At 38.2% G+C, this 130,046-nt stretch overlaps 4 protein-coding genes and 1 pseudogene across 14 annotated transcripts; 3 read left to right on the top strand and 2 right to left on the bottom strand.

The window, feature by feature from the left end:
• Positions 1–3,232: 3,232 nt before the first annotated feature.
• On the bottom strand, positions 3,233–14,838 carry LOC127453297 (arginine/serine-rich protein PNISR-like). Of its 3 annotated transcripts, none has more exons than XM_051719586.1 (12): positions 14,731–14,838; positions 14,036–14,159; positions 13,783–13,944; positions 13,263–13,495; positions 12,054–12,222; positions 11,776–11,966; positions 10,665–10,811; positions 10,473–10,572; positions 9,795–9,848; positions 9,220–9,411; positions 4,875–5,928; positions 3,233–4,497 (listed from the first exon to the last, which is right to left on the bottom strand). In XM_051719586.1, the coding sequence occupies exons 1-12, from the start codon at positions 14,836–14,838 to the stop codon at positions 4,467–4,469; spliced, it is 2,565 nt and encodes an 854-aa protein (XP_051575546.1). In that variant the 3' UTR covers positions 3,233–4,466. The 3 variants fall into 3 exon arrangements, 2 of the variants coding, with proteins under 2 accessions (XP_051575546.1, XP_051575547.1); XM_051719587.1 differs by having other exon boundaries at positions 4,875–5,925; XR_007899396.1 differs by lacking the exons at positions 3,233–4,497; positions 4,875–5,928 and having other exon boundaries at positions 9,317–9,411; positions 9,795–9,964.
• A 1,448-nt stretch (positions 14,839–16,286) lies between these two features.
• On the bottom strand, positions 16,287–75,710 carry LOC127453299 (ubiquitin carboxyl-terminal hydrolase 45). Of its 9 annotated transcripts, XM_051719588.1 has the most exons (20): positions 75,423–75,710; positions 73,380–73,519; positions 72,765–72,873; positions 72,447–72,616; positions 71,946–72,046; positions 71,714–71,814; positions 54,527–54,675; positions 53,920–54,015; positions 53,650–53,780; positions 34,184–34,271; positions 30,755–30,836; positions 30,445–30,536; positions 30,113–30,169; positions 28,523–28,651; positions 27,514–28,183; positions 25,744–25,841; positions 25,390–25,476; positions 25,140–25,281; positions 19,584–19,619; positions 16,287–19,411 (listed from the first exon to the last, which is right to left on the bottom strand). In XM_051719588.1, exons 2-20 carry the CDS (start codon positions 73,410–73,412, stop codon positions 19,281–19,283), a joined length of 2,502 nt encoding a protein of 833 aa, XP_051575548.1. In that variant the 5' UTR covers positions 73,413–73,519; positions 75,423–75,710; the 3' UTR covers positions 16,287–19,280. The 9 variants fall into 9 exon arrangements, 7 of the variants coding, with proteins under 7 accessions (XP_051575548.1, XP_051575549.1, XP_051575550.1 ...); XM_051719589.1 differs by lacking the exon at positions 19,584–19,619; XM_051719590.1 differs by lacking the exon at positions 73,380–73,519.
• Positions 75,711–78,457: 2,747 nt separating this feature from the next.
• LOC127453345 (thiosulfate sulfurtransferase/rhodanese-like domain-containing protein 3) lies at positions 78,458–83,119 on the top strand. The gene is made up of 4 exons (XM_051719678.1): positions 78,458–78,722; positions 79,077–79,265; positions 79,579–79,738; positions 81,387–83,119. The coding sequence occupies exons 1-4, from the start codon at positions 78,596–78,598 to the stop codon at positions 81,451–81,453; spliced, it is 543 nt and encodes a 180-aa protein (XP_051575638.1). The 5' UTR covers positions 78,458–78,595; the 3' UTR covers positions 81,454–83,119.
• Positions 83,120–85,134: 2,015 nt separating this feature from the next.
• Positions 85,135–88,927, top strand: LOC127453320 (desmin-like; annotated as a pseudogene).
• Positions 88,928–96,040: 7,113 nt separating this feature from the next.
• Positions 96,041–101,747, top strand: LOC127453308 (PR domain zinc finger protein 13-like). The gene is made up of 4 exons (XM_051719629.1): positions 96,041–96,259; positions 98,062–98,193; positions 98,290–98,410; positions 99,620–101,747. Exons 1-4 carry the CDS (start codon positions 96,119–96,121, stop codon positions 101,095–101,097), a joined length of 1,872 nt encoding a protein of 623 aa, XP_051575589.1. The 5' UTR covers positions 96,041–96,118; the 3' UTR covers positions 101,098–101,747.
• The last annotated feature ends 28,299 nt before the right edge of the window (positions 101,748–130,046 follow it).

Here is a 130,046-nt window from a genome sequence, read left to right as displayed (position 1 = left end):
CACACTTTACAGTCTAGCTGATGCTACAAAAACTCAATGGGATTAAGATCCATAACACTTTTCCAATTATCTGTTGTCCAGTGTCTGTGTTTCTTTGCCCACTCTTAACCTTTTCTTTTTGTTTTTCTGTTTCAAAAGTGGCTTTTTCCTTTGCAATTCTTCCCATAAGGCCTGCACCCGAGTCTTCTCTTTACTGTTGTATATGAAACTGGTGTTGAGCGGGTAGAATTCAATGAAACTGTCAGCTGGGGACATGCAAGGCGTCTATTTCTCAAACTAGAGACTTTGATGTACTTATCCTCTTGTTTAGTTGTACATTTGGCCTTCCACATCTCTTTCTGTCCTTGTTAGAGCCAGTTGTTATTTGTCTTTGAAGACTAGTGTACACCTTTGTATGAAATCTTCAGTTTTTTTTTTGTCAGTTTCAAGCATTGTATAGCCTTCATTCCTCAAAACAATGATTGACTAACAAGTTTCTAGAGAAAGCAGTTTCTTTTTTGCCATTTTTTGAACTGACCTTAAGACATGCCCAGTCTATTGCATACTGTGGCAACTCAAGAACAAACACAATGTTAAACTTAATTTAACGAACCAAATAGCTTTCAGCAGTGTTTGATATAATGGCAAGTGATTTTCTAGTACCAAATTAGCAATTTAGCATGATTACTCAAGGATAAGGTGTTGAAGTGATGGCTGCTGGAAATGGGGCCTGTCTAGATTTGATCAAAAATGACTTTTTTTTTAAATAGTGATGGTGCTATTTTTTTACATCAGTAATATCCTGACTATACTTTGTGATCAGTTGAATGTCACTTTGGTGAATTACCAAAGTACCAATTTCCTTCCAAAACAGCAAAATCTGTATATTATTCCAAACGTTTGGCCGCCAGTGTATATACATATAATCATGAAGACCCCGGTCATATCAGTAACCTTATAAAAGCTAATTTATTCTACATGGTGAAGGTCCCCTCATGGGGGCTGCCATGTTAGAATAACATGACCAGCCAAAAACTACTTGCTTTATATCAGTAACTGCCCTGTTATTGGACTCTTTCACTGAAGGATTAAATGAATCATGGCTGACTGTGAAGAATGCATTTCTACAATGACATCAGCAACTGAAAACTAATGTGTTTGAGTGATGCTGCATCCATGCCTCTAGGTGTCAGTGCAAGCCCAAGACGACATGAATATAAATCTTACTGAGTGCACCTTTAAATATATACAGGTAGTAGTTTAAGTCTTTGGTTCTTTTAATTGTGATGATTTTGGCTCACATTTAACAAAAACCCACCAATTCACTATCTCAACAAATTAGAATATGGTGACATGCCAATCAGCTAATCAACTCAAAACACCTGCAAAGGTTTCCTGAGCCTTCAAAATGGTCTCTCAGTTTGGTTCACTAGGCTACACAATCATGGGGAAGACTGCTGATCTGACAGTTGTCCAGAAGACAATCATTGACACCCTTCACAAGGAGGGTAAGCCACAAACATTCATTGCCAAAGAAGCTGGCTGTTCACAGAGTGCTGTATCCAAGCATGTTAACAGAAAGTTGAGTGGAAGGAAAAAGTGTGGAAGAAAAAGATGCACAACCAACCGAGAGAACTGCAGCCTTATGAGGATTGTCAAGCAAAATCGATTCAAGAATTTGGGTGAACTTCACAAGGAATGGACTGAGGCTGGGGTCAAGGCATCAAGACACAGACATGTCAAGGAATTTGGCTACAGTTGTTGTATTCCTCTTGTTAAGCCACTCCTGAACCACAGACAACGTCAGAGGCATCTTACCTGGGCTAAGGAGAAGAACTGGACTGTTGCCCAGTGGTCCAAAGTCCTCTTTTCAGATGAGAGCAAGTTTTGTATTTCATTTGGAAACCAAGGTCCTAGAGTCTGGAGGAAGGGTGGAGAAGCTCATAGCCCAAGTTGCTTGAAGTCCAGTGTTAAGTTTCCACAGTCTGTGATGATTTGGGGTGCAATGTCATCTGCTGGTGTTGGTCCATTGTGTTTTTTGAAAACCAAAGTCACTGTACCCGTTTACCAAGAAATTTTGGAGCACTTCATGCTTCCTTCTGCTGACCAGCTTTTTAAAGATGCTGATTTCATTTTCCAGCAGGATTTGGCACCTGCCCACACTGCCAAAAGCACCAAAAGTTGGTTAAATGACCATGGTGTTGGTGTGAGTTTGCTGGCCAGTCAAGCACCAGACCTGAACCCCATAGAGAATCTATGGGGTATTGTCAAGAGGAAAATGAGAAACAAGAGACCAAAAAATGCAGATGAGCTGAAGGCCACTGTCAAAGAAACCTGGGCTTCCATACCACCTCAGCAGTGCCACAAACTGATCACCTCCATGCCACGCCGAATTGAGGCAGTAATTAAACCAAAAGGAGCCCCTACCAAGTATTGAGTACATATACAGTAAATGAACATACTTTCCAGAAGGCCAACAATTCACTAAAAATGTTTTTTTTTTTATTGGTCTTATGATGTATTCTAATTTGTTGAGATAGTGAATTGGTGGGTTTTTGCTAAATGTGAGCCAAAATCATCACAATTAAAAGAACCAAAGACTTAAACTACTTCAGTCTGTGTGCACTGAATTTATTTAATACACGAGTTTCACAATTTGAGTTGAATTACTGAAATAAATGAACTTTTCCACGACATTCTAATTTGAGATGCACCTGTATATATATATAAAAAAAAAAAATCACACTTTATCAGTCCCAGAATGAAACATTTTAATAGATATATAGATGCAAATTGTATCGTAATGACACTAGGTATTTTAATTTGTTCACATTATATATTGTTGGTCTACTACTTGAACTGCAACATTTGATCAAAGAAATTAAAATTCCTTTTTTATTACAAATTAAAAAGTACAAAACCGTAACTGACACACTGAAGTTTTCTCAACAGTTTTGGGTGCGGAAAAAATTGCATATTGAATGTGACGTTGCTAAAGTCACACAAAATTCACACCAAAAAAAAAGTGCTTAAAAATCAAGATTTTATCATTGACAACTATTGTTTAAATCACAAAAAAAAGTCACCCCAAATTATGCATAAATATCAAGGTTTTTTATAATCAGTGGCTAATTCATAAACACTTTCAAGGAGGAATAAATTAATAAATGTAACCAATGTCAATGCTCTGGTCTCTGAGGGTTAAGCGCTCTTATATGTAGGTAATGAGTAGAAAAGTGAAAGTATCGTTACATGACATTTTTAACTCTACAATTTATTTATACAAAGATTGCTTGAAAAAAACTACTAGACAGCCTTCATTCTAATTAACATTATGCACTCTTTACCAATAATAAAAAATGCAACTCTTAAGAATCTTAAAATATCGTCACTGAGGAAATGCCCTTATAGGAATATTTCGGGGTCAATACAAGTTAAGCTCTATCGACAGAATGTGTGGCATAATGTTGATTACCACAAAAATTAGTTTTGACTTGTCCCTCCTTTCTTTAAAAAATAGTTTTAAGTGCCTCACTGTAATCCAGAGTTTGGGTTACAGTAGCTTGTTTTACAATGAGTAACTTGCAATGGAAATGAATGGGGCCAATCCGTAAACGTTAAACTACTCACGGTTTCAAAAATCCCTCAATCTATTGTGTAAAGTTATATCCAATTTTACAACTTCGTTGCCATGAGGATGTAACGCTGTAAACCCTAAAAAGACCGTAAAAGCTATGATTTAAATATTCACACCTTTACAGCTCAAATAACACACATTTTAACAGAATTAATGTGTTTTATAAAATTATAAAGCAACGTATTTCTGCCTTTAAATGTTCCAAAAATGGCCCCTTTCACTTCCGTTGCCTCACTGTAACCTTGATTTAAAAAAAAATTCTAATAAATTTTTTGCTACAAATGCAGTCGATTGCGCTTAACTTGCTTTGAATTCAGAACATTCCTTTAAGACAAAAATTTAAGTGGTGCGCAGACACAAAGTTGAATTTTCACTATAAAAATGCATGTTATACAGGAAAAATAGATTCTTAATGTACATCCAGCCAGACCTGAAAAATCTCTAGATGTGAGACTATGAAAAACACAAAACACAGTAACAGGTGTCTGTCAAGAATACTGATATTTAAAAACAAAATGAAAGGCCATGTCAGACAGAAAGAATCATTGTTTTATTGGACAATTTACATTAAACAAGATTTTATTTCCTTATGTGTTGGGTTTTAAAATGTTACAGTTTCAAGATTCTATTGACTACTTGAACGCTTATTTTTGCATGATACAAGGCAAAAACTTATTCAAAAATGTCCTATTTTGAAGATAACACTTAAAAATACCATGTATTAACAAAATGGGGGGAGTGAGGGGGTTTGGAGTGGAGAGTTCACCTACAACGTTGCCTCGACAATGAGACAAGCCTGTTAACTCATGGAATTTTAAAAGAAGTGCACAAATCAGAGGCTGAATGCCCCTCAGCGCTTGCGGCGGCTGGGAGATAAGGACCTGGAAGAGAAACGTGGGACAGACTATTAGTGTAATCAATGGCACATAACAGATCCAGAACTTAATACACACACACCTTAAAACAGCTGTTGGATAAACACTAAATGTGAAAAAGGGGGTTAAACAAAAAAATGCATCTCAAAATCTTCGGAATTACAAACCACCCATTTGTGTACAATTCAGTTATTACACATTCATCATTACGTGACCAAAAACCATGAGGGGGGCCTTGGAACTATGTCTCTGAAGTTTAAAAATTAACTTTGGCCTAGTTTAGATTTTGCAGTATGCAATAGCTGTAACAAAAACTTAAATGTCAACACAATCAATTCAAACATTTCAACAATAAAAAAAGGAGAGAAAAAAAGGAATACTACCTTGATCGAGACTTAGACTTGTGTTTGCGGCTTGCCTTCTTACCAGACTTGTGAGATCTTTCCGTTGACCTAGATCGACTACGTTTAGATTTTTTAGACTTCTTTTCTTTGCTAATCTCAGGGGAAGGGGACCTACTCCTGCTGGAATCGGATTCAGAGTTTTTCTTGCTAAATTTTGCAGAGCCTTTCTTGCTAGATTTGCTGTCTTGCCGGGAGAACCTCTCACTGTGAGAGTCTGTGTTCTCACGCTCCTTTCTTCTCTTTGATTTGCCATTGTCTTCTCTTACCTCCCCCTCTTTCTCCTTGCCCTTCTGTTTGTCTTTCTTCTTATCTAATTCTCTCTCTTTCTTCTTCTTATCCTTTTCATGGCTCCGGCTCCTCTCTTTCCTCCTGTCTCTGTCCCTGTCCTTACTAGGGGCTTTTTGTTTCCGCCTGTTGCGGCTCGTACTGCGACTCCGGCTGCGCCTGCGTTCCCTGCTGCGCCGTCTCTCTCGGCTGCGACTGCGGCTAGCTTTGGGGCGTTCTTTGGACCTGCTCCTGTGGCCCCGGCTGGATCTGCGCTGCCGTGAGCGACTGCGCTTCCTGTGACGAGAGGAACGCTCCATGCTGCGGTCGCGGCTGCTCCGCCTCCTGTCTTTGACACGCTCAGATTGATGTCTGCGAGAACTGCGACTTCGACTGCGCCTGCGAGCCCCATCGGAGGCAGAGCGGCTGCGTCGCCTCTTTCTTCGGGGTGAGGAGGAGCGTGAGGAGCTGCGAGAGGAGGCTGAGGATGAGGAGGATGAAGAGGACCGGCTGCTGGAAGAGCTGGAACTGGAGCTTCGACTACGTCGCTCACTTCTTGAGGGGCTGGCACTTCCTCCGTTACGTACTATATGCTCTTTGCTCGAAACTGCCCGCTTGACCTCACTGACCTCTGGCTCACTACGCGACCTGCGTCGCTCTAGTGTAGGCTCCGCCTCCCTTTCCCTAACTTCCTGATTGTGTTTGGAATCTAACTGCTCCTCCTCATAACTTGCCCTTTCTCTGCTCAATCGGTCCAATGCCAAATCTTCTGGAAGACACACACACACACACACACAAAACAACTGTTTTAGGCACACATTGTAAAAGAATGTTTTCATTACTTTCAGCCTTCAACTAATAAAAGGCGATATCTCTAACAAAACACAAACCTACCATGCTTGAACAGCACTGAAAAAAAAAATATTTCAGGTGATTTGCAACTGAAAAATCTAATAACCACTTCTACGGCATGCTGTGACATGTCCCTCAGTGAACATTAGCTGAAAATATATTTATATTTCTTAATGGAAGCCTAACATTCAAACTGTGCCATGACCAGTGTTGGGTGTAATCTAATAACCAAGTACTTTGTTACTGTAGCCTAATTACTTTAGAATCAAAAAGTAATAACATTACATTGTAAATTCTTGTAATCAAATTACAAACAATTTCATTACATTTATACATTTATAAAATAATATTTATACAGAATACTTTTAAAACAAACTGTTTATATGTCGTTTATGTTTCTGTGACAGCTGAAGGGTGTGCACCCCCTAATAAATCATTGTAAGGGAGAAACACGAGGTGCTGACAAGTGCGCCTTACATGCAATAAGAGGAACTAGATTGAAAAGTTTGTGGACAAACTTGAGTTTGGCTTGAAAAAGCCTAGTCTGAAAGTTTGATAGATAGAATGCTTAGCTAAGCATTGCTAATGTTTTAGCATGTTGCTAGTATGTTTTAACACTTACCTAGGCATTGCTAGCATGCTGTTGATGTCTCTAACATGTTTTAGCACTTAGTTAGGCACTGTTAACGTGTTTAACAAGTTGCTAGCATGTTTTAGCACTCAGCTAGGTGTTGCTAGCATGTTTTAGAATGCTACTAGCATGTTTTAGCACTTAGCTAGGCATTGCTAGCATGTTCTAACATGTCTCTAGCATGTTTCTAACATGTTCTAACACTTAACTAGGCCGTTAGCATGTTTTAACATGTGGCTAGCATGTTTGAACACTCAGCTAGGTGTTGCTAACATGTTATTAATATGTTTTAACACTTAGCTAGGCATTGCTAACATGTTTTAACATGCCTCTAACAGGTTTTGGCAGTTAGCTATGCATTGCTAGCATATTTTAGCATTTCGTTAGAATGTTGCCATCATGTTTTAGCACTTAGCTAGGCATTGCTAACATGATTTAACACTTAGCTAGGCTTGGCTAGCATGTTGCTAACATGTGTTAGCACTAAGGTAGGCGTTGCTAGCATGTTTTAGCACTTAGCTAGGCATTGCTAGCCTGAGTAAATTACCCAACCCGGAAGTTTCTACAATATACCGTTGCAGAGATACGTGTTTTTCTAATCGGTTGCTAGGCAGTTACCAAGGTGATACTCAAAAGGCTCCTTGCTACCTTGAGTCAAATGACCCAAACCGAAGTCTCTACAACAGGGGTGTCAAACTCGGTTCCTGGAGGGCCACAGTCCAGCAGAGTTTAGCGCCAACCCTAATTAAACACACCTGAAGCAGCTAATCAAGGTCTTCAGGAGTGCTTGAAGATTACAAGGAGGCATTTAGGAGCAGGGCTGGAACTAAACTCTGCAGGGCTGCGGCCCTCCAGGAACTGAGTTTGACACCCCTGCTCTACAATATTATGATGCAGAGATATGTGATTTGCTACTTGGTTGCTAAGGTGTGGCTAAGAATTTTCCAGCATGATATTTAAAGGCTACTTGCTGGTCTGAGACAAATAACCAAAGTTGAATTCTCTATGGTGTTGTGGTGCAGAGATAGATGCTTTGGTTGTAGCTTAAAAACTGTAGGAGTTACTCTTGATAATTTTGTCTAAGAAGAAGAATAATAATAATAATAATAAGCTTAAATAGTAGATCAGTGGGTTGGCACATTCAAGCCAACGTAATTACACCATCTACACCTGACGCGAAAGATGTCGCGTTGCAACAACTTGAGGCGATCTATACTGGACGCATCTGAATGAACGTTCCAAACCGTTTGTCTTGTTGGCATGCGGCAGCGCGTGCAGCACTAAATGGCCAATTACTGTTGGCGCACATCACTCACGTCTGGTGTAGACAGGGTTTTAGACATTATTTTGAATTGGTTGAGTGTAAAAAACATTTCTTTGAGAAGTGTTTTTAAAAAGAATGCAGTAACGTAAATGCAATTACTTTTTGATGAAGTATGATTTTAGATCATTAAAGAGATAGTTCACCCAAAAATGAAAATGCTCTCATTTACTCATTCTCATGCAATCCTAGATGTGTGACTTTCTTCTGCTGAACACAAAGTTTTTTAGAAGAATATTTCAGTTCTGTAGGCCCTCACAATGCAAGTGAATGGTGATCAGACCTTTGTAGCTCCTAAAATCACATATAGGAAACATAGAAGTAATCCATAAGACTCCAGTGTTTAAATCCATAACTTCAGAAGAGATATGATAGGTGTGGGTGAGAAACAGATAAAAATGTAAGTCCTTTTTTTTTTTTTACTGTAAATCTCCACTTTCGCATTTTTTACATCTGAAAGTCACATGTGATTCCTGTTTAGCTTCACTTTCACATCTGAAAGTGAAAGTTGAAGTGAAGATTTAGAGTAAAAAAAGGACTTAAACATTGTTCTGTTTCTTACCCACACCTTTTATATTGCTTCTGAAGGTATGGATTTAAATACTGGAGTCATATGGATTACTTTATTTCCTTTATGTGATTTTTAGAGCTACAAAAGTCTGGTCACCATTCAATTGCACTGTATGGACCAACAGAGCTGAGATATTTTACTAAAAATCTCTGTGTTCTGCAGAAGAAAGTCATACACATCTGGGATGGCATGAGGGTGAGTAAATGATGAGAATTTTAATTTTTGGGTGAACTATTACTTTAATAATGGATTATCTTTTTTTTTTTTTTTTTTTTAAGAGAACCTTACTCAACACTGGCCATGACCATTATTATTAAAGCACTCTTTACACAGAGCCAAGTTCTGCAAATTCCAGCCCCAGGAATTTCACAGGAAACACTTACCTAGCAGCTTCTATATGACTGTTTTAGACAACTTTACAACAGCTCAAGTACTGCAAAATACATAGTTTAATAATAAAAATTTGAGCTTCACAATTCAGTTTTTAAACCCTCTGGCCAGCCTACTTACTAGGCATCCATTGTTACTCTAATTGTGTTTCTCATTCATTTAATAAAATGAGTGGTGAAATAGTCTGTGGTAATTGACAACGTCACAGATGCAGAGCATAAACCTTCAGTTGACAAAATCCCAGAACATTTCTTTGAACTAAATCTTCCAGCTTGTATCCTCTGGATCAACCTACCTTTTTCAGCCTGTCCCTCCAGTGCCAGCCTCTCCTGTTGCTGCTGTAGCTCCCTCTCTTTGCGACGGAAGGCGTCCTGCTTCTGCCGAATTCGGTGCAGGAGCTCTTCATCGTCTGTGTCTGATGAGTCAGACCCCTTCGCGCTTCGCTCCTCATCCTCACTCTCGTCCGATCCGTAATCACCCAGCCCGCCTGCAGCAACAAAGCCCCTCTCTTATAACGTACACCAGGAGCAAGGCACTAATAGTCGCACACTATCAGTTCACTCCCCCACTGCTCTTCCTTCCTCACCCTCAACATTATGTTCTTCACTATAGTCCAGCTTGTGTAATGAAGCATGCTTTTAATAATCTTAAATTCTGTAAATCTCTGCCATTAATTCCAAGACACTGAGGCTGGAAGCTAACCACTTTGAGAATATCTGCTGAAACTAAGAATCTTGTAACAAAGTTCACTAGAGAGCTGAGACAGGAGGAAAAATAAAGAGCTAAGCTCTAAAATTGTCCCCCACCCTGCCAATCTCTCCCTTTTTGATCCCCCTAACCCCCGTCGGTCCAAAATGTAAAGACACTTACCGAGGCCGGTCAGAGAAGCCAGTGCACTTGACTGTGCCAGCTGTTTTGCAGGAGCTTTGATTCACATCAACAACAGGAACAACATGTTAAAACACATACTGCCACCACTTTCGCATAGGCAAGAGTCTCTAGAGATGAGGGTACACATATGCACTATTCATAAGAGCTGCCTTTGGCACAAAAATAAATAAAAAGAAATAAAATGAAAGAAATAAAAAGATGGAGAGAAGAAGAGAGTTATCACACAAAGTCTGTCACACACAATGCATACAGTTGAGGTGGAGAAAACCTATCAGTACTAATGCAGTGTAACTTTCAAAATGAGAAGCCGTCTGGCACACAGAAGCGAGTACTTCTGTTTTACAGGAAGTAAATCTGGGAACTGATTTGACTGGCGCCCCTTTGGAAGTTCTGACAGCAAATAGGGAAAATACTGCATTCAAATGTGTCTATATAACCTTTTACATCCTCCTTTTGTGGGTTGTTTTCATCTTCTATTGCATTAGCAGAGAATGGCTGAAGAATTTCGCTTGTAATAAACTATTACATTGGTGCCCAGTCAGACAAAATAGGCTTCATATATCAGTCAAAACATCAACAAGTCTAAGAAACTGTGGCTTTTCCTCAGCATTAAACTTGAAGGCACAGCTGCATGGACAAAAGTGAACAGGAGCAAACCTTTAGTGGCTTTGTGATGGGTCTCTTTGGCTACTAGGAGGATTTCTTCATTTGTGACTTCAAGGAGAACTTCAGTGAGAAGGGTTTTAGTCATCAGCATCTGAGGAAAACAAAAGAACAATAAGCGCCGCAAGACAACATATGGCAGGTGATTGGACTGGTGAGATTTAATACAAAAGTGTATGAACAGACCAGCTGAAATTCTTTCTCCTCTTCCGTCATCTCTGGTTCACTCTGGTCTTCTTGAACAGGAGAAGCTCTGCCACCAAATTCCTGTCTCCTCCCTAACACCCCATCTTCTCCAGCACCATCTTCTTCACCATCCTCATCATCACTGTCCTAAATTAAAGAAGAGTAGAAGGTTGGACTAGAAACCACACCGTTTTGGATGAGCTTAGCGCCGAAAATAATTTATAGATGTTGTTTCAGTGTTGATGTGCAAAAAGAGGGACTGGGACTGCATTTATAATAGCCAACAAACAGGCCAACTTAAAGGAACAGTTCACCTAAAAATGAACATTTATCATTTACTCACCCTCATACCATCTCAGATGTGTGACTTACTTTCTTCTGCAGAACAAAAAGATTTTTTGAAGAGCATTTCAGCACTGCATTTCCATACAATGAAAGTGAATGGTGGCCAGAACTTTGAAGCTCCAAAAAAGCATATAAAGGGAGGATAATAGTAATCCTTACTACTCCCAGTGGTTAAATACATGTCTTCATATGCGATATACAGTATTAGATGTGGATGAGAAACAGTTCAATATTTAAGTCCTTATTTACCATATATCTCCACCTTTGACCAGCCCCGACCAGGTGGCAATATGCACGAAGAATGCTAATCGGCAAAAAACAAAAGCATCATGTAAAAGTGGTAAAAAAAGAACATAAATATTGATTTGTTTTCACCCACACCTATAAAATCTTCTGAAGACATGAATTTAACCACTGGAGTCTTATGGGATATTTTAATGCTGCCTTTATATGCTTTTTGGAGCTTCAAAATCTGACCACCACTCACTTGCATTGTATGGACCTACAGAGCTGATATATTCTTCTAAAAATCTTTGTGTTCCGCAGAAGAAAAAAAAAAAAGTCATACACATCTGGGATGGCATGAGGGTGAGTAAATGATGAAAGAATTTTTATATTTGGATGAACTATTCTTTTTAATTAATGAGGAAAATCATGATTATGTCAACGAATGTTTGTTTGTGTGTGTTAGTGCTCCCCGGGAAACAGTTGCCAAAGTAATCTCAGCAGGTTCTTCCCTGTAAACAGGTACTAAAAAGATGCTTACAAATTTGCTCTTGCGTGGCAACCGAGGCCCATCACCTTCCTCCTCTACCATATCGCTATCCATTTCATCATTTGACATTTCAGCTCGCTCTTTCTCCATCCTCTCCCTCTCCAACTTTCTCTGCTTGTCACGGTCCATCTTTTCAAGGCCTTCTCGAATCCACGCAGGCAAGGTCCTTCTTTTAACAGCATCTAGACCAAACAATGTTAAGATGTGCATCTACCACAACAACTGCTTTTTCTATACTGAATGCATACTACATGCATTTTTGTACTCACCAAGAGTAGGTGTCTCTGGTTTTAGTCCCAACTGGTTAGGGGATCTGGGGCGTTCTGGTCTGAAGCCAGGGAGCCGGTCTCTTCTGTTTTGAGGACCCTCAGACCAGTAAGGTGCGTGAAACCCAGAGGAAGGCGGTCCATATGCTGTCCCTGTAGGCGCTGCTCCATGCTAAGATAAAATAAATATGAAGGAATACCTGAATATAAGTGACTGAAACTGAGAAGTCAGGAGCACCAAATAAATAGTGCACCCATTCTGTCACAATTTACTAACCCTCATGTTGTTCCAAACCTGTATGATTATTTCCTTTGAGGTCATAAAATTTTTAGCGGCACACAAGTTCCTACATGAACATGCAAGCCATTGTGAATGTGCGTCTCTCATAGCATTCCTGAACGTGCCACAAAAGTCAAGATTTTCACTGATAAATGACTTACATTTTGGGCTGTTTCTCACCAAAAGCTATCGCATGCCTTTAGTAGACAAGGAATGTTTCAGGTTCAAAACAACCTAAGCTTCATTAAAACTAAGAATTTTTTGGTAATTAACATTTTGCCACAAATGCAGTTAACTTGTATTGAACTCGGAACATTCCTTTAAAGTCACTATGAACTGCAATTGTATTGAAAAGATGGACAGCGATAACATTTTAAATCCTTTAATAGATAGACAATAACGTCTAATGATCTCCCAGCCAGACCTAAAGCCCACAGTATACATCGATTTGGATGCGAATGTTTAGCGTCTGCGTACACTCGAATGCTCACAATTTAAAGTACACTTAATTTGACTGCGCGCGCATACACAGGAGGTTGGCGCATACACGCTCCCACTGCTATGAGATACTGGACTATTTCTCTTCAGGAGTTCAGAGCCATTTAGATGTCTTTTAGTCCTTTAAACTCAAGTTATACAAATGCTGGTATCTTCTGACCTCCTCACATACGCACTCTTGATGTGCACATCCACTGTTGTTGTTTCCACCTTTTTCTCCAGTTGTTTAGTGGTGAATTAATCTTTTCGCGCTTCGTTACAGCAACAGCTCAAGGTTGACACCTTTTGGACCCATTTATTACTGCAAATATTTCCATGTGCATACAGTGAGTTTAGAGTACTCTGCTGATGACAACATTTGCGTTATATGTCCTGTACGCAGACACCTATGTTTGCGTCTGACCGAAGAATACTCTGGGCTTAAGATAGCATACCTGATAATCAAACTGATTGACAATAACTGGGCCAATAGGGTAAGGTTCAGGCTGGCCCCCAAAGCCATGACTATTTTGAGGAAAGCCCCCACGGCGTGGGTCTCCAGGAAATTCCAAACTATCCTGACTGTTACTGTCCTCTGACGGGTTGACGACATCCATTGGTCCTTGCCCAGATGGAATCCACACTTGTTCTGGAGGCGGAGGGGGAGGCTGGCCATGCATCCCCCACTCTATAAACATTCAAAAGATAGCAATAGTTTAGTACAATCATCACTGGCTCTAAACCTTTTTGTTTCAAAGTTCAGCTAAGTTCTAGCGGCACCCAACAGAATTGCATAATTGTCGTCAAACAAGTTTCAAACATTCCCCCCCATTTCCCACTGCTCAGAAAATAAGTACTGGCCAATGTTGTCATGCTCGGCCCGGTCGAGCTGCTCAAACAGACTATCCACAAACAGAAATCCACAAGATACGATTTCAAGTGGTCCTTCCAATCAAACAGGGTAGGTAGTCTCACCTGGTTGCCATCCTCTGGCAAAATTCAGATCGCCCGGAAAGGCCCCATGATTATTATGGGGTGCAGGCTCCATGTTCTGCATTTCCTGGCCACTGGGCTGGTCTCCAGTGGATTCCTTCTGTGCAATCCATGCTTGTGCTAAAGCAGCCCAGTCCACTTGACCTGCATAAACAGCCACCCATAACTTCCACTGTACTGTTGTATCGGCACAAACAAATTTTACCTGATAAAAGATAAGAATGTTTTAGTTCACCTGGATCTTGCTGATGCTGAAAGGACTGCATCCACTGCTGTTGTGATCCCAGAGGCCACTGTGGCCAGGGCTGTCCTCCCTGGTCCCACATCTCTCGCCTTGTGTTTCCTATGCCTCGAACCAACTTGTAAAATAAAACATAATACTAAGAATTTTGCAATTATGAAAAAAGAAGAGAAAAGAACAACACATTTATTTGTGCAATCCACAGGTTCATGAAATATTCGCAACTTGCTTCTACCTTTAAAGGACATGTGTCCCGAGTTCGTTCTGTATTGAGGATCATTACAATTGAAATTTAATCGCACATCTGCACCAACGGAGACACACACCCCTAGACAAGGAGTCAATGAACACTGGCAACACCTAGACTAGCCAGTATGAATGCCTTTATCCTTAAAAAAATATTCGTTGTCGTTTACTACGTGTTTGTATGCAAATGCTTACTCTGTATTTCACTAAATATTATTATGGCACGAATTAAATGTATATAATCGTCGTCGTAAGGCCAGATATGCAAACGCTAGGCCGCACCTCTCCAACATCAACAACCATTAAAAGCAACTTTGTTCCAGAGGCACGGCTAAAATGCACCAAATCAACTGGTTCACCGATCGTCGCAACTGATGGCAATATCAAGGACGACATTTTGGAAGGGTCTGATAAAGATTTGCAGACACGTTGCGCTCTCTTACCTCTTCAGAATTCTGATTCTCACCAGCAAAATGGCGATGAAATGATAACCCGGAAACAATACAAACACCCCACAACAGAAGCCCTCTAGTGGATGCTCGGGGTGGCATACTGATATAGGAACTCTTGTTTACCTCATGCAGAAATTGTGTATTGTCAGACAAAACGTCTATTTGATGAGAGAAAAGATGTCATGGGATGTTCAGGGCCTGTACGCTTTTAAAAGAAAGTTTATCAAGGGGTCTGTCATGACAACATTAAGCAGCAGTAACAAGCTAAGCTCCCCTTTGCTAGACACACACTACAGAAAATTATACAATCACTACGAAAGTGACATATTTTGAATATGGCCAGTTGACATGGCATGTATTTTTTGATTGTAAAAAAAAAAAAAAAATAATAATAATAATAAAAAAAAAACATTTTTTAAATCTTTTTCTTTTTTCAGTGTTTAGAGGGACAACAAGACAGCTTTAGTTTTTAAATATTAAATTATCTATCCAAATCGTTAAAATGTGTGAGCAATTTCAGGTGAAATGTGTTCTGTGGCGTGACTATTTATTATAAACTTTGGTTTAAAAAATGTATTAAAATAAACAATATCGACAGAATATATTATTTAAACATGGGCATTATTTAATTGGGGTCTATTTTCTCAAATGGCTGGTTATGAATTTAAATATTTGGGGAGTCCGGGGTTGGTTGGCACAGAGTTATTACTGAATCTTAGTAATTTTATAATTAATTTCACAAATGTGTAACATCTAAAATAAACGATCAAATTCTTGACCAACAATGATAGATTCTGTCACGACATTTGATGTTTAAAATCTGTTAAGGTGAAGACAACTTAAAAAAAAAAAAAAAAAAAAAAATATATATATATATATATATATATATATATATATATATATATATATATTTGTTTCAGTAAATAGTGACAAGTACAAGCTACATTTTAATATGTGTAAGCCTATAATAAGCTATGCTAGTTGACTAGGTTAGCACACTAAAAAAAGAGATATTAATTTATAATCTTCATACACACTATATACCAATATCTCTACATTCATACAGTAACAAAATAATGTATAATAATATGTGTAATAATTGTAAATATCTATTATTAGGCCCATTACACCTACATACGATTCAAACCAAGACAATTTTAAAATTAGTTCCTATCATTTATGTGATTAAGATGTTTTACATTTATATAAGTAAAGATTTTTATATTTGTTTATACAGTAGCCTATCCTGTATTTTATATAGGTAAAAGTTCAGACAATAAATTACTCATACATTATGTGAGTCATATTAAAATAATATTATGTAATCAATAGTCATATTAATGATTTTAGACAAACATGTGTTGAGCTCTTGAGGTGAGCTGTCCAACTTAACGGAGTTATTCATTGATTTACTGATTTAAAATAAACTATTGTTTGTTTTTCTATGTGTTGCTTCTCTCTTGAAAAGATAGTGTTCTAACACTGTAGGGGGTTGGGGGGTCAACTACTGACCCTGAATATACTGGACATAATGAATACAAACTTGAAAAAATTACAGTGTTTTAATTACAGTTTTTGAATTCTTAATTTAGTCTCAAAGAAAAGAGAGCTGAGTGGTATTGATACAGGCTAGCATACATTGTGATGATGTCGCAGTTAGCAATTCAAAACCACATTGCAACTAAAGATTCTGAAATGAAAAAATAAACCACAAATGTGTGGTATTCAAAGAACCCAAGATTTGAATAAACCAGAAATTCCAAATAATTTCGCTGGCATTTTCAACATAAAACACAAGCTCAATACATAAGACTGGGAACACATCCTATCATTAAGATTAAATCACATCTGATCTGCAAACACAATGTCCCTGAACCAGAGCACTGCTTTTTAAAAAATAGACACTCTCTTTACAAACATTGCACATTCTTGCTGGTGTCTTTACACTTGGTGATAACTGATAACGGTCTAACAGCTTGATTTAAATGTCATGAAACAAGGAGAGGGATAAGGCAGAAGGACCAGATTGTTTCAGACATTGCCCTTTTCTTGATTCCACACCCACCTCTTCTTCACCAGTCAGTGACATGTTCTAAAACAGCAAGCCTTTGCACCAGTCACAGCTAATAGCAGCTGTGGACTGAGTGAAAATGGCATCCTGAGATTTGTGGCGACGGCAGAGGCTAATGGCAGACGAGTCTCAAGAAGAAAGAAATAAGACATGCAAGACCCAAAAGCAATTTAGAGCCATGTATGCAATCGAGTAATTAAAAATCCACTCAAATACAATGCTCAAAGGTTTTCTTCATCTAAATGTATTTAAATTATCATCTTAAAAGACTCAGATTTATATTTGATTATGTTCACAAAATTCAAGCAAAAGAAAAGCTTGAAGAACCCTGCAGTCTTAGACACCATACAAACCGATGGTGTTACAATATCTGCTGGGCACACAGAATAAACAGTACAGAACAAGATACATTTCTTTATAAGATGTACATATATGTATATAGGCTAGCAAATTAGTATATACACACACATACCATTCTCCTTACACTGCAATATGATCTGTGATATTAATACTTAAAGGCATGCACATACAATTTCAGCCCTCATTAAATGTAGGCACTGTAGTAGTTGAAAAGTCATGAATGAAAAAATATTAGATTTCAATTCAAATTCAATTCTGGAAAAAAAAAAAAGAAAAAAAAAAAGGCAAATTTTGTTTACAAAGTCCAAGAATATTGCACCAACTCCTTAACTATTAGACTGAGATATTGTGAAATATGTTTTACAAGAAATAAATTAACAAAATCTAAGTTTATACAATTTTATGCCCACTGCAGTCAATCCAATCAAATAACTGTCAATGTCTTGATTCATTAAAAAACTCTATGAAAGCTATAATTGATACGTGTCTAAATCTTGTAAACCAAAGCAAAATGTGCAAATGCAACCCCCCTCCCCCAATACATTACAATTTATATGGTAACCAAGCAACCTTGTGAATGTAGTATTGTTTCTTTCTAAGCAAATCACAATGCGTTTATGTGCTTGTGCGTATAAACACTCACCAGCCACTTTATCAGGCACACCTGTACACCTGCATATTCATGCGATTATCTAATCAGTCAATTGTGTGGCAGCAGTGTAATGTATAAAATCATGCAGATATGGGTCAGGAGCTTCGGTTAATGTTCACATAAACCATCAGAATGGGGAAAAATGTGATCTCAGTGATTCTGCCCGTGGCATGATTGTTGGTACCAGATGGGCTGGTTTGAGTATTTCTGTAACTGCTGATCTCCTGGGATTTTCACACATAACAGTCTCTAGAGTGTAAAGAGAATGGTGCGAAAAACATCCAGCAAGCGGCAGTTCTGTGGGCGAAAATGGACTGTTAATGACAGAGGTCAGAGAAGAATGGCCAGTCTAGTCCAAGTTGACAGGAAGGTGATATGGGCTACAGCAGCAGAAGAAGACCCCTCCAGGTACCCCTACTGTCAGCTAACAACAGGAAACAGAACAGGAGGCTGCAGTGGGCACAGGCTCACCAAAACTGGACAGTAGACGATTGGAAAAACATTGCCTGGTCTGACAAATCTGGATTTCTGCTGAGGTACACAAATGGTAGGCCTACTGCAGCCTCAGTTTTCTGTTGTTGGCTGACAGAAGTGGAACCCAACGTGGTCTTCAGTTGTTGTAACCCATCCGCCTCAAGGTTCGACATGCTGTGCATTCTGAGATGCTATTCTGCTCACTACAATTGTACAGAGAGGTTATCTGAGTTACCATAACCTTTCTGTCAGCTCAAACCAGTCTGGCCATTCTGAGGCAACCTCTCACATCAACAAGGCATTTTCATCCACAGAACTGCCACTCATTGGTTGTTTTACGAGATCACATTTTTTCCCCATTCTGACGGTTGATGTGAACATTAAATGAAGCTCCTGACCCGAAACTGGCTGATTTGATACATTACACTGCTGCCACATGATTGGCTGATTAGATAATCACATGAATAAGTAGATGTACAGGTGTATCTAATAAAGTGGCCGGTGAGTGTATGTGTGTGACAGCAGACAGCTGCATGTTGTGCAGAGGTTCCCTTTCATATCAGAGGTTTGAGACAATAGATGATTTTGGCACAATGCTCATTTTTCCTATGTCCCTCTCATATTATATATTCTACACATTTTGAATCTTTGGCCATTTTTCCAACATTTCCATTTAACAAACAAACCAAAAAATATATATGTTATGGTCATTCATTAGCTGTAAAATATAAATAATTTCAGTATATTATTTTACATCAATAATAATCTCTCCCCTTTACCAATCTCAATTCAGATCGTCTTTGAATAATGAATAAACCAACAGATTTAGAGCTTAATGGCCAGCTTGTATTTAGTATATGCAATCCTTCTTACATTAAAATACATTGATGTAGGCATGCAGTAAGTGCCCGGTGTTGTCCAAGCTGATATTGCCTGTCACCAGCATTCATCTGGATCGTTACACATTCACGCAGCTATCTGGCTCTAAAGCACCTCTTCATAGAATAGTAAATAAGCTTGAGAGTTAAGCACTCTGGACTCTGGTACAGTCTGTACGTTGGTGTCGCTAACATACACCCACTGCCATTGTGGAGCTGAACTGGCCTCTCTGGAACCTACAACACAAACACACACAGAGGTGTTGGTATTCAGAGGAAGAAAAATCAGTGAGGTAGACCATTATCACAAAAACATTCCACATCCTGATTGCGCTACTATTCCTCAATGAAACCTGCTAACATTAAAGGGGTAGTTCACCCCCCCCCAAAAAAATCATCATTTACTCACCCTCGTGTCGTTCCAAACCCATATTACTTTTTTTTTCTATGGAACACAAAAGGAGATTTTATGCAGTACCATCAGAATCACAAGAAACACACACACAAGGAATTTGTTATGGTGACAGAAGCTTCCAGTGCAAATGCAACCATATATACATACATACATACAAACATATATACATATAGTGAAATAAAATAAATAAATAACATATAACAGATGAAAAAAGAGAAATATACAATAGAGCAATAATGTTGTCTGAATATTTTATATACAGATATACACTTATGTACAGGTGTTATAATGTATTGAAGAAGAGGTAGGATATGTCAAAGAATATAAATGAAATATAGATATAAGTAGGAACGGATGGATTGAATATTGCATATGGTTGTATTGACAAAAGGAAAGTATTTGGGGCAGTTTTAACTATTCATGAGGTGGATGGCCTGAGGGAAAAAAACTGTTCCTGTGCCTGGCTGTTCTGGTGCTCAGTGCTCTGTAGCGCCGACCAGAGGGCAACAGTTCAAAAAGGAAGCGTGCTGGGTGAATGGGGACAAAAGTGATTTTACCAGCACTTTTAATCTCTCTGGATGTGTATAGTTCTAGTAGGGTGGGTAGGGGAGTGCTAATAATCCTCTCAGCAGTCTGAACTCTCCTTTGAAGTTTTCTGATGTCTGACTTGGTAGCTGAACCAAACCAGACAGTTATAGAAGTACAAAGGACAGACTCAGTGACTACTGAGTAGAACTGTATCAGCAGCAGCGCCTGTGGCAGGTTGAACTTCCTCAGCTGGTGAAGGAAGTTCATCCTCTGCTGGGCCTTTTTCAAAATGTTTTTGTGGGTCTCCCACTTCAGGTCCTGTGAGATGGTAGTGCCCAGGAACCTGAATGACTCTGTTGCCACAGTGCTGTTCAGAATGGTGAGCGGGGTCGATGCTGGGGTTTCATCCACTATCATCTCCACTGTTTTAAGCGTGTTCAACTCTAGCTTGTTTTGACTGCACCAGATGGCCAGCTGTTCAAATTCCTTCAGTATGCAGACTCATCTGCATCTTGGATAAGGCAGATGACTGTAGTGTTGTCCGCAAACTTCAGGAGCTTAACAGAGGGGTCCTTGGCAGAGCAATCATTTGTGTACAGGGAGAAGAGTAGTGGGGAGGGTACACATCCCTGGGGGGCACCAGAGCTGATAGTACATGCGCTGGAGGTGAATTTCCCCATTCTCACTAGCTGCTGCTTGTCTGTCAGAAAGCTGGTGATCCACTGACAGACAGAGGCAGGAACAGAGAGCTGGGTTAATTTAGTCCAAAGGAGAGTGGGGTTGATGGTGTTAAAAGCAGAACTGAAGTCAACAAATAGTATCCTTGCATAAGTCTCCGGTCTGTCTAGATGTTGAAATATGTAATGCAGTCCCATAATGACTGCATCATCCACAGACCTGTTTGCTCGATAGGCAAACTGCAGAGGATCCAGAAAGGGTTCAGTGGCACACATTCTCTACACAGATCTTAAGTGCAGGTTGAGTAGCAGGAGAGGTGAAGAGGGGGATTGCAGGAGGCGTAAATGTTTGTGTGCTGTGAAGGTCAGAGGGGGTGTGAGACTAGGCTTTTCAAATCTACAGTAAAACACATTTAGGTTGTCAGCCAATTGTTGATTCCCTACAGTGTTGGGGGATGGTGTCTTGTAGTTGGTAAAGTCTTTCAGGCCTCTCCACACGGATGCAGGGTCATTAGCTGAAAACTGTTTTTTCAGCTTTTCTGAATAGCTTCTTTTAGCCACTCTGATCTCCTTTGTCAGTCTGTTTTTGGCCTGATTATACGAGATTTTATCCCCACTTCTGTAAGCATCCTCTTTGGCCTGACAAAGCTGCCTGAGTTTTGCTGTAAACCATGATTTGTCATTGTTATATGTTAAATAAGTCCTAGTAGAAATGCACATATCCTCACAGAAACTGATATATGATGTCACAGTATCTGTGAGCTCGTCCAGGTCTGTGGCTGCAGCCTCAAAAACACTCCAATCAGTGCAGTCAAAGCAGGCTTGTAGTTCCAGCTCTGCTTCATTGGTCCATCTCTTTACAGTCCTTACAACAGGTTTAGCAGATTTTTGTTTGTGCCTGTAGATCGGAAGATGAACCAGACAGTGATCAGAGAGTCCCAAACTGCTGGAGGGACAGAGCGATATGCATCTTTTATTGTTGTGTAGAAATGATCCAGTGTATTTCTACCTCTGGTGGGGCATATACTGTGCTGTCTGTATTTGGGCAGTTCACGTGTGAGTGAAACCTTTGGCAAATGCCTTGTTAAAATCTCCAAGAATAATAATAGTTGAGTCTGGGTGTTGTTGCTTCGAGTCTGTGATCTTCAGCCAGCTGTTGCAGCGCTGCACTCACACATGCTTGTGGATGAATATAAACACACACAAGAATAAACGAGGAAAACTCCCGCAGCGAGTAGAAAGGCTTACAGTTGATGAGCACCTCTAAATTAGGACATCTTCTTCAGCGTTGTTACATCTGTACACCAACATTCGTTGAGGTAAAAACACTTTCCACCACCTCTCATTTTCCCCGTTAACTCCATAGTGCGATCCGCTCTGAACAGCTGGAAACCTGGTAGATGTAATGCGCTGTCCGGAATGGTTTCACTCAGCCAGGTTTTCATGAAGCACAGTGTAGCAGAATTTGCAAAGTCCTTATTTTTGCTGGTGAGGAGAAGTAATTTGTCCATTTTGTTAGAAAGAGAGCGGAGATTCGTTAGATGGATGCTTAGCCACGCTGTTGGATCTTGACCAGCATGCTGGCTTGCCTCCCTCGTTTGCGTCTTTTAACGCACTTGTACAGCACCACTGCTCCTCCGACTAAAATGTCCAGTAAAATGTCAGAATAATCAAAAACCAGTAAAAGATTGTCTGGTGTGTGCCTCCAAATATTCAGCAGCTCGTCTCTGGTAAAACTAATCTGAAATAAATTACTAAACACAGGACAAACAAACAAAAACAACAAAAGAACTGGAGAGCTCCACACTGAGGTGTCCATCCGCGGCACCATGATGCCATGCAATCATTCAGCCTCATTCACTATTCACTTTCATTGCATATTTTACCCATTCAGTTAAAGTGAATGGTGACTATGAGTGCCCAAGTGGCCATTCAGGCAGAATGCTTTCTAGCATTTAAAAATCTATATGCAGCACAACAAATATAGAACAGTGTGCAAGTGTCTACAGACACATTTTTAAAAGTTGTCACGGCATCTAAAAAAGTGTGTGCGGAAAACAGCGAGATGCAGGGCAACAGTCAAAGATTGCATGCTTACAAATAAAAACAATTGAAAAACAGTGCAGAAGAACACAAAAACTTGTTCTATGTGAATGGCCCCAAGCATTACCTTTTGTGTTCCACAAAACACAAAAAAAAGAAAGGTCATTAAATGCTGACAGAATTTTTTTGGGGGTGAACTATCCCTTTAGACAGTGGTGTCCAAAGTCCGGCCCATGGGCCATCTGCAGCCCTCTGACTGCTCTGATGCGGCCCGTGAAAGATTTAAAAAATATAACAGAATTTCGCCTGCTACGTAAAAATTATATGGAATTAAAATTATGGACACTGGATGTCGCTATCACGTACAGCCACTATTCACAGTACATCATCTCCACTAGTGCATTCTGTGTTGCCCAAGTCGCCACCAGATTTCCAACATGCAAAAAGAATGATGCATTTATTAAAGGATTGGCATCAAATCAGATACTTTACTCATATTGTTCTAGTTCATGTCTTGATACCTCACATCATACAACTAAGTAGAGCTGCTGTTGTGCGAGTGGCTGCACAGAGTTTATTGAGCCCGCACAAAGACGCGCAAACCGAGAATACTCTCCCAGAATGTGGGAAGTATGATGTAATTAACTGGTTCGTTCTTATGTTTCGTAGAAAAAAGAAAAATGATAACTGGCTTTCCAGCACCATTGAGCACACTCAGCTTGCACTTGTGCGTCTACAAAATCAAATGAAGTGCAATAATTTTGATCAAATTAAAATCGTTTTTGTAACGCAATTAACAACAGAACGGAAACAACAATTGAATAGTTGAAAAGTAAAGAGTAATTCCTTGCATAACTTCATAACAGGAAAATGTCATCTGATTCTGATCATTGTGATGGGCCACACCCGACACTGCGCAGTAACTGCTCTATATGTTCTTTGTGGTGGAACTGAAAGCATGCCAGAAAGATACAAATGTGCATATGTGAGTATAATATTTCATATAAGACACATCACTGTTCCATATTCCGTAAGTGTTCTATTTGAGTAAAATAACCTATCCTTTATTTGTATAGCACAAATTATGATCAAAACTATTAAGTGGGGGGCCTGGGTAGCTTAGTGGTAAAAGACGCTGGCTACCACCCCTGGAGTTCGCTAGTTCACTAGTTCGAATTCCAGGGCGTGCTGAGTGACTCCAGACAGGTCTCCTAAGCAACCAAATTGGCCCGGTTGCTAGGTAGGGTAGAGTCACATGGGGTAACCTCCTCGTGGTCGCTATAATGTGGTTTGCTCTTTGTGAGGCGCGTGGTGAGTTGAGCGCGGATGCCGCGGTGGATGGCGTGAAGCCTCCACACGCGCTATGTCTCCGTGGCAACGCGCTCAACAAGCCACGTGTTAAGATGTGCGAGTTGATGGTCTCAGACGCGGAGGCAACTGGGATTCATCCTCCGCCACCCGGATTAAGGCGAATCACTACGCCACCACGAGGACTTAAAAACTGCACTGGGAATTGGGCATCCCAAATTGGGTGAAAAAGGGAACCCCCCCCTCCCCAAAATAAAAAAAAATAAAAATAAATAATAATCTATTAAGTGTGCAATATAAAGATTATGCATAGTGGCAATGCAGTAGCATCTAGCCTTTTTTTTTTTTTTATTATCATAGCGATGCGGCCCGCAGCACCTTATTTTTTTATGCATTTGGCCCCTGACCAAAAATGTTTGGACACCCCTGCCTTTAGATATTGTTTTTGAATTTTTAGCATGCAACAGGACCAAGTGAGTTTAAGAATGAAAGATTTATGGAATCTAAAGAAAAAATCTACAATGAAAAAAGCATGGAGACGAGAACTGAGACAAGCAGGGCAAAATTGATTTTCTGCCCCTGCTGCTGTTCAAGAAGCCTTTCAGCACTTGTGCAGACCTCATAACCTCATTATACCCTTGCAACAATACAGCCTTAAGTTCTCCTCTCTGGCACTTAACTACCAGAGAGCACAATAATTTCCACAGCTCTGTCTCCCTGGGCTTTTCACTTTTGGTTACAAATGTTGCTGAAAGGTAGGCTGTCTCCTTGAGTACAGAGCGGGGAAAAACGCATCTATAGATCAACACCAAACAAATACTGCCTGGTCTTTACTGAACAAGCCCTATCTTCAAGGCTACAGTGAATGGGCTTCCAAAGCCGAGCTGCAAACAACACTTTGTTTTTCAGGTCTTTCAGAACCAGCTGCAAAGAAAGCACATTGACAAGCACATGGAAACTATAGTAGGTAGGTGCAGCCTGGGCGGTTTTGTACCTGACTGGTTCCGACGCTGTCCAGATTTGCGCTGGGGGGAGCGGACCTTTACGTAGGCTGCGTAGTGCCCCCCTCGCATCGATCCGCTATGTTCCACAATGCCATACAAGCTGTAAAGCACGCGCTCTCCTGACCCAAGGTTCTGCCACAGGCATGAATACAAAATCAACACCATACACTTACACACTGAAGAATTGTGTGCATTCAGAAATCGCTGGTCTTGAATGATATTTATTACAGTGATCAGTACCTTGCAAGTGGCAGAGCAGAAAGGTGCCAAGTCCAGAATAAGAGGAAAGTCCACATGTCTATTAACTTTCCTCAGATTCATCCCGGCCTGCAAAGACAGAGACAATGATGCTCATATATGAGCTTGCTCGCCATGATTACAGATTTTTCATAGTATTCTTTTGTCACTTGATTCCAAAGATCACAATGACTCTTTAATCAATTGAAATTTCACGCGCTATTTCTACTAATCAAGATACATGTTGCAGTTAAGTTTGAGTGATAAACTGCCTACAATGCATCAAAACAAGTACTTATGTGACACAAATGCAGACTACTCGGGTGGTATTTACAGCTGTATACTGAGAGTTCAAACCTGATGAAAGCGTTTAAGGTGGAGAGTGACCACTGGAGGTAGTGCAGAGATAAGCATCTGTTTCCGGGCGCTGGTGTACATTTTCTCAGCCTTCTTCTCTGAAACATACAAATACAAAACAAATGACATACAACATATGTGTAAGGAGAACTACAGAGACATGGCAGAAAATGTGAGAATTGAATAGGAGGAATTACATTATAGCTGGACCAACCTAAATAAATATATCCATAAAATCCATTCCAAATATATATATATATATATATATATATATATATATATATATATATATATATATATATATATATATATATATATATATATATACACACACACACCGATCAGCCACAACATTAAAACCACCTGCCTAATATTGCGTAGGTCCCCCTCGTGCCACCAAAACGGTGCCAACCCGCATCTCAGAATAGCATTCTGAGATTATATTCTTCTCACCACAATTGTACAGAGCAGTTATCTGAGTTACTGTAGACTTTGTCAGTTCGAACCAGTCTGGCTATTCTCTGTTGACCTCTCTTATCAACAAGGTATTTCCATCCACAGAACCGCCGCTCACTGGATGTTTTTTGTTTCTACCACCATTTGGAGTAAATTCTAGAGACTGTTGTGCGTGAAAATCCCAGGAGATCAGCAGTTACAGAAATACTCAAAACAGCCTGTCTGGCACCAACAATCATCCATGCAATTATTTGGCAGGTGGTTTTAATGTTGTGGCTGATCGGTGTATATACTATATATATATATATATATATATATATATATATATATATATATATATATATATGCAAGTACAAATATTGGCCTCAAAAAAACTTACACTGCATTTGATAATATCAAAACAAGCCACCTCTGCAAACAACTGATGCTATACATTTCTGAGAAATAATTACATTTTCCTTAGCCATTTTTGCACAATTTTAAACAACTGATCCCAAAGCCATTTTAGTGAAAGTATGAAGCTAGTTCCCCTCAAGTTCACAAAGGTGTCCTGGCAGAGTAACATTGTTCATCACATGCACTCTGAACATGTTCACTAACATTTACCAGCATAAATTGTCCAAAAACTTTCCATCTTAATTTAGAACAGTATACAAGTTGTTTATAATTTAAAATCTAACAAACTTCTTTTTGTGAAAGTTTTTCCTTGAACAGTGTGCTGCTTATGGCATCATTCTTTAAAATTATTGTAATTTGGCTCTATTTTTGGTATTTAATCTAGTGTAACACCATTCATACATTTTGAAGTGTACAGTGCATCCGGAAAGTATTCACAGCGCTTCACTTTTTCCACATTTTGTTATGTTACAGCCTTATTCCAAAATGGATTAAATTCATTATTTTCCTCAAAATTCTACAAACAATACCCCATAATAACAACGTGAAAGAAGTTTGTTTGAAATATTTGCAAATTTATTAAATAAAAATAAATAAATAAATAAATAACATGTACATAAGTACTCACAGCCTTTGCACAATACTTTGTTGAAGCACCTTTGGCACCAATTACAGTCTCAAGTCTTTTCGAGTATGATGCTACAAGCTTGGCACACCTATTTTTGGGCAGTTTCTCCCATTCATTGTAGAATTTTGAGGAAAATAATGAATTTAATCCATTTTGGAATAAGGCTGTAACATAACAAAATGTGGAAAAAGTGAAGCGCTGTGAATACTTTCCGGATGCACTGTATCTTGGGTGACCAAATACCTTTGGTGGCCACTGTATGCGTATGTTATTTTAGACAAAGCACTAACCTGCACCACTGCTCCTCTTCATCTGTCTCTGCCTCCTGTCAGTGCAATTCTCACAAAGGAGTTTGTTGTTACCCATGAGCAGCTCGACAGAGGTGAACTGGTGCAGGCAGGACTGCACAGAGCACTCTTTAGAGCTGGGTGTGTAGCTGTGACAAAGAGCCTGGAAGGCCCCTTGGTGGTTCTGCCGATCTCTCTCTCTTTCCCGGATCTCAGTCTGTTCATCTGGTCTATGGCTGTTGGGTAGAGTGTCAGTGGAAGTGTGAACCAGGCCCAGCTTGGACACAGCACTGACAAGATGCTCTACAGCTCCGCCCTGTTGAGGTCGAGGGGAGGGCATAGGAGTGGGGCTTGAGCTTGGGTTCAGGCTAGGCTTAGGATGGTGTGCCGTAGTGGGTGTAGCCATGGCAGTTAAGACATTATCTGAGGTGCTACTGTGACTGGATGGGATTCGAGGAGACCATTCACTCTCTGAGGCCTCGCTATCCGCATCGTTACTGCTGTCCTGCAGGTTGGAATCCTTCTCGCTGCTGTCTGATTGGCTGCCCATTGTGTCGGCCCGGGAACTGGCCAGGCCACGCCCAGCCACACAGAGCTCCTCATCTTGTCGGCTAGAGACAGAGTCTGCTCCCCTGTCATCATGAGAAGTGGACGAATGCCGACTCTGCACCTTCTGAGCATGTACACGCACACAAACGAAGTCATTTAAACCCACACAATTTGCCTCTTTCTTCAACTATCAATTCTCAAGCCTTTCAACCTTCATCATATTTTATTCAAACAGTATGTTGTCGTCTCTTATGTAATCTAGCACTAATAATATTGTTTTACATCTGCTAATAATGATAATAATATCTACTATTCTACTGTGCATCCCCCAGTGAATACGTTGGTAATTTTTAGGAGACTTCTGCTCTTTTTAATGATTTAGAATGACTTTAATTTTTCAAGGTTCGGACACAGCCCATGTATAAAACTACTTATTCTTCTCCATAATCATGTCTCCACCTACCTGTCCACTCAGTCTCCTGTTTCTACTGGCCTGTGAGTGGGCACCTGATGAATCTTCGCTGTGGGGGACCAGAGCATCTTGCTCCCGCCCACTCTTCCCTAGTCTACCAGGGTTTGTGGGCTTAGAGATCTGGGCAGAACAATTGACATCCTTTCAAAACACTTGACTCAACCCAAGACAGCTGTGAACCATTATGAGCATTCAGTAAAGGGACATATTTATTATGCAAAGGTATAGGTGTTTTTTTTTTTGTTGTTGTTGTTGTTGTTGATGTTGTTGTTGTTTTAACTTAATTTTTTTGGTTTTCTAAATGTGTAAAGAACTTTATCAAACAAAACCATACAAATAAAACAGTAGTCACCATAAACAGTATCTTAGATATCAAATCCAATATTATAGACAGAACATTTACACTGGGTTCTGTTTCAATTTGTTAGTTCATGTAGTGTTAAGGGTTACTTTTAGATCCAACACAAGAGTACACAAGATTACACAAACACTAAAGTCCACATATACATAAATTATTCCGATATATCATTCTGCACGTATGACAAACAGCCCACGGCACAATCACATTTAATCTATATTCATCATGCAGCACTTTCAGATATGTCATATCCATAGTTCTATTAACTGAGTTAGATATTCTGCTTACAGGTTCTTTTCGCCTAATAACAACTATCTTCACCAATATGCCAACATTTTGTCAGTACACTGTCTTATTGAAAAGGTTATGATTTCCTTATTGTAAATATTATTCACAATCTCTCTCCATTCCGTTTTAGTCTGAGGCTCTTCCTTCATCCATTTCTTTGTTATGGCCTTTTTAATGCAATCAGGATATTGAGAAGATATCTGGTATTCTCAATATCTGGATCTAATCTTTATAGGAATAATACCCAGATACATTGCTCTGAAATTATCTTCAAGGTCTAAACCCATTGTTTTATTGATTTCTCCATGTATATCTTGCCAATACGAATGGATCATCTTGCAATTCCAAAAAATATTAAAATGATCTGCCATCTCATTTCCACAATTCCTCCAGTATTTTTCAAATTTTTGGGCACCTGATTACACGTTTTATTTTGGGAGTAATAAAGAAACTAATTGTATTTTTTGCAAACAATTTCCCTCCAGCCATCTGAACTGGACGTGGCTGCCTGTGTCTTACATAAATTCAGCCATTCATCTTCTGATATAGTTATGTTGGCTTCTCTTTTCCATTTCTGTTTCATATCCATTGTTGAGTGGTCCATTGTTAACATTAAACAAGAATACATTTGTGATACTACCTTACTGTTCATATCTGTACCAAGGTACGTTTATCCTCTCTCACATCGAATATTCTTATCAAAATCATGTCTAACCTGCAAGTATCTGAAGAAGTCTTGTTTGCCAAGGTTATACCTATCAGAAAGTTGATGAAAGCTACCCAGCCCTTTTTCAGTCGAGATTAGGCAGGAAGTTATACCCCAAACACTCCACAACATCTAACTGAGCTGGTTTAAATTGTGTATCATAAAATGTATAGATGTTTTAATGTGTTACTGCACAAGGTATGGGACAGCAAATTGAGACGGGGCTCACCCTTTCCTCTATGATGGGAAGGGAGATGTCAATGAATGCTTCCGTCACTGTAGAGATCTGAAAGTGAAGCAGACATGTTAGATTGAAGAATCCAGAGTAGTACTCTACATCGATGGACTTTAAAAATGTTGTTTATTATAATTACATTTACATTAATTAAAATATACATTTTTTAATAGATTAATAAAGTATTATTATTTTTAAATAATGTATTACTGTCTTATAAAAATCTAAACCTTTCACAAAATTCTTTTTTTTTTTTTTTTACATAGTTGTGAACATAATCTGAGTTTGTTTCTTGACATTGTACATAATAAAGCAGAAATTCTTACATGTTCACACTCTTCGCACATTATGGTGCTGGTAAGCTCACCGACAAAAATGCGATCAACAAAATTCATTTTCACACCCTCCTTTCCATAAGCTGTGGACCATAACATTTAAACAAGGGGAAAAAATATACATTCAAACAATTCTATTATAAACATGCATGTAAATATAGAGAATGCAAATAAAAGATCATTTTTTTCCCAAACAAAAACTTATTTAAATAGTGTTGTATTTTATTAAATTAAGCTGTCACTAGATGGCAATATTGTTCTGAGTGATGTGAAATGCAGGTAACACTCAGAGATAGAGTACCCTTCACTTGTCGTTTTGTCTCGTCATCTGCTGTCTTCTCAGTGGGGTTGTTAAAGGCTTTGAGGATGCCTGCTTTAATCCGCTGTCAATGTAAACACAATATAATGGCCCTTTGTTAGATTATGAAGCTCAAAATGTTGTTGTCACAGAGAGCGCATTATTTTCATGTTCAATAATGGAGACAGTAAAATAAGTTTTCATCTTTTAATAATGAATTAAAAATGGTATATAATAACAATGTGATATTTTTGTTATTTTTGAAAAAAATCCTGAATTTCCTGACATTTATAAGCAATCAAGTAAGTTCCTCTAAGTGCCATGATGGTCCTTTTCCCTCAGTTTTGAAACGGTTTACCCTTGGTAAAACCTGTTTTTTTTTTCCTGTAGTTTGTATTGAAATAAATAAACTAAGCCACACTATACCGCAAGGCCATGAGCACATTTACTTGGTGAAAAGTAAACGTGTGGGCTTCACATGCACACTGTATAGTGTATATTGTGTGCATGTGCAAAAATGACTTTAAGACTTCTGAAGGTTTGTGTGTGTGTGTAGGACTGTGCCTGTAGTCTTAATCAGAGGTGACATGGTCAGTGACTGTGTTGGTGAGAGAGCTGTTAGAAGACACAGCCCCAGTAAAGCACCAATCAATAGATAATTGGCCATGGTGGCGCTGTCTGTGGGGCTCGACCGGTCTCCTCATTATCCTGTCCCCACGCTCAGGGCAGGCTATTTAGGTCAAAAGCCTGGTTAATCCCTCTCCTTCAGCCACTCAGACCCCCAAAACCCCCGTCTATGTCAGACCCTGCTGCAACACAAACACACTCGCACCCTAAAATAACTAGGCCACCCCACACTCTTGAGAAGTTGAGCTCACTTGAGCAGCCCATTCTCAGCATTTTTATTCAACAGCTACTTGGTGATAATTCATTGTTGTTAATTAGCATATTGTGAGCACTGATCTTATTGGCTGATCAACATAAATATTGTTGTGTCCATGTTTGGTGGCTGACTTGAGGGCTCTCAGCTCTGTTACACCATAGCTTAGAGAGGAACCGAAGAAATATGAACCATACTTAACCTTTAAAAAGCAAATGATCATAAATGTCATAACCTTGATTGTAACTTAACCCACTTTAAAGTTGAAATGATAACAAAACCTTTTGCGCAAAAACTTTCCATGTACTGTATTTCCATGCCACTTTTGTATTTTTATATCTCTCCATCAGTATGTGTATTTTCTACTGCTCTCTTTTATGTCATAAAAATCATACAGATATATTTGGTGTTTGCATATAAGCTGAAACACACATGCTGAAATAACAAGAAGCATTTAAGCCAGACTGTTTCCTATGTTCTGCCTCTCAGCCTTCCCTAAGTGCAGAGGGAGGCAGATCGGGACCTCCATCACAAAGCCTCAGCAAGCAGCTGACTGTTTCCCAGGATGCACAATGAGGCCAGTCGCGCCACTTGCAAGGTTCCTAAGTGGCACAACTGTCCACATTCACACATCTGAATGGGCCTGGCTGACCCTGGGGCTCATCGGCCGATTCTGCACCCGTTTTCTTAGGGCAGTGAGGGCCACTGGTGGGGTTGCCAAGGTCTTGGCCCCTGGCTCTGGGCACGTACAGAATAAGGGATCCACAAGTTAAGTCTAGGCCCTATATAACCAACACCCTATTAAATCAAATCTTCCAGGCAGAGGTCAACCACACAGAATCTGTCAGCTTGCAAATGCAGGCCTTTGCTGTGGCTGGTTTAGTTTATACATACAATGAAAAAGAATGAGAGCATCCTGCTGAGAAAAAGCTGGTCACACACCGGATGACGAGTGACACGCCACGTGGTGTGTCAAGGGTAGGACAAGACACAGGTATTGCACACAGAATGCGTTAGTGCGGTGAATAGAGGAAAAAAAATTCATACAAAGATTTTGGTACTTATTCAAGAATGAAGAAATAAACCAGACGTTGATGAATTCGCAGGTAGGTGTATGGAAAATTAAAGTGGTGCAACTTAAGATTAGAAAGGGCGACGATTATTATGCATTTTCTAGCCTTGAATCGGCTTCATTCAAGCTGTCAAAGCACAAAAAGACAAACTTGCTACTGAATAATTACCTATACACAATGTATCTTGTAGCATAGGCTGAAGTAAAACATACGTATATGTCCCCTGATGATTTGGGTCAAATTTTAGTTTCTTGTTCTATCCACCTTGAACGCAAAAGTGTTCCACGAATCATAATGGAAGCCTGTTTTCGTTATTTAAATCGCATTGGTGCATGTTCTTAGTGGATTATGTGATGTTTAGCTAATTAAATTAGTAAAAATTGCCAAAAAACACGTGGCTTCATAGTGCCAATACTTAGAGAGTCGCAATGACCATTTTTTGACAGAGCCTCAGTACCTGTCAAAGTGTACGGAGTGGGTAAATGACATGAGGCTATGGACAGGGCTTAGTTCCACTGATATCATAAACTACTCGGAGTTGTTATGACAGCCAACAACTAGACAAGTTGAGCCAGAACTCATTTTTACTCCAACTAACACTTAAAATGGTTGTTGTTCTCCGTCTGGAACACGTGTATTGATAGTTTTTTCATTGCTTCTTAAGGAGAATGGAACTAGAAAACAGCCCATCACGGCAATTAGAATCATCATGGTAGCGCCCAGTGGTTAGTCAGGAAAACTAAGAATAAATATGAAGTTATACTAAAAGAACCCGCAGTTTAAATGCAATATACAAAATACATTTCTTTGTATAACTGCCTGTGTGGAAGTCACATTTTGTAAATGAAGACCTTTTTAACAACTATGTATAATAACTACACATACATGCACGGTTAATCTAGATACAAGGAGAACATTATCAGAGGTAAAAAGTAAATTTCTCAGTTGTTTCCAAGTCTTCATTGAATTATTGTTAGATATGATGCAAGCATACAGATTTGATGCTGTCAGGTTTTGACTGAAAAGCAGATCTATAAATAAAATTATACTTAACTGTTAATAAACTGTATGCTTGTTATGATTTCTATGCTGATAAATTCTCCAAACAAGAACAAATTTAATTGCTTATGTTTCCTTATTTTGGTAAGTCAAGTGTCTTATTTTGGACTTGTTTTCTCCAGACCAGGTTGCTTGATTCTCTTGTGAGATCTGGCCACGCTGCAATTGGTATTTCACCCACCCCTTAGCACAGAGTACAGAGATTTGTTTTAACTGGTTACCATTTGGAAAGGAGGCTGCGGAACTTCTGAACCAGAACGAAAAAAACTGTTTTTGCTCAGAATGAACCGAAATGAAAAACATTTCATTTTTACTCCCTGCTAAGAATGCAGCTCGTCCAATCACATTAGAGGGCCGGAACTTACTGTTTTATAAACAGACTTTATCATTCTTCAATAGTACTCCAAGCTCTATACTCACTTTTGTCTCCTCCACTCTCATAGAGTCCAGGAGGTAGTGCAGCAATTCTTGACTGTCCTGCTGCTGGTAACCCTTAAAGCGAGGGGCCCTACAGACACACACACACACACACACACACACACACACACACACACAGGCACAGAATCAGAATTCCTGTCACACAAAAACAATGTCACACAAGTGTAAATACATCATGCAGGGACAAAAGGATCCAAAGCCACGCAAACACCAATTATCTTGACACAAAAAGCAATCGGCAGCATATAGATTTAGAAAAGACTGGAGGAGAACGGACATAATCTTCTCTCAAGGCCTTTTCTGTGAAGCTGCATGAAGTGACTCTCGCTGTCCCTCGCCAGGTTTCTGGACCTTAGAGGCAGCTATTATTTTTCCCTAACAACTTTCATTCAACCAGGTCAGACAAACACACAGGCACACATACACTTTCATACACAAACAGAGATACTGTATATAAAAAGTTTTCAGACCTTTGACCAATTCTCTCATTCTACTGAATTACAAATCCTAGATTAGAATTTAGTTCTGTGATATTTTCTTTATTTCAAAGTGCTGAAAATTAAATAATAATAATAAAACATCTAAAATATGCAGTCTGAATTAGTATTTAATTCCCAAGAGACACATTTTCCAGCAACGACAGCTTTACAGAAAGAACCCATGAAATCAAGATTGGACTTCTGTGCCTTTTATACCTTGTGTATTAGCTTTGAGGCAATCTATATGCAGATCTACTCCTAACAGTTGATGAAATCAGAAAAAAACAAAAACAATTGTCCAGTCTTTCTCTTCAAGGAAAACTGACCCAAAATATTGATGACTCATCTTGCACTACATTGACTTTTGTCCAATCACTGACTCTCTAGAATAAGAATGTCCCTCCACTTAATGCTTAAAAATGTCAGTGACTAGCAAGCAGCAAATCATAATTCATGACTGTGATGTAACTGAAGTCAATTGGCTATTTAAAAAATAAAAAAGGGAGCAAGCAAAAATGTCAAACCTTTCTGTTTTATTAAGAAATACATCAACACAGGAAACCAAAACTGGCCTTGTCAAGCAATTTTATAGTGAGTCTGTACCAGTTTTGGTCACAGTTTAGATGAACGTTGTTTACATCGTTTAGGCAACTTTTAAAATGGAGATTTTAGATGGCCACAAAATATTCTCACTAAAATTAATCTGTGAACAGCTAAAGACCACTAGTTACTCAGACCATTGCAGTCAAAGTGTGTTTCTTAACACAGGTACTTGTTAAACTGTCTAAAAACACCTGTCATATTTGTGTGTCCTTCAAGCAAGTCTAATGCCTCAGGCTCAAAATAACAGAAATTGCAGACATTAATAAAACAGAACCAGACAAGACCATGCCAAATATGACAGACTGCAGAACAGAGTGTAGAGATTAATGTAGATATCTATTTGTCCTTGCTCCAAGCAAACCCTGCAGTAAATCTAGTAGAAAATTGGGCATTTAGGAGATAACTCCTTAGACTGCTTAGCTTAAGCCAGATGTGGGCCAGCTATGGGGGACATATGGCCAGCTGCAGCCGGCCCTGCATCAACCTGTTGTGCAGGGTCGGCACTGTGGCTGAATTGCTGGTCAGGATGATGGGAAGGCCATTTGGCCTGGTGATAAATGCAAGGGTCAAGGGGCAGGTGAAGGTGTTGGGTTGGGATGTCTGTGGCTGTCTAGCTGCTCGTCGGTGATTTTGCTATTACCTGCTTAGCTAGGAAGCGGTGTGTGTGCACATGTGTGTGTGTGTGTGTGTGTATGTGTGTGAGTGCAGACTGGGTGAATGAATGCACTGGCAAGACGGATGGCCGGGCAGTCTGGAGCGCCTCTACCATGGGCTGATGATTTCTGACGTTGCTCTGTACGATCGGAGTGGGGAGAAGAACGTCCAGCCACCTGCTCCTACCACAGGTCATGAGCAGAGGGTCTGGAAAGATGGCCTCCCTTCACCTCTCTGTTTCTTAGAATAACTGGTCTCATCACCACCATCGTTCTGCACCATTCTGCCTGAAGGAGTCCCACTCTAAAAATACTATGGTACTTTTCAGTGGCAGCACACTTTAGATTGCAACATGTCAGGACATAAGAAAAAAAAACACATGTAAAATCTCAACTGGATACCAAGCTCATTTTTTATCACTGATAGATCAATATATTAGTTGTAAGTAAGTTTTTTAAAATATTTGTGTAAATGTTTCAGGTATTTTAAAATATTGTATAAACACATTTATATAAAATATATTTTTAATAAATGTATATTTAAATGTATCGTATTTATATAAAACCAATTTTATATAAATCTTATATAAATCTTATTATAATAAAATCAAATACATTTTAAAATAAAGTGAAATATACTATAAATAAATAAATATTGTGTAAAAAAACATTTTACAATGTTTTACGCAAATTTAGTTTGTCAAATTATAGTTAGGGTTGCCAAAGTTAATGCCTAACTTTGATATTTATCTAATATTTTGTAATGTTGTAAGGATGCATGGCTGCTTAGTAAAAGCATTAGCTTTGACAATGGTTAATGCACTTTTCTCCCCAAACATTCTAAGTGAACGAGTACACTTTGAGTAAAATATACATTAAAATATGTTATTCATTTCAGCAATTTTGTGTAAGTTGCAAATGCTGTAATTAAATTACATTATACTGTATATCGCATACAACACGTTTCAGAATCATATCGGTCATTGGCCACAATGCTCTCAAGACACCAGCACTGGCCATTGAAAAACTACAAATTTTTATGGACTGCTTACTCTACTCTTGAGGTACCAAACTGTATGCGGATCAGACTGGTATACATGCAGAATGTGTTACAGAAGAGCAGAAACAGAATGAATGGAAGAAAAGCTAATGGGTGAGAGGGGCTTTAGTGGGTGAGGTGGGAGAGAGACAGAGAATGTTCTGGAAGCTCATTCCACTGGAAGAGAAGGCTGAAGGAGCCTGCAGCAGTGCATCCAATATGGCCCTGCAACAGACGGACAGCTGCAACCACTAACACAATTAACAGCGGATGAGTTAGTACCAGACGCCAGGAAGACCCAGCACAATGCTGCAATGCACACATGCACACACAAGCATACTACATCAGTTGAATGTACAACACTCCTGCATGCAGCATCTAGGCTGAGCACTAAATATACACATTATACAGTTCTATGAAACTTAATCAGGCATTCGTAGATTCATTAGCTTCCTTGTCCCACAGTGAAGCACAGATTGTCTACTAAACTGTTAATTTAGCCTATCACTTGAAAGATCAGCATAATGTCTAACACACACAGCTTTAACTTTGCTCTTTGTGTGACTGAGGCCAAATGATTGGGCTTTAATGTATAAATTCCCAAATCAATTAAATGAATATGATTTTTAAGATCATGAGAAACATTTCAGTGTTTCAAAACCTTTGACCGGTAGTGTACATGTACATTTAAAGGTACACAATAGGTCCTAAGGTTATAATTATGTACTCAAAACGAGTTATACATTTTTACAAGAAGTACAATTTTTTTTTTTTTTATTTAGCATTGTGGTAAGTTTGATTACCACTTTTTGAATACAACCAATTGTTTTTTTTTTGTTTTGTTTTTTTCTTACTCTGACTATGTTTGTCAAGTTCCAAATAAAGGGAAAATTATATAAGAGTAAGTAGTTTTCATTTATAATATTTAATACAATGACTGGACTTTTCAAAAATAGGCATTGCAATATGGTTATTTAAAAAAATAAAACCAATTTTTATTGATTTAAAAAAAAAGTAACTATATTGTGATATATATCGTTATCGTGATATAACATTAGTGATATCATGATATAAGAATTTGGTCATATCACCCACCCCTACTCCCTCCTAAGTCCACCTGGAACATTTATGGAAACTAAGCTGTGAAAAGTTAATTCACAATTCATCATGATCTTAACATCACAACCATAAGCATATTATTATATGACCACCAACTTTAGATTTTCAACACTTATTCAGGATTCAGCAACTTGTCCCACCCTGATAAACATAAGTGTGAACTATGGTAGTATTCAGAGTTTAGCCAACGATAACACGTAATTTACTTACAGCAGTCTTAAAGGTACAGCAGCAAAAACTGCCTGTAAATCTTGACAGTTTTTCATTTGCTGGAAAACTTGACTTTTTTAAGTGTTGAAAATGCTAAATAATAAAATGCTAGAAAAGTGTAGGATGTGGCCTCTTCGATTGCTCTTGTAGCTGCTGCTCTTCTCGGTCAACATTTGGCAAATATTTTTTGCAACCTTCTGAGAAAGAGCAACCTCAACTATGACAGGGTTGCTTTTGATCAAATCTTAGCTGAACCCCTTAGAATCAATGGTAAAGATGGAAAGATATTTGGTGACAAAAACAAGTATTCAAAGTAACTACAGTCTACTATTTCACATTGTTACCTTATGCACATCAACATCCTTACAAAGGTGAAAGTGCTGTAACTCAATACCCTATGTGTGCTAGAATCTCAGGCATGAACTTAGTCCCATACCATAGGTACCACAGATTAAGCATCTTGCATAGAAAGCCTAAGTCGTCCCATTCAAGTACTATGTTGTTATTTCAAAAGTAGCCTTTTTTTTTTTAACTATTAACAGTTAAGCAGTAATTGAAGTACGGTGTGTGAATGAGTGAGCAACAGAGAGAGAGAAGTACAGTACATGTGATTATCTGCATCTGCCCTGGCTCTCAGGCATATACAAACAGTATATTAGTGTATTCCACTGGAAAATTTCCTTTCTGCATTTTCCCAGCTCCTGAAATGTATAACCCCAATTCTGAAAAAATTAAGACAGTATGGAAAATGCTAATAAAAACAAAAAGTAGTGATTTGTAAATTCTATTCATTTTTATTGATTGATATATATATATATATATATATATATATATATATATATATATATATATATATACACACACACACACACACACACATATATATACATACACTAATTTCAAATAAGATGATTGCAACATGTTTAAAAAAAGTTAGGAGGGTTGAGTGTTTACCACAGTGTAATATCACAATTTCTTCTAATAACACTGATTAAGCGTTTGGGCACTGAAGACACAAGTTTGTTAAGTTTAGCAAGTGGAATTTTCCCCCATTCATCATTATGCAGGTCTACATTTGTGCAATTATAAGGTACCTTCATTGCCATATTGTGCACTATAAAATGTGCCATACATTCTCAATTGCAGACAGGTCAGGAATGCAGGCAGGCCAATCTAGCACCCACACTCTCTGCTTACGCAGCCTTGCACTTGTAATCCGGGCAGTATGTGGTTTGGTGTTGTCCTGCTGGATAATGCAGGGGCGTTCCTGGAAAAGGCGGTGTCTTGATGGCAGTATATGTTGCTCAAAAATGTTTACATATCTTTCTGCATTAATGTTGCCCTCACAGATGTGCAAGTTACCCATGAAATGGGCACTGACACACCCCCATACCATGATAGAAACTGGCATTTTGACCTGACGCTGATAACAGCTTGGATGGTCCTTTTCCTCTTTGGCCCGGAGAACATGACAGCTGTTTTTTCCAAAAACTATTTAAAATGTGGACTCGTCGGACCACAAAACATGATTCAACTGTTCTACTTTCCATCTCAGATGAGACAGAGCATAGAGAAGTCGCCAGCACTTCTGGACAGTGTTGATGTATGGCTTCTGCCTTATTTGCATCTATAGAAGCAGTGGCGAATGTTGTTGACTGACAAAGGTTTACCAAAGTATTCCCAAGCCCATTATCATGATATCATTACAGACACATGACAGTTTTTAAAGGGATAGTTCACTCAAAAATAAAATTTTCTCTTTATATACTCACCCTCATGCCATCCTGGTGTGTATGACTTTTTTTCTTCTGCTGGACACAAACAAAGATTTTTAGAAGAATACCTCAGCACTGTAGGTCCATACAATGCAAATAGTGGCCAGAACTCTAATTAATGTTTTCTGAAGTGATCCAATCAGTTTTGGGTGAGAACAAACCAAAATGTAACTCCTTTTTTACTGTACATCTTTCCATTGCAGTCTCTAAGCACAATCATGATTTCAAGCTCGATTACTTCCTAGTGCTGGATGCATGCGCAGAGCGCAAGATGGTGCTACGGGAAGTTTAATCGAGCTTGAGGTCACGAACGCCAAGGAGACTACTGTCAAGATTTGAAGTGAAAAAGAAATTACATTTTGGTCTGTTCTCACCCAAAACCAATTGGATCGCTTCAAAAGACATTGATTATTCCACTGGAGTCGTATGGATTACTTTTATGATGCCTTTAAGTGATATTTGGACCTTCAGATTTATGGCCACCAATCTGCTTTCAAACTTGTGTCTTCAGAGCTCAAATGCTTAATAAAAGTTATTAGAAGAAATGATGTTTACACAGTGGTAAACACTTAACTGTCCCAACTTTTTAGTAGTGTGTTGCAATCAACTGATTTGAAATGAGTGTATATTTTCAAAATAATAAATAAAATAAAATAACAATTAAATTCACAAGGTAAAAGATCAAAGAATGTGTTGTATTGCTTTCAATACAGCACAGGATGAATAGAATTTACAAATCACTTCTTTTTGTTTTTATTAGCATTTTCCATATTGTCCCAACTTTTTTGTTATTGAGGTTGTACATGCTTTCCATAGATCTTCAAAGTAAATCTGCAATACAAATATAATTGGCCAGTGTCTTCGTGTTATTATTCTGGTTCTTTTGCAATGAAGGATATACAACGGTCAGAAAATTAATCCTTGGAACACTTGTCAACCAATCAGAATCAAGCATTCCACTGTGCTGTGGTATAAATTTAGCTACAAAAATCAGTAAACACAAATAAAGACATCTGGGGTCAGGGTCAATGTGAGTATGTTTACAGGCTGGGACCCACATTGGCACCAGGAACAGTGTGTGGCAAGTGCTGTTGACTGCTCTTTGGACCGCTCCTGGCGCTGGTGCTGCTCAGATCTGTCCAGCTGGCAGCATGACCTTGCCCTTTTTATCAACCATGCCAACAGCACTCAGCTGTGTAACACACAAACATACAACTTGGTCATCACCCATTTTATGGTTGTTGTTCATCCCACCTTCAAAAACACTTTCCTTTAAACCACTATGTCTCAAAAGATACCATTCTGTCACATTGTCTACCACAGCAAATGTACAAGATGGTGTAGAAGTAGTTCAAGTACCCAATCAGACCAGCAGCTGTGACCCACAGTCTGCCAGTCAACAAACACATCAAACAAACAAGATCTTTCCTGTCAAGGACATACTGAATCACACACATACACACATAGACTGTTCTGCAAAGAAGACCTTCACTTGACCCTGCCTCACTGTACAAACTGCAAGCTATAGCTCTGGAGTGCAGTCATAAAAATGTGTGTGCGTGTGAGTATGCAGTGCAGAGAGGGAATTAGTTTAAAAGTGTATGAGGCAGAGAGGTTCAGTGTGTGTTAATGCTTTCACAATGCTAAACACCAAAATCATATGACTAACTTTCTTTTACATCTAGGTTTGCACGGTATCTGGTACTAACAAAATATTGCGATACCAATAAATTTAAAACGGAACGATATCATCTTGTTGTTAATTTCGGTAGCATATTAAAGTATGTTGCCATTAGCTAAATGTAATGTAATGTGAGAATTTTGAGATTAAAACACAGACCATTTGAAAATAATAATAAAAAAGCCTCTTTATGGCCAAGTGTGTTCATTAAACAGCAGAAGGATGTCATTTAATGAAATAATATACAGTCACATGCACTACGCGCCACAGTATAATTGAGGCGTTTCTCTGCCCTGTCATTTCCTTCACACACACAGGCACGCATATGAACACACACAAAAACGCAACACACAATACTACTGCTTGATTTTCATGCAGTGTGTCCAATAGTATCCATCTGCAGAGCCACAGATCAGTGTGTTGACTGTATAAACGGCTGTGATTTCTCAAATGAACTCTTTCTCTGTTGCAGATCGGAGATTTCAGCTCGCGAGTTGCGGGAAGCTTGATATAACAAACCCTTCACAAACAGGAAGAACGTCAAAGATCTTTTAAAATAAAAGAAATGACAGCTCTATTCAACCAGACGTGTGAAATTGAAGACATTACAACAGAAAAATATTACTATTGTATCCACAATGACCAACCACTGGGTGCCGCCATGATGATTCTAATTGCCTGTTTTGTATTTCTGATCTCAAGACACCAAGTAAAACTGCCAAAATGAGCAGTCGAATCGTGGAACACTTCCGCGTTCAGGAAAAAGGTGGATAAAAGTGTAATATTCAAATCAGTTGCAATAATACTCATAGTAACAATAATATTATATGATTATATTATTATCTGTAAGCAATATCACATAAGCAAGTGTACTGAATATCAGCATGTTGTGATTCAGCCATGGCAGCCTTTTGCCTCAGGTAATCAGATTGTGTTCATTTAATGTTGTCATTAATACTGTAAAGCTCTGTTGAGCATCTTTTTTTTTTTTTCTTTTTTTTAGCACAAATGATACATATACACACACACACACACACACACACACACACACACACACGCAGTCAAAAGTTTGGAATAATGTACAGATTTTGCTCTTACGGAAAGAAATTGGTACTTTTATTCACCAAAGTGGCATTCAACTTATCACAATGTATAGTCAGGACATTAATAACGTGAAAAATTTCAATTTGAAAAAAATCCAACATCAAAACATCCTCCACGTGCATCTATGACAGCTTTGCAGATCCTTGACATTCTAGCTGTCAGTTTGTCCAGATATTCAGGTGACATTTCACCCCACGCTTCCTGTAGCACTTGCCATAGATGTGGCTGTCTTGTCGAGAATTTCTCACACACCTTACAGTCTAGCCCAGGGGTGTCAAACTCAGTTCCTGGAGGGCCGCAGCCCTGCAGACTTTAGTTCCAGCCCTGCTCTAAAATGTCTCCTTGTAATCTTCAAGCACTCCTGAAGACCTTGATTAGCTGCTTCAGGTGTGTTTAATTAAGGTTGGAGCTAAACTCTGCTGGACTGTGGCCCTCCAGGAACCGAGTTTGACACCCCTGGTCTAGCCGATCCCACAAAAGCTCAATGGGGTTAAGATCCATAACAGTCTTTTCCAATTATCTGTTGTCCAATGTCTGTGTTTCTTTGCCCCCTCTAACCTTTTTCTTTGCAATTCTTCCCATAAGGCCTGCGCCCCTGAGTCTTCTCTTTACTATTGTACATGAAACTGGTGTTGAGCAGGTAGAATTCAATGAAGCTGTCGGCTAAGGACATGTGAGGCATCTATTTCTCAAACTAGAGACTCTGATGTACTTATCCTCTTGTTTAGTTGTATCTGGGCCTTCCACATCTCTTTCTGCCCTGGTTAAAGCCAGTTGTCCTTTGTCTTTGAAGACTGTAGTGTACACCTTTGTATGAAATTTTCAGTTTTTTGGCAATTTCAAGCATTGTATAGCCTTCATTCCACAAAACAATAATCGCCTGACGAGTTTCTAGAGAAAGACGAGTTTCTTTTTTTGCCATTTTTGTCCTAATATTGACTTTAAGACATGTCAGTCTATTGCATACTGTTGCAACTCAAAAACAAACACAAAGACAATGTTAAGCTTCATTTAACAAACCAAATAGCTTTCAGCAGTGTTTGATATAATGGCAAGAGATTTTCAAGTAACAAATTAGTAATTTAGTATGATTACTCAAGGATAAGGTGATAGCTGCTGGAAATGGGGCCTGTCTAGATTTGATCAAAAATTACTTTTCAAATAGTGATGGTGCTGTTTTTTATATCAGTAATATACTATACTTTGTGATCAGCTGAATGCCACTTTGGTGTATTAAAGTACCGATTTCCTTACGAAACAGCAAAATCTGTACATTATTCCAAACTTTTGGCCGCCAGAGTGTGTGTGTGTGTGTGTGTGTGTGTGTGTGTGTGTGTGTGTGTATGTGTATATATATACACATACATACACACACACACACATAGTTGTGCTCAAAAGTTTAAAATTTTGGCATTGATTTTGAAAATATGACTGATCATGCAAAAAAAAAAACCCCTATTTAAGGATAGTGATCATATGAAGCCATTTATTATCACTTAGTTGTTTGGCTCCTTTTTAAATCATTATGATAACAGAAATCACCCAAATGGCCCTGATCAAAAGTTTACATACCTTTGAATGTTTGGCCTTGTTACAGACACACAAGATGACACACACAGGTTTAAATGGCAATTAAAGGTTAATTTCCCACACCTGTGGCTTTTTAAATTGCAATTAGTGTCGGTGTATAAATAGTCAATAAGAAAAACCCACAGGTAACCTCAGGAGAAATACAGGCTGCTCTGGAAAAAGACGGTGTGGTTGTTTCAAGGAGCACAATACTTGTTGACCCCTCTCCAAACATAGCGCTTATGGTTGTGACCATAAATCTCTATTTTGGTCTCGTCACTCCAAATTACAGTTTGCCAGAAGCTGTGAGGCGTGTCAAGGTGTTGTCGGGCATATTTTAACCGGGCTTTTTTGTGGCATTGGCTTCTTTCTGGCAACTCGACCATGCAGCTCATTTTTGTTCAAGTATTGTCGTATTGTGCTCCTTGAAACAACCACACCGTCTTTTTCCAGAGCAGCCTGTATTTCTCCTGAGGTTACCTGTGGGTTTTTCTTTGTAACCCAAACAATTCTTCTGGCAGTTGTGGCTGAAATCTTTCTTGGTCTACCTGACCTTGGCTTGGTATCAAGAGATCCCCGAATTTTCCACTTCTTAATAAGTAATTGAACAGTACTGACTGGCATTTTCAAGGCTTTGGATATCTTTTTATATCCTTTTCCATCTTTATAAAGTTCCATTACCTTGTTACGCAGGTCTTTTGACATTTCTTTTCTGCTCCCCATTGCTCAGTATCTAGCCTGCTCAGTGCATCCACATGAGAGTTAACAAACTCACTGACTATTTATACACAGACACTAATTGCAATTTTAAAAGCCACAGGTGTGGAAATTTAATTGCCATTTAAACCTGTGTGTGTCACCTTGTGTGTCTGTAACAAGGCCAAACATTCAAGGGTATGTAAACTTTTTATCAGGGCCATTTGGAAGATTTCTGTTATCATTATGATTTAAAAAGGAGCCAAACAACTATGTGATAATAAATGGCTTCATATGATCACTATCCTTAAATAAAAGACAGTTTTTTTGCATGATGAGTCATATTTTCAAAATCAACGCCAAAATTTCACAATTTCTGCCAGGGTATGCAAACTTTTGAGCACAACTTTATATACTGTATATAGTTAAAAAGTATTTTATTATTATATTTTATATAATTTTTTTCATTTGATTAAAGCTGTACAGTATGTATTTAATTAAAACAGAAAAGGCATAATTTGTATCTATAAGACTTTATGCAGTTATTTTAGACAAGTAATTTTCTGTGTAATTTCATCAAAAATCAGATTTTTGAAGTATCGAGTTAGTATCGTACCAAAGCCAAAATTTTTGTATTGGAGCAACCCTATATGCATCACACTAAAGGAGATGTTTTAATGAAGTTTTATTTTTTAACACAATGGCAGTGGATAGAGCCTCACTTCAAAGTAGGGATGTCCCGATACCATTTTTTATTTTTTTTGAGAATGAGTACGAGTACCGATACTTCCTATTTGGTACTGGCCGATAATGATACCAATACCTTTTTTATTTTTCTGAATTCCATATTCAACTGTTTATTTCTATTTTACCATCAAAATGGTGTCTAAATAAATAAGTTAATTAAAATTTCAAATGAAAATAGAACAATATTTTTTTTTTAAACATAATATTGTAAATATTTTTTATGAAATGAAATGCTTTTATACAGAACCTCACAGCACAATCCACAACACTGGAGTTATTTTTTAGTCACATAAAATGCTGAACAACAGAGCATCACAGATGTGAGATATAGTTTAAATACAGTGGCTATAAAAACTCTACACACCCCTGTTAAAACAGCAGGTTTTTGTGCTGTAAAAAATGAAGCAAAGATAAACATATCAGAATTTTTGCACCTTAAATGTAAAGATTACAACCTATGCAATGCTACTGAAAACCAAAGTGACACATTTCAGAGACATTTTTAATAAAAAAATCTTAGAATAATTTAACTGCATAAGTGTGCACACCCTTTTATAACTGGGTATGTGGCTGCATTCAGAATCAACAAATCATCAAGCTCATGTGAAACAGTACACACCTGTCTTCACCTGAAGTGACTCTGTTTAACTCCAAATAAATCTCAGCTGTTCTTGTAGGATTTTTCTGACATCATCTTGGTTGCATACTACTACCAGAGCCATGGGCCACAAAGAGCTTACAAAGCATCAAAGGGATCTCATTGTTGAAAAGTATCGCTCAGGTGAGGGCTATAAATATTTTTCCAAGGCATTAGATATACCATGGAACGCAGTGAAGACAGTCATCAACAAGTGGAGAAAGTATGGCACAACAGTGACATTATCAAGAACTAGACGTCCCTCCAAAATTGATGAGAAGATAAAGAGAAAACTGGTAAGGGAGGCTGTCAAGAGGCCTACAGCAACATTAAAGGAGTAGCAGCTCTTTCTGACAAGTACTGGTTGCTCACTACATGTGACAACTATCTCCCGTGTTCTTCATCTATCTGTGCTATGGGGCAGGGTGGCAAGATGCAAGCCTTTTCTGATTTCAAAAAAAATAATAAAATGAAAAAAAAAAAACCTCAAACATCCAAGCCCGGCTAAACTTTGCAAAAACCTATAATCCAGTCTCCCAAAACCATGTGGAAAAATGTGTTCTATAATAAAATCAAAGGGTGCTTCAACTAAGTATTAGTTCAGGGGTGTGCACACTTATGCAGTTAGGTTATTCTAAGTTTATTTTTTTTCTCTGAAATATGTCACTTTGGTTTTCAGTGGCATTGCATAGGTTGTAATTTTTTACATTTAAAGGTGCAAAAATTCTGATATGAATTCTTTGTTTTGTGGATTTTTTTCCCCTTTTTCACCCAATTTGGAATGCCCAATTCCCAGTGCACTTTTTTTTAAGTCCTCATGGTGGTGTAGTGATTCACCTCAATCCGGGTGGCGGAGGATGAATCCTTGTTGCCTCCGCATCTGAGACCATCAAACCGTGCATCTTATCACATGACTTGAGCGCGTTGCCATGGAGACATAGTGCGTGTGGAGGCTTCACACCACCCACCGAGGCATCCGCGCTCAACTCCCCACGCGCCCCACCGAGAACGAACCACATTATAGCGACCACGAGGAGGTTACCCCATGTGACTCTACCCACCCTAGCAACCAGGCCAATTTGGTTGCTTAGGAGACCTGGCTGGAGTCACTCAGCACACCCTGGGATTCGAACTAGCGAACTCCAGGGGTGGTAGCCAGCGTCTTTTACCACTGAGCTACCCAGGCCCCCTTTGTTTAATTTGTTACATCACAAAAACCTGCTGTTTTAACAGGGGTGTGTAGACTTTATGTCCACTGTATAATAAAATTATTATTGTTTTATTATAAGTAGTGGTAGTAGTATTACTATAATATTACTTAACTATACAGTAGTGATATATTTCTGTTGCAACTTTCCATTTAAATGGAGCTTTTATTTTGGAGTGAGGCCCTTTCTGTTTTTCTGTGTTTTTTTTTACAGTAGTTTCATATCCGGAAAAGCAGGCCGCTATGTGACTCGGGGTGCATTCCATTCAAAAGGGATCATCCCTATGCCCTTTTCCCTTCAAAGACTTTACCATCTACTGTGAGAGCTTTGGAGGGCTTAAAGGTGTGTGGCTCAAAAATAATGTGCATTCGGAAATCACTTGTAAGTCATTTTTATTAGAAATGTTGTTTGACAGGATCTTGCAGCATGACTATCGGGATTGTTCTCCCCTCAAAGTACCCCTGGGAGGCTGATTTATCCCGTTTGGATCGCAGGGCCAGTATTATTTAAACCACTAAAGGCTGCTATTTGTTTTTAAATAAATATGTAGTCTGTATATGCTACACACTAAAAAGTGAATTAGTGCTTTGATTCCTGTCATCTGTTACAAACAATGCTTGCAATGCTCATGATGGTGTTTTCCATATAGATATCTATGGTTTTCCATGTTTGAGCAGCCGGCTTCACACATTCACTTTGTAGCGTGCAGAACATGCAAACTATATATTTATCTCATTAAATCACAGCCTTTGTGGCTTAGTCACACTGGGAAAAAATGATTTTAATTTGTGTGTTCAATGTTTACGCAATGACGTAGACATTTGACTGGATATTACTATGTATTTTGTTTTATCCTCTACTTGATTGTTGGTTTTTTGAAAGTCTTCCGAAGGAATACGACAGGTTTTGGTGAGAAAGATCCTGGAATTTTAGCCATTTTTACATTTTACATTTTTTACACATTTATGTTTGGCTTTATATATTTTTTTTTTAGTGTATTTATTTTAAAAGGATGCAAATGTTTTACTCAACATTTACATAATTTACTTAGGACCACTGTTAAGTTAAAAACATTTTTAACTTTTAAAGATTTGGAGACTGTGATTCATGCTTTTATTTCTTCGAGACTTGATTATTGTAATGCATTATATTTGGGCGTTTCTCAATCCTCTCTGTCACACCTTCAACTGGTTCAGTACGCTGCTGCTAGGCTTCTGACTGGTACCAGAAAAAAGATAGTATCTCTCCAGTGTTGACTTCTCTTCACTAGCTTCCTGTCCAACAGGATCCAGTTAGAAGTTTTAATGTTTGTTTACAAGGGCTTTCATGGTCTGGCACCTGAGTACATTTCTGAGTTAATTTCTCTGCATCAATCCTCTAGACCTTTATGGTCATTAAATAGTTTGCAGTTAACTGTTGCAGCACCAAGGCTTTGGAATAAGTTGCCTTTACATATTAAGTCTGCTCCAACTCTTGATGATTTAAAATCACTTCTTGAAATGCACTTGTTTTAGCATTTGATACTTTTGCAATTGTAACATTTATTACTTTTACTGTTTTGTGTCTTGTTTTTATCTCCTTTTGTGAATATTGTTCTGGTATTTTTGAATTGCATACCTAACTAGTTTAACTGTACAGCACTTTGGCCAACCGTTGTTTTTAAATGTGCTATATAAATAAATGCGACTGACTGACATTTTTACTCTCGTAGATTTGACTTAAATTATTTTCAACAATGTCCTGACTGTTTTAATATGTTAAGTAACTTTTACTTGGTGAATTCTGTTTAGAACAGGCTATTAGGATTGCTCTATTGGTCCTGCACTATTTCATTCAATTGTTTTCAATAAATATACCTGTATTCACTAAAGTTGATTCAGTGAATGTGTGTCATGTTCCATATGTAATATACAATGATCATAAGGCAAGCGCATCACAAATAAATGCACCTTTTCAGCGGAATTTATTGTTAGATTTGGCTGTTGAAATAGATTACGTTTTTTAAATGGGTCACATAAACACAATGTGTTTTGACTTTGTTTTTTGTTTTTTTGAGGGTTTCTTTTATTTGTAGTCTAGTCGACTCCAAAATGTAAGTTTAAAAGTCAGTAACATGATTAGTTTCGCACATCCCGAGTCTGGAAAGGTTGTTGAAGCTTATTTTGCTGTCATGCTCTTATGAATCGAACAATACTTGTGTGTTAACCGATTGCGATATATCTACATTGTCCGGTGAACTTGCTGTAAAATGTTTACTAATATTCATGACTTCTGAGTATTTTATAACATTTGCAATAGTTTCAAGGTTCCCTAAGATTGTGAGCCACTGTTTTCTCATTTCTTTTGCACCAGTTGCAGAAATGCACAAGCTATCACTTATTGTTCCTTTGAGCAGATTGTCTGTTTACAAGTAAGCCACTATAGGTACAAGTTCCTACATGGTAGTTCCCCATGAAATGTATAATTATCTCTGGTTGTTTAAAATGTACCTATCTCATAGCACAGTAATGTGCATATTAGTGTGGAACCATGTATCTATTATAACTTTACTGCTAAAGAAATTAAACTTATTACTGAAATTTTAATATTGCATATATCTGCATACTACGTTTATGTTTAATAAAGTATATTTCGTCCTCCATTACTGAATCCTTGTTTTATGTTTTTAGTTTACAGTGGTATTGTGTGCAGTGCATAGATGTACTATTGTAGTATTACGGTTCTACTTGCATTATCAACTAACGCTGTACAGTGTAATATAAAGTCTTCCATTGAACTCATATCAGCCATATCACAAGTTTCACCTCTTAAATTGAAGTGTGGTGTACAAACATTAAAAGTAGATAAAACACTTGAATACTCCTATTAAAATATACTGGTAACTGGTAATGATTGAGGGGAGTCCCCTGTTTTCTATGTAAAAGTGCTTTGATTACAGTGTCAGAAAAGTGGTAAGTGTAAAATTCATTTATTCAAAATATGTAAATACGAGTGTATATCTTCATCAATGCAAGTAATACGTCGGTTTTAAATGCTTAATAGATTAACATAATATCAACATGAAAATAGAACAAATGACTCCAGCTCTGAGTATCTCCCAATCATGATCACAGGCGACGTCAAGGTAAGCTCAAATCATGAGATTCATCCGCGCAGAAAAGTAGTGCCAAAACACAACTCACAAAGTGTTCTTCCGCAAATTGCTTGCAATTTGAAGTTGCTTTGTTTAACGTTGCTAGACAGCACAGTTAATACGTTAAAAGAATATTCCAGGTTCAATAAAAGTTAAGCTCAAAAGACCGCATTTGTGGCATAATGTTGATTACCACAAAACATTTTCATTTCGTCCCTCCTTGAATAGGGCCAAGTTTTGGAGGGTTTAAAATGCAGAAATGTGAAGCTTAGGCTATATTTCTTTAGAAGTACTTTAATAATCTCTACGGTTAAAATGTGTTTATTATTTGACCTGTAAGGTTGTTGTAACAGTTCATGGATGGGCAAGGATGAGGCAAGAACAGGCTGAACAGTAAACAAAGTTTTAATGTGAAACTCAAACACAGACGTGTCTCCAGCTCCCCTTTATCCCCTTTTATGCTCTCCCGCTGATCAGCTGATTCAGCACTGGCCGTGCATCATCACGGACCGGCCACGCCCTCCTCCTCGTCGCACTCCTCCCCCGCCCGACTCAGGCCGGGGCGCCACCAGTCTGACCAACTCCCCCCACCCATCTCTGGAGGGGAGATGCTGCCCTTCTGGCCATTCTGTCAGCTGGTGGTCCACCCCGCCTCCTGTAAACCTGGGGGAGAGACGAGGGGAGGCATGGGGAGAGGGGAAAGGGTGAGCAGAGACACACACAGAGAGAGAGAGAGAGAGAGGAGAGAAGAACTTGCTTGCCGGCTCCCGGACACGCTGTCGCCCGTTCCTCAACCGCTCCTCCGCCCTCTGGTGGACGCCAGCTCACTCCTCCCCCAGCGGAGGGCAGCGAGTCCTCCGGCTCCTGGCAGACGGAACCGCTCCTCCCCTTCTTCGGCGGACGGCAGCGACCCCTCCGTCCCCAGGCAGACGGCCGCAGCTGCTCCTCTAGCGGATGGCGGTGGCGAGGACTCCAAAACAGCACATCCCTCCTGAGTTTCTGTACCACTGTAACAGTTCATGGATGGGCAAGGAGGCGGGAACCGGCTGAACAGTAAACATTAAAGTTTAATGTGAAACTCAACATAAAACAAACATAAACACAGACACACATGCAATGCGGCCACGTGCGTCTCTCTCAAACTGGCACCTCCAGCTCCCCTTTATCTCACTCTCCCGCTAATCAGTTGATTCAGCGCTGGCCATGCATCATCACGGCTGGCCACGCCCTCCTCCTCCTCACAGTTGTTTAAATCGTTGATTTTACGGTCGTTTTAGTTGTAAAATTTTATATAACTTTACAAAGAAAAGGTTAGTAAGCAATTTTATCACACTAAAATTATGTTAACATGCATAGTGTATACATCTTGTGGCTATACCTTTAAAGCAATTCGTTTTTTAAAGAGCACCTATTATGGTTTTTAAATGTGCCTAATTTTGTTTTAAAGGTCTCATACAATACATTTACATGCATCCAAGGTTAAAAAACACTTTAATTTGCTCATAATTTAAATTGCAGCATTACTTTTTTTTCCCCAGTGTCAAAAATGACTCGTTCAATGATCCATTCTAAAGGATTAATTCTAAACTCCTCCTTTAAGAGAGCCTACTCTGCTCTGATTGGTCAGATGTCCCAGTCTGTTGTGATTGGTCTACCGCTTAGTGTAGTGTTTGAGGGCGGGTCAAAGCTGTTCGTAAGCAGCCAATGAAGACCAGAGGCGGGTTTTTTGTTACCAAATTATGTAGGTTAGTACAGGAAGTAAGTCTGGAATTACTAAAGACTCGTTTCAGGTGTTCAGAATCGGTTCTTTCTTTTGGGAGTCAATAACTCCATTTGTCGTGCACTTTGATTTTTGAAACTGTGCAGACTTTTTTATATTCACAAACAGCTATATAACACACAATATGAAAGTTAATATTTGAAAAACCTTAATAGGTGCTCTTTAACATTTACATATTGGCCCGTTCACTTTCATTGTAAGTGCCTCACTGTAACACAGTTTTGGCTTTTTTAAAGAGGGGACAAGTCGAAATACATTTTTGTGGTAATCAACATTATGCCACAAATGCTGTCGATTGAGCTTAACTTGTATTGGACCTGGAATATTCCTTCAACACATTTAGCTACAGTAACTTAATTTTAGAACTGCTTCATTCTATTTTGTCCTCTTCATAAAGACATAAAGCCATCAGCCACACTGTTCTCTAAATATCTGCATTTACTGTACCATATTGGTTGACATATACATACACAGGCATGTGTTTGTGTGCATTCGTGCACAAATGAATAGCTGCACTTAAGGCTGAGATGGTGCCAGGTGAGGATGCCGCCCATGTACACATGCAAACCCACAGGTCTGCTAAAGGCACAGTACCTGAGTTCATATCACAGAAGCACCAGAGAGACACCCAACTGCCTGGCAGGCTCCTGCCTGAGCCACCCAACCATTCAGCACGTTCAAACAATGTTCAAACAACAGCCAGAGAACTGTTAAGCCTGCACACACTGTAAAGTCAATCCATGAGAGCAGGGAATCCAACCAGCCAGTCAATAAGTTTAAAGCGTAACCCGAAAACCACTTAGCGTACAGTGACAACCAATTAGCCATGTTCTGAATCACTGATCCGCCCTGCTGTAACAGAATGGCATTCCACAACATAAAACATTAAATCTGAAGTATGGCAATCCAATTCGTATCAAAGTGTTTATTCCATTACTGGAATGGTTTAGGTATGTCGGAGCTGATGCGCAGTGCTTCTTTAGTGTTTTTACAAATAGCGAAAATGTAGACATACTTCTGACAGAGCTGGTTGAAGAGGATCTTTGGGGAGACAGGCCCTTTCCCAGGCTCCTTCATGCTTTGGAGGAACAGGAACATGGCTGAAGTGAGGGGTTCTGGGCTGGGTAACGTCACAGTAAGTGGCCCCTGGAAGAAGGCACAGCACCCATATTACTTCCATACAGAGAGGTGAGATGTTTCACTATAAATCAGAAAACTATCATGACTGAGAACAGAACAAAGGTTGGACTGAACCAGTCTATTAAAGGTGTGATGAGGAATGTACCAAGTTATACTCAGCAGTGGGGCAGATCTTCATCTTATGACCTTTCTCCTTGACTTCCTGAATCAGGTCATTCAGCATATGTGTTTGGGAGAGATTCTACACCAAAAAACATTATGATATTTGAGATAAGTACAGTATCGGCTTATTAAACAATTTTTAAAAGTTCTTTTAACTTGACAAAGCTTTTAAAAATGTGGTGTTCATGCGCTACACAATAAAAAAGCAGCAAGAAACGGTACAACAGCCCCGTTTGAATGCCCCAACTTGACATCAATTTTCAAACTGACTAAATGATAGCAATTTTGTAAATTTTTTGTAAATGTACACTTTTTCCCCTTTCGCTATAGTTATGTTTCTGACATCAGCTGTTTGAACAACAAATCAAAGTTCCATATATTAAACTGCATATGTTGAGTTTCGCTGAAGGCCATAACAGTGATGCAGTGATGTTATCAATGCTTCCACACAGCATACTGTTTTTTTTTATGTATTTGTGTTGACAGCCCAGATAACAAACCATTAGGCTACCACCAACCCAAATGCACAGAACTGACAGACACCAAAGTTAAAAGCGAGTGATGTGAGCTCTCATTCATGATGACTTTACCTGCATTACAGCATTGAAGAAACAGGTGTTGCCTAGATTGCTGATGCCCTTGACAGGGATAAGAGTGCTGTTCGCTGGACTCTTCCCTCTCTGAGAGTCCATATACTCAGTGGGTTCCTCTCGGAGCTTGATAATTTTTGAAGTTGTTCCTAAAGGACAGGACAGAAGTCAAGTTAACGTGTCTAGTCTAGAGATCTACCGATATATTGATTTATTTTTTTCAGATCCGAATACTGATTAATTACTCTATAATTCTGGCTTTGTGACATGATAAATAAAAATATATATAAATAACTAATAAAACAATAACATACAGAATACATAACATTATAACATGCTTTATGAGTATCTATAAAAAATAAAAAACACAGCAGTTTTATTGACAAATGAAGTCAATTATGACAAACTGGAATGGTTCCGAACAGAGATATGGAAATAGATTTTGCCATTTATCAGTAAACACGATATAAGGAAACCACTAACTGATTAAGTAGAGAAATATAAAGGTCTGTAAAATAATATAGTTCAAACTGATTATCAGTCTCTCTTCTAGTCTAGTCTAATCTAACTAACAAGTTGGTAAGTAAAGTATCTCTTCTGCATTTTGTAATTTAGTTTGCTGCTAAATTACAAAAAGATGAAAACTTGACGTAATGTTTAAGCAAAGCAAATTTATTCTAGAAAAGTGTATCTTCTGCTATGTGAGGATCTGTTCTAGAGTTGGCCTGGTCTTAGTCCCCCCTGGAGCATTAGAGTCCCCCACCCCGCCTGATTTTCTGCAGCATAAATGGGTTAACATGATGGGTAGCAGCTGGGAGAGGCTGCAGATGACAGCTGGATAAAAGTACACTGGTTAGGGAGCATGGAGCAAGCCCAGCTGCCCCCCACTACTGCCATGACTCTGCGGGAGCTTCTTGGCCTAGACGGGTAAACACAAGGCCCACAGAGAGAGAAAGGGAGAATCTTCTGCACAAAAACAGCAAACCTCAAGAGAAATGACCGGTGCACTGTCCTAAACACTTAGGAGATATCGAGGCAACCTGCACGTTAATTCTGAGTGAGCAGTCGGTCCCTTAAATAGCTCACTAAGTCAGGAAACCCTGATTACGCCTAAGCATTTCAACAAGACTGATACAATACAGTGATTTAATTTAACAATGACAATGTGCTAACATTACTGAAAACTTTTCCATTCTATTTTATTTTTTTTTTTTCTGAACAGCAATACCTGCAAAATCTGTCAAGCAATTTTAAAATTGCAATCACATATTATATTAAAATTGATTGGACAATTGCTTAACCAATCATTAAATATAAATATGTATTTTGTATTCTGCTGAATTTCTATATATATCTATATATCTCTTATCTCCATCCATCCATCACTCTATCTTGTATACTGTGCTTTTCACATTTGTTGAAAAGCTGTACCAGCCACAGTCATGTTTAAATCAATATTTTAAATTTTCTTACATTTTACATTTAGCATAATACACAGAATACATGGAAAACATAAAACAATCAACCTCCTGAACATAGTCAACTAAAAAAAAAAAATAAAAAAAAACATGTCTCAACAACCATAACGTATAAAAATAGTGTCAACTCAGAAATGTACTGTACATATTTATACAATTTTTAGCTTTCCTTAATTTTCATTTGTGTGTAAAACACAAAATATCAATTTTAAGGTGAACTTAGTTACATAAGTTATATAAAGTAAATGAATAATCATGAGTTCCTTGAACCTTTTTAGTTTACAAAAGATTTTAAGTACTACTAACTTAATCAAGTACAGAACTGAGGTTGTGGGGAATACCCATAAGCCCTTGCACTTGAATAATTTAAGCATGTTTTTTTGGTTAAAAGGAACTTAAGTGGGCATTTAATTAGTTGTTGTTAAGCATTCATAGAGATTTTAGCTATTTTTAGTATTACTGATATTGTATTACTGTAAATAGCTGTTTAATGTAAAGTCACCAGTTGGCCGATTAGTGTTCCCTTAGTGGTCAACTTGGATCCTGTTCAATTCAAGTAATTTTTCCTTGAGCATGTGAATACGCATACTGTAGATGAAGCATAAGTGCAGCATTCTGTGCACTTTGGGAATCAAGTTTAATGCCTGACCTCAGTTCTTATTTTCTTTAAGTAAAAACAGTGATATTAATGTTAGTTTGAAACAACTTGCTATTAGTTGCTAAATCTTGTTATTGTGAATGTAACAGTTGAATGAACTGATACATGTGTACATGTGTATATAAGGTTTTCTAGTTGAGCTGACATAGAATGACCATAAGTTGAATTTACTTAAAAATCATGATGAAAAATGCTACACATATTTTGTAAGTAAATCCAACACATCATTTGTCTGTACTGTATGATTGTGTAACATTAAAATTGTCATGCATTGTTAACTCAAAGGTAGTAAACACGATTTGCAAAAAGACTGTGAACAAGTCCTTTTAAAAGGCTATAATAAAGAACATCAACTTGCTCATCGTTTTTATTTTATTTTTTTATTCTATCCTCATTCGCACCACTTGTGAAGGACAACACAAGTAGCTTTCTGTCAAATTAAGCATTAACGAACTAAACAACTGCAAGCACCCCAGGCACTGAGAATGAGAGAGAAAGCCAGCCTGGTGCTACTTGCCTCTTACAAATCCCACTATTTACACTGTTTTACACTGCTGTTTATGCATCAGCAAATAGCAGGGGTGTTTCAGGGAAGAAAACATACCTATCCTAACCACCAGAGTCCTGTATATTAATGAAGGAGATTGTGCCCTATTTTCTGACTCTCCATGTATGTTTAGGAAGCCCCTTTATTTTGACATTTTCATCTCTCTCAATCAGAGGAAAATTGCTTTAAAAAAAAATATTTTAATTAAAAATACAATTTCTGTAATAAAAAGATTTGTATATGCTACCTAAGAGTTAAAGAATGTACACCCAAAAAGAAGTGTATGATTAAGAACACTGCATTCCAGGCACTCTCACAGGTTTTCTGATTTATTTATTTTTTTTTTACTAATATTCATTATAATATTAATTTATTTAAAATTAATTCATTACTAATATATTTTTTTCAAGGTAGTTGTTGTTCTTCCAAGAAGTCAAAGCACTTAAATAACTTTAGAATTAAATACAGTTTTACTTTCCATTTAAGGGCATGGTTGAGAACATCTAACAGTTTAATCAGATTTAAAACAACCAGGATGGAAACCCAGGCCTCTACATGTCAAATAACTTGTATGAGCATAAGTAACTAATATTACAGTTGAAGTCAGAAGTTTAACATACACCTTAGCCAAAAACATTTAAACTCAGTTTTTCACAATTCCTAATATTTAATCGTAGAAAACATTCCCTGTCTTAGGTCTGTTAGTATCACTATTTTATTTTAAGAATGTGAAATATCAGAATAATAGTACATTAACATTTATTCATTTGGCAGACACTTTTATCCAAAGTGACTTACAAAAGAGGAAGACATAAGTGAATCATCTTAAGGAGACAGTGGTATGAAAAGTGCCATATTACAAAGTTTCACTAGCATCAGAGTAGTATTCAAAACAAATTAATGTGCAACAAGAAAAAAAAAAAAAAAAAAATTATATATATATATATATATATATATAATTATTATTATTATTTTTTTAAATTACTGGTTAAGTGCTCATGGAAAAGATGTGTTTTTGGTTGTTTTTTGAAGACAGAGAGTGAGTCCGCTTCACGGATGGAGTTGGGAAGGTCATTCCACCAACGTGTTACGATGAAGCTGAAAGTCCGGGAAAGTATTTTGGTGCCTCTTTTTGTTGGTACAATAAGGCGACATTCCTTAGCCGACCGCAGGCTTCTAGTGGGCGCGTAGCTCTGCATAAATGATTTTAGGTATGCTGGAGCACACCCAGCGACTGTTCTGTATGCCAGAATCAGAGCCTTGAATTTGATATGTGCATCAACCGGCAGCCAGTGGAGAGAGATGAGGAGTGGTGTAACATGCACTCTCTTTGGTTTATTAAAGACCAGACGTGCTGCTGCATAGTAGAGAGTAATAGTGATTTATTTCAGCTTTTATTTCTTTCATCACATTCCTAGTGGGTCAGAAGTTTACATACACGTTGTTAGTATTTGGTAGCATTGCCTTTAAATTGTTAAACTTGGGTCAAATGTTTTGGGTAGCCTTCCACAAGCTTCTTGCAATAAGTTGCTGGAATTTTGGCCCATTCCACCAGACAGAACTGGTGTACTGAGTCAGGTTTGTAGACCTCCTTGCTTGCATATGCTTTTTCAGTTCTGCCCACAAATTTTCTATCGGATTGAGGTCAGGGTTTTGTGATGGCCACTCCAATACCTTGACTTTGTTGTCCTTAAGCCATTTTGCCACAACTTTGGAGGTATGCTTGGGGTCATTGCCCATTTGGAAGACCCATTTGCAACCAAGCTTTAACTTCCTGGCTGATGTCTTGAGATGTTGCTTCAATATATCCACAAAATTTTCCTTCATCATGATGCCATCTATTTTGTGAAGTGCACCAGTCCCTCCTGCAGCAAAGCACCCCCACAACATGATGCTGCCACCCCCATGCTTCATGGTTGGGATTTACTGTAGATATAGATACTTGTCTACCTGTTTCCTCCAGCATCTTCACAAGGTCCTTTGCTGTTGTTCAGGGATTGCTTTGCACTTTTGCACCAAAATGCATTCATCTCTAGGAGACAGAATGTGTCTCCTTCCTGCATGGTATGATGGCTGCATGGTCCCATGATGTTTATACTTGCGTACTTTTCATTGTACAGATAAACGTGGTACCTTCATGTGTTTGAAAATTGCTCCCAAGAATGAACCAGACTTGTGGAGGTCTCAGTTTTTTTTCCTGAGTTCTTGGCTGATTTCTTTTGATTTTCCAATGATGTCAAGTGAAAAGGCACTGAGTCTGAAGGTAGGCCTTAAAATACATCCACAGGTACACCACCTATCAGAAACTAATTGGCTAACTGTCTAAAGGCTTGACATCATTTTCTGGAATTTTCCAAGCTGCTTAATGGCACAGTTCATTTACTGTATGTAAACTTCTGACACACTGGAATTGTAATATAGTCAATTAAAAGTGAAACAATCTGTCTGTAAACAATTGTTGGAAAAATTACATGTCCTGCACAAAGTAGATGTCCTAAATGACTTGCCAAGACTATAGTTTGCTAATAAATCTGTGGAGTGTTTAAAAAATGAGTTTTAATGACTTCAACCTAAGTGTATGTAAACTTCTGACTTCAACTGTATATACATGTGTAGGTTTCATACATATCTATGGTCTATTCTGCCCTCAAGTGTTATAATATGCTTTATATTTATGCCCCAATTATTCTTGCATGAACGATTTCTGCTTAGGAAAGTGGAGAAAATTACTTAATTTGTATAGGTATGATGTTTATCTGCCTTTGGTTGCATTAATTTTTACATACCTCTTCAATATGGGAAAGATCCACAAATACTAAACAAAATGGAAGGAGACAGGTTGAAAGTCATCTTTTGGACAAACAATACATATCTAAAAAAATATAAAACATTCCTTTGCATTTCTATATGCTCAACAGAGTTAAGAGAAAAAAACACTTTAACATACAATTATAGACATGTAAGGCTGTTGAATGCCTGTGCAGATAGGGGATGTTTGCACTCAAGTCAAGGTCAACTCAACACCTGGCTTTGACAAATGTCTGCTGGACAATACCAGGGGGGTTGGTAAAAGCACCCAAGCTGACACATAGATGAACGTGAACTCTAAGGCTGCAATACTTTTATAAGCTATTTACACAAATTCAGCCAATCACGACCAAGCAATAGGAATGGAATGCAATAGGTGAGTAAACACAACACTAAATGTCTTGCAATGTTTTTTAAGTTGAACTGACATTCCTGTGTCCACAGCTTCATCACGTTTTTGTCCCCCCTCTGAATCCATATTGCTGCATTGGCCCAAGGTCAAAAGTTCTCTGATTCAAGAAGTAAATTGGTTTTCCTTTGTACAACATTGCTCTCCGGAGCTGGCCCAAATGTTATGCAGAACCAAAGACACTCACAAATTGGCCCAATATTACACCTTGGACATTTCACACAAAAATGAAAATACTGTCATTAACTCACTTTTCATTTTTTATTTAATTTTTTTCATTTATTTTTACTTTCATTACATCTTCCATACAAAAATGAAAACTTTGTCATCATTTACTCTTTTACTTGCTTTACTTTCTTTTACTTAAGCCAAGTGTACACTACACGACTTAAAGTCAGCGCTCTGCGACTCACAGTATTGTTTTCTGTCGTGCTGGTGCACACAATACAGGACTGTAGTGTATCAACTACACGACCATTCACCCCCATCTGAGAACATGTGTACACTGGTATTATGATGTGTTTTGGGTGATCCGATCACAAATGTACAGTACAAGCAAGGCACATCACCGTTACACCTGGTCGTCTCTTTTTACCACTTGTGTTCAGATTTCGAGGACACAAGCTACATCAATCATTACGTCTGTGTATTACTGAATGATAATAAAGCACAAAAAGTAAAAGACGAAAAAGTACTAAAAACCGGCACACAGTTTCTCTTAATTATTCACAAACATGACATTTAGATCAGAATTCTGAGTTATTTTAGTGCAGTACCTATAAGTGTGCATGCTGCTCATATCTCTGTCCCTATTGTGCAAATTCTTGCATTCTCTTTTTAAAATTTTCCAATCATATACTTATTTCCCTTTTAATCTGCACGTAACCGGCAAAAAAACAGCCGTTACAGCTGCCTACAGCATCATCCTGTTTCAAATGGATCACCCAAAATGCATCTTAATTTTAAGATAATGAAATTCATTCACAAACTCATGCAGTTTATTCTTGATAACATGTCAACAAACATGAAAGAACAACTCTTGCCCGTTTTTGCACTTATAGGCACCGTTTGCACAGGAAAAAAATAAAAATAAAAACAGCTGAAAATAATAAAACAGCGAGTGGGGAGATGTGACTGATGGTTTATTTTATTTTCTAACTTTTTTTGTCTCCTGCTATTCAATACTTTGCTCTCCTTTTTCAACAAACATGGAAGAATGGCTCGCACCCATTTTTACACTTATTTGCCCTAATTTGTAAAAGAAAAAAATAATAAAACAGCTGAAAATAATAAAGACAGTGAGTAGGGAGATGTGGGTGAAATTTAATTTTATTTTCTAAATATTTTTTGTCTTCAGCTTCCTAATACCTTGCCCTTCTCTTCTCCTTCTCTATATTTAATTGGTTTTGGCTCATAACGGTCTCTCATTCGTCGGGACAGTGCTCACACCTCATGACAAGATGTCTAGATATCAAGCTGTTTTGAAAACTGTCACAAGACTGTTCGTCATGAGATCTAAGACTTCTCGTCGCAGACCAGTCGCCAACTCAAAACATCAAAGGAGACGAGCTTGAGTCATGTAGTGTCCACTAGGCATTACTTTCATTGTATCTTTTTCCATTCATTGAAAATGAATGGTGACTGAGGCTAATATTCTACCCAATATCTCACTTTGTGTTCAAGAAGTCATACAGGATTGGAACAATATGAGGGTGAGTAAATGATGACAGAATTTAAATTTTTTTGGGTGAACTATCCCTTTAACTTGACAATGACTCAGCTTGGAAAAAATGAATCCATTAGAATCTGAAGTGGGCAGCTTCTGTGTCCCCGTGATTTTCTCACAGGAGGTAATCAGGCATCAAAACAATAGACTGGAGTGCTGCTATTCCTAAGTGGAGCCAAAAGCATCTGGAGCTCTGTATGAAAAACATCTGGAAGTTTGTCTGTGTCCACACAGCCTTAAGGGACGGAGCCCATATGTCCACATTCACCGTAGTGCAAACAAGTGTGGACAATGGTGACACTCTGCACAGCCCATACAATGAGCAAACAGAACAACGAGTAATAAGTGAAAGAGTACGTGAAAAAGTTGACTTTTTGTAATACAAGTGTGTGTTTGTGTTTTGTCAAGCCCGTTTTTTTAACAGAACAGGAGAATAACTGTGCAGATTGGGAATGCCTATGGAGTCACCTCGCATCTGGGACCGCTGATCAAGGTAAACAATGTTCAGAGCCATCTGCCAGTGAGGCAGGGAAGGAGATGCGAAGAGGGGACTGGGGGAGGTGGGTGGAGGGGGCAGTGCCCAGCACAAGCATATGGAAAAACAGATTTTTCCTCTCCCTACAGCAGTTAGTGAAGGAAAATGTAAGCATGCACCATGGTCACGCTTGACTGTCCCACACTCAGCACCACCACCTGGCTCTCCTTGCTCAGCCACCAAATATGGGCAGGAGTGACACTGTTGAACATGTACCCGGGGCAGCCTAAACGATCAGCGATCCACTCCACTCCTCCCCACAGAGCCCTCTCCAAATGCACAAGTGACAAAGAGAATGGTACATGAGTTTCTGACTGTGTCCAGGCAAGATCTTTCATAGGAACTTTAAGGCAAAACAAGTGCAATGCAATCCAGTTAAGCAACTGCAGTTGCAGAACATTTTAAGTACATTGTGGAAACCAAAACTGTGATGAATTTAAAAGGTAAAAAAACTGCTACAAAAGTGCTACAAGTCATTGATGCAGCAAGAAAGGCACTGAAACAAGGTTCACGAAACTATTGAATGTTTGTGGCATTGCAGAGGAGAACTTTCCGAGAAGGGTCAATCATGGATTGATCGCATTGAATGCACTGAATATGCGAACTATTCAAAATCTTTTTTTTTTTTTTTTTCACAAAGTGAAGGGCAGCTCTCCTCAGGCTTAAGACAGCAAGCAGTCATGAGGAAGGCCATGCAATACCAAATGTCTTATTAATTTGTTATGACCACAGGGCATGAAAACCGTGCTTCATTGCCATCTGAGGCCAAGGATATCCAACGTCTTGTTTCTTTAGTGCACATACACACACACACAGAAATGTGCTGCTCATGTTGGCCCTGGATTGACCTAAATAGAAGAGAATTCTCTCACCCAAGGCTAACTATCCTCAGTAATCAACAGCACTTAGCTGTAAAAACCTCAATGACATATTTTTACGATGCTTCTATTTAATGAACAATAATAGCCTCATCGACTCAGGCTACTCATGCAAACTGTATAAAAAATATGTGTTAAAAATAAATAAATTAAGACATTTAAAGCTATTGCATTAAAAAAAAAATGCAATAGTTTGTTTTCCTCAAACAAAGCCTGCCCAGCTGTGTTTCAAGTGCAAGCCTGGCTCTCTGAGGTCAAGTCTCTTTCTACCAAGTCTCTGTTACTTGAGCTGAATGCCTTTTTTTAGGTGAAAGAGCACAGTTAATAGATTTTTTTTCTTCTCCCTGCTGTTATTGTGGAAAACTATTATAGATTCTGGAAAATTCTTGCTGGGGCTGTTTTGTGCTGTGGGTCTATGAGAAAAAGCAAACACAACAACAGCCTCTGCCTAAAAAAAAACCCTGGCCTTCAAATTTTGGGGAAATGCAATTACACCAGCTCTTCTATGCCAGCGCCAGTCCATTTCACAGCCACAATGGGAGCCCATTTCTCCCTCATTTATTCAGCCTGCCAGCAGGAACAATAAGCATAGAAGAATGGCAACAGGTAATTTAAAGAGCTGGCTGAGAAGGATGTGGGCTGGAGGTGGCCCAACTCTGGCCCAACACCACAGCCCAGCACCAGCTAACTTCTGGTCCTCACCAGAAGAAAATCACAAAGTAGGAGACTGTTTATAAGGGTTTTCATCATTTACTCCAGCCCCAGGCAGTGGTGGCTCAGCGGTTAAGGCTCTGGGTTACTAATCAGAAGGTCGAGGATTCAAGCCCCAGCACTGCCAAGATGCCACTGTTGGGCCCTTGACCCTATCTGCTCCAGGGGCGCCGTATCATGGCTGACCCTGCACTCTGACCCCAGCTTAGCTGGGATATGTGAAAAAAAAAAAGAATTTCACTGTATATGTGCAAAATGTATAATGTGTGATAAATAAATAAAATTATAAATTAATTATTATTATTATTTACTTACCCTTATACCATCTCAAACTTCTATGACTTTCTTCTGCAGACACAAATAAAGATATTTTGATGGAGATATGATGTGACTATATCCATACAATGCAAGTCAATGGGGTCCAACACTTGCAAGCTACACAAAGGACATAAAGGCTGCATAAATGTAATTCATTTGAATAAAAAAATGTAATTCCATGTCTTTTGAAGCAATCAAAAAAAATTTTGTAATTAATCATGATTGCGCCTAGGAGACTGCAGATGTAAAGATTTATAATAAAAAAAAAAAGTGGTTAGATTTTGGTCTGTTCTCACCCATAACCGACTGTATCACTTCAGAACACATGGATTGAACCACATGTGCCGTATGGATTACCTTTTTTCTGCCTTTACGCCCTTTTTGGAGCTTGGACCCCATTGACGTGCATTGTATGGATCTATTCACATCATATCTCCTTCAAATTATCTTTGTGTCCTGCAGAAGAAAGAAAGTTATACAAGTTTGAGGCGGCACAAGGGTGAGTGAATAATGAGAGAATTATAACTTTTTTGGTGAACTATTCCTTTAACATGGGCTTAACAGTGGGTGTGGCCTCTAATTTAGTGGGGTTTTTTAACTGCCTATTTCACCTATTAGCCCCTTCAGACCTGATTTTATTCCACTGAGCAAAACTTTCTTTTTACCCAGTTGATATTTACTCTTCTCCATTATGAAATTAGTCTAAAATCCATTTTTTTCATGTCCACTACAATGGACACCACGACTGAAGCAACACAAAATTTCAAGAAACTTTTAATAGGGTTCCTCATATTTTTAGTGTATTAACCATAAATGTGAACTAGAGTTTAAACTTATACATTATGTAAACTAATCTTAAAGATTTTGAAAAGAACATACATACTGTAGCAATAAATAATGCAATAAGAATGTAGAAAAAAGGTTGTTGTATGGTGAGATGAAGTCTCAAAAAACGTAATTGATTATTTTTGTTCCTTGCATGCAGTGCGAGTCTGTGTATGTGTGCATATGTCTGTGTGCGTTTGTGGGTGTGTTTATCTGTACTTGCTGGTCGATTTGATAAATATACGCTTGTGTGCATTGTAGCATCTTCTCCAAACTGTTGGCCAAATGCAAGTCTGACCGGAGCTGGAAGAATCTGCCATGGGACATGGTGTTTCTAAAAATGCCAATATCCATTACATGGACACTCTTGGCAATTTAATCGCTCCTGTGGCCAGGTGAAGACCAACTTGGGTTCTGACTTCTCCTGTACTAGCTGTTTTGAGACCCAGTGTACCAATTTGCATGGCACTGTACACTCTTTGTTTTAGAATCACACTTTTAACTCAGACTCAGGCAGCTTCGTCAGGCCAAAGAGGATTCTTACAGTAGTGGGGATAAATCTTGTACAGTCAGGCCAAAAACAGACTGACAAAGGAGATTAGAGTGGCTAAAAGAAGTCATTCTGAAAAGCTGAAAAAACTGTTTTCAGCTAACGACACTGCATCAGTGTGGAGAGGCCTGAAAGACTTTACCAACTACAAGACACCATCCCCCAAAATTTTGTCACTAACACCAATTAAATGGATTTGCTAAAATATTACGTTGTTTTCAAACAGCTTTTGAGAACACTCCCCAAGTCTGCCATTGATTGAACAAACAGGTAGTCCGGCCGCACATTTGGTTGAGTCAAAGTTACGTTGGGAGATCAGGATGTGCTAAGTGTGTAACTTTTTCAGGGTTAAAAAAAACTTTCTCCTACCCCAGCTTAATATGCAGAGACAACTATAAGCCAATTTTGCCTGTAAACACTGTAAACTGTAAACACTGTGTCTCTGTGGTGATATGAAAATTCCTGTTTGTTTGAAACAACCCGTCTCATGAGACACAGCAACGACATGACCAATGGCATGCATTGGGGGCGGGACTATCTGTTAGGTTGATCATGGGAAGACAAATTCAGAAAGCTGTTTTGAAAAAAGCGTATTTTTGAAAGTCTGTTTGGTGGCGCAGAAATTAAACACTTAACCATTAACGATGACATGGTTATGCATTTCAGATTTAAATCTTGTTAATAATTGGTTGAAATCCCTTGAATTTTAGTTACAAGCCATTCACTTCCCCATAGTTGCAGTTATTTGGGCAGGAAATGTTGGCGTTTGTTGTGTACATGCCAAAGGAACCAGCACACAGCCAAAAACCAACCATTAATAAAGAGGAAAGAAAGATTTTCTGTCCCCATTTTCTTATCGACACACCATTATGGTAGCACCCAAACGCTCTTAACCAGGCAATACAAGTATGTGTTTGGAGTAGTAGGGGCAACATAGCTATTTAACAAGTGAAAATCCCCATGCACAACATCCACAGCCTCTCAAAAGCTGAGGATACATCCCACTAGACATACGAAAAAGGCTTGCCTCCTGGAGAAAACGAGACTCTCTCCCAAAGGCTCAGAGTGAGAGTGGAGAAATCATAGGAGCTCTTGCAGGGCAGGGGGAGGAGCAGAGCATGAGATCCCATCTCTAAACAGCTGCAGTCGTTCTTTAGGGAATCCGGCCGGGGAGCACCACTCAAGCGCCTAATGCCATTAATGAGTGCAGCCATGCAGCAGTAACAGAATTGGAGCACAGTTTCTGCAGAAAGAGTCTGGCTGTGTGGAAGCTTTGCACAGACCCTGGAGTGGCAGGAGACCAGTTAAGCTGAGCTTAGCTTTATAGGGACAGAAACTGATTCAAGGACTGTTAAGTATTGCACAAGGACAAGGTGGTAGCATATTTCTTTGCTATGTGAAATTTTATACATAAGCTTTGCTGAGCACAAAGTAAATAATCATTTTGATAGTCTCTTCATTTATTGTCAAGCATTATAATCTCTCCCTCTGTTTAATTAAATTTTAATACAGGACTGTGCAAAATTAACGTTTTAGGCACTTGTGAAAAATGTTGCATAGAGAGAATGTCTTCAAAAATAATGCCACAAATAGTTTTCATGTATTAATTAACATTATCCAAAAAGTCCAGTAAACATAAAAAAGCTAAATCAATATTTGGTGTGACAACCTTTTCCTTCAAAAGAGCACCAATTTTGCTTGGTACATCTATTTAGGCTGTCTCAATTGCATCTGTCTCTTCATGTACTCCCAGACTCACTCAGTGATGTTGAGATCTGGGCTCTGTGGGGCCATACCATCTGTCATAGGGCTCCTTGTTCTTCTTCTATTCAATTTTATTTGCAAAAGGAATGTTGAAATCTAACATTTATATTTACTTCTGATACATTAAAAGCAAGATATTTAACATTTAAGACAAATGTTTTTGTGAAAACTATAATGCCCCTAAGACTTTTGCATAGTACTGTATATTTTCTTAAAATCTGTGTAGAGTGTAGACTACACAGGACAGTAGAGGAAAAGGGAGAGTGGGGGAATGGGATCAAACGGGATGAAGGCCAGATTTGAACCTGCGTCCCTGTGAGCATAACAACTTGTACACTATCCGTTGCTCCATGTCTCTGACTTAATATAAATATTTAAATATTATGTGTGTAATTTTTTCAATGTTAAAATAACTCTTTAAGTCAATTGTAGGCTGATTACTTCCATTCAAAAGTATGAACACTGTTGCTCTATGGCACTTTTAATGTTGCTGTCTGTTTGAGCGGCTTGACCTTTGGGGCAGGACTGTTTTGTGAACAGTGGAAGATGGGGTGAGTGTTGGAAAACAGCCATTATATTTGCAATTCCATTTGGTGACGCGAGTGCCACAGAAATTACACAATGCAGCTTTAAAAAATAAATAAAATTAAGGTCTCTTATATTAACATTTCTGTGGATGAGATTATTCCATACCAGAGAAAACCAGCAGCCTTTCATGGCACTTAATTGAAACTTGAATAAAGAGAAGAGCGGGCATGCTTTTTACTGCAGCACGACAACCATAATGTAATTACTGCGGTTTCTTCAAAACAATCTGATTACTATAATAGAGTAATATTTCAGTAAATTATGATAAATGTCCTTAACTATCATGAAAGTGATATTGCAATGCAAAAAATCTTAATGGTCCCAAATATAGGCTTGAAAATTAAGCAAAATATAATTTTGAGGTAAAATATAATTTTGAGGTGAAATATTACCTTGTAGTGGAAACATTTTTAAGAGGCTTTGGGAGATTCATCCAATTAAAAAAACATAATAAGACCTAAATACAACCAAAATGAGAAAAAGGAGAAATCAATATCAGCATTAACTTCATGTGATGCAATTGATCATGCCCTGCATGTATCTGATATCGCTGGAAACAATCAATCTTATCCACTGAACTTTAAGAGTTGGAAATTTATACTAATGGAGAAATGGCTTCTCAAAAGTAAAACCAGTCATTGCAGAGGAGGTACAGTAGTGTGTAGTGCTTTGTTCCAATAAGCAATGAGTTTTCAAATATAACACTGTGTTACAACAAGTTATGTTTCAATATATTGCTTTCAAAAGTACAAATCTATGCCTGTGTTTGTTTGTTTCTTAACACCATGCCAGCATCAATGGCTATTTTCCATGGCGAAAAGCAGGTTAAAATAATAAAAGTAAAACTAAAGATGTTTAAGATTTATTTTTTAACTCAAGCTAAATTTGGACTAATTTTGTTAAAAACCTTTTCAAGGGTGTCAATGGAATAAAAGAGTAGAAATATTACAATCCAATAAAATATGTTTGATAGACAGCGGGTTCTGACATGATATGCACATATGGGGGGATTTTCCCCCGATAGCAAAAATTTGTGTGCGAGTCCTGAGTGACCTATCTGACATCATATATAAGTGGTCCCACCAGTTATTAAAAGAGAAGAAACTTCTGGTCCCAACAGCAGGATTTATTTCACGTCATTTGTTTGTTAAGCACTAATCCCATTCTGATTGCCACTTGTTTTTGCTATGCCTGTGTAAGCATATGATATTGAACACTTATTAAAGGGACTGTCCCACTCAAACAATCAGGGGTAAAGTACCTTGCTCAAGGGCACAATGGTGATGTTTCATGGTGCTCCTTTAAGTGTTCAAATCAGCAAACTTCTGTTTGTCAGCTGTGAGCTTTAACAAAACACCACACCAGCTCTCTGAAATATCTTAAATTATATAAATTCGGTCTATTTACTCTTATGCATGCAGATATTAAACGTTGTTATATAAAGTATGCAGATATTCAAAGTGTGACAGAGGAATTCCATCACATTTCCAAGGTAGTAAACTGCTGGAACTCTAGGTGGAGCCAATGAGCTTTGAGCAATTATAGATCAGTAACAAACTAAGGAGCTAAAAACTGAATCAGTATCTTGTGATTCCAGTATCACAAAGTTTAATACATTATTTTTAAAGACTAGCAAAAGCTAAACTCAGGACGTCACTGTAGTGTGTCTTCACTAAGCTCCAGGCTTTATTGCACTTTTCCAAAATGCACAGACGGATAGACTCCATTCTTACATTAATTTATAATTTAATTTAACTAAATATCAAATTAATTAGTCAATATCATCATAAAGATTCTGTGGCTGGATTACAGTATGTCTGGACAAATTAAGATTGACTAAGAGTACCTATGTTAATATAAATTTGTTTAAATGTGCCAAGCAGAGGTCTTGGTTCTTCCCAAGGTTTATTCTTTATCCAACTTAAATATTAGAGAGCTTTTCCTTTGCATTGTCACCTTTGGCTTGCTCACTTGGGGGTTGTAATGCACTATTTTTGTAAAGTTGTTTTGGAGTGGTATGTATTGTGAAAAGTGCTCTACAAATAAATTCCGCTATGTTGGCACAATGGCATCTGTCTGTCACTAACCTTTGACCTGGGATTACTCGTTTTTAGGTTTCCAAATACAATGAAGATGTACGTTTCATCATAGAGGCAACCTGAAAGCACTGCACTAGTATTTCACTGGCAAAATCTATGCGTTTCCCTTCAGTGTCCCATTTTGTATTCAGTTCAGTTAAGTTCAGTTGCAAGTGTCCCGTGCGCTGCACGTGAGGAGTGCTATTTAAATGATGTGCGGAGCTGCCGCCTATGTAGAGTGTTCAAACAAAGATTTTTAGAAGAATATCTCAGCTCTGTAGGTCCACACAATGCAAGTGAGTGGTGACCACTCACCAAGTGTAATCAAACTTAAAATTATGATAGCCAAGGAGACTGCTGATGTCAAGATCTATAGTGAAAAACAATATTTTGGTCTGTTCTCACCCAAAACCGATTAGATTGTTTCAAAAGACATGGATTAAACCACTGGAGTCGTATGGATTACTTATGCTGCCAGTGTGTGCTTTTTGGAGATTAAACATTTTGGTCACCACTCACTTGCATTGTGTGGACCTACAGAGCTGAGATATTCTTCTAAAAATCTTTGTTTGTGTTCAGCAGAAAAAAAGAATGTCATATACTCCAACAACAGCATGAAAGTGAGTAAATGATGAGAGAATTTTCATTTTTGGGTTAACTATTCCTTTAAGGGTAAAGCCACACTTTGGGTCTGTTCCAAAACTTAGTGAGATGCCTCGCTGTCTCCTGCCTATATAGGCAGCTGTCTTCTATGGCAGCATCCTTAATGAAATGATGCCTCATAAGTGAGCGATTTGGAACACTCTACATAGGCGGCAGCTCCGCACATCATTTAAATAGCACTCCTCACGTGCAGCGCACGGGACACTTGCAACTGATTTTAATACAGGTGACGTGATGGAAATGACGCGATCCTCTAATAAGCATAAATACGCACAGCACACACGTTCTGTGTAAAATAGTCAGTTTTGTATCATATTAAACCGTTATTTATCTATACTTTTCAGTATTGAATGGATTATAAGTATATTTATTATCTACATTTCTCTTGCTTTGTCCGCCATCTTGGATTTACTTTTCTGCCGAAGGGTGCATTCTGGGATCGCCAACCTGGGGAAGGATACATCCGAGGCTACCTTAGAATTTGAGCAGAACAAGATATCTTAAGAGGCAGCATAATTAAGATACCACGCTTTTGGAACAGCTTTCGCTTCGGGAGTGCGCCTATGATGTATTAAAATGTTGCCTCCAGAGGACGCTCACTAGGTTTTGGAACAGACCATTTGTCTTGTTTTGCTGTGGGACAAGAACTACCTGAGGAGGCCTTTGCTGAGTGCTTCTGCAGGAAGTCCAGAGTCTGAGCCAGGGCCTTCTTATTGCAGTTAGTTGAGAGCTCTTCCTTACATTCAAAGCACCTGTTGAAGAGATCAAAAGAAACTGAATGACCATTAATGTCAAGTTTAAATTTATTATGTCTTTTAGTTTCAAGACTAGATGGTATTTTTAGTGATTTAAAACTGATACAGAATCATCTATTTTGTCTTACCAGGCCTTCCATGTACTGAGGCTGATGGTTATACAGTGAGAGTCTGAGTGATGGGCTTGCTGGTGTTTTGTGGAATGCTGAGTTTCTGCTTGGTTACATCCCTAAAAGGGTGAAACACAACAGCAAGTTTACCATATTCTTTCATAAGAAAAAAAAAAAAGTTACACATATTTTATGCTGCCCTTCAAAGCCAACTACACCAATACTGAAAATGAGAAAAACTGGCTTCAAAGTTTTTTGGATGTCCAGCCAAATGTGGGTTGTAAAATGTGGATCCTCTGAATCTGTGTAGCATAGTTAAACCAGATCCATCTTTTACAGGACTGATCATAGTTTAAGAGGCTTGGTTTCGGTCATAACTCAATTTTGGAAGGAAAAAATAAGGATAGTTACTGCATTTTGGCTTTGCAGGGCAGTAAGAGTAAAAGACAAAGTATACAGCCTGTATGGGTAAAACACAAGATATCCATTCATAAGTCCATCAAATTGAGACAATCTTACCTGGAACCCACACTTGAGGCACACAAGAATGTCATGTGCTCCTGCCGATTCCCCTTCAAACAAATTCCTCTCTTTAAGGCATTCGGAGCAAACAGACCATAAGCTGCCTGTCACTGCCTTCTTCACCGAGCTGAGGTCCACAGCCCTGCTCACATGCTGGCACGTCAGCACTAGAAGACACAAGAACATAATCTATAATCTGAAAGTAAATGCCTACTGGGTAACAACATGCATTGGGTGCTTCTCTGTGATTTTGTGGTAAGCATAATACCCTAAAAATGTATTTGCATGAGAAATTACATTAAAACCTTGCCTTACCGCCAACCTCATCGGACGAGTCTTCATCGCGAGGCTTCTTTGGCTTGTTAGACCGCTTGGTCATGTCTGCGGTTTTTAAAGAGAAAGGGTCTTTCAGCCGCATTTGTATCTAGGAAAAAAGTCACTCACTAAGTAGAGCCCAGAGTACAATTTAAACAGCTCATTTAGATGTGAGATTATAGTGTTCTTGAGAGGCCAGACACAATTGTTAAGACTGTTAAACTCATGAATAACCACGAATGACAAAACATGTTTTGCGCACTGTGGTACAGTTAAAGTCAGAAGTTTACATACACTTAGGTTGATGTCATTAAAACTCATTTTTTAACCACTCCACAGATTTAATATTAGCAAACTATAGTTTTGGCAAGTCGTTTAGGACATCTACTTTGTGCATGGCACGAGTAATTTTTCCAACAATTGTTTACAGACAGATTGTTTCACTTTTAATTGACTATATCACAATTCCAGCGGGTCAGAAGTTTCTGTACATTAAGTGTGCCATTAAGCAGCTTGGAAAATTCCAGAAAATGATGTCAAGCCTTTAGTCAATTAGCTTCTGACAGGAGGTGTACTGAATTGGAGATGTACCTGTGGATGTATTTTAAGGCCTACCTTCAAACTCAGTGCCCCTTTGCTTGACATCATGGGAATCAAAAGAAATCAGCCAAGAACTCAGAAAAAAAATTGAGACCTCCACAAGTCTGGTTCATCCTTGGGAGCAATTTCCAAATGCCTGAAGATACCACGTTCATCTGCACAAACAATAGTACGCAAGTATTAACACTATGGGACCACACAGCCATCATACCACTCAGGAAGGAGATGCATTCTGTCCCCTAGAGATGAACGTAGTTTGGTACAAAAAGTGCAAAGCAATCCCAGAACAACAGCAAAGGACCTTGTGAAGATGCTGGAGGAAACAGGTAGACAAGTATCTATATCCACAGTAAAATGAGTCCTATATCGACATAAACTGGAAGGCTGCTCAGCAAGCCACTGCTCCAAAACTGCCGTAAAAAAGCCAGACTAGTTTATAAGTGCACATGGGGACAAAGATCTTACTTTTTGGAGAAATGCCCTCTGGTCTGATGAAACAAAAATTGAAAAGTTTGGCCATTATGACCATCATTATGTTTAGAGGAAAAAGGGTGAGGCTTGCAAGCCGAAGAACACCATCCCAACCGTGAAGCATGGGGGTGGCAGCATCATGTTGTGGGGGTGCTTTGATGCAGGAGAGACTGGTGCACTTCACAAAATAGATGGCATCATGATGAAGGAAAATTATGTGGATATATTGAAGCAACATCTCAAGACATCAGCCAGGAAGTTAAAGCTTGGTCAAAAATGGGTCTTCCAAATGGACAATGACCCCAAGCATACCTCCAAAGTTGTGGCAAAATGGCTCAAGGACAACAAAGTCAAGGTATTAGAGTGGCCATCACAAAGCCCTGACCTCAATCTGATAGAAAATGTGTGGGCAGAACTGAAAAGTGTGTGTGAGCAAGGAGGCCTACAAACCTGACTCAGTTACACCAGTTCTGTCTGGAGGAATGGGCCAAAATTCCAGCAACGTATTGTGAGAGGTTGTGGAAGGCTACCCAAGTTAAACAATTTAAAGGCAATGCTACCAAATACTAACAAAGTGTATGTAAACTTCTGACCCACTGGGAATGTGATGAAAGAAATTAAAGCTGAAATAAATAATTCTCTCTACTATTATTCTGACATTTCACATTCTTAAAATAAAGTAGTGATCCTAACTGACCTAAGACAGGGATGGTTTTCTACAATTAAATGTCAGTAATTGTGAAAAACTTAGTTTAAATGAATTTAGCTAAGGTGTATGTAAACTTCTGACTTCAACTGTATATAAATTAGAAAACACACCAGAGAGTCCTTAGTGACTACAGAATACGACAGATCTGCATTTAGCCGTGTGACTTTTCACTACGTGACACATGCACCAGCAGTACAAACCCTGATCTGCCACCATCTGATACATATTTAATGAAACCTCTGAACAATAACAGTCATAGAGTACTTTTTCACATCTCAATAGGGATTAATTACCTCAATGGACAGACACAGAATTGCAAGTTCTAAATGAATCAGATGTATATCCATATTCATTTTATAGACTAATGGATCTGAATACAGTTTAGACAAGCAAGATTCCTGACAAGAGTAGATTCATCATCCTGAACTGATAAATCAATAAAAGCAGGGTTCCCACACTTTTTGACCAATTAATTTCCTATACCTTTATGGTAATTATAGATTACTGGATAAGGATTTTAAGTCAGTTATTGAGATGTCACTCACAAAGAGCAGTTTTAAGCCTAGAGCTAAGCATAACTAGAGACATTTATATTAACAATAAAAAAGTTCCATTTCTTTTTAAGTTTGTACTGATAATTACAGGTTTTCCGCGACAGTGGGAACCCTAGAAGTGAGTATAATATAGATAATATCCAATAGCTATGAGTCCAACCACTGCAGAAGAGCAAACAAGACTGATACACATAGACATTGAAAGGCCTTTGCTTATCCAGCAATAAACCAGCTAGCTATGTTTACAGCACAGAGTGATTGAAAAAGAGTAGTTACAAGCTACTCTCAAAAAGTTTTTGGCTGACAGTTATAAATATGACTCACCCCGGTTATATTTCCTTCCTCTCCGGACACACAACCAAGTGAACGTCAGTTGTCAAGTGGCCAGATGTAACAGCGAGGCTGCTAACTTATATTTTTACTCAAGATTCTAGATATGAAAGATGAACTGTTAATAGCTTGGTTGTTTGAGCGTTCGGAGCTAGCACTTAACTAGGAATCAAATAATCCCGAAATACAGTTCTTAATTTGATTAACGGAGTTTGCTAGAATAGTTGGTGGCATTTGGTAAGGAACAGAAAGCACAAGTATCTCGTGGGTCACGTGATCACATCCTCATCGACGCACTACGGGTACTTGTATGGCCAAAACCAAATTAGCCGAACGCGTTTCTATATTTTATTATAGTTGTTTTAAAAGTGGCCACTTTTACACATTTCCAAATAGAAATAGGTTATTATTGTACAACGTTTAATAAAAAAAAGTAAAGCAATAAGTAATTATAAATTATTGTAAAGTAGTATTTATTGTAAAACCTTGAATCTCTCTTTTAGATTATCCAGTCTATACTGTACTATACTATACGATCATTTAAGTAGATTTTTCCCCTTTACACTTTCTGAACTATCTGTTATAATTCTTTATAATACTGCATAAATAAATAAAATAAATAAATAATAAAAACGTTGTAATACATGTCATGTTTTAACATTCAGATAAAACAACAATTATCAAAATAAGTAAATAATTAAATACAATTATTAAACTGGCAGAGGAATATTGCAAAGGCAAATTCCAACCTAGTCACTGTAGCCATGGCCGTAACTAGCTTTGAGGTCACTGTAAATAATAAATTTTTCATATTAAAAAATGAATTTTGATGCTATGTACAACTGAATAAAAAAAATAAGCGGTTGAAAACTCCTTTGAGTGTCTTCATGCATGTATAATTTCGTTTAGACAGTTGGCTGGATTCTTTAGTGTCCGCAAATACTACAAGAGTGTGATGAAATGGCGCAGAAGCTGCGCAGCGCATTTGCCGGGCACAGCAGAGTAACAGCGGCCGGTCTAACTAATCTGACGAACCTGCTCTGTGCTTGTGGCGTGCTGTCCCGAGGTTAACAGTGTGAGTCGCGTGCGACCCATTTGAATTTGACACAGAATTCTCTGTTATAAACCCATCTTATATGAGACACTTAAAGGCTCTGTGCTGAAGCTAGTTGATACAAGATTAAACAGTCCGTCATATTAAACTACAGTGACGAAGTAAACAGGAAAACATTGTTCCATTCACAAGGGTAATTACAGGCTTTTCATTCCACAAATCAGCACCCTTATAGAAATATACCAGACAGTTACTGTAGTAACATTAACTGTAGTAGTAACTATGGTATTTTGCCAGAAATAGTGTATATATTTATAATAAATGCTAATATTATTAGCCTACAAAAATATTAAATATTGTATATTAGGGCAATAAAAGTCACTTTTATGGAGGTTTTTTTGTATTATTTCTACATGTGTTTAGGATATTGTTTTTCATTACAAATTCCATCGATTTTATTATTATTATTATTATTATTATTATTATTACAAATCATAAATACATCTAACCATGGTGATGTTTTTTATTTTTATTTATTTATTTATTTATTTATTTATTTATTTATTTTACTTGTGATTATAATGATCTTACTAATACCATAGTTAAACTCTGGATACTATGCACAAACAATGGTAAATTGTCATAAAGGCAACTACAAAGCTGAATTTAACAAAAAAGCTTTAAAGCCTGGACACTCATGAATTAAGGATGAAGTTGACTTTTTCTCCTTTGTAAATATGTTTAGTTCTAATGAACTTTAATTGAAAAAAGTGAATTAAAGGTGCACTCATTAACTTTTTGCTCGTGTTATCTTGGACTTGGACAGTGACACCTAGTGGTGTGGATGCAGCATTATTCAAAATCAGCAGTTTTCAGTTACAGATGCCATTGTAGAAATTCACTATTCACAATCAACCGTGATTAATTTAATCCAAGAGTGAAAGCGTCTAAGAACAAGATGGTTACTGAGTTTAAACGAGTAGTATCCAGCTGGTCATGTGATTCTAAAATGGCAGCCCCCATAAGGGCGCCCCTGCCCCATGTAGAATAAAACAGCTTTTATAAGGTTACTGGTATGACTAGAGTCCTCATCTCATGTTTGTTGTCATGATTTTATACATATGTTTCAAAATTATAATTAATTTCTTTAGGATTGAAACTTTTTTAAAGAGGAAAAAATTACTGAGTGCACCTTTAAACAATTAAGAGTCTGGCAAAAGGAAAACAAGTGATTGTTTTGGATAATATGTAACGGAGTTAACATAGCCCTAGATAAATTAGTTGTTAATTAACTTGCTGATTTTTCTGTAGTTAATATGAGTAAAATTTGCTGCCCAACTCAAAATCAGTGCTTTATTGTCAAATGTGCATTTCTATGTGACAAATTCTGTATTAATATTGTTAACAGCATTTGCGATTAAAAAATAATTTCAGTATTATTATTGGTTGCTGTCCTTTAATTTTAATTTTGAATGTATAGAATATGTTGCATTTGTAGGTGTAATTTTGGTAAAAGTCTTGACACCTCACCGTGGACCTCACTAATTTTCAAACCCTAGTTACAGCCCTGAATGTGACTACAATCAAATGTATTAACAAGTGTAATAAATTCAGCCAATGGGGGGAGCGTGGTAAGTTAGAAGTTTTTTTGTACAGTAAGTTGTTCCAAGCTTCTTCTTCTTCTTCTTAACGTTTGTATTGACAAATAGGCTATATAAAAACTGTTATCCTCAATTTCTTGATTTTTAATTACTAAAAAAGGATGAAAACTAACATAAAAATTAAGTAACATTTTCATTTTGTCGACCAAGAATATTTTTTAATTTTTAAATCAAATGACTGCACAACTGGGTGAGACTCTGAGCTAAAACATGTGCATTGTAATGAAATAACCAATTTTACAGGGTTTGGGAGCTCAAAAGAGCAGCAGTGTACCTCACTGGTCCTTAACGTGATCCGTAGTTGTGCGCATGCGTACGGTACTGGGTAGCTGCAATCCAGCTACGTAAGTTTCTGGTTTCACTGTCACACTGCGTTGCGGTCAATATTTACTTACAAAACGAGGATAAGGAGACATCGCTACTTTGCAGCTTTTAGCAAGAAAATTCCGAGCATGGCGTTAAATGTGTGCTCTCGACTGATGAGGAGTATTCCCCGCGTTTTAGCGAGCAGAAATGTCGTTCCTGTCACAAGACTACCGACAACGGGTTCATGCTGGACACATTTACGATACTTGCAGCGTGAGTGTTTCAAAACATTTCTATGTACTTTTCACTGTTGAATGTAATAGGTCGTGTTTGTCATTGATAGATCAGGAAAAATCACGGCAGAATTTGCATTTACAATGCACATCTTCCAACATCAATATATGTATAAGTCTATATAAGTTTCAAACAAATGCCCAGTGAAATAGAAGTCTTTCTCCTACGTTTTGAAAAGTGTGTGCTGTACAAGTTGGTCTAAAATTTTGAGAGCGTATACATCTTTCTAAAGTGCCAAAATGTAGACTTTTAATAATTACTCATAAAGACGCGTAAACATCAATGTTGCAGAAGAGCGGCCCCTGTCGGTCAAGTGTTTGTATTATCTTTCAGAGACCCGTGTCATTCGTTATGAAGGTGGTTTATTGCGAAATTTCAGCTCATCGAGCCAGCCTTCAATAGACGTGTGCTATGAGCAGCTTAAGAAACTGCTGGTGTCCCGATCCGGTGTGGTTATAGACGTCCGTGAGCCGTGGGAACTCCGAGAGTACGGGAAAATCCCTGGGTCCATTAACGTACCCCGTAAGTCAGTGCTTCCTGCTTTCCAAGTCCTCCTGATGATGTACTTGATATTTAAAGGGATGGTTCACCAAAATGAAAATTCTGTCATCATTTATCCACCTTTAATGTTGTTCCAAATCCATATTACTTTCTTCCGTGGGACACCAAAGGAGATGTTAAGCAGAATGTTAGGTACTGACAGCCTCAGTCACCATTCACTTTCATTGTAAGAAAAAAAAAAAGTCATACGGGTTTGGAATAACGTGAGGGTGAGTAAGTGCTGATTGTATTTCTTCCTTTCTGAATGCACCATCCTGTTTCCTCTCATCTACAGTGGGACAGGTGAACGGAGCTCTTCAACTCAAGCCTGATGAGTTTAAGGAGAAATTTGGTGGAGATATGCCAACACACTCCCAAAATATTGTGTTCACCTGCCTAGCTGGTGTAAGAAGCAAAACGGCCCTGGATACTGCAGTGTCTTTAGGATACATCAAGTGAGCGGTGATGCTTATGAATACATTTTCTTTGCCTCGACACACAGTTTCATTTATGAGAGAAGAGTTTCCCAGTTTCATTCCCCAAAGCAATAAGTAGTACGTTAGTAGCACTTAAGTAGTACTTAATCTCTAAGGTGCGGTTCCCAAAAGGATCCTTATCTAAGTAGTTTGTAAAAACATTAGTAAATTAATGAGAGTTTTGAACCTGTATTAGGTCCATTAAGTGCAACTTAAACATATGTTTCTGGCATCTTTCACAGTTTATCAAATGACAATGGAACATTTTATAAATTGTATTAATATATTTAGATAATTGGAAAGCCATTGTAAACTATTTCAAAAGTGTTGAAAAAAGCGCTATGAAATCAATATAGGCAGTCTCCGCAGTCTGCGCAAGCGACTTGATAGATCTAAATTTACAAGACATGTTATACAGTATAACATTATAGGCCTATTAGCCTTCTTTGTTAAGCATAATTGTAATGGTAATAGAAAGATGATGTGTTCTTGTTAAACAGATTATTTAAGAAGACATATGTGACTGCAGTTTAAAACTTAAATAAATATGCCTAAATAAATAAATAAAATATAGTTAAAAAAGGAGATTAGAGTGAGAGTGTGCAATGAGAGATTCCCCCTCTCTCTCTTCCTCCACCTTCTCTTCTTCCTTCCTCCCATGGCTGGTTCAATTCGGCTCGCCTATAGTCTTCTTACAAGGCAGTAACAAATTGCATGATGCATAATGGCAGTAAAGCTACAAGTACTGTACGCAGTGTCTTGAACTCTAACCAGATGATCTATGAATATTTAGATAGGTCTATGAGTAGTTCAATGCTGATGCCTGTAATTTTAATCCTGTTCTGTGTGCATTTGTTCAGTTTCCAGCCAAAGTAACAAAAATTTAGGCTACATGAGAGCCCCTTATGATTCACATTGCATTCACATTCACGTTACATGCATTTATCGCATCACTTTCATTAGTCTCTATGATTGACCATCAATACATCTGAAACTCCATCTTACTAAAGCCATCATTATTTCTTTAATTAAATTCTGTAATAGTTAATACATTTCGGTGCCTCGACACGGTTACAAACTACTTCCATGTTTGTTAGTATTTGCACATTATTTTCATGTTGAGAAGACAAACACCTAGACCTACTGGCCATGGCAAAAGTGATCAGCACCAATTTGTACTGGACAGCTCCCATAACAAAGCAGTTAATTTCTACTTTATAACGAGCAATCTACGTGCTGGTTTGGGAAACAGGCATTACTCCATCGTAAAATAACAAGCGACGTCAGTTAAGATGATTGTAAAAGTTTTAAGTTGCAACGTTATTGGGGAACCCAGCCATGGTCAATTAAAACAATTGTAAAATGTATTAAATGAAGTTTTCACTACAAAATAACAAGGGAAAGCCAACTTTTCAATAGCAATGGCAATAAACTGATACATTATTTAATTGGACTTTATTAACTTATTAAAGAAGCAAAGGGCCTGCCTTGAGCTTATTCAAAAGGATTTTAATAGCATATAACCTATGAGTTGTCCCTCTTCAAGTTTGATACTCCGAGACCTAATCCTCACTTTGTAATGTTCTTTTTATATGGCCTCAGTTGTCTTATTGTCTTCTTCCTGCAGCGTCCAGCATTATCCAGGTGGATGGCAAGATTGGGCAGAACGTGAAATAATACAAACCAAAGAGTGATCCTCACACTGTATACATGGTAACACTGTGACAGGAATTAAACTGACTTGTATTACCATCTTATTTATACCATTGACACAGAGCCAGAACGTGCCATAAAGATAGAAGAAATCAGTGGTTTTGACAGGAAATAAAGGAATGGTGTATTTAAATGTTATGCCTGAAAAGATGCAATTATATGATGTGAGCAGTCGGCATTCTATGCAAACATTTCATATGACATATATATTCAGTTGGAATGGGAAGTACAGAAGCCTACAGTGTGTAATACTTCAGTTGATATTCAAAGGGCTACTGGCTTTTTTGATGTAATCAATGAGATTTTATCCCATGATTTATGGACTCAGTTTAGCACTGTGTAAATTTCAAAGAATTATGTGAAGAATTATGTCTTTTTATGTCGTATTCTTGAAAATAAAACTTTGATGCTACATTGTGCTTATCTGAAAAGACAGTATATCTGACTTTTTTTCCTGTCAAAAAATCATTGTGAGTATCCAAATACTAAGGTTAGGGATTTGAACAAACTCCTGTGCATAACTCATCGTAATGTTACCTCAAATCATGCAGCTTGTTGAGGAGAGGTTTACTATTGCTTTTCTAAGTGATCAAACTTAGGATTTTCGCCTGAGGAAAGAGAAAACATACAAAAACAAAATTACAGATGTGAGGGTCATAGAGACCCTGAAAAAACTTAAAACTTACAAGTTTTGTACAGGCAGGCACCATTCACATTTTCTTATTTTCTCATTTTCTTTTTTAGTCTTGTCTGAACTAAATGTTACACAGTTTGGTGAGATAAAACTGAGACTTTTACCATTTAAGATACAATATACAATATCCATTTAAGTTTCTGTGCAAATAGATCCATTGGGAAAAACATTTCTATAGATAAAGTACATTTATAGGACTAGTCCTAGATTAAGAAACTCATATTGTTAATTGTTGCAACATTGAATGTGTTTTTTGTAAAGCTCATTGATTAAAATGTACCAAGCTTAAATCTTTAACTTTTGTATGTTTAACAATTTCAACCCTATAAATAACAAGCCCTTTGTCTGCTATACATCATCTGGTTGGCACTTCATGTGCTTTTGTTATTGGCTTATGTGAATTCCAGTGTCATCTGTGACTAATGATAGCAAGCGCTCTACATGTTAGTCCTATTATATGATCATAGAAGAATTTCTTGTGCACTAGGAGGTTAGTCTTCAAGGGGGTATATGTACCATAAACATTAATGGATGTGATAAAGTCCTGTCTCTCACTGAAAAAAGGTGAAATGTAAATATTGTTTTTATTTTAACTGAGCAAAGAACCGACCTCAACAACTTGAGCAGAAGTAGAAATGGACAAAAATAACAGCGTTTTAATATTGCTGATAAAGACACTAGTCTCTTTACCAGTGTTGTCTTGTTTTTCTGTGTGAGCACTGCTACAGGGATGAATAAGATAGCAGGAGTAAAAAGTGTTTAAGCTAATTTAGCCACTGTTCACATCTCAGAGAGACACATACCCTGCCCTCATCCCACATGTCTGGCAAAATCTGGAAAGAATCTCATAAACCAGATTTGCAACAAAAAAAAAAAAATAACTTTGAATAGCAACAGTATTCTGTAATGACAAAAGATGGGAACATAGTCAGGTTCGGCTAAATAACCTTGAAGAAATAAACTCATATTATAATTGTGATTCTTTAGAACCTGATTAAAGAGCCCGAAGACAGGACTACTGTAATTACCACTCACATCCTTTAGTCATCTCAAGCGTGAAGCCCAGACAGGCCATTGAAAAACATTGTGGTTAATTCCCTTTGCATTCCTCCTTTTTACACATACTACCTCCATGTAAATAGGGACCAGATTAATGTCTATTAATATAACATCTCTCACTGAGCATCTCTCAGACTGACCCCATGATATTATTCCTTGCCCTGCCTAGAAGCATGTGTAATTAAAATCCCTTCATATCAAACCAGATCACATCATAGCTGCATCTACAGACTAATGGACCCTTGCTGCCTCATAATTTCACTCCATTCAACACCTCTCAAGACCCTGGCAGATGTTTGAGTGACAGGCCAATTTATCGATGGTGCAGAGGCACAACATTCCAAAAGTGTTGTCTAATGTTTGGGGCTGAGTGTAAGAAGCCTGGACCTTTAGGCAAAGAGTGTGGATTTGTGAGCAGCTTGCGAGAGGAACCTTGAGGAACATCAACGTAGCAAGGCCTTTGAGTTCAAGAACGGAACCCAGCTACTGTCCCATAATGAGTCGCAGCCCTGAAAGGATCTCGTCCTATTGCCGCCATTTTGAGGACACCAGCACCTCTTCTTTCCAGGTTAGGGTAAGCAGCCCCTCTCCTGTCAGAAGGGATGTCGGGAGGTGCCGTTCAGCCAGCTACTCCCGTAATGCCACCGCTGTCAGCAGCAGCATGGCACTGGGCTGAAGGACTCTCTCATCCTCACACAGCCGGCACCTCATGACTGGTTAAGCACCACCCATTCTGTCTGTTTGGAAGCACTGGTAATGACACTGTGTGTCTCTCAAAAAGATATATCAGTGGAACAATGCAGAACATCATATACAAGGAAACTTCAGACTATGTACAATATTCTAATGCTATTGAAGATGAATGAAGGATTGGTTGAGTCTTCTGCTTAAAGGGATAGTTCACCCCAAAACAAAAGTTCTTTCATTATTTATTCATCCAAAAGATGTAAGGCAGAATGTTAGCCTCAGTCACCATTCATATTGTATGGGGGAAAAAAATATGCAATTGACAGTGAATGGGGACTTCCATTCAATAAAAATGGAACAATAATGAAATAGTAGCCAAATTTTACACCAGATAAATCTTAATTTTACAGTTAAAAAAAATATAAGTCATGCAGTTGCAGATGAATAGATGCTGCACAATGTGGAACACTTAAATAATAAATAAATATAAATAATAAATGAAAGAATAAACTTGTAGTCTATAATAAACAGTTTTAATTCCAGTTATAACCTCTCATGTTCATTTTATGATTTTATAACAGCCCCTAATACAAAATGAAGCTGATTGCTATAAACGAATAGGAGGTTGCTAATCTGCAAAGAATTGTTTAACAAATTGTAAATTGACTTCATTATTATTTTTTGATTGTACCAAATTAAATTATTAATCAAACATTATTACAAATAATTTAGATGTGTTTATTTGTTGGGACACACTTTTTTCATTTGAGTTATTGTTGCTTTAGAAACACGCAGCCTCTAAGAGACACAAGTAAGGCTAATAAAACCCAAAGTGACAAATAGATGCATCTTCCTTGACATATCAACCACACTTTACCTAAACCTTGCATCCACTTCACAGTTGGTCGCATTGAAAGTGTTTTAATTTATATATAATTATTTAATATATAAGGACATCAGGCAGAAGAGGTTGAACATACATCCTACCTCTTCTGTCATTATATTCCCTTGCACTGTATATAACAGGTTTTTATTTAAAATTGCACTATGTTTGTGTATGTGTGTATGTATGTGTGTGTGTGTGTGTGTGTGTGTGTATATATATATATATATATATATATATATATATATATATATATATATATATATATTAGTCTTGTGTATTCTGTATATACTTTATTTTCTATTCAGTTTTAATTATGTTTTATTATTATCTCTGTCTTGTTGCTGTATTGTATTGTTGTACACTGGAAGCTCCTGTCACCAAGACAAATTCCTTGTATGTGTAAGCATACTTGGCAATAAAGCTGATTCTGATACATACATACATATATATATATATATATATATATATATATATATATATATATATATATATATATATATATATATATATATATATATATAAACATTTTAATAATTATTTAGTCATTACAGTGTCGAAATGGGAGCCATTTGTTTAAGGGGTCCAGGGGTCGACCTCGACCAAGCTGCTGCAGAGAACCGTGGATTCCTCAGCACACGAACCAGTGAGAGACAAGAGATGGTCTTGCTCAACGATCGACTGGCAGCATACATTGAAAAGGCAAGCGCACCGTTCATTGTTGAGCTGGCATGCTGTGTTGCAATTTGCAAAACTGGATAAACCTAAATGATGAGAAAATAATGGCACGGCTTTATACATTATCCATGTCACAAATCTAAGTAAGCCTATAAATAATGAATTGCAATAGCAATAGGCTACAAGCACTTGACTATTTACAAGTTGCTATCAATTAGTATGTTTCAGCTACAACATGAAAGGTGTAAAGTGACGTGGACAGCGAAATCATTATAGAAAATGCATAAAGTGTGTGCTATGTTTTATATGTTCAATATATAACCCTATTTAAAACAACTCCCATTTTCAGAGCCATCTTTGACCGAATTTGTCCGATTTGGTCACGCTTGGGTGGGTCGTGCAGGCTGGCTGTGTGGAAATGCCACTGCTGGCTCAGGAGATAAAGCGAATTATTTGCACTTCTGTGGGCAGAGGCCATAGAGCAAGCAGAGAATTTGCACATAACACGTATTGTGTTTATTATTCTCTGTCGGAAAAAGGTCCGATCTCTGGAGCAGCAAAACAAATTGTTGTACGAGGATTTCGAGTATTTACTGTAGTCAAATAATATTCACCCACCAGTCTTTCAATAAAGGAGTTTTATAGGCGATGTTAAAATTTTTTAAATGTAAATGTTTGTCAGATGTTGTGCAGTTTTCTGAGATGCGTGATCATTCGCGTTAAAGAGGGGAAAATATAGTCTCTTAAGTCTAGTGTTTAACAATAGGCCTACCTCCTTTTATTTTTAAGGACATAGCTATTGCTGCAAAAGATGCTATGGCGGGTCAGGAGGTTATGAAGTTTAAATATGAAGAGGCCGTAGAGATGAGGAAGAAAGCCGAGCTTGACATTGAAGCTTTCCGTCCGGTATGGTTGCCATCATGTCGTCATATAACATTTGCCATCATCAGGAAAAAAGTAATGGTATGATAGCCTACCATTTATGGACATCTTTTACCGTCTCTACAGGACGTGGACGCAGCCACCTCGGCGCGCATTGCTTTGGAGAAACAGCTGGAAAACTTGGAAGTGGAACTTGAATTCCTCCAAAGAGTACACGAAGAGGTAATTAATGTGCTAAATAAATTTTTTCTTCCTTATTAAACATAAATAAAAGCTTTAAAAATCCATGTTTGACATTTAACGTTCTCAGGAAATCGACGATCTTATGAAACAGATTTACTCACGCCACAGCCGTAGATGCGCACAAACTTCCCGACCTCGCAGCCGCTCTCAAGTAGATCCAACACCAGTATGATTATATTGCCGCAAAGAATTTACAGGTGGGGTAAATAGCCTGTTGTTGTTGTCATTCAAATTTATGATGAAAACGAATTTTAAGTATAGACTGTTATGTTGCAATAATTCCAAAACATTTTCTCCAGGAAATGGATTTCTGGTACAAAAGTAAATTCGACGACCTCAACAACAAATCGACAAAACATGTGGACAAGGTTCCAAGCCTCAGAGAGGAAATTGTCACTGCAAAGAAGGAAGTAAGTTTTAATTATGTTCCTTGAACACATGTTTAGTTAAGTCTAAGGGAAACAAACCTGATGATGGAAGGATTATTATTATTATTTTATACAATTACATTTTTACTATATACAGTATGTATATATATACACACAATCTATCTATCTATCTATCTATCTATCTATCTATCTATCTCTCTCTCTCTCTCTCTATACACACACACACACACACACACACACACACACACATACATACAGTCTCTCTCTCTCTCTCTCTCTCTCTCTCTCTCTCTCTCTCTCTCTCTCTATATATGTAGAACAATAATATTACAGCATTTATTAATCTTTTTTATGTTAGTTTATCAGTACAATTGTTCATTGTTAGTTCATAATGCATTAACTAATGTTAACAAATAGCCTACAACTTTTAATTAAAAAAAAATGTATCATGTTGAAATTAACCAAGATTAATAAATGCTGTAGAAGTATTGTTCATTGTTAGTTATTGTTAACTAATGTAGTTAACTAATGTTAACAAATGGAACTTTATTGTCAATTTATACCAAAATAACAAAAAGTGTCCAAATTGTTTTGCGTCACATTCATTCACTCTTTTTGGTTATTAAAAAAAATAAAAAAAATAAAATAAAATAAAAAATAATTATAGATTAAAAATAAAGAATGCGATTTGGAGACTTTGAAGACCAAAAATGAGGCATTGGAAGCACAGATCCGTGAGACTCAGGAGAAGTACAGAAAAGAAATAGAAGAACTCCAGGTGTGAAACCAGTGAAACTTAATCATGTTTTGACCTGCATACAAAGTAGGATAAACAGCACTAAGTGAAGGAAACGTTTTTTTTTTCTGTCAGGCAAGGATTGAGGCCCTGCAGATTGAGCTGAAATCCTCCAAGGAAAGGACAGCTCTGATTCTGTATGAATACCTGCTGAATGTTAAGATGGGCCTTGAGATTGAAATTACCACATAGAGGTAAACTTGCACAGCCCAGGGCTTTTAACAATTTAATGAATATGATCAAATGAATAAAAACAATTTGAAACTTAAAGAAATACAAAAGACTTAACTAGCACTGTACATACACCTGTATGTATATATATATATATATATATATATATATATATATATATATATATATGTGTATATATATATATATATATATATATATATATATATATATATATATATATATATATATATATATATAAAATGTAATAATTTCAACACATATACTGTTACCTTAATCCTTTCTCCTTAACGGATGTCCACAGGAGGCTTATTGAGGGTGAGGACTCTCGATTGACTACCATGGTGCAGAGCATGCAGACCATGTCCCTTATGAGTGGAAGCATGAGCATCTACAGTGCTGGAACCGCTGATGTTGCAGGTGCCATGGGTGCAGGAGCTGGTGATGGAATGGATAGAGGTCTTGGCGAAGGTCTTGGTGAAGGCTTCTCTGGGGGAGTTGGGGGCCCGTGCACCACTGTTGACTACACTCAAGAGCAGGCTGTGGAGATGACTGAGAGGAAGACTGTACTCATCAGGTAACATTACAATTGAGCATGTTAGAATCATGGCCTAGTTGTTGGAGCATGTCCTCTGAAAATCAAGGAGTGTATCTTAAGTGTAAAGTTTCAGATATAAAAAAAAAGAAGTGTAATATTTATATATTGGGGTTCCACTTGTGTTTTCCCTCAGAACAGTTAAAACAGAGGATGACACACTGGAGAGCAACACACAGGAGAGATCTTATTCCATCTCTGGAGCAGCAGATGATGAAGAGTAGTGGTGTTTCCTACTCACCCTTCATGACAGAAAATGCCTTCAGAATGCGTTAAATAATGTTGAGTCCAACGTCCATGCATGTGCCTTACAAACTAAGCTTGTGTCTTACATTACAAAAACTGGAAATAAAGCTTTCAGCATCGCATATTTTTGAGGTTTTGTTTTATCCATTGTTTGCATCTGTTTAAGATTTTTATTTTTTTATTTTTATCTTAAACTTCATAAAAATCCACAAATTTAAACAAATAACATACAACTCAGCTGTCCAATAGAAAAACATTTATCCAACTTTCAAAAAGATGCAAACAGACATACAGTTAGCCTACAGATCCTGCTTTATCCCATGATGAACAGGTGTATGGTGCAGGCACCCTGTGAATGTGCAGACAATGAGGAAGGAATTGGAATTGTTTGGAAAACAACTTAAGATAAATGCAGGGAGTGTGAGTGTGTCACTCCAGGCTTAGTCTTTCACCTTGATTCTTTGGCCAAACGGGGAACCCCAACCCATCATTTACACGTTACTGCCACAAAGTGAAGCCACACTCACTGTATGGCCCCATTCTATCCAAATCTGCCCTCTTCATCATCTGCATCTCCATTCTGATCAGCTCCCACTGGGATATGTCAAACACTCAAACTGTTTAGAGCTGCAAGGTGAGATGTGCACTAAAGGACATGAGCATAAAACTACATAAAATGTACATTATCGGTAAAAGAAGCATGTGGCTCACAAAGTACTGACAGATGCAAAAAAAAACAACAACAACAACAAAAAAAAAAAAACAAACAAAAAAAAAAACTGTAAAGCATGCATGTAGTGTTGACATTTCCACACTTACTGCAAAAAGCTTTTTCTTTTCTTTTTTCTTTATTTTTTTTTAACATTTCCCATCATAACATATTTTGTTCTTTTTAAACATAATTGTGTCTGTTAATTTCATGTTTTCATGATGATAACCTATTTTCTCAAAAGAAATTACCCTGTTCATTTATCCAATGATAAACATGAAAGCATTTGTCAGTATTGCATTTCAGTACTAAATTGATTGAAATGCTGTTAATACAAGTCAAAATAAGTTTCAGATCATGAGTATGATCCAGAGCACTGACAAGACTTTAAACTACACTCCATACATGAAGCAACCAAAACACAAACACAAGCACTACAATGTGCACTCTTGCCAGAACATATAATCAAAGCAAGGAAGTTGAAGCAAGCCTACAGTATCTGCCAAGAGACAGAATGACTCATAGGCATCTTTTCGGCTTTGTGTGAATCTTATATACTGCAGGAATAAACAAAGACAAACCAGTTGCACTGCAAATTAAGAGAAATAGTATTTAATTCATTTAAATATGGACAAAAGGTTATAAGAATTCATTCAGATTTGTGGTTAAATATTAGAATTTAAAGAATCATGGGCCATCTAGGATTAGGCCTATACAATATATATATACATACACTATATTGCCAAAAGTATTCGCTCATCTGCCTTTAGACGCATATGAACTTAAGTGACATCCCATTCTTAATCCATAGGGTTTAATATGACGTCGGCCCACCCTTTGCAGCTATTACAACTTCAACTCTTGTGGGAAGGCTTTCCACAAGGTTTAGGAGTGTGTTTATGGGAATTTTTGACCATTCTTCCAGAAGTGCATTTGTGAGGTCAGACACTGATGTTGGACGAGAAGGCCTGGCTCGCAGTCTTCGCTCTAATTCATCCCAAAGGTGCTCTATCGGGTTGAGGTCAGGACTCTGTGCAGGCCAGTCAAGTTCTTCCACACCAAACTCGCTCATCCATGTCTTTATGGACCTTGCTTTGTGCACTGGTGCGCAGTCATGTTGGAACAGGAAGGGGCCATCCCCAAACTGTTCCCACAAAGTTGGGAGCATGGAATTGTCCAAAATCTCTTGGTATGCTGAAGCATTCAGATTTCCTTTCACTGGAACTAAGGGGCCAAGCCCAGCTCCTGAAAAACAACCCCACACCATAATCCCCCTCCACCAAACTTCACAGTTGGCACAATGCAGTCAAACAAGTACTGTTCTCCTGGCAACCGCCAAAACCAGACTCGTCCATCAGATTGCCAGATGGAGAAGCGTGATTCGTCACTCCAGAGAACGCGTCTCCACTGCTCTAGAGTCCAGTGGCGGCGTGCTTTACACCACTGCATCCAACGCTTTGCATTGCACTTGATGATGTATGGCTTGGATGCAGCTGCTCAGCCATGGAAACCCATTCCATGAAGCTCTCTATGCCCTTCTTGAGCTAATCTGAAGGCCACATGAACTTTGGAGGTCTGTAGCGACTGACTCTGCAGAAAGTTAGCGACATCTGCGCACTATGCGCCTCAGCATCCGCTGACCCCGCTCTGTCATTTTACGTGGCCTACCACTTCGTGGCTGAGTTGCTGTCATTCCCAATCACTTCCACTTTGTTATAATACCACTGACAATTGACTGTGGAAAATTTAGTAGCGAGGAAATTTCACGACTGGACTTGTTGCACAGGTGGCATCCTATCACAGTACCACGCTGGAATTCACTGAGCTCCTGAGAGCGGCCCATTCTTTCACAAATGTTTGTAGAAGCAGTCTGCATGCCTAGGTGCTTCATTTTATACACCTGTGGCCATGGAAGTGATTGGAACACCTGAATTCAATTATTTAGATGGGTGAGCGAATACTTTTGGCAATATAGTGTATGTTCTGAAGCAAAGGGGATAACACCGGATTAAGATTTTAAAACGGCTACCCAGTCATTTAGCCGTTCATCTCTGTCTAAACATGATATTGCATTGCGCCAGCAGATCATTTAATATTCATTAGGCCTACTATGATTCATCTATGCTTAAGAATCACATTTTAATAATAATAATAATAATAATAATAATAATAATATATAATATATGCTATTCTTCTTCTTCTTCTTGTTAATAATAATAATAATAATAATAATATGATAACCTTATATGTTCTTTTAGATCCAGTACTGTGGATCTGACAGCACAGTGCGATTTAGGGTCTTGAACAGACTGGGTTAATCAATAGCCTCTCATTACTCTTTTGGATACGATCATCATTTCCACAAACTCATCCCTCCCGAAATGGAAGCTCAATTAACTGCCGGTACTTGACTTGCATTGTTTCTTCGGAGAAATGCACTGGACATTATGGAAAACCCAGAAATGTCAATCCTGGCCGTTAATGAGCGGACTAGAGACTCAGTGACTGACTTTGATTCATATCATTAGTGTGTCTTTTGCCAGTCGTGTAATGCGCATCCCGAGCTATGCGTTGAAAAGTTCGTGATATGCATTAAAGGATGATACAAATAGCCTCATGAGCAGGGTAGGCTACATGAATTATCAATATAATTAGCTGGCGTTTGAGTGAGTGGCCATATGACCTTCACCTTTTTAAAGACGGGAGCTATCCAGGGTCCTGTCAGGCTCGCATGTAATGCTGTGCGGTGCAAATTGAAATCCCTGGTCATTACAACATATTACAATCAACGCGCAAATGCAACTCTTCTTTCTTTTTTCTAACTGTTCTTTCTGTTCTTTCTTTCTTTCTTTTTTCTTTCTTTTTCTTTCTTCATTTACTTGCTATCTATCTATCTATCTATCTATCTATCTATCTATCTATCTATCTATCTATCTATCTATCCATCCACCCACCCCATCCATTCATCCATTCATCCCATCCATCCATCCCATCCATCCATCCATCCATCCATCCATCATCTTCATACACATATCCTTATTTAAATTAAAAAAGCATCCTTCAGAAAACTCGAAAATACAACGTGTAATGGCTGACCAAAGATCAATATACTATGCCATTTTCAATGTAATAAATCCTTAGGCTATCCAGTGAAACTCATGCAAGGCCCAAGTTGTAGCTATGCACTTTTAAATGTTTATTTTAAAATGTTTTTGAGACTGAATTAACGAGGGAATGCCATCAATGGAATAACTAATGATCTGTCTGTACATGCCATCACACAAAAGTCCCCCAGCCTTTTTTCCCAGCGTCCACTCAAATGATCTGAGGATCAAAAGGGGTAAAAGTTAACGCTCTCTAAAACCTGAGAAATTCTGTCACTTTCTGCATATGGTTTTAGTGCCTTAATACCAATTAGGCCCGGCTGACACACAGAGCTATTCACTGCAGACCTTCCCTGCATACATTTGCCTAAAAATGAACTTCACAAATAGAGCCCGCAGTAAATGCGTTCGAAGGCAGAGAGAATCGGATAGACTAAAGGTGCATTCTTACGCGTTCGGGTGAAAAAGGGTATGAATTTATAAAGTACACCGAAACATTTCAATTCAGACAAGTTTACACCCTATTATACTGGCCTTTTCAGCGGGGACAAGAGCGTCAAAGTTGGGGAAATTCGGTTCAAAAGGCAGAGATAACTTTGTTCAGGCTTTGAATGCTGAAACGAAGCAGCCCCCTTTCTTTTGAAAGCATTTAAAAATGAGGGCACGCATGAACAGAGTCGAATCAGTGGCCACTTATCTCGCCACTTTCTAATGCGACTTTGAATATTAGTCTGGGTTAAAATCCCAATCATGTCATCTGGTGGGACTCCCATACAAGCATAATTACTATTCAATCGCGTCACTAATGTCCCACCCGTATCCCCTATCTGCGACGCAGCTGGTCCGTCCTTTGTGAAGCTTGCACTTTCCCGCAACAACTGTGAGTAGGTTAAGCGCATTAAAATAGGCATGCTAAATTATTATTTTTAACCTAACATATTCAGCTATGTAAATAAATAAATAAATAAATAAATAATAATAATCTTAATTTTCTAGCCTTGACTTTTTGCAACGCAATAGCCTACATTATACTCGACTTTCAACTTGTTGAACTTGATGTACAGTCCACAAATAAATGATAATAAAATACGACGAACAATGTGCCTGTGTGAACGTAGGCTGGTTCCTTCGTTGCATTCCCACAGCCACTGGAAAATTTTAAGGGAAACAGAAAAAGAAAGTAAGCTTTGTCTATTAAAGGACTTGTATGGCAAAGAGTTTATAGTTGGCGTAAAAAAAATTCTATAGAGCTTGGGCATTGTGGACTGTTCTGATAGAGTGGTGAACCCTTGGCACTCAAGCAAAGTTTGGACGCATGAATGGAATCCCCTGGTGGGACATTGCTCCTTTTAACCGCAGTTCTTCACACACTCGCTGTTACCCTACATCGATGCTTCATTATGTGGCAACATGTTAAATCAAATCCCGCATTTAGCACATTGTAATGCTGAGACCCTGAGAAAATACTCTCACCACCTGACCAACACTTTCTCCGAATCTCACAATCCGACCTTTTTTTCTCATAATGGGACGCGTAAAAAAGTTCTGGAATGCCCCGCTTGGGTCCACAATATTGTTCCGAAATTAAGCTGCTACCATGTAATTAATGTGGTATTTAAAAGACACCGGACAATGCGACCGTTCAAGGTTTCATTTAATTTTCCATCCCATTTGCTCTGAACACTACTTTTTCTGAGTTTTTGACCGCTCACCGTGCTCCAATGGGCGCTTTTGGCATGACTTTCACTCCTGCTTTTACCGGTTAAAAGAGCAGGAAAAATAAACGTCCCCGTTTCCGCCTTTGTGCACAATTTATTAGTGGGACAACGTCGACTTCAAGACACAAGACACGAATGAGAATCGGCCCGGCTGGTGTGAGCGCTGTAGAGGCCGGACCCGCTGTTGCAGAGCGGATGGGAACCAGTCACAAATGGCAACATTAATAAATAACCCACCACACAGCCGGCCTATGCATGCGCCTATTCAAAAATTGTTCGCGTGTCGTTCACGCTCTTTGACTCATTAAGGAGCCCAAAGAGAGGGCACCCAGAAAGGACCAGTGGGGTACATTTTCCTACAGAAAGAGATACCATCTCAGCTTCTCCAGTTACAGCGGAGTGTCATCGCTGAATCGCCAGGGCAGAGGTTAGCAGGACATGTTCATGGCTTAAATTTATCGCCCACAAATTCTTGTTTCTTTCCCTCGCCCTCTGTTCAGTCACTGAGGACCACGATCAAAGGGGTCAAATTGAGTTTTAAAACAAGTGGTAACAATACAACATGACTCACTTTAAATGATCCCCAAGGGCCCTGAGTGAAAGCTTGGGTTATCTGCCTGTTACATGTCAGTACCCTTATTACCAATTATTAAATTGTGATTACATGTTCAAACTTTTAACTAATCACTTTAGTTTACTCAAACGAGCAATGTCTTATTTATGTGGAGTGTGAATTAAGGAAGTAGTGTGCTTAAAATGCTCAGTTTAAACTGCAAGTTGAGTGTGCATAAATAAGGAATAGCCTAAGTGTTATTGCGTGAAAGTCTATATAATACTAAAATAAAAGTGAATACACAGAAATCTACTAGGAGAGGAAATATTGTCAAGTAGCATCCCGGACAAGATTTCGTTGATAAAGTCATCCTTTCCTTTCCATTAATTTTTGAGTATTGAAGTGTGCTTTATCAAAACTGAATGTGACCATCTTGATACGTGACCTGTTGTCAGAAAAGTGTGAAATGATAAGGTGGTGGTTATTTTGAAAGCTGTTCCTATTTTTTGCTGGTTCTCCCGTTGAGTACCTGCCCGCTCCCAGCACGGCACACGCCGGGAGTCAATAGAAGTTAACAAGTCTCCCAAACATTCCTTCTCCTTTTGTTGAAACGGCAACAGACAATATAGGCAGGGAGAGAATAAAGAGCTTTGAAGTACATAAAACCTAAAAGGATGCAGCCAAGTAGATTTAAAGTAGTCACTGATTTCCAAAAACTGGTTTGTATAGAACAATAAAAGGGGAGAGAATATATGGAGAAATTATACAGTGGATTTGTCACTTAAAATATCGGAACTGTCTGGCGGACAAAGCCACATGCTGAGGATTAATGGTTGCGCCAGACCTTTGATTCTGCACTCTCTTTTCTCTGCCCTTGACAAATTGGATTTTGGGGATGGGAAGGTCGCTGAGCCTATTGTCTCTTGACCGTTTGGAGCGGTTCATTATGCGTGAGGGTGAGGGAAAGTCTCCATGTGACCACTTCGGAGAGTTCTACAGCTGCTAAAAGAGCGCAACTCTCTCATCGCACGCTGCTCGCCCTTGCGCATTAATGTGCCGAGGGGTTGCTTACTGCACCATAAGAAAAGCCAGATCACATACGCCACCGCGTCACTTCGCGGGCGGATATTAGTCTGTCCTCATCTCAGACTCTCTGCTCATCTCAATCAGTGCCAACTTGGTCTTCCTGGTTCTGGTACAGCAACACGAACAGAGTCAGCCATGCAAGCGACTCGGACACCCACTATCAGTGTGTTTGCAGACTGCAGCATCCCAGTCGGGTTGCGGATAGGACCAGTCCCGGGCATCTTCAAACTGGGGAAGTATGTTTCGGACCGCAAGGAAGTTGGAGTCAAAAAGAAGGTAAGTTAGTTTGATTTATTTGCAACGTGTCCGTGACACATTTTTATTATCAGATTTAAATTTTGCCATGAGCTTTTTTTTTTTTTTTTTTTAATTTTTTTTAAATAGGCCTATATATATATATATATATATATATATATATATATATATATATATTCCACTTCAAGTTTTAAGAGAGCAATATCGTAATTTTTTTTCTCATACAGACTATAAACTTATTGTGCGTCATTTCAAACAAAATAGAAATAATGTACAATGTGTTAATACCGCAATGCTAATCTGTAAGTGGGCCTATGATTTTTTCCAATTTATTAATTTTGATTTTCTGATAAGAACTAACAACAATATAAAGCCTAATAATAATAATAATAATAATAATAATAATAATAATAATAATAATAATAAATGTAAAAATATTTTTTTGAGGGAAAATCTTAAAAAAAAAAAAAAAGATTTGTTGTTGCTGTTGTTGTTGTTGTTTCTTTGTTTCTTTTTTTTTTTTTTTCAGGTAAAAATAAGTTAAAGAACATTTTACTTTTTCCAAATCTGGATGCTGACCTGTCACTCTTCATTAAGCACCCTCGTTTTAATTGGTTTGTGCTGTCAGATTGGTAATAATTGCGCTATATTAGCAGGACAACTTGTCATTCTGCGCCTTTACTTAACCGTCTTAATAATGCCCTTGCCCCTTCAAATGTCACAGGCTTGCGGGCAGGTTATTCCGATGTACCATTTAATTTCCATGGAAATGTAACAGTAAATCAGACAGTAACCTCTATTAGTAGAGAAAATAAATTGTTGATAAAATTTTATGAACTGAAAACAGTAGATTAGATGTAAATCTAAATATACATTTATAGTATATAGAATATTAAATATTAGAAGTCACAGTTACAATATATTTCATAAATATTAATTATTGGTATTATTGAAAAACATTTAAAAAAGTTATATGTGTTACTGTTCAAATTTAGGACATGTCATTGGGATGTAATCATATACAATGGTAGGCCTATTTACTTTAATAAATAAGTTGTAAATAGACTGGAGCTCTTTACGCTGTCTGATTCTGTGATTGATGCACATAAATGTAACGCCCCAGGCCATGGGCGATCATCAGGTGCAATCTCCGTGTCAAATGTCACGCTTTAATCTTTAATTTGTTTGAACAGAATAGAAATGCTTTGACACTCTTCAAATTCGTTTCTCGTATCAACTCAATTATGTGGCCTTTTCCTTGAAAATTATCACCATTGTCTAATAGACCGAATAAAACGACATTAACGCGCTATTGTTTGAAATACCTTGGGGTGGTATAATTAACAAGGGTAAAAAAAAAGCAGAATAATTTTTTTTTTTTTTAAATGATTACCATTTAGAAGAAAAAAAATACACATAATGTTTTGGTTAGATAAATTGTGAACTCTTTCAACAGCTTCAAGAGACAGAGGCAGTATAATAAGGCACCATATAATTGTTTTTATTTTTATATGGCAATTGTATTGAACTGTTTGACTATTTAAGCTATGCACTAAAAATATTATAGCTAAATTTTACGCAAACTGAATTGAGTAATCTTTAACAAAATTAAATGAATAAAACCTATAAGTCTTATATTGTTTACGTTTCATATATTGAAGTTTAATTCAATTTTGTAAAAGATTACTCAATTCAATTTGATGGAAATTTATTATAAAATTGAAATGCGTAAATAAAAAAAGGCCATATATATATATATATATATAACATTTCGTTATGAGTTAAATAAAACAGGTAGTAAATGATAAATTGTGTATTTATAGATTCGCCTGCTGAGGGGGGAATTCGTGGACGAGTCTGGCAGTGCAGTTCCAGATTGGATTGGGTTAATACGCGCGGCCAGATATAGTCAAGAACAGAACCTCGAGGCAGTCTCGGATTTACCTGGGGGACAGGTGAGCCAAAGCAAAATAATCGAATTAATCTGAACTTGTTCAACTGCAATATGTTTGTAATATTTTAACAATTTTCCTCCCGATTCTTCTCGAAAGATATTCTATCGTGCGCTGAGAGAAATTCAGCCTGGGGAAGAATTGAGCGTTTGGTATTCCAACTCACTGGCACAATGGTTCGACATTCCTACGACTGCAACTCCAACACATGACGAAAAAGGTGAGACATGCATTCATATTTTGTTCATACGCAATGTATAATAATTATACATAATCATTGGAAAAATAATTACAGAACAGCCTCAGAGATTTCACTTTACTCTCTGTAGGCTTAACTAATTTCCCTCACTCATAAAAATGATGAAGGGAACTTTTCAATAAAATCAGTGCCTTTATTTAACCTCTGCAGGCCAGTTTCTTACATAATAATAATAATAATAATAATAATAATAATAATAATAATAATAATAATATGTCCGAGGATTTTAAGCAATACTGCCACCAGCAGAATGAAGGCAAATCTATTCAAATCCGATTTAATAGGCTTAGTAGCAGCTGAGAATGTTTTCAGATTATCCCTGTTTAGTTAGTAAATCGAAAGGTCTGTTGTCTGGCAGTCCTCGCATTGATTGGTTCAGAATTATTGAGCTGAGTTTAAGAGCAGCCCTGTACACAAACACTGTATTTGTGTATTACTGTATTAGCGGATGATTGTTCAGCACTACTTTCTGCATGATCTGTCTTATTATTTCGTTTTATATACACTAATAAATTAAAACTCCTGGATGTTCTCCCCTGAACAAGCAAATGGGTCGATGCGTGGTAGTAGGCCTCAGCAAGGGGAAGAGGTTAACAAATGTCATCTAGTCATTAATATCCATGTATTCAAAAGCAAACACATAAAAAAAAAAAAAAAAAAAAAAAAAAGGTGCTCTACGGTAAATTAGCTGGCTGCGTAAGGTATTGTTAGCTACTGAATGCAAACTATTATGTGGGATGTATATTGCCCTGATTTGCGACGCTGTACTGTGAGCGCTGCTCTCTGGCCCAATACACGGTGCGGTCCTTGACATACGCTTCCTATTCTCCATCGTCAACAGATGGGCCAGCCTCATTGTCTTACGCGACTTGCGATTTCAAGCAACAGCTGCCATCAATTCCACGGGAAAGCACATAGAGAAAGTGCCTATTCAGTGAATTGGTTTGTAAACGCCAGATTGGGCCGGCGCTTGCTCTTTTGATAGTGACAATAAACAACAGGGTTTTGCGGATTACAAAATCATTACATCTATATAATTGACCCCAGACAGCCCAACTGGTGTCATGCCAACGTGACGAATACGTTTATAGCGTTGTGGACTAGAGCTGACAGTAGGCTAACTTTCTACTCTTTTCATTCTTTCATTATTTCTTCTATTTTATGTTTCAGCAGAGGAGCGCTACATTTGCTGGTATTGCTGGAGAATATTCAAATACCCGAACACCCTGAAAGCTCATGTGCATTTCCACTGTGCATTGAGCAATGGCAGGAGCTTTGTGAGCACGAGCAACGAGCAAGCGAGAGGTCCAGAGAACTTCAACAGATCTCCGAGATCTGGGGACATCCCGAATAATTCGTCCTCTCCGAGGAATGGCCACAACATCTTAATGTCTGATGCTGTGAAACGGGCAGTGTCCTCATCACCATTCGCCAGTAAAGCGGGACTATCGAAAAAGTCAAGCTCAGAGGAGCAGGACCGGGCCCTTGACATGAGTGTGACCTCTGCCAGGAACCCCGGACACATGCTGGGCCTCGGTGGGACATCATCTGTGCTTAACAGTATGGGCTTCCCTCACGGCGTCCGTTCTGCTTTCAAACCAATGGGACTTTCACATTTCTCCCTGGCTGAGGTAGCAAGAGATGAGTCTAACGGAAAATCAAACGGTATCGGGTTCAGTAAACTGTTAGGAAACATCAAGTCAGTGCGTTCCTTGAATGAACCTTTGCCTAATGTCCATCCCTCAAAATTCACGCACTCAGTGGATACCACACCTGCTGTGATTCCCTGCGCAAACTCAATCCGTGGGTTTCCTTTACTGCCACATTTTGAGGAGACCTCTGCTTTCAAGCATGTTGACAGTCGCAAGCACTCTGCACTGTCTCCCTCGCGTTACTCCCAACTTCCTGCCGGCTTTCATTTCGAGAGGTTCTCCTTGCCACAGTTTGATGGAGGAAAAACATACAATGGAGACTGCAACATACCCCTCATGCCATTTACTGTTTACAACGGAGAGCTCCTTTACAGTTCACCATACTATCCTCTAAAATGTCACTTTGGCAACCTGCTTAAATACCCAGACTCTGTTACCTATTTCAGCGCACCTGCTTTGAATCCAGATCTGAATACAATTACGAACATCGACAGGGAGATAGCCATGCATACGCAACAGTTGTCTGAAATTGCCGTAGAGAAAAACCGCTCAAGGCTGGAGTCCATGCCCACGTCCAACCCAAACTCGGGCAAGCCCAAAAAGGGACATCTGTGTCTGTACTGTGGCAAATTGTACTCTCGAAAATACGGGCTGAAGATTCACATGAGGACTCATACAGGGTACAAACCACTCAAATGTAAAGTTTGCTTTAGGCCCTTTGGTGATCCCAGCAATCTCAACAAGCACATCCGACTGCACGCGGAAGGAAATACACCGTACAGGTGCGAGTTCTGTGGGAAAGTGCTCGTGCGCAGGCGGGATCTGGAGAGGCACGTCAAATCAAGGCATCCAGGGCAAACTATCAAAAAATCCGATGATGACAAAATGGACGGCATCTTCGGAGATGCCGAGCAAAAAGGCGACAATGATAGCGACGTTGACGTCTGCTTCACAGATGATCAGAGCGACCAGGAATCGAGTAAAAATAATGATTAATGGACCAATTACTGGACATATTAAAGTAGATTTAGCTCTTAAGTAGCTAACTTATGCATGTACATATTGATTTCCAAATAAGATGTTTAATTTTATAAAGATATTGCAAAGTTTCCCCAAGTAAATAAAAAAGGAATTCGGTTCTTTTTCAGGCACTCATGAACTTAATTTCATAATGTCACATGCTTAGTGATATTGAGTACATCTCAGCACCCACAATGTGGAGCTGCACTTTATAAAGACGGGTTTATGGGTTTATGCATTCAGGCACAACAACTGATTTTCGGAATTCCTCTTTTCTTTTAAAATGCTGTCTGACCATTTCCTTTTATTAATTCCAGTAGGCCACTACGTTGGAATTACCTGTCAAATTCGCACTTTTTTATTACCAAAAACATTCAACCCATTCTGTAAAAATTGCATTTGGTGAACAAACTGTAGCCAATAAAATGTAAAAGGACGTTTCAAAGAAATATGGGTGTTTCTATTTAGTTGAAAAACTATTGTAAAAATGTACATATGATGTACTGTGGCAGCCGTGGGTGTATTGTTACATTATTCATTGATATTGTATATTATTAATTGACATTATTGACCTCAAATCCAAATACATCGCATTGTCCGTTTTTGTATAAAATTCAAAAATAAAATAAAACAGGGTTTGATCATTGATATGTTGTAATACGATTGAAATTATTTCTTTCTTCTTTCTTTTTTTCTTTAAACTGGAAGATATTTGTTTTAATAATTGGGGGTGATTTTATCTTGGATCACCTGAAAACGTCATTTAGGTGCGCTAAATCGTCTTGGGACAAGTCTAAAGAGACAAATCGAGTCAGGTAACGCGAAAAACCCTGCTCTTTAACAGAATTTAAATTTTTTTTATTTTTTTTATTTATTTTTTTATTTTTTTTATTTTTTTAAGAATAGTGTGGGTTGATAAAATGCGAATATAATGTGAATATTAATATGGTCCTCTTTTATTGCTGATTATTAGTTCGTCATTCCCATTTTTACACATTAGATATTACACAAGAGATGTAGTTGATAAGTGTTTTCTATCCAAAATTAGAATTCAGTTTCTGCAGGCATGTCATCATCATTACACAGAAACAGGCATGTCATCCTTTGACTAAATGTTGTAATACTGGGTGTTAATTTTTTAATAACCTTCTATTTTATCAGGGTTTCTTATGGGATGTTATGGGTTATAAGAACAAAAAAAAAAAAATGTATATATATATATATATATATATATATGATATATATATATGTATATATATATATATATATTAGGGTTTTAAGTTTATTATTTTAACTGACAATCCAAATATATAATTCCACAATTTGATGTGAATAACAAAGGCTATTAAATATTTACGTCAACCTATTTACAACAAATCAACTACATTTTCAACTCATATTTGAGATTTCCAATATGTTGCACTAGTTTTTAACAAATCCAAACAGTCAAGTTACAGAAATGCCACCTTAAGGTTTGTAGTTAAAGGATTAGTGGATAACTGAAAGAAAAAAAAAAAAACAAACAAACAAAACCAGCATTTTCCATCCACACAGTATTCTCTTATTATTTATTTCTCTGTCCCTCTCCACACTGGTGTGTCCTTGATATGGTGCATTCTTCATTACCTCTGTGGAAACACCTTGGCACTCACACTGTGGCACAAACATGTGTGACTTTCTCTTTCATTGCGTCGGCTGTTACCAGTCACATCTCCCTGTCTTCAAGGTACTGCCAACACAAAACAGGCTGCAGGTGATGGCATCAGCCCCTTACTATAATGGTTTTTATCTCTTATAGTAGATACAATGAAAGAGTATATACTGTATACTCATGTGTAATTATTTCTGTACAAAAGAACTTCTGTTTCAGAAGTTCAGTCTTTCATGGTTAGAAAGTCTGGGTGAATAACATATGCGAAGGCTTGTATATAATAATATGTTTTTTTCCTTTCCCTGGGGAATATGCTATTTGATAACTTCACTCCTTTTTCATTGTTAAGATGATAGATCTTGGATCTAGGCCAGAGATAACCCGTTAAACTTCCACCCACCACCGCTCAAATCAATTAGTGCCATTCATTAACACAGACACAAGAAAGACGAATTGTTAAAGAGGCTCATGGCTTTTCACACAGTCTGGGGGCAAGAGAAGTTTGGAAAAACTTTAACACATCCAATAGAAATTTAATAACTTTGTCATCATATCTGGAAAATATTGAGAATTGACTAACATAATAAAAGTGATAACCAACACCATAAATTGGATGTCTATTACCCAAGTAATGTTTTATCTGAATAACAGATTCATAAATAGTCAAATGTGCAGGTATTTGCCTCTACAATGAGCATGCTGCTTTTTATGATGCAAAGGGGGGGGGGGGGGGGGGGGTTGGATGGGGCATACTGGAGGCATGAGAGTGAAAGCATTGAAAGACAATAAGGTACAGCATCCTTCATCCTCTTCGACCCTCCATAAGATAGAAAGCTCTGTGGCACAAGACAGATATGAAGATGAGCTGACTACTAAAATGGAAATAAGAAAGTGACAAAGTCACAAATAGAAAGCAGTACTAGTTCAATACAAGTTAAGCTCAATCGACAGCACTTATGGCATAACATAGATAACTGCAAAAATTATTTTCGACTTGTCCCACCTTTCCTTAAATATTAATCAAATGCTGTCGATTGATCTTAACTTGTACTGTATTATACATGGACTGCTGCTTTAAGGATGTTGAATAATTATAAGTAATAAGAATAATTTAAATAATTCAAAAAAAGGTGAACCAACAACTTCAAAACTAGTAAAGGAACATTTTTAAAATTATTCTTATTACTTATAATTATTCAACATCCTTAAAGGAGCAATCCAGGTATAATGACATCGGAATATAACTGGCCAGTGTTGCGGTTCTGACAGTGATTAACAGAATGGCTGTTCGAAGCTGATATCTGTTCAAAAAACATAATCATTTGAAGCTCTCATTGCAGAAAAGCGTTCATGATTATTATGAAAGGTTTCCTATGTATTTCACTTGTGTATAATACAAAGTACTGTATACTGTATACACCATACAGAATACAAAGACACCCAGTCATTTGACAGAGGTTAGTCAGAGATTGCAAGTGCTTATCCAGCAAAGAGGATAGCCCAAAGAAAATGTGCAGCCTGATCACATGAAAATTATGATTGTGCCGACATTTCTGGAAAATAACATTACGCGATTCATTACACATATCGCGGCACTGCTGAGGTGAAATGTCCACTGTGTGGAGTTAAGCAAGTTAAATATTCTCCCAAACAGATGAGTTTTTTAAGGTTATTGCGCTACAGAATTTTAAATGAACAAAACCTACCTCCCTACTGTAAACCTTATACCTAAACCTAGTGTCATAAAAGCAAATGTGAGATGTAAAATGCAAATGCTCAAGCGCCAACGTAATTTTGTGGTGCTTTTAGGACACTTTTGGCTGATGTGTCAACTCTTCAGAGCCCCAATCCTTTGCTTTGCAAGTGCAATGCTCTATCAGTGGAGCTACCGTGCAATTTAGCCACACAGGAACAAGCTTGAAAATTATGTAATACAAACATTAAAATGGATTGCCTTACAAATCATACGCTATGGGAAAAGTGTTTTGATGTCATAAGATAACATTGTGTGAGGAACAGAGCAAAAAGTATATTTATAAACTGATAATCTGCTATTTTACTCGTGATGTCTGTGAAAGTCAATAAAAATCATTTTTGTTCTAGCGCCTGTTATTGTAGAGCCATGTAAATATCATTTTGCAAAAATGTAGTTGTAGTATCTGGATTCTATGAGACTTTTGTGCAACCAAATTTGTTATGTCCACATCATATTAGCCCACCACTGAGACTAAAGAATGGTACTTTTTCTTTTATTTTATCAAAGCTGCATCATTATATTTTCTGCTCTTTATGATGAATATATTTCTATGATGTTCAGCTATGATTCTGGTTAATCACATCACATCTGTAACCACTTCTGATTCATCTTTGACACTCTGTATTCCGCAATATCTATTCAAATCGCTCTCATTTCCAGATGCTTTCTACATCAGTGTACTAGAGTGCAGTGTAAAAACATAATTCTTGAGCAAATCAAGAACAGCAAACAAATACTGTTTATAGTTAGTGTATGCTTACTTTAAGCTATATCCTTGAAACACTAACAAGTCAATGTGCAATAGGTGCTTAAAGAGAAGTGAGAGGCAGAGGTGTGAAAGGACATAAACAGGTTTGCAGAGAGAATGCAAAGACGGTTTAGTGCATTTACCACATGTGTATTTGTTTTTACAAGTACCACACACACTCAATGGATTAATTGAATTAATGCCAATAACACTGCCACAGACAGCATTCAGAGATACAGTGTGAGCCATAAGTACTATGTTGTGCTTGTCAGAGACGATGTCAGAAGTTTTGATTAAATTTCACTATTGCCAGGAAAACAAAAGTATCCAACAGACCTGATTTAAAATATAAAGCTTGCGCTCAAAAGACAACCTTGAGGTTGGAGAAAAACAGAGAAAACAGTTTTATATTTTGGACAAAAGACTTAATTCTAAAACATTAATTCCCCTGTGTGGAGTAAAAACATTGCCTTTTTTTAGTCTGACTGAATGTTGAGAAGGAGACATTTAGGAGATGAAGAGTAGAGATGAAGAGGCTTTTGTCAGGTCCTGACTTTGTCTGCAAAGGAGTCTGTGTGCTGGTGAAACATCTGTGGGGTTCAGGGTTTGCCACACTTTCTGTGTGTGATGTGCAGGGATGCTGGAGACAGTTCTAGTTTGGGATCAGACATCCACTCGTTTCTAAAGCAGCCAAGATGTCAGTGCCTATCAGGATAAGAATGCACTGCCTTAAAGGGAGTAATGAGTAAAGCCATTCTGTCCCAGTGGGAAAAGAGATGGGTGTGTAGTTAGATGGCAAGATGTGATGCTTTGGGTAAACTGATGGTCTGCTAGAGTGAAATGACAGCAGACAATCTTTATCTCAAATATGTTTTTTCAGCTCACTTCCTGTTTCTATATACCTCTCTATACCCATAGATGTCTGAAACTAAAGATGTCTGACTTAAAGGTATAGTTCAACCCAAAATGAACATTCTCTCATAATCTACTCACTCTCATACCATCCCAGATGTGTATGACTTTCTTTCTTCAGCAGAAAACAAACAATGATTTTCAGAAGAATACTGTATCTCAGCTCTGTAGGTCCTCACAATGGAAGTGAATGGTGATCAGACCTTTGTAGCTTATACTGTATACTTTTAAGGACACATAAAGTAATCCATATGACTCCAGTGTTTAAATCCATATCTTCAAAAGCAATATATTAAGTGTGGGTGAGAAACAGAACAATATTTAAGTGCTTTTGTTTTACTTTAAATCTCCACTTTAACTTTAACTTTCAAATGTGAAAGTGAAACAACACAGGCACAACATGTGACTTTCAGATGTAAAAGTGAAAGTGGAGATTTAGTGGAGATTTTCTGTTTCTCACCCACACCTTTTATATCACTTCTCAAGTTATGGATTTAAACACTGGAGTCAAATGGATTACTTCTATGTTTCCTTTATGTGATTTTTGGAGCTACAAATGTCTGATTACCATTAATTTGCATTGTATGGACCTACAGAGCTCAAATAAAAAAAGAAATTAAAAAACTTAGTTCGTGTTCTGTTGAAGAAAGAATGTCAAACACATCTGGGATGGCATGGGTGAGTAAATGATGAGAGAATTTTCATTTTTTGGGTGAACTATCCCTTTAACAGGGTTTTGTATGAAGGTACCTCATATGGAATTTGGTTTCAGACAGGCTTTCTAGGCACAATATAGTTTTGCTTATTTCTTGGATTAAATTTAATTCATAAGAAAAAAGAAAAACAAAAATTATTAATTTACAACGCCATTTTTCTTCTTTACACAAACCACCAAACTCCACACACCTTTTGGAAACTATACGCACTTTTTGGTGAATTTATTGTGTTGTGCATTCCTGGCTACTAGCTGCTATATTTTTACTTACATTTTTCCAGTAGTAGTTCTACAGTTTATTACAACTCACTGAAAACTGTACAATGTGAAATTAAGTTAACAACAGGACCAGAAAATTCAGAATAGCATACTACCATACTACTCCTAATATTTCTACTATATATACAAAAAAATAAATAAATAAATAAAATAAAATAAAAAAAATAAATAAAAAAAATGGGGCCACTATGTTTGATTATCTATCATATCTTAAAAATGCATAAAGGCATTTGCATAATTTTTGGTGTACTTCTACAACTTCTTGTAAACAACTGTTAACAACAACTTGCTAAAAAAAAAAAAGTAAATTGTTTGCCCCCCATGGCGAAAGAGAAGCACCTAAGTTTGCTGCCATTGAAAACGATTTATTTATTTATTTATTTATTTTTTGGCCACCCTGTAGATTTTGTAGAAATATAAATAGTATGGAAGTACGCCATTATCAACCTAACCCCTTTTTTTTTTTTTTTTTTTTTTTTTTGTAGCAGCACTGTGTTTTAAACTGTTCCCAGTGAGAACAGCAGCATAAATAAATTACAGTTTGCATTATTTTAGTTATTATTTTTTAGTATTTGCTTCTTTTTTTTTTTTTTTTTTTGCTGCTGTTTTTATTTTGCACATTTAGTTACATGTTTTATAATGTTCAGATTTTATTATTTTTATCTATATTTAATTAAAAAAAATAAAAATAATTATCATCATTGTCAAGTATTGTATGGAAAGGATTGAAGGGATAGTTCACCCATAAATGAAACTTCTTCCGTGTAACACTAAAGTTTGAAGTTTGGCTGAATGACAGCCTCAGTCACCATTAACTTTCATTATATATAAAAGAAGATGGAATAATAGTGAATGGTGACTGAGGCATTCTCCCCAACATCTCCTTTTGTGTTCCACAAAACAAACCTAAGTCATATATCACGAAGTCATGCTTGACAACTACAAGCAAATCACCAAAAGCAACAAACACTTAACACCCTCCAATTGTTTTAAAAAAGAGTAGGCCTAAGTATTTTTCTGCACAATCCTACCTCTGTATGCTGTTTGAAAAGGTAGCATTTTTCAGTTTTCAGACACTTAATTATAATCCTTATAATTTATAATCTCCCACACTTTTTCTCTATTTCTCTCATTCTCCACCTCTCTAGTTGGTATCTTGCCTGTGTAACGGTAGCCAGCTGGTTTATGCTGTGCAGTGTGTACACCTGCACATATATTCCCTATGTGCAGGTGTACACACTATGTTTATCTAGCCACCAGGGCCATGTCTCCTGCAGCTGATTAAAATCACAGCACACAGACACAAGGACATTCAGCCAACAGACACGCATGCAACCTTGTTACAGCATAAAACCACCAACAAGTACCTGTGTCTCCTGCAAAGCAGCTCCATATTCCACTATGAATGTTGCTGTTTCAAGCAATCTCTCCTCATCAGACTCTTATTACACTGTGACAAGGAGGAGGGCTTGGCCGGGCTGTGAGGATGCACGCCCGGCGCTGAGTTGCCTAATCAGCAGGAGGAATATAAGTGAAGAACCGGGGATGCCAGAGAGAGAGAGAGAGACACATGGAGTGGAGGAGCCATTGCCGTCCGCCAGGGAACGGAGGACCCGCTGCTGTCTGCCAGGGGATGGAGTAGTGGCTGTCGTCCGCTGGGGGGCGGAGGAGCGGCTGAGGACCAGGTGGGCGGCGTGCCCGTGGGAGCCGAAGAAGAGCGTTTCCTTTTCACTCTCTCTGTCTTACCCGCTCGATCTTTCTCACACCCCTTATCTCCCCACATCTCTCTCAGATTCTCAGGAGGCGGGGAGGACCATCGGGTGGCAGAATGGCCGGAAGGGCAGCATCTCCCCTCCAGAGATTTAAAGTCTTGTTGAATGTGGATCTGGCTCCTTTATATTCCAGACAGTTCGGGAAAAGAGGATGCGGGAACTGGTGTAACAAACAAAAAGACTTTAATTAGACAAACGCTGAACTGAAAGCATAACATCACAGATGTTGACATACACACACACACAGCTCCGTGTCTCTCTCTCTCTCTTCCCTTATCTCCCTCCCACAGATTAGGCAACTTAGCGCCGGGTGTGCTTCCTTACGGCCTGGCCATGCCCTCCTCCTCGTCACATACACCTATTTACTACCTACTGTACTGCTAAGCTTTTGTGCATATTGCATTACGTAAATTATTTGCTGATAGTGATCTTTCAGCCTATTGGCTGAGTTGTTTGTGTAATACATATCGGTGCAAAATGATTTTTATGTTGATCATCGTACGTATTGTGGCCCTTTCCAATGTATAATGTTTTTTTCTCCCATTTCACACAAAACACAAGTAAATCATAACTGAAGATTATAAGTTCATAAACAATTACTTTTCGCCCTGTTCCTCACACAATGCTACCTTATGATCTCAAAACACTTTTGCTATAGTAGATTTATTGTAAGGTGATACATTTAAAGGTTTTACATAACTAACTACATTTACAAGCTTATTCTGGCACAAATCAAAAGGCACGGTAGCTCAATTGATTGAGTGTTGCACTTGTGATAAAAAGGACCTGGGTACTAGCCCTGCAGAGCAAGTTAACACATGGTATGAAAATGTCATAGAAGAACCATAAAATGACATGGTAACTTGAGCAATTGTGTTTTTCATATCACATTTGCTTTTTATTACACTCTCGTTTAGTTTTAAGGTTTAGGGTAGAGGGGTAGGTTTGTTGATTAAAAACTTGATAGAGGATTAACCTTGAAAACCTTATCTGTTCGGGCGAAAATTGTACTCACTTTTAGGGCCACACAGTGGAACTTGACCTCGGAACTGCTGTGATACGTGTAGGGAAGCACGTAATATCATTTGGCATAAATGTTGCCACAGTCACATCATTTTCATGAGATCAGGCTGGAAAATGTAACCACTTGTTCACATCAACCATCAGAATGGGGAAAATTGTTAATCTCAATTATTTTGACCGTGGCATGTTTGTTCGTGCCAGACGGGCTGGTTTGAGTGTTTCTGTAACTGCTGATCTCCTGTGATTTTCACGCAGTCTCTAGAGTTTACTCAGAATGGTGCGAAAAACAAAAAACATCCAGTGAGCAGCAGTTCTGCAGATGGAAATGCCTTGTTGATGAGAGAGGTCAATGGAGAATGTTCAGACCGGTTCGAGCTGACAAAAAGGCTATGGTAACTCAGACAACCACTCTGTACAACTCTAGTGAGCAGAATAGCATCTCAGAATGCACAACATGTTGAACCTTGAGGTGGATGGGCTACAACAGCAGACTATCATGGTCCCGGTGGGTCTGTTTGTTTTTCCTGTCTGTGTGTTTTCATTTCCTGCTTGTGTTTTCCTCTGCCTTGAGGCTGGTGTGATTAGTGTTTCCATGGGAATGTTCGTTCACGACGCTAATGAGGTAATTACCCTCACCTGTCCTTCTCTGCTACCGAACTCTGACACAGAAGACCACGTCGGGTTCCACTTTTGTCAGCCAAGAACATAAAGCTGAGGCTGCAGTAGGGACAGGCTCACCAAAACTGGACAGATGAAAACTGAAAAAATTTAGCTTGTCTGATGAATCTCAATTTCTGCTAAGGTACACAGATGGTAGGATCAGAAATTGGCACCAAAACCATGAGTCCATGGACCCAACCTGCCTTGTGTCAACAGTCCAGGCTGGTGGCAGAGGTGTAATGGTGTGAGGAAGGTTTTCTTGGCACACTTTGGGCCTGTTAATACCAATCAATCATCGCTTGAATGCCACAGCGTATTTGAGTATTGTTGCTGACCATGTGCATCCTTTCATGGCCACAATTTACTCATCTTCCAACATTCCAGCATGATAATACACAAATGTCACAAAGCAAAAATCTCAAACTGGTTACATGAACATGACAATGTGTTCACTGTTCTTCAGTAGCCTCCCAGTCACCGTATCTGAATCCAGTAGAACACATTTGGGATGTGGTAAAACAGGAGATTCGCAGCATGAATGTGCAGCTGACAAATCTACAGAAATTGCGTGATGCAATTCAGAATCTCAAAAGAATGTTTCCAACACCTTGTTGAATCCATGCCACAAAGAACTGAGGCTGTTTTGAGAGCAAAGGGAGACCCTACCCAGTATTACTATAGTGTTCCTAAGTGCTCAGTGAGTGTATTTAAAAATACTGCGTTTAGTGCACTAAGAATAGAGGTCTGCACGGGCCTTAAAATCAAACCCGAACCCAAACCGTACCCGAGACCGTGTGGCCCGACCCTACCCGGCCCAAATGATACCGTTAGATTTTAAGCCTGAACCCGACCCAAAATCACTTACTATCTAATTTTTTCTCCTAGCAAGTACTTTGCAATAGGCTGTATTTTATGTAAGTATATAAGCAACATTCATAACAATACTGACATAGTAAACGTACAGTTTTAAGGCACAGCAGCCCCTTACACTAGCATTGCCTTATTTGCTGAAACTTCACTTGGTGCAGAACAGTCTTGAACAATATGAAACACTGCAACAGTCCCCTCTATACAGCCTGAACTTGTTTAGAATGTTGAATCTTTATGACAACTGCGCTAAAAACAATCTAGATGCAGCGCAAAGAATGAAACACAGCGCAGGTGTCTCAACATGCATTTTTGAAGTTCTTTTTAACTTGACATGGTGTTTAAAATATGCCGGTCATGCGCAAGACATTGAAGACAAAGCGAGACGCGGTGCAAATGTCAAAGACGTTTGTCCATTTTAAACAATGGGAAAACAGAACAGATGCGCACAAAATACGTTCGGTGTGAACAGCCCCTAACTCGTGTGTGTCTGTGAGTGAGAGCACGAAACAAGTTCGGTAAGCCTGTTTATTTTTTCATTAATTACAAACCCGAACCTTAAGTCCTACTTGAAAAACTGACCCAAACCAAGCACGAAACCCGTCGGGTTCTAGGGTCCTGTCGGGCCCGGGTTGGGTTGCAGACCTCTAACTAAGAATGATTCACAACTTCTCTTCGACCACATTCACCAAAGGTTTTTAAAATCAGACTTGATGCTCTTTCTACCAGTCTCTAGTGGGCTTTTACAATAATGCCTTTAAGAGACACTAAACCCAATAAAATGTAATTTATTTATTTCTCTCTCTCTCTGTCACACACACACACACACACACACACATGTTGGTGTGGCTATCCTTATGAGGACTCTCCATAGACATAATGATTTTTATACTGTACGAACTATAGATTCTATCCCCTAACCCTAACCCTAAACCTAACCCTCACAAAAAACTTTCTGCATTTTTAAATTTTCCAAAAAAAACCAAACATCATTTAGTATGTTTTTTAAGTGATTTGAATTATGGGGACACTAAAAATGTCCTCATAAACCACATTTACAGCATAATACCCTTGTAATTACCAGTTTGTAATGTTAAAAAAAGTAATCGTAAACCACCCAAACCCACCCACACACAACACACACACACCATCTCTCTTGATTGTACTCTCTTGTCAAAACCTTTCTAACCACTCCTGCCACTTAATACCAAAATATTTTTTAATGGTACTATATATTAACCTAAATAGTTGTGAAAAAATTGGCCATGTCAGAATAGCAGGCCAAAACTTCCTCTCCTCTGACTTCTCCATTGAAGTTGAGGGTATTATTTGTGTTGTGTGTGTTACATAGAGTGGATGTGACAGCTCTCTGAGGTTGAAGCTGATAGTCTGTGTTCCTGGAGCAGGTAAACCAGAGAGGCAACACAGGTAAAACACACGCACAGCTGGTCACAACATGCAATTGAAGGACAAGGACATGAAGGCTTTAACATAGCCTGGCTACACACACAATGAGTCTAAAATGCCTCTCCTCTTCTAGATGTCTTGTTCTACTACATTAACCATGGCTCATTGTGTTTCAGTGGTAGTGGCCAGTAAACCATAGTCCTTGTCCTTCAAGGTCACTGAACCTTAACTCCCCATTCACACCAATAGACATGTCCATCACAGCTTCTGCTCTGATGCAACTGTTTACTGAAGCCCAGTTTAGTCACTTAATGCATCTTGATTGATCAGATTGCTATACCCGATATACAATATATATGTTGGGTTCATTTACATAAATGTGTGTCTGCAAAATGCTACGGACACTTTTCACAGACGTGATGACATTTTCAGCCATAATTCAACAGCATCAATCTAATTTTTTCCATTTTTTAATTATTGTAAAAAATAAAATAAAAAATAAAATAAATCTACAACATTATTCTTTCTGTTATATAACCATGGCATTAAAAAAACAAAAAAAACAAACAAACAAAAAAAAAAAACAACAACAACAACTAATCAACACTGCTACGGTGAAGTTTCTAATACAGCTACTGTAGTAGTGACTTTTAAATTTAAATTTGCCATCTTTCTCTCTTCTGACTGCCATAATCCATCTCTCTCCATTTTTTTCCTCTTTTGGAAAGTTGTGGAAACGTAATAAGACATTTCTTTTTCTTTTGCTGTTGGAGCTAATGGGAATGCAAAAATAATGTTTGGTGTGGGTCAGATGCATGTATCTCTACAGAAGTTTGCCCTGCAATTGTTTACTTCAGCGTTCCAAATCCGGAAATGTAAAAAGGGTCCATATGCCAATATAACTTCGCTATGATGCTAATGGAGGCAGAATTATTCTGCACTTGATGTGGCTTGATGTGATGATGTCATTTATGTTGAGTAGGAGTAAAGTTTCTGTATGTGGCCTGAACTTGTCTTGTATGACTCTAAAACCATCTATTGACATTCTATCAGCAAAAAATGCATGAAACGACCAGTGTAAATAACCCCTCAACATCACAGCACTAGGACTGCATATCCGATAAAATATTACAATGCAATATAAGCACCAAATTGGTGTCATGTCAATTTTATAACAACTGGAAAACAAATCCACATGTCTGGGGGGCCTGGGTAGCTCAGCGAGTAAAGACGTTGACTACCACCCCTGGAGTCGCGAGTTTGAATCCAGGGCGTTCTGAGTAACTCCAGCCAGGTCTCCTAAGCAACCAAATTGGCCCGGTTGCTAGGGAGGGTAGAGTCACATGGGGTAACCTCCTCATGTTCGCTATAATGTGGTTCTCGCTCTTGGTGGGGCACGTGGTGAGTTGTGCGTGGATGCTGCGGAGAATAGCGTGAAGCCTCCACACACGCTATGTCTCCGAGGTAACGCGCTCAACAAGCCACGTGATAAGATGTGCGGATTGATGGTCTCAGTCGTGGAGGCAACTGAGGTTCGTCCTCCGCCACCCAGATTGAGGCGAGGCACTATGCCACCATGAGGACTTAGAGCACATTGGGAACTGGGCATTCCAAATTGGGGAGAAAAGGGGAGAAAAAAAAGTCCTTTGACTTGAGGGAACTTTAGAAATTCTGGCAATGTTAGATGGATATGTTATAAGCAATTGTGCTTTTCAGTTTTCAATAAAGGTCTTAGCTCAACTGAAAAAAACAAAACAAAATCTAAATTACTTTCTGAATAAAATAAATACTTCAGTTGTAGTGTCAAACTACAGATTTCATACAGTACTACATTATGTGACAATAGCAAATGTTTTCCCTGTACAACTGTTCATATCTCTTCTCATTACAGTACTGATTTGAAATTAGGAATGGGCATTATATAGTATTTTTTATTTTTGTTTGTAGGTAAAAAAAAGCAAGTGATCGATTATTAAAATATAAGTTCTAAATAACAAGTATGACACGTATGTGAAATGTATATTTTGTTTTATTCACAAGTTACCAAGAAATGTTTTAAAATAAGCTAATGTCAACAAACTTTGCATTTCTTTTGGAAAAGATTAATGGACAAAATGAATTCACTAAATTCTCATCACGTTTAATTACAATTCTCAATGCATTAATGACTCAATAATAACTGTGAGGTTTAGAGAGATTCAGAGGAAAAGTACAGTATAATTCAGCATTGCCTATGGCAGGCAAATGTGCAAAGGAAAATCAATTTATAATATTTGAATAATATTTTAATAGTTGATTATTTGGTGCTGAAAAGGTCCTTGATTAGGTGATTACTTGTGCACATCCCTAGATGAAATCAGTCTAGACGTTGTCTTTCAGTTGCAGCACTGATCTGAAATCATTCAAACATGGCCTCTGCACCACACTGTTCTGAAATGATCTGAGTTCACATATGGTATCCCAATCTCAAGCTTATTTGTGGTCATGAGACCACAGTACCTACAACTGAGGGCGCGGTTCACACCAGCTGTGTTCAGTTGGTATCCTCTCCTCCATTCTCTGGGCTCCACAAACAAACACATACTAATCACAGCTCTCTCTCACAAACCAGCTCACACATTCAGCTGCAAATGAGGTCAGGCTTTGGCCTCTTCCCCCTGCACCCCTGTTTGATGTGGGCCACAATGAGAGGGCCTTCTCAACCATAATCATGAAACCCTAGCAGGTATTGTGTGGCCAAAGGGTAATGCATATACAGTTAAAGTCAGAGGTTTACATGCACCTCAGCAAAATCCAATTTAAACTCAGTTTTCACAATTCCTGACATTTAATCGTAGAAAATATTCCCTGTCTTAGGTCAGTTAGGATCACTACTTTACTTTATGAATGTGAAATGTCAGAATAATAGTAGAGAGAATGAATTATTTCATCTTTTATTTCTTTCATCACATTCCCAGTGGGTCAGAAGTGTACATACACTTTGTTATTATTTGGTAGGCAGCATTGCCTTTAAATTGTTTAACTTGGGTCAAACATTTTGGGTAGCCTTCCACAAGCTTCTCACAATAAGTTGCTGGAATTTTGGCCCATTCCTCCATGGAACTGGTGTAACTGAGTCAGGTTTGTAGACCTCCTTACTTGCACACACTTTTTCAGTTCTGCCCACAAATGTTCTATTGGATTGAGGTCAAGGCGTTGTGATGGCCGATCCAATACCTTGACTTTGTTGTCCTTAAGCCATTTTGCCACAATTTGGAGGTATGCTTGGGGTCATTGTCCATTTGGAAGACCCATTTGCGACAGAGTTTTAACTTCCTGGCTGATGTCTTGAGATGTTGCTTCAATATATCCACATAATTTTCTTTCCTCATGATGCCATCTATTTTGTGAAGTGCACCAGTCCCTCCTGCAGCAAAACACCCCCACAACATGATGCTGCCACCCCCATGCATTACAGTTTGGATGGTGTTCTTCAGCTTTCAAGACTCACCCTTTATCCTCCAAAAATAACAATGGTCATTATGGCCAAAAAGTTCAATTTTTGTTTCATCAGACCAGAGGGCATTTCTCCAAAAAGTCATATCTTTGTCCCCATGTGCACTTGCAAACTGTAGTCTGGCTTTTTTATAGTGGTTTTGGAGCAGTGGCTTCTTCCTTGCTGAGCAGCCTTTCATGTTATGCCAATATATGACTCGTTTTACTGTGGATATAGATACTTGTCTACCTGTTTCCTCCAGCATATTCACAAGGTCCTTTGCTGTTGTTCTGGGATTGATTTGCACTTTTCGCATCAAACTACATTCATCTCTAGGAGACAGAATGCGTCTCCTTCATGAGCGGTATGATGGGTGCATGGTCCCATGGTGTTTATACTTGCGTACTATTGTTTGTAGAGATAAACGTGGTATGTTTGGAGTTTGGAAATTGCTCCCAAGGATGAACTGGACTTGTGGAGGTCCAAAAATCATTTTCTTCGCTTTTGATTTTCCCATGATGTCAAGCAAAGAGGCAATGAGTTTGAAGGTTGGCCTTAAGAAACATCCACAGGTACACCTCCAATTCAGTACATCTCCTATCAGAAGCTAATTGGCTAATTGTCTAAAGGCTTGACATCATTTTCTGGAATTTTCCAAGCTGCTTAAAGGCACAGTTAACTTAGTGTATGTAAATGTCTGACCCACTGGAATTGTGATATAGTCAATTAAAAGTGAAACACTCTGTCTGTAAACAACTGTTGGAAAAATTATTCTTGTCATGCACAAAGTAGATGTCCTAAATGACTCGCCAAAACTATAGTTTGCTACTATTAAATCTGTGGAGTGGTTAAAAAATGAATTTTAATGTCTTCAACCTAAGTGTATGCAAACTTCTAACTTCAACTGTAGATAGAAATGAGGGACGCAGAACAAAATTTGATATCTGCAATGCTGTTTAAGTCAAGTCATTTTTATTTGTATAGCGCTTTTCACAACACACATTGTTTCAAAGCAGCTTTACAGGATATCATGCATTAACAAAAACAAAAAATGAAACTGTAATATCTATAATGTCTTACAGTGATCATTGTGTAGTTTGATTAAATTTGATTGTAAATGTATATAGAAATTAAATAATTAAATAATAATTGTATTTAGAACTCCTGTGAGCAAGCTGAAGGCAACTGTGGCAAGGAACACAAAACTCCATAAGATGTTTATGCATGCATTGTCTCAAGGTAGACGTTCTGTTGTAGTTTATGTACTATTAGCCACCAACACATGTACGAAGCACACACATAATGCTAAAGTCGTAAACAAATATAGTAAAATGCAGAAAAAACAACTGATTTGCGTGGACTAAATTCCAAAAATGGAAACATTTATTTGTTCTAGTGAAAGTACCAGGTTTGGTTTCATTGACTGACAGGTGGGTCATCAAAGGTTGGCCTTGATTTGAGCACTTAATTGCAATTGACAGTGTGGTTCTAAGCTACTCAGCACACCTCATACAGGATGACTAAAGCCGTTAAAAACACCACTCCATAGTCTGTTTCGAACAGGGACCCTTAATAACTTCTGAGATGGCAATTCCCAAAGAAATGCACCAAATCCAAGTGTTGAATCCTCACCTAAAACTAGGTGAGGAAAAAACATCCTGATCACCAGCTTTAAGAGGAACCAGTTACTGCTCTGCCCATGTTCCTCACTAGGCCAGAGGCAGAGGGGACTAAGTGATAAATGGAAATTTGTTTACTTGTGGCCATGCTTTCTGTTCAAGTACTGCTAAAGCTGGGCTAAATGTGTCCCATTGATTTCCTCATTATCTTCAGCCTACTAAACAGGCAGGCGAACCAGGCTGCTAATGTGCCAGCAATTACGACACCCCCATTCCATTTACCTACCACTGTAGTTAGCTCAGGAAAGTGACCAATGGCAAATGTGCAGCATGAAAAGTTTTCAATAATGTTAGATTTGAAATTAGGCAGCAAGATATACATGACACAGAAACTGAGAACTTTATTTAACATAGAGACTTTTCATTTAAGGTATAGTACGCTATTTGTATTGGTAGTTCCCATGGAGCAACCCATTGTTGAGGTGCCTTGCTCAATGACTGCGATAATAAAACTGGACTGTAACCATTGTGACTTTCTTGGGTCACTCTGCACGGGTTCAAACCATCAACCTTTGTGTCAGCAGCCAACATTCTTGACTATTAGGTTACTACCACCAAGTGAACAACTGAGTTAAAAAGGTAAGGGGGAGTCCCCATAAAATTCTGAGAAATAAGTTGGGGAAAAAAAACCTGTGAGGAAAGACACAAACATTTTCAGACACTCTTCTGTAACAGACTCTAGAAAAACCTCCAGTGAAGTGCTGCTATATTGTAAACTGAAAAATTTGCAAAATTGTAAAAAGAGAAATCTTGATATCTGTTGCACATTTATGTGTGCATTAGAGAAGCTTGTTCACTGTGGTACAGATTCATGCGAGAACTTGAGTTGTTTTTAGTGCTAACAATGCAAGTTCACATGTGAACACATGAGCCACTGTGAATGAGCTTTTATCATAGCACTTATAAACTCACAATGGATGGCAAGATTTTACCTGAAAAATTACTTAAATTTCGTGTTGTTTCTTAATAAAACTTTAAGCCTTTGGAAGACTTTGAACATTTTGAGATCTTTTTAAAGCTTTAAACTGAGGCAATATCCACTGTCAGTGTATTTATAAGACTCATTAAAAAGGGTTGTGATATTAATTAAACATCTCTTTTTGTGTTCTGTATAAGAAAGCAAGCAAATTATGTGCACTGGTGGCCAAAAGTTTGGAATAATGTACAGATTTAGCTGTTTCGGAAGGAAATTGGCATTTTAATTTACCAAAGTGGCATTGAACTGATCACAAAGTATAGTCAGGACATTACTGATATAAAAAACAGCACCATCACTATTTGAAAAAGTATTTTTTTTGTGTGTGGATTTTTCCCCTTTTTCACCCAATTTGGAATGCCCAATTCCCAATGCACTTTTAAGTCCTCGTGGTCGCGTAGTGATTCGCCTCAATCCGGGTGACAGAGGACGAATCCCAGCTGCCTCCGTGTCTGAGACTGCCAACCCGCGCATCTTATCATGTAGCTTGTTGAGCGCATTGCTACGGAGACATAGCGCGTGTGGTGGCTTCACGCCATCCACCGTGGCATCCGTGCTCAACTCACCACGCGCCCCACCGAGAATGAACCACATTATAGCGACCACCAGGAGGTTACCCCATGTGACTCTACCCTCCCTAGCAACCGGGCCAATTTGGTTGCTTAGGAGACCTAGCTGGAGTCACTCAGCACGCCCTGGGTTTCGAACTAGCAAACTAGCGAACTCCAGGGGTGGTAGCCAACGTCTTTTACCACTGAGCTACCCAGGCCCCTGAAAAAAGTCATTTTTGATCAAATCTAGACCCCATTTCCAGCAGCCATCACTCCAAAACCTTAACCTTGAGTAATCATGCTAAATTGCTAATTTGGTACTAGAAAATCACTTGCCATTATATCAAACACAGTTGAAAGCTATTTGGTTTGTTAAATGCTTAACATTGTCTTTGTGTTTGTTTTTGAGTTATGCAATAGTCTGGCATGTCTTTTATGGTCAATATTAGGTCAAAAATAGCAAAAAAGAAACTGCTTTCTCTAGAAACTCGTCAGTCAATCATTGTTTTGTGGATTGAAGGCTTGAAATTGCCAAAAAAACTGAAGATTTCATACAAAGGTGTACACTTCAGTCTTCAAAGACAAAGAACAACTGGCTCTAACAAGGACAGAAAGAGATGTGGAAGGCCAGATGTACAACTAAACAAGAGGATAAGTACATTAGAGTCTCTAGTTTGAGAAATAGACGCCTCACATGTCCTCAGCTTCATTGAATTCTACCCGCTCAACACCAGTTTCATGTACAACCACAAAGAGAAGACTCAGGGGTGCAGGCCTTATGGGAAGAATTGCAAAGAAAAAGCCACTTTTGAAACAGAAAAACAGAAACAGTGGGTGAAGAAACACAGACATTGGACAACAGATAATTGGAAAAGAGTGTTATGGATCATAACCCCATTGAGCTTTTGTGGAATCAGCTAGACTGTAAGGTGTATGAGAAGTGCCCGACAAGACAGCCATATCTATGGCAAGTGCTACAGGAAGCGTGGGGTGAAATGTCACCTGAGTATCTGGACAAACTGACAGCTAGAATGCCAAGGATCTGCAAAGCTGTCACTGCTGCAGGTGGAGGATTTTTTTTGTAATGAGAACTCTTTGAAGTAGTTTAAGAAGTTCTGACATTTTTTTTTTTTCAAATTGTAATAGTAATTTTTCACATTATTAATGTCCTGACTATATATTGTGATCAGCTGATTGCCACTTTGGTGAATAAAAGTACCAATTTCTTTCCATAAGAGAAAATCTGTGCATTATTCCAAACTTTTGGCCGCCAGTGTAAATTAGTAAATTATAACAACATTTTTATTTTTAGGTGAACTTTTCCTGTAATTTAGATCTTTGTAATGTTTTTCAATTAGGGGATATAATGTTATTTTAAGGCTATTAAAATATTTCATCTCATGAATATTTTCTTGTCGTGTAATTAAAAAATCCAGAGTTTTGTGTGTTTCTACACAAGAAAACATTATAAATAGACTGAATACGAAAACATAAGAGAAATAAAACAAAAATAATGAGAGCTAGACAGTGGAGACAGAGAGGTCTATTGGAGTGCAGTGGGCTATGAGACAGGTCCATTCACACAGATCTAAGCTGAGTGTCAGGCTGTGCTTGAGCGCACTCACCCGGGCAGCAGCACACAGGCGGCAAACACAAAGTTAACCAGTCAACTCCATTACAGTGCAGGGGGGCGTGCCTGAACCTGCCACTCCAAAGAAACCGGGCAGGCTGACAGAGAATATTAATTACCTTTAAATGAAGTTGAAGTCTCTTTATTGGATGTCTGGTGCTGGGTTTTTTTATTGCTGCTTTGAAAGGGCCAATGGCCCTTTGGTCTCACCGCCTTTGGAATCCTGTGACTCTAGACGTGGGTACTGGTCAGTAGGATAAAATTGCAAGCACACTTTCTTATAGGGAAGGAACTAGGATGCAAACTTTTTGTGTGTGTGTGGGGGTGGGGGGCTTTTGATTACAGCATGATTCTTATCACATTTTGCATGTAGGTCAGAACTGCTGCACTGAGGAATTGAAGCCAGATTCTTTTCAAATTTTGCATGTAGGTCGAAATTGCTGCACAAAAAAAAAATAAATAAATAAAAACAAACAAACAAACAAAAAAAACATTTGAAGCCTGATTCTTTTCAAATTTTGCATGTAGGTTCAGAATTGCTGCACTAGTGAGGAACTGAAGCCAGATTCTTTTCAAATTTTGTATGTAGGTCGGATTTGCTGCACTAATGAGGAACTGAAGCCTAATTTATTTAGAATTTTGCATGTAGGTTGAAATTGCTGCACAAAAAAGATTTGAAGCCTGATTCTTTTCACATTTTGCATGTAGGTTAGAATTGCTGCACTAACAAAGGATTAAAGCCTTATTCTTTTCACATTTTGCATGTAGGTCGGAATTGCTACACTTACAAGTAATTGAAGCCTGATTCTTATAAAGATTTTGTATGTAGGTCGAAATTGCAGCTCTAACAAGGAATTAAAGCCTGATTCTTTTCCAATTTTATATGCAGGTTGTTAATGCGCCTCTACAAGGCCAAGGAGCTGATCTATTCACATCACCTCTCCTTGTGAGGCTAACACGGTTGTCTATAGCTGTCCATTTACAAAGGCAGTATTGTGACAGGGTAAAGAAAGCAACCTGACAGAACATATTTCCATACATACGAGCACACCTAAACACACACACTCATCTTTGGGCTGCTTGTTGGGTATTAGGCAACTCACAGCCACTGCCATTACAAACGCACACATTTATTCCTCACAGCCTTCTCAAGTGAGAAGAGCAAACAAAGCCCCAGAGTCTGTTCTTAAGATGAAGAATACGCCTGCGTTTCAGTATCTGTGAATGAGATTACATATTAATCCTAACGAGGGAAAAAGAACATGCTACAGGTAGCCTTTTAAGCTCTTTTGTAAAAGGGCTTTTTTACACCTCTTTTCTAACCAGTGAATAGACTCTTTTCCTCTCCCTTTCTCTCTGTCTTATTCTTTTGAAGAAATTGTTCCCTAAATACATGCTATTAGAATGTGTATAGGTGAGTAATAACTTATTAGTTGCAATTACTGGTCATCTATTAGTGGAGAATAATAGGCTGATTAGCTGCAAAGCCTTTTAACTTCAGAGGAAGTAATTTGAAGACAGTCCTCCTTTCACAAAAAGAAGAAAAGAGCTGCTCTATGAATGATACACCCGCCTATTGTGGAGAAAAACCCCATCATAATAGGATAACCATGATACCACAGAAAACTAATATAATCAATAGGAAAATGTATCTGTATAATTTTCCAGAAATATGTTGCGGTGTGTGAGACAAAGGCTTCACATTGGGAATCAAGTCAACAGAATATACGACCAACTGTATAGAAAATATATGGCTTTAGAACTATGGTGCACCATGCACTTAATACTTCTTTTAGATTAAGAAGTAAGTAGACAATATTAATTGCTATAAACACTTTTATCTCTTTTTTGGTACATAGGAAATGTGTTACAATATCTACTCAAAAAAACAAACAAAAAAACAACTAATATTTTCGGATGGTGCAATAACTAATTACCAAAAGCACAGAATCGATGCCAGCACCTTTCAGAAAAACAACAAAGACAAACACCCCTTTCAGATTGTTTCAAGATCTTTCTTTGTGCTCCAAGGACATCTATTTACAAAAGACTGCAATCATTTCAGGCAGTGAGACCAAACATCTCACCTTACTTTTTGTCAACCAAACAACGGCAAACAGACTTTAATTGGAATGTTTTTCTGCATTATTCTTTTACTACCATATTAAAAAGAAAACAGAAGAATGTTTGCAAACAAATACATGCTTCATCATTCTTGCATACTTTATAACACTTGTAAGAGTCATGACAAGTGTGATGACACTTATTCGATGGCTCACAAATATGAGAGTGCTGGAGAATGCATTTAAAACTTGTTCAAGGCTATATGAAATGGTAGAATTTCAGCTAGTGTTTCAAGCGTATGTTTTTTTTGTTTTTTTGTTTTGTTTAATGAAACATGACTAACAAGGTTTGGATCCAGGTTTTGATGAGGGTACATACATTTTTTGATGTTATACTTTTGGCAATGATGTCTGGAAATAAATGATCTCACACAATAAGTGGAAAACAATCTGATTGTTCTGGGCAAATGTGGAGGAAGTACATAAGAGAGATGAAACTGCATCCCTCTTTATACTAATAATAATGAATAAGTCATTAATAACTGTAGCCATCAACTAAAAAAATATCACTATACATTTGTATAATCTTATCTGAGTTTGTATGGTAAAAGCAGTCTTGCACTGCTGAACTGGCCAGAACTTAAAGTGTGCTTACATTTGAAACATCTCTTCTTCACCATAACAATGGAGCGATTCCAGTTTGATAAACCACTGACTGTGCTTACATGCACAATCTTATACCGATTATGCATAATAAGCTGACAATGTAAGTGGTCATGTAATCGCCTTAAATGGTTTTCCTTTATTGAGGTAAGATCATAAACGGTTTAGGTTTCAGCAAAAACCACTCGGAACACACATTCCTCTTAGCCTTCAATTTTCAAAGTTCTTATTTCTCGCTCTCACACTTTTCATATTTTTCCAGTCCCTTTTGCTTTTATCTTAATTGTGGCAGAAGAAACAACTGATCATGACATGAGGCTAATGATTACACATGTCTTTGAGTAATATGACAGCGAGCCCTGCTGGCCTCCATTGTGAGATGGTCTGCAGATGACAGGGCTGCCTGTTGCACTAGCACCAGAGTGAAACACCACAGACAGGGGAGCTTATCAGGGCATTATCTATACGAAATACAATATACACACTATCCTGAATAGGGGTGGTATCGATATCTGGGTCACAATGCGATTATATTGCAATTTTTCAAAATGATTCCAAACTGATACATTGCGATCTCCTCCGTTCATCTGCATTGGAGTGCTTTGTGCGATTATACTTTTAGCTTGTTCTGAGTTTGGATTTTGGTTGAATAGAAATAGTTAAGTGTGCATGGCCAGGGCCATTTCTAGGCAAAGGCGAACTAGGTGGTTGCCTAGGGCGCCACCTGCTGGGGGGGAACCAAAGAGGAGGCCTCCACACACCCCAAACACCCCAATTAAGAACAAACCGGTGATGCGCTGAACTGTGTGCACGCACATGGCGGCGCTCTCAGATCAGTTCACGTGCATTGTGAAATCAAAGTAATGCAGGTTCAAGCATTCATGCAATTCCAAACAGTAGTAACAGTTACAAGTTATTATACAAATTTACAAACGCGGCACAGAATAACAGAAAATGAGGAGATTACATCGTTTCAGGAAATGCGGAACATTTGTAAACTGTCAAATACACATTGCCTTTTCTGTGTCACAATAAAAGCTCCTTGTGAAGTTGAAATAAATACGACAGCACTTTTGGTGTCAAAATAAAAGCCCCCAAGTGAAGGTGAAGGAAACAGGACAGAAATATATTACTTTTGTATAAGGGCAATTCCAGTGTTATGGATGTGACATTTTCATTGTTTCAACTACTCCTATCTCTCAGGTAGGTCCTTCAATGTAGCCTGGAGAGGTGAGGTATCCAAGCCTCATCAGCTACTTACTGGGGTACCTCAGGGATCAGTGCTTGGGCCACTTCTCTTCTCTATATACACAACATCACTGGGACCCATCATTCAGGCACATGGTTTCTCTTACCACTGCTACGCTGATGACACGCAACTCTACTTGTCTTTCCAGCCCAACGACACCACAGTGACTGCTCGAATTTCTGCCTGCCTGGCAGATATCTCGGCCTGGATGAAGGAGCACCACCTGCAACTCAACTCAACCCAGCCAAGACTGAACTCCTTGTCTTTCCAGCCAACCCTGCTGTTGAACACAACATCACCGTGCAGCTGGGTGCAACTACAGTAACGCCTTCCAAATCGGTCAGAAATCTAGGGGTAACCATCGACAACAGACTAAATTTCACAGACCACATCTCAAAGACCACAAGATCATGTAGATTTACACTCTATAATATCAGGAAGATAAGATCCTTCCTCTCTGAACATGCCACACAACTGCTTGTCCAGTCACTTGTCATAACTAGACTGGACTACTGTAACGCTCTCATTGCAGGCCTCCCTGCATGTGCAATTAGACCCCTGCAAATGATCCAGAATGCAGCAGCACGTCTGGTCTTTAATGAACCAAAGAGAGCACATGTTACACCACTCCTTGTCTCTCTCCATTGGCTGCCAGTTGATGCACGTATCAAATTCAAGGCTCTGATGCTGGCATACAGAACAGTCACTGGGTCTGCTCCAGCATACCTAAAATAATTTATGCAGAGCTACGCACCCACTAGAAGCCTGCGGTCGGCTAAGGAACGTCGCCTTGTTGTACCAACACAAAGAGGCACCAAAACACTTTCCCGGACTTTCAGCTCCATCATACCACGTTGGTGGAACAACCTTCCCAACTCCATCCGTGAAGCGGACTCACTCTCTGTCTTCAAAAAACGGCTAAAAACACACCTTTTCCATGAGCACTTAACCAGTCATTAAAAATAAATAAATAAATAAATATAATAATAATAATAATAATTCCTTTTGCACTTTATTCTGTTTTGAATACTATTCTGATGCTAGTGAAACTTTGTAATATGGCACTTTTCATACCACTGTCTCCTTAAGATTATTTGCTTATGTTTTCCTCTTTTGTAAGTCGCTTTGGATAAAAGCATCTGCCAAATGAATAAATGTAAATGTAAATGTAAATGTAAAATGTGAAATTAAATTTCATATATAAAGTACTCATTACCAGCATAAAAAATTGTTTTATGTATACTCATAGTCTTGAGAAGTTTTTTTTCCAGTTTAGATCGGGAAATGAGCTTGCGTTACGGATGTAACAAAAATGGACACAAGTTTTTGGGAGACCACACACTTTGTAAAACACTGTGAATTGAAATGCACAATCCAGAAATAATACTAGCCATAATATATATTATTTTAATATTATGAATTTTTGAGTCAAAAATATCAAGACGTTTTCTCAGGGTTACACCATATGACTTGAACAAAATGTGCCTTTTCATAAAATCAGATGTTTTTTTTTTTAAACTCATGCTCAGTCTTCTGTTTCATGGTTTTTATGGTCAACATAAACACCAAAATGGCTACCTACATGTTGGTTACACCCAATATGAATCATATTTTAAAACACAATTGTTTCACTGCTTATTTTTTTTTTTAAAGAAATAACAATAAAAAATGTATTCTGCACAAGTCATGCCAACATTTCTTTTTTCAGGAATTTCAGCTTTTAATGAGACTGACTTTGTTTTTGTTTTTTTTACTGTCTCTGGACACCACATGACATTTTTTACTTTAAGCCCCAGAAAAATATCAATATGACTTTAAAATCAGATATTGAAAAAACACTCATCATAGAAGTGGTGTATTCAAGTAAAGGGTTTGTGAGAATTGCATTTTTTATGTATTTTCTAATTTAATAGATCTGGACAAAAATGAGCATCACTTCATTGACCCTTACGACACATGGCCATAATATGCATCTGTTACCCTCTGTTTTTGTATTTTATGATGAACATTGTGAAAAGAATCCACATTATAATCATGAATTGTTTTATTTTATTTTTATTTTTAGATCGCTAGCCCACAGTCACAGACACGCATTTTTTCTACTCCAATAACTGAACTAGTAAAGGAAATTTGGGCTGTTTCTCTGAAGGATGCTTAAACAGTGGTGTAAAAAAGTTGTTCTACACAAAAGCATTTTATGGGCAAAACCTTGAAAATTGTTTGAATTAAAAATCATGTAGAGGTTGTAACTGTACAATCATCATAGCAATTTCTTATCTTCTGTTCTCTTTTTAAAGAAAGACAAAATATTTCATTGAACTGTTCTCTTGGCCATTTTTGAAAGTGTGCGAATCTTTTGAAAACATTGCATTACTTTCAGTGGCGTAAGTTTCATGTGAACACTAGAAAGGACACGTTCAACCCATCGCTAAACTCCGACATACCTGTTTGCCAGTGTTTTCAGAAATCCAGTGTCTTTTCACAGTGGAGAGAGAGCTCGCACGCACAAGGTAGCCAGATTGCGTGACTAAAGCGTCACCCTGGCAGAATATATCAAAACTGTACAAGTGTCAATATCTGATTGGAGGATTTCACCTATAGAAATCTGGCAACCTCACACATGTCGAACTCTATTACTGACAGCCATTATTTAAAGTCTGTTATTTATCAAATGTAGAAAATTTAATATTTTACTTGCATGATTAGTTCTAAGTAATACATGACACAATTTATCTAAAGGGGATAGTAAGGGGAGATGGTGGTTTTACAAAGGGGATGCTTTTTGGTATTTCTTGAAACAAGGGGGATGGCATCCCCTCGCATCCCCCTCAACTCAAGCCCTGACTGAAGGAAGTATAGGTCTCTGCACAACAGTAATGAGTGTTTTCAAACCAGGATGGGCATTTCTAAACTATCCAATGAAAGAAGGAAATCTCAGTGTAGAAATCAGTGGGCGTTTCCAAACCAGGATGGGTGTTTCTAAACTAATCAATGAAAATCTGGAATCTTAATAGTTTGAAAATGCCCACTGATTGGGAAAAAAACGTATTAATAAAAAAATTTGAAGGTAAATAATGCTTTTTATTAAGCTAATATGTATAATTGTGTATGAAATATATATATATATATATATAAGTGCATATCAATGAAAATGATTGAATTTCACTCTCCCTTGTATTTATTTAATGAAAAACTAATTAATATATTTTTTGTTAATGTCTTTAAAATATTTAATCTACTTGGCTACAGTGGCAGTTTGGATGAAATGAGGGTTCCTCTGATAAAAAAACAAAACACTTTTGAGCCATTTTAGAGCAAATGCATAATTATCGAGATAAAAATTGAATATCGTCAATAGGCTGGAATATATCGAGATATAATTTTTTAAGACATATTGCCCAGCCCTAGTCAGAAACGGCCCTGTGCATGGCCCTAATGCTATACAGACTCATCCTAAATGGTGGAGAAACTCCCTCTAATGTGACCTTAAAGCCTAAGGCAGTTCTCAGTGCTTGATCAGTTAGTCAGTCGTAGTTTTATCACATGCTGCCAGTCAGTCAGTCAGTCAGCCAGTTTACAGATTTCCTCTGTGAGTCACTCTGCCAATGCACTCAATGGCCAAGTACTGTCAGCCAGTCCATTCACACGCAAGAAACTATCTGCCAGAGGACTTGCAATTCCCCCCAATGGTTCAGTTTTGATCTCACGGCCGGTAATTGGAGCAGAAAAGTGAGCCACTCCAGATGAATGCAAGAGGAACATCAGTGTCTGTGATGTCGGATGCACCACGCTCAGGTAATAGACTCTTTTCTCCAGACCCTGTTGGCCTCTTTCACAGAATGGGGGGCTGAAAGTGCTGAGAGAGGAAGGAAGACGGATGGGGTGGGGGGTCAATAGGCTCTGCTCTGAGACTGGCAAACCATAATTACCTGTAATGAGACTTTTGTTTTGAAGTATTATGGAGATATTCTTTTAGTTACCCTGTCTGATCGGAAGAAGTGGCACCACACGGGCCTCTAGGACTCTTTTCAATTATGATTTGTGCTTGTCGTAACTACCATTGAAATCTCACTTTCCGCTTTGAGAATAAGCCCCTTCTGCTCCTTCCATAAAGTGCTCCTCCATGAAACTCTCCATGCTGAAGAAAACAGCTGCAACACTTTGATATTTTCTAACCAACATTTCACATAATGGGTTACCCTGACAACTGCACTGAACTGAGGTTGAGGTGATCGAAAGTTTAGGGTCAGACTATTTTGTCTTTGAGATTCCCTTAAAGGAACTTGCCATAACCAGTCGAGCCTCTCTCTGGGTGGGCAACTTCTGTAGGTATCTTAAACAAGAACTGTAGTCCAGGTAAGATGAATGCAGCCCTATAATTGGCAAAAAGTGGATTGTCAGATTTTCACATAGCTTTCTCCAAATCTGAGCATGGTTGAGCCAAACTTAACTGTCAGAGGACAGATCATAGTCTTTAGGACAATAGTTTTCATTTTCTGTCCAGGGGACCCACAGCACTGCACATTTTGGATGTATCCGTTAATTAAAACATCCAATTCAGGTCATGGAGCATCTGAGCTGATGAAAAGAATCAGGTGTGTTACATAAGGGAGACCTCCAAAATGTGCAGTGCTATGGGTCTCCAGGACTGGAATTAAAATCCACTGGACCCAATTTCAATCAATTTTGAAGAAAGGTGTAGTTACTGTGTTTTGCCTTTGCAGGGCAGCATGGATTAATGTGTCATAATAAAGATTGGTACGGATAAAATTCTACGGCTGCAGCCTGTTTATGGGCCAGCTCAGACAGAAAACTTTCACGTGATAAAAACGCTTGATGGAACGCAAAA

The sequence above is a fragment of the Myxocyprinus asiaticus genome, chromosome 15 (assembly GCF_019703515.2).
Source record: "Myxocyprinus asiaticus isolate MX2 ecotype Aquarium Trade chromosome 15, UBuf_Myxa_2, whole genome shotgun sequence".
In the NCBI taxonomy this organism is placed as follows: Eukaryota; Metazoa; Chordata; class Actinopteri; order Cypriniformes; family Catostomidae; genus Myxocyprinus; species Myxocyprinus asiaticus.
This window is presented reverse-complemented; position numbering and strand designations above follow the sequence as displayed.

Bases quoted from the DNA above. Each gene is read 5' to 3' on its own strand.
- LOC127453297 (XM_051719586.1), bottom strand. From the start codon at position 14,838: ATGCCACCCCGAGCATCCACTAGAGGGCTTCTGTTGTGGGGTGTTTGT. The intron at 13,496-13,782 runs GTGAGACTACCT...GAATGTTTATAG, and splicing joins TGCCAGAGGATGGCAACCAG to AGTGGGGGATGCATGGCCAG. The intron at 12,223-13,262 runs GTATGCTATCTT...ATTTTATCTTAG, and splicing joins TCAATCAGTTTGATTATCAG to CATGGAGCAGCGCCTACAGG.
- LOC127453345 (XM_051719678.1), top strand. From the start codon at position 78,596: ATGGCGTTAAATGTGTGCTCTCGACTGATGAGGAGTATTCCCCGCGTT. The intron at 78,723-79,076 runs GTGAGTGTTTCA...ATTATCTTTCAG, and splicing joins ACATTTACGATACTTGCAGC to AGACCCGTGTCATTCGTTAT. The intron at 79,739-81,386 runs GTGAGCGGTGAT...TTCTTCCTGCAG, and splicing joins GTGTCTTTAGGATACATCAA to CGTCCAGCATTATCCAGGTG.
- LOC127453299 (XM_051719588.1), bottom strand. From the start codon at position 73,412: ATGATGTCAAGCAAAGGGGCACTGAGTTTGAAG. The intron at 72,047-72,446 runs GTAAGATTGTCT...TCACCCTTTTAG, and splicing joins GCCTCAAGTGTGGGTTCCAG to GGATGTAACCAAGCAGAAAC. The intron at 25,282-25,389 runs GTACTGATCACT...TGCCTGTGGCAG, and splicing joins TCTGCTCTGCCACTTGCAAG to AACCTTGGGTCAGGAGAGCG.
- LOC127453308 (XM_051719629.1), top strand. From the start codon at position 96,119: ATGCAAGCGACTCGGACACCCACTATCAGTGTGTTTGCAGACTGCAGC. The intron at 96,260-98,061 runs GTAAGTTAGTTT...GTGTATTTATAG, and splicing joins AAGTTGGAGTCAAAAAGAAG to ATTCGCCTGCTGAGGGGGGA. The intron at 98,411-99,619 runs GTGAGACATGCA...TTTATGTTTCAG, and splicing joins TCCAACACATGACGAAAAAG to CAGAGGAGCGCTACATTTGC.